Source organism: Medicago truncatula, chromosome 3, assembly GCF_003473485.1.
Source record: "Medicago truncatula cultivar Jemalong A17 chromosome 3, MtrunA17r5.0-ANR, whole genome shotgun sequence".
In the NCBI taxonomy this organism is placed as follows: Eukaryota; Viridiplantae; Streptophyta; class Magnoliopsida; order Fabales; family Fabaceae; genus Medicago; species Medicago truncatula.
The window spans coordinates 4124805-4240048 of record NC_053044.1 but is presented as its reverse complement, the minus strand read 5'-3'; the positions used below and the strand labels follow the sequence as shown (position 1 = coordinate 4240048).

Genomic DNA, 115244 nt, shown 5'->3' with positions numbered 1-115244 from the left:
CAAGCAACTCACCAAAGCAACTAACCTTGCACTTCGTCTACCCATCCATACAGACAGGTAGGCGGTCAAAACCACTGGGGTAAGCTTTACATCAATCAAAATCAATAAAATAAATTTGAGCATATATGAATTAAATAAAATTCCGAGTACTTCACATAAACAGTTAATTCAATATAAAAATTCACATAACAATCCCAAATATCACAATTAAGTACTCACCAAGCACGCTTATCATCAACAATTATCATTCACAATCTCATCACAATCTTCAATAATTATCATTCACATGCAACAATTACGAGTCATGTGAATATGTTATGCGCCTAATTCTGACACATACATGCATGTGGTACTACCAACAACAACAAGATGACAACCGCACATCTTATGTAAGAGTACACCTCCTCTTACGCACAACTATGTAACAGTACACCTCCTTTTACGCACAACTATGTAAAAGTACACCTCCTTTTACATTTCTCATATGACTCGATATGACGATGATGCATGGACATAAGCAAAGACCCAATAATGCAAAGTACTCGACATATACACATGCCAACACAATGTAAAAGTACACCTCCAATTACATTGTTCAACTTCAACAACAATTGCATTATAAAGCATTTACATCCACCCAATCAACATGTCATTATTCAATTAAGAGTCATCATCAAAATATCACAATTCATCAACATATATTCATTAATCAACTTCAACTATATTCTATAGTTCATCAAAGTAAAATGGAAAATACAACACCTTGTGATAAACGTCACCTCTAACACTTACCATTACTCACATATCTTAATTCAAACATATACAACTAATCACAAAATGTAAAGTTATTGGCCTTAAAGAATCATTTTCGACAAAATCCGTATCAAGTGGCAAACGGCCAACATTGATAATTTTCAAAATAAGATAACTTATTCAAGTTTGAAAACTCACAAATCAACCTTAATTAATCATGTAGTCACAAGCTTAAGCCACTTACAAACTATTAGATATTAGTTCAAAGTATAGCTTAAGTTCGTATGAGAAAACCCAAATTCACATTTTTCACATTCCCACCCGAAATATCAAGCTTGACATGATTAAGACATCCAACCCACTTTGCAAGTCTTGTCTAAGTCTATATGGACTGTAGGCCCGACTTGTAATCCTATTTAGTTCACAAAAGTTCATTTCGATAAAAGTCCGAAATTACCAAAATTCAAGTTTCAAACCAAAAATGGAAAATCCCAAATTCAAATGAGTAAAACATGCTCCGGTAGGTTTAGGAGTTCAAACAGTGGTTAAACAAGTTGAAAGAGGCATTTTACAAAGCTCAGATTGGCACCCTAAAGCCCGGAACAAAAATCAAAGGTTGCTGAAACTGGGAAAGTTCGCTTAAGCGACCACCTTGTTCGCTTAAGCGAACAAGTTCCAGAAGCTGCAGCAAAAGTTCGCTTCCGGTTCGCTTAAGCGACCCAGTCACAGAACCTACTATGATTGTTCGCTTAAGTGAACAATCATAGTTCTGCAGAAAAATATTACAGGTTTCAACCCTTTTTCACCCAAAATTCCCAATTTTGAGCTCCCAATGCCCAAATATGTTTCCAAAGTTTGTTTGCAGATCAAAACAACTAAAAGGGTTCCCAAGAACACATCAAACATGAAAACAATTGACATTTGAACATAATTTAACAAATCAACCCATTTTTACAAAACCAACAACAACTTAATTCTCATCATCAAATCATGATTTATGAACACCCAAGCCATGAATCATCAACAACAATAGTTCTTAGCAACAACAACATCAATTAAACATGATTCACGTCATCATTCAACAACAACATAACACAATTCAACATTTAGAGCACAATTCACAATATATCATTTTCACATACTATGAACTTGTAATTTCACCAACAGCAATTCAATTATCACCAATTTTATGTATTCAAACATATCACCATAATTGGAGTACGAATTTCAACAACTATGAACAAATAATCACTTATTCAATTAAGCACTTAATCATGCCTTTAATGAAAAATTACAACTAATTGATTATGGTTGAACTCTAACCCCCTTACCTTAGTTAGCAAAAATCCTAGCCCAAACTTCAATTTAGCTCCTAGAATCTCCACCACCTCTTAGGTCTTCAAGTCTCCTCTCTCCTAACCCTTTTCCTCTTCTCTTGCACTTTCTCTCTCTACCTCTCTCTAAAAATCTTATGAAATGAAAAATGAATGCTATTTTCTCTTAAGACAATGTTTATATAAGCTATTATCAAATGGGCTTAACCCACTCAATCACAACTCTAAAATGTTTCTACACACTTAACGGTAAAATACTAACAACGGCCACTTACCAGTTCACAACCACTTACCACATTAGTAACTTAGTAAAATAATGGTTCTCACTAAATACTAAAAAATAATCCCCACCAAATTACTAATTTACCCTTACTCACAAAATGACCAAAATACCATTCTTATACCGAATTCTAATAATCCCAACCAAAAATATACACAGAGGCAATTAATCACATAAAAGCATATAAAAACACATATTAAAACAATTAAAATAAATCTAGCGAAAATCGGGCTGTTACACGGTGTAAATATACAACGATACTTTTGAGAACCAAAAGGTGATGCTGATATTTTGAAAATAGTATGAGTTTTCAAAATTTTATGATATGATTATCACCTATCACATATCATTACATAAAAAAAACATTTCAAGAAATGCAGTGCAAATAATTAACTTTGTTATAAATATAAAATCAAAAGTTATTTAATAAAAACACTACATTGATGCTGATATTCTAAAAATAGTCAAGTTTTCAAAATTTATCATATTGATTTTCTCATATATGTACATAAAAATTTATTTATGCGTAAATAAGCACATAAAATCGGCAGCGGGTGCGGTGTAAACATTGAACGATGTTTTGCATATATAAAATAAAAATTTATTCAATAGAAACACTATATTAATGTTTATCTTTTGAAAATATTAATGAGTTTTCACAATTTTATCATATCAACTTTCTCATATATTTACCTAAAAAATTGTTTCTGATAGATAAAATGCATTAAATCTGCAACAAATATGGTGGCAACATTGAACGGTGTTTTGCATACATAAAATAATTTTTTTTTCAATAGAAACACTATATTAATGTTTATATTTTGAAAATATTAATGAGTTTTCACAATTTTATCATATCAACTTTCTCATATATTTTCCTTCAAAAAAAAAAAAACTTTCTCATATATTTACATAAAAAATTGTTTCCGCAGATAAAACGCAGAAAATCTGCAATGAGTGCGGTGGAAACATTGAATAATGTTTTGCATATAAAGTAAAAAGTTATTTCTTAGAAACACTACATTGATGTTGATATTTTTAAAATAGTCAATAGTTTCTAAAATTTTATCATATCGATTTTCTCATATATGTACATACAAAATTATTTATGAATATATTAGCAAATAAAATCCACGACGGGTGCAGTGCAAACATTGAACAGTGTTTTGCATATAGAATAAAACTAACACTATATTAATTTATATTTTGACAATATTAATGAGTTTCCACAATTTTATCAAATCAACTTTATCAAATATTTACATAAAATTTGTTTCTACATATCAACGCATAAAATCTGCAATGGGTGCGATGCAAACATTGAACAGAGTTTTGCATATAGAATAAAACTAACACTATATTAATTTATATTTTGACAATATTAATGAGTTTCCACAATTTTATCAAATCAACTTTATCAAATATTTACATAAAATTTGTTTCTACATATCAACGCATAAAATCTGCAATGGGTGCGATGCAAACATTGAACAGAGTTTTGCATATCTTTAAATATTTGACAATATCTTTAAATATTTGACAATATTAATAATGTAATTATTTTTTATATGATTACAACAATGTTATGCGACCCCTGCCAAAGCACGGGTCTATTGCTAGTTTATTAATAATATCAAAATGGTCCTTGTGCTTCTAATTATTCAAAACACCTTTTCCATTTCTCACTATAAATCTTCATATGCTCTCTTACAAACATCATAGTTTGTATTGGTGTGAGTTTTGAGTCCGAATTCACAACAATTTGATGTGGTTTACATTATATGAGAACAAGCACACCAAATTTGCTGTGGTTTACACCGAAAAAATCCTGTTGTGGACCGATTCGAAATTTATAATCTGAATTTTCCCTCACCCTAAAAAGTATGAACTTTATCACAGTCTTGAACCAGTTTCGAATATAAACCAAACATTTTTGGGATGTGTTCACATTATATAATTCAAAATAGTTCAAAGTTTGGATGATTACTTGCTTAGCAAGACTAACTCATTGAACACGTTTTTCTTTGGTAGATCAGTTTTAACATATTTTTTGACTCTCATTTATGACTTGTTACACTCTATGCACTCATATTCTTCACAAATTCCCCTTTATAAATACCCATCAACTCTTCACAATTTTTCGTTTCATCTTCTGACATTATATCTATCCTTCTCTTTTCTTCTGCAATGTGCTTCCACCGTTGACCTTTCAGACCAAAAAGTTACTCTAATATTTTAGAGATTGTATGAACGATCAACGGTGATGGTGCCAATCTGCAAATTTGCACATTCTGTTTGGGTGTAAGGTTGATTTATCTAGGTGATACGTTGACCATCAAAGTCTCATTCACTCTAGAAAATAATCAAATCTTACCTCAACCTCTTTTTCCCCACCTTCTTGCACCACGGATTTAACGTTAGATGTTTAATAAATTAACATTAGGTGTTTAACAATTTTGTGTAACAAGCTTCAATCTTATTGTAAATGTACTATGAAAGTTTTATATATCAATAAATGGAAAATTTAATTTGTATCATGTTTTGTCTCTTTAAATTTATTTTATTTTTGTTGTCGTTTTCAATTATATCATCTTAATACTATACGTCGGTGCTGCTATTTAAATCTGGGCAATACAAAATTCGGATTATATAATTTGAAAGTTCTTTAAACTTGGTTAGGTTATAGAATTCGAATAAAATGTATGTTGAGAAAAAAAAAAATAGTACGCGTGAGAGACATGTGGAAAAAGTAATAATGAAACAAAAACTTCTTCGGGCCTATAGAATTTTTTTTATTTATTTTTTCGTTCTTGATAAGCAAACAGAAACTTTACGAAGTTTTGTTACGGAAATCGTACAAAAGCGTGTTCAGCACAAAACGTTACTATATATTGCATTCATTAGGGTTCAGATTAAAGCCACAATTGAAGATTGGAGATGGCTTATTCTGATAGCGATAGGCATGATAAAAAATGGCATCGTGTCTGCGATTCACTTCACGAGCTACCGCCTCTCCCAACTCTTCCTTCCGACGTCATTCTAGAAATCATATGTAGGCTACCGGTAAAGTTCATCCTCCGATTCCAATGTGTTTGCAAGTCATGGAATTCTCTAATATCTGATCCCAAATTCGTCAAGAAGCAACTCTGTGTGTCCACCACTCGGAACCTCCACTTCCTAAACTATGCCTATGACTCAAGAAAGTACATTCTCACATCTTACCCACTCGACTCTGATTTCACAGACATAAACTCTAACTTCACACAATCTGATTGGCCTTATGCCAAGTTTTATCGCTTCATTGGTTCTTGCAACGGCATTGTGTGTATTGCAGACAACGAATATACAAGCTTAGTTATATGTTGGAACCCTTCAACAAGAAAATTCAAGGAGTTGCCCCTTTTTGAAAAGCCCATGACTGGTGTAAATGTCATGACGTTTGGCTTTGGCTATGATTCTTCAAAGGATAATTACAAGGTGGTTGTTGTTCTTGAATACCTAGTTCTTGATGAGGATGATAGTTTTTTTAACAAAACTCAAGTAAAGGTTCATACTTTGGGTACTAATATTTGGAGAACCATTCAGGACTATCATTTTGGCGGTCTTATTGTTCCCATGAAGGGGGAATTTGTGAGTGGTACGATTAATTGGTTGTTCTCTAAAGAGCAGTTCTGGGAATATCCATGCTTTATTGTTTCATTTGATTTGGCAAAGGAGTCTTATCAAAAGATTTCACCTCCTAATTTGGGAGGGGTGGATGTGTGTGACTTGTCGGCTTTGGGTGTTTTGAGGGATTGCTTGTGCGTGACCACTTCTGGTTATGATGTTTGGCTTATGAAGGAATATGGAAATAAAGAGTCTTGGACTAAATTGTTCACTATCTCTTACAAGAGACATCCTTCTAAATTTAAGGCTTTTGCCAAGGCAATATATGTTTTTGAGGATGATCAAGTGTTGCTGGAGTTGTATGATTCTGACTTGAATTTGGTCCTTTACAACCCCAGGAGCGGCACTTTGAAGGCTACTAATTTTAAACTAATTCCTGAAGTATGTATTGAAAGTTTAATATCACCTAGTTCTCTATAGGATGTAGATGTAGTGCTGTCACTTGAGCATAGGATTATTTCCCAGAAAGGTTACATGCTCTTTTCTATCAATCATTTTTAATTTGCTAGATTTGCTTACTTTTCTGTTTTTGTATTGTTGAATAACAAGCTCATTGCATTTTGTTAACCGTAAATCTGTGGTGGGAACTGGGAACTTATTATAATACCCAAACAACTTGCTAATAATTAGATCTAACTAATTGAAAAGAGTAGTTGTAATATTTATTCTACAAAAGTGGCATGAAGATGGAACATTTATTAACAGGGTACATCAAACACAGATTACAACCATGTGTATCAAACTTCTTGTTGCTGCTGTGTTCTGTTGCTTTTGTGTTCTGTTGCTTTTGTGTTCCCTGGAAGGTGTTGGTGATTTTTCTTCCTTTTTCTGTTATATGGACTGTGGTGGATCACTGTAGTATTAATTCTTTTGTATGTTTTTTGCGGTCTTGTTGTGTTCGGATGGGATTTTATTTTGACCCTATTCTTTTTACTCCGTTTCATTGAGGAAAGACAAAAAAAAATCGGGGTAGCAAACATTCTCAGGAATTTTGCTTAGATTCGATCCCATAAAATTCCTGAGTAATTGTGTGAAATCGGTTTCAAATCATTCAAGTGATAGACAAAAAATCAGTTTCAAATCTTAATGGAAAAACTAATTGAGTATACTTCATTTCGTTTTTTCCACATACAAGTATAAATATTTGTATTGTCATTCTTGATTTAGAGAACCAATTTCAACAGATATTATACAAAAAGTTCAAAGATGCCTTTAACGTTGGGAAAGAATGTTGCATGCAGCTATGCTTAGCATGTAGAATTCCCGTCGGTACTAACTGACAAATAACAGCTATCCTTTAAAAATGCAACTGATATTATACAAAAAGTTCACTATTGTATATAGAGTGGGCAAAAATAACCAAAATTCAATTTGAACCAGTTAACCGAACCGAACTGTATCAAAGTTAACTGAATCATTTAACTAATTCTCGAACGGAACCATTATTTTGATAACAATTCGCTAACCGAACTGAACTGTTAGTAACCACAATTATCCGAACCGAATCAAACTGAACCATTAACCATATCTATTTTAAAAACAGCTTATTTTAAAAAACAGCTTATTCAAGACAACTTATTTTATGCAAAACAAGTTATTTTAAAAAACAGCTTATTCAAAACAACTTGTTTCATGAAAACAGCTTATTTTAAAATTAAAAAAAAAATTTATTCAAAACAACATATATTATAAAAACAGCTTATTTTATGCAAACTAACTTATTCGAAACAGCTTATTTTATGCAAAATAGCTTATTTTAAAAAAAAACAGCTTATTCAAAACAACTTATTTTAAAAACAGCTTATTCAAAACAACTTATTTTATGCAAAACAACTTATTTTAAAAACCAATTTGTTCAAAACAGCTTATTTTAAAAACAGTTTTTTTATAAAAACATTTTAATTTATGCAAAACAACTTATTTAAACAAAAGCTTATACAAAACAACTTATTTTAAAAGAGCTTATTCTATGCATAAAATAACCTGTTTTGAATAAGCTGGTTTTTAAAATATGCTCTTTTGAATGAGGTGTTTTTAATAAGTTCTTTTTTAAAATATGATGTTTTTCATAAAAATAAGTTGTTTTAAAATAAATTGTTTTGAATAAGCTGTATTTTAAAATAAGTTGTTTTGCATAAAATAAGATGTTTTGAATAAACTTTTTCCGAACCATTTCATCAATTTGGCTCGGTTCAGTTCGGTTCGGTTTTGATGGTTAACCGAACCATGCCCACCCTTAATTGTATAATTGACTAATAGCAGCGACCAATACAACTTTTTAAATTATTAAAGCTAACAATTTTGCTCGGTACTGTTTTCAGCAGACCCGTTCTGTTCATTTGTTATATGCGGATAGGTCATATCAGTCGTAGCATGATGCAAACTTTTTACTTTAATTTGATTTTTCCAGCCAGGAGATGCCACTGACCTTGAATCGCCTTGTTGAGAAAAAGAGTACTGTTATATGTCGCGAAAGAAAACTTCAAGGAATTTCACGAACATGTAGTTCTTAGAAATCGTGGTTGGGCCTAACACAACCCTAAAAAACCGGCTTTTGAGGTGAGGATTGTCCCCACTTATAAACACATTGTCAGGCCTTGTCCTATGCGATGTGGGACTCTTAACACACCCTCTCACGACCAGCACTATTGGGCTTGGTTCGTCGACATAAACGGTGGGTGGCCCGATAGCGGAAACCTGATAGCAGGTGGCCCAATGAATCTTGGAGAGACTCTGATACCATCTTAGAAATCGTGGTTGGGCCTAACACAACCCCACAAAACCGGCTTTTGAGGTGAGGATTGCCCCCACTTATAAACACGCTGTCTGGCCATGTCATATCCGATGTGGGACTCTTAACAATAGTTTAACTCATATTACTCAATGATGACTGATATTTTGACATACACCACTAATATGTAATTTGGTGAACAATAGTTAATATGAATTGTGATTTGTGTGATTTATAACCATTTTTTAAGTTGATTTTCTAAAGTACAAAACCAACTATAACAAATATAAAGAAATATACAATGTACCAAGATATATGTAACGTTATTTATATATAAAAATAATTAAACATCAAACTTATGTTTTAGCCAAAATTTATTAGGTTAATTAGTGCTTATATTTTTATTGCTTCTCACAATATAGGTTCAATTTGAACATTTTTTATTGCTGGAGGAGGATACCGATAAACATTAAAAATTTCTTCTCACTATATCAAGTAAGAAAGAGAGGTGTGTGTGGGTCTATATATATATATATATATATATATATATATATATATATATATATATATATATAAATAGAGAGAGAATAGTATATTATATATAAGTAGAAGATCTTGTGCACTATAAGGTTGATGTTGGATGATTGAGTCTCTTCATGATGGGGTTTTGTCATCGAAGTATGAAATGAAGGGGTCTAGTGAGTTAATTCAACATACACGATTCTATTAGCTGCTTTCTACGTGGAGAGAGCAAGACACGAGGAAGAGGTCTAACTTCTTGCTAAGGTTTGGAAAAATTGGGTCTCTTTTAAAGTAATTATCTTCTCTTGACAAATGCTCAAAGAATTTGCTCCTAGAAATATGGTTATCATTGATCTTAGTGGTATATTGTGTGTGTTTTGTGGGGATCCAATCAAATTTGATAGCCATTTATTTGTCGCATGTGTCTTTGCTTATCATGTGTAGTATATTGTAGCTGGTTAGATTCGGGGTTGGTTAGGTGGGGAATGGAGACAGGGACATGGAGTAGAATGTAATCCTCATTCCCGTCCCATTTTGTTGTTATCTCAATGAGGAAATACATATGAATATGGATATGTCAAATAGAAGTGCGTGCGTGTGGGTGTCTGTACCTATAAAAAGTTAAATTACCAATGGTAACAACTACTTAGTATAATGTTTGTAAAAAAAAAACTACCTAGTATAATTTGAAGTGTTGTATTTTTTGGGTACAAATTTTGAAGTCTTTTAGTAGAGACATATTTCTTTTTTTTTTTTTTTTGGTAGTAGACATATTTCTTTTTTTTTCTGAATTATTTGAAGCTAATTCAGTTTCTTTTTATAAAAAATTTATTTCAACAGATCCATTTTAATATTAGAAGTGTAATGTTTTAATTTTTGACAACACCATGCCATAAAAAACATGAAAAAGAACAAAAAGCATAACAGTAGCTGCAGCCACTCTATTTCTTCCAATTTCCTTTTCGTTTCAAGAAGCTTGATATTCAAACTTCATTCCATCTCAACCCACGGTCAAGTTCATCCAAATATATTAAATATGTTTAGAAGGAGTGTAAGGTTTCACTTCCATCGTTGGTTTTCATGAGGTAAGGTTTCACTTTGTTTCTTTGTTGTTATATATCTGATCAATATGTATGTTTAGAAGGAGTGTAAACAACGTTTGTTTCACACAACTGGTAACTATTTTAAGAGAGTTTGACTTAGAGAGTTGGAGTTCGACTGAGACACAAGTATGTTTAGCCAAATAAAATAAAATAAAAAGCAAGATTAGAAAAATATGTCTGGACTAAACCATTTTCAACTACAACATAAAAATTTAAGGAGAGGGAATAAAATAAGAGAAACAAAAATAGCTTTTGATAGGTATGGTATAGAAGAAGAAAAAACATAGATTAGGGAAGAAAAAAAAGTTTGGGAGAAACATCTGCCTTGCATATAAGTAAATAAATTTAAAGACAATGTTTTGAACAGAAAAATTGACTGAAAATGTAAAATACTTTGAAATTAAAATTACAAGACATTATTAAAGCAATTTGAAGACTGTAGAAGATATTCTTAAAGTTTTGAAAAGCTTGAATGACAGGCCACAATCCCATGACAGTTACTTGGGAAAAGAATAACTGTTGAAAAAAAACTATTGAAAAATAATAAAACAAAAGAATAAAAATTATCAGATCTTGAAGAAAGAAGAAGGCCCCCCCACACATAAAAAAAACACAGCTTTTATGTCTCTCTTCCGTCTCTTTCTTTCGGAACTGTTTAACTCAAGGTTTCACCACCGTCATCATCCTTCTCGTAGCTCCGGCAACAACCACCGATCCACCCTCCCCCACCTCTCTTCCTCTAACGCAGACTCAGAGTCTCATCCTCTCTCACATTCATCCCTGCAGCTCTCTCTCTCACCATAGCCACACACACTATATGATTTCTGCTTTCACTTTCTTTCACTCTTTTCTCTTCTTGTATATCCTATCAACTCCTTCTTCGTGTTCTTCTTTCTTTTCTAGTAATTTTCTTTTTCTTTCATGCTTCTCTCTTTTCTTATTAATAACATCAGAATAAAGGACTAAAAAAATAAGATGCTTAGAATCTTTGAACATTTTTTTGTTTTGTTTTTGTTTTTGTTTTGATTCTTAGAATCTTTGATGGAATACTAAGATACCCTTTTAAGGATTCAGATTCCTTTTTCATGATGGTAGCAAAAAATATTTTCTTTTTGTTTCTCTCAGATTTCGATGCAACAGAAACCTGAAAAAGAGGAGGAAGGAGCAGCGGACAGTATTGGTGGAGAAGAGAGGGACGGTGAGGGGGAGAGGAACAGAAAACGTGTTGATTTTATTTGAGTTTTTTTTCCTACACAATTGATGTGTTTTGACAAAACTGCCCTCAATTAAGTGTTGAAATATCAAAATTACCATGCCAGCTAGAGGGTGTATAAGGTGGATTGCCGGCTATGGATGTCCACCTATCCGGACTCAAGTTACTTTGATGAGCTTTCACTCTTTTCACTTTTTTTTTTTTGGTTTCATCTCTTAAATAGAAGAGTGAAAAGAGATTAACTACCATACATATATTCAACCAAATTAAAGTTAACTATTTCAGACGCAAATGGGGAAAAGTGAGAAGAAAAAAAAAAGTACAAAATTATACCGTGCTAATAATCTGCGTTACATGCAGGACTTGATAGTAGCTAAAATGAAATTCATCAAGCATTTTTGTACTATTTTTTTCACATCAGTCTTTTTATACTGAAAGAGATTAATTACAAATATAATAAAATTTGGTTATATCAATTTTTTTCAATGCAAATAAAAAATGCAACCGCCCAAAGCGTGGGTCTCAATCTAGCTAAACTTAAGTTTTACAAAGTACAGTTTATCAGAGCGGCTCAACTCGAGCCACCTGCGCACTTATCATTAAACCATGAGTCATAACCAACATAAACCAATAAAAATATGGTGTTATGATCAACTAAACTCTTGAGTCTTGCCAACATTTGAATGTGATAGAAAAATTGTGAAACATCACTTATTGAACCGAACTATTAATAAAGGTAGCATCACCAATGGGCTTCCTAAACTTTATCTATATTTAATATAAAATAGTTTTTTCTATAATTGCAATAGAAGCACCTTCATCAAAACCCAGAATTTGGTGAATACCAGTGATCTTGCAAACTTAGTTGCCGCCATGTTATATGTACAGTTAAGTCACATTAAATAGCAACAGAAATATCTCATCTTATGAAACAAAAAAGAGAAAGGACAAAATAAATTCGAAAGTAACACGACAGACATAATTTACAAGAAAATTGTAAGTGACAGACATCAGTTTATACGAAATAGTTGGATATAGCAGACGATGTAATCTACATGATACCATGGTCTCCAAATTAAACATGGAAAAATCAAACACGTGACGAAGAAATGTTGAAATATAGAAAATGAAACAAAATAGAAACGATATTTCGGTAAGTTGCAGGAAAACAAATAAATCTTAAACATTCTATCTATAGCTAGGGAAAGATTTCTCTTGGCAAAATTGTTGACACTTACTCCGATCTCTTGGAAAAACTAATGCACCTCATAATTCTCTAGATAGTATCCTTCACCTGACCATGTCTGCAAAACCCAAATTTAGATGCAATATATGTTGCAAATCAGACCGAAAGTGAAAGCATGAAATCAGACCGAAAGTGAAAGCGTGAAATTAGTGAGACTGTTAATTAACATTTTATGAAACAGAATTAAGAAATAAAGAAATCCAAAGGATTTCGACATGTAATCAACATTCTATCAAACTTATACCGGGTACAACAAGAAAAATGAATCAAATAAAACAAAACTACTTGCAATCTTGACACAAACCTGACAGCAAACATAATCATAAAAATTTAACAAACATGGTAGGAGTATTAATCATATTACAATGTTACACTACTCGGTCAATTCTCTTGATTGAAACCATTATCGCAATAAAAATAAAGATTATGTTTCAAACCAACATTATCATCCATTCAATCCTTACTATACGAGCATCAGAGAGAGTTGTAATGTATCTACAGACATTTCATAACAAGAGAGACCAAGGGAAATAAAACAAAAAGGCCAAATCAGAATGAAAAAAAGTTCTGAAAAGTTTAATGCATATTTACCTTGTCAAGTCTATGATCTCAGCCTTTGCTAAGGGTGACTTTTGCAGCAAAAAGTCGACTATTCTCTCAGGTATCGCTGAAGGTCGGTATGTTATTATTTTCAGCAATTTCAAGTTTTGTAAGTAAGGGAAATCAACCTTCCATAAACCAGGAACTGAGCAAAGAGTCTATGCAACGAGGGAGGGTGAATCATGATCAGTTTAAGGCAAGTCATGTTTTAAAAAGAAAACTAAATAAAAAAAGCAAGCATAATGAAAGAAAATATTGTAATGAAAAGTGAAAATGAAAATCTATGTTTTTCCTAAACCAATAGTCACTGAAGTACCTCAAGAATAGATGAAGAGACTGTCAATGATTCGATACGAGAAAGCTCAACTAGCCAGTTGAAAAGAACCAAGGGATATTTTTCGATATATGACGGGACTGCTACATCAATTTTTACATGTTTGATAGAAGAGAGATTGTTATTGTTCCCACTGAGTTTCTGAATAGGATTACCCTTAAAATCAAAGCTACGGAGACTTGGAGTAGATAACTCGATTTTCCAACATTGGTGAGTAACAAATGTATTGATTCTTAAATAAACAAGTGTGTCACTTGATATGAACAGGTTTTGTTCTTGAACACAACAGTGAATGATCAAACTTTTCAAGCTGTTAAATGACGAAAAGGGCTCAGCACGGTCATCATCACCACTACCATGAAAGGCAAAGTATTTTAGACACAAGCTGGTTAATGCAGGCAAATTCAGAGAAGTTGGGAATAATGATGAAGGATGACCAAATTGATTGTTTGTACAAAGGGTAAGAGATGTTAAAGTGTGACATGAAACGTAGGGAAGTGGATAGTGTTGATAATAAAAGGTCGAATCTACATCTAATAGCTGGACACCGTGGTCAAATGCGTATTTTATAACCCAGTTGAGGTAGCCAGGCCAGATGACACCATCGCGGTGAAGATCGAGAGTGTGCAGTGCGGTTTTGTTATCACGTAGATACAAAAATTGATACACGAATATGGTGAAACCCATCCGAGTCTCGAAGTGGCAAGAACTTATTGAAAGAACAGGAATATACTTCCAGAGATTCTTCCATCTCGTGGACAAAACGCAGGTTTGAACGGCCTCTTTGGTGTTCAAAATCGACAGTATGAGAAGTAACACACAATTCGGTAAATCACTGATTCTGTCTTCATTTTCATCGATATTATGTGTTTTCATTGTTTCAGAAGCTAGAAACAATTGTGCTGCGGCAAAGTTTTGATACCCGAGAGTGGGCAAAACCCTACTGCTCCGTTGTTGTAGTAGTTAGTAGTTACGTTTTCCTTTTCTATTTACACCCAAAACTATTTTTTTTTACACCCAAATTTAGTTAAAATCTACAAACAATATATAAAAGTTGAAGTACAACATAATTTCATAATTGTCCTCTTTAAAACTCATGGTCTCCTTGATTTTTTATTTTATGTGCATAATAATGGTCATTTAATTTAATTGTTTTTATTTTTAAAAATTAATTATGGATAATGGTCATCACAATAACAAATTATGAAATTAATTAATTTGTTAAAAAATTACGGATAATGATCATCACAAGACTAACAAATACTATGGAATTATCCACGGATATAACAAAATTTCACGCATATTCGTTTTTTCGGATGCAAAATTAATAAGTCTTTTAAATACTTTTAAAAAATTATTTGTTTTTTTTATTAAAAACAAAAAGGTGTAGCCAATTTTTTCTCTACAAAAAAATTGTAACTTATTTTCACTTCCAAGGATAGATGGATATAAGAAATTTATTTGTTTTTTTGGATGCAAAATTAATAAGACTTTGGAAGCCAATATATAAAAATCTAAATCCAACAAAATTTCATAATCGTCCTTTTTAAAAGCCAATATATTATCATGATAATTACGGACGACTATCTTTCCATTTGATACCCGAGAGTGGGCAAAACCCTACTGCTCCGTTGTTGTAGTAGTTAGTAGTTACGTTTTCCTTTTCTATTTACACCCAAAACTATTTTTTTTTTTTACACCCAAATTTCGTTAAAATCTACAAACAATATATAAAAGTTGAAGTACAATAAAATTTCATAATTGTCCTCTTTAAAACTCATGATCTTCTTAAGTTTTTATTTTATGTGCATAATAATGGTCATTTTGTAAAATTTAATTTAATTGTTTTTATTTTAAAAAATTAATTATGGATAATGGTCCTCACAACTGCAACAAATTTTCATGGATAACCATGAAATTAATTAATTTTTAAAAAAAATACGGATAATGATCATCACAAGTCTAACAAATACTATGAAATTATCCACGGATATAACAAATTTTCACGCATATTCGTTTTTTTGGATGCAAAATTAATAAGTCTTTTAAATACTTTTAAAAAATTATTTTGAACTCTTATTTTGGTTGTATCTTATAGTGGTTTCTTAGGCACACCTTGTGCTTAGAAATTTCTTATGTTGTATTAATATAATTCCATTTTGTTTTGTTAAAAAAAAAACTTTTAAAAAATTATTTGTTTTTTTTATTAAAAACAAAAAGGTGTAGCCAATTTTTTCTCTACAAAAAAAATTGTAACTTATTTGCACTTCCACGGATAGATGGATATAAGAAATTTATTTGTTTTTCGGATGCAAAATTAATAAGTCTTTGGAAGCCAATATATAAAAATCTAAATCCAACAAAATTTCATAATCGTCCTTTTTAAAAGCCAATATATTATCATGATAATTATGGACGACAATCTTTCCATTTGATTTTGGAGATATAAGCACATAAATTCTATTATAAATATTCAAGAAATAGACGCCACGTCATCAACAAAATCCAAAACAACATGCATGTATAAAAAAATTCTCAACAATTGCAGCGGATATAAACCATAAAATTCAAAAGTATACATGTCATGATATCAAAATACATTATCATCAAAATTCTCCGAAATCCCGACAATTGGGTAAATCTCCAAAACATAATAGGTCCACAACAGATAATCTAGAATAATCATAAATAGACACCTAGATCAGAGTCTATCCTAGACTCTACTGACACGATAACGGAGATAGCTCCCGCTATCTAAGCAACCACCAAGCAACTCACCAAAGCAACTAACCCTGCACTTCGTCTACCCATCCATATAGACAGGTAGGCGGTCAAAACCACTGGGGGTAAGCTTTACAAGAATCATAATTAATAAAATAAATTTGAGCATATATGAATTAAGTCAAATTCCGAGTACTTCACATAAATAGTTAATTCAATATACAAATTCATATAACAGTCCCAAATATCACGATTAAGTACTCACCAAGCACACTTATCATCAACAATTATCATTCACAATCTTCAACAATTATCATTCACATGCAACAATTACGACTCATGACAATATGCTATGCGCCTAATTCCAACACATACATGCATGTGGTACCAGCAACAACAAGATGCCAACCACACATCTTATGTAAGAGTACACCTCCTCTTACGCGCAACTATGTAAAAGTACACCTCCTTTTAAATTTCTCATATGACTCGATATGACGATGATGCATGGACATAAGCAAAGACCCAATAATGCAAACTACTCGACATATACATATGCCAACACAATGTAAAAGAACACCTCCAATTACATTGTTCAACTTCAACAACAATTGTATTATAAAACATTTACATCCACACAATCAACATGTCATTATTCAATTAAGAGTCATCACCAAAATATCACAATTCATCAACATATATTCATTAATCAACTTCAACTATATTCTATAGTTCATCAACTTTACACAATATATCACCATCCAAGTAAAATGGAAAATACAACACCGTGTGATAAACGTCACCTCTAACACTTACCATTACTCACATATCTTCATTCAAACATATACAACTAATCACAAACAATGTAACGTTATTGGCCTTAAAGAATCATTTTCGGCAAAATCAGTATCAAGTGGCAAAAGGCCAACATTGATAATTTTCAAAATAAGATAACTTATTCAAGTTTGAAAACTCACAAATCAACCTTAATCAATCATGTAGTCATAAGCTTAAGCCACTTACAAACTATTAGATATTAGTTCAAAGTATAGCTTAAGTTCGTATGAGAAAACCCAAGTTCACATTTTCCACATTCCCACCCGAAATATCAAGTTTGACATGATTAAGACATCCAACCCACATTACAAGTCTTGTCTAAGTCTATATGGACTGTAGGCCCGACTTGTAATCCTATTTAGTTCACAAAAGTTCATTTCGATAAAAGTCTGAAATTACCAAAATTCAAGTTTCAAACCAAAAATGGAAAATCCCAAATTCAAATGAGTAAAACATGTTCCAGTAGGTATAGGAGTTCAAACAGTGGTTAAACAAGTTGAAAGAGGCATTTTACAAAGCTCAGATTGACCCCTAAAGCCCGAAACGAAAATCAAAGGTTGTTGAAACTGGGCAAGTTCGCTTAAGCGACCACCTTGTTCGCTTAAGAGAACAAGTTCCAGAAGATACAACAAAAGTTCGCTTGCTGTTCGCTTCCGGTTCGCTTAAGCGACCCAGTCACAGAACCTACTGTGATTGTTAGCTTAGCGTTCGCTTAAGGGAACAATCACAGTTCTGTAGAAAAATATTACGGGTTTCAACCATTTTCCACCCAAAATTCTCAATTTTGATCTCCCAATGCCTAAATATGTTTCTAAAGTTTGTTTACAGGTCAAAACAACAAAAAGGGTTCCCAAGAACACATCAAACATGAAAACAATTTCCATTTGAACATAGCACAATTCAACATTTAGAGCACAGTTCACAATATATCATTTTCACATACTATGAACATGTAATTTCATCAACAACAATTCAATTATCACCAATTCATGTATTCAAACATATCACCATAATTGGAGTACGAATTTCAACAACTATGAACAAATAATCACTTAAGACAAGGTTTATATAGCTATTCTCAAATGGGCTTAACCCTAATGCCTTAGTGGGCTTAACCCACTCAATCACAACTCTAAAATGTTTCTACACACTTAACGATAAAATACTAACAACGGTCACTTACCGGCTCACAACCATTTACCACACTAGTAACTTAGTAAAATAATGGTTCTCACTAAATACTGAAAAATAATCCCCACCAAATTACTAATTTACCCTTACTCACAAAATGACCAAAATACCCTTCGTATACCGAATTCTAATAATCCAACCAAAAATACACACAGAGGCAATTAATCACATAAAAGCATATAAAATCACATATTAAAGCAATTAAAATAAATCTAGCGCAAATCGAGTTGTTACACGGTATAAATATACAACGATACTTTTGAGAAACAAAAGGTGATGTTGATTTTTTGAAAATAGTCATGAATTTTCAAAATTTTATCATATGATTATCGACTATCACATATCATTACATAAAAAACATTTCAACAAATGCAGTGCAAATATTTAACTTTGTTATAAATATAAAATCAAAAGTTATTTAATAAAACCACTACATCGATATGTTGATATTCTAAAAATAGTCGAGTTATCAAAATTTATCATATTGATTTTTTCATATATGTACATAAAAATTTATTTATGCGTATATAAGCACATAAAATCGACAGCGGGTGCGGTGTAAACATTGAACGATGTTTTGCATATATAAAATAAAAATTTATTCAATAGAAACACTATATTAATGTTTATATTTTGAAAATATTAATGAGTTTTCACAATTTTATCATATCAACTTTCTCATATATTTTCCTTCAAAAAAAAAAAACTTTCTCATATATTTACATAAAAAATTGTTTCCGCAGATAAAACGCATAAAATCTGCAATGAGTGCGGTGGAAACATTGAATAATGTTTTGCATATAAAGTAAAAAGTTATTTCATAGAAACACTAATTGATGTTGATATTTTGAAAATAGTCAATAGTTTCTAAAATTTTATCATATCGATTTTTACATATATGTACATACAAAATTATTTATGAATATATAAGCAAATAAAATCCGCGACTGGTGCAGTGCAAACATTGAACAATGTTTTGCATATAAAATAAAAGTAACACTATATTAATTTATATTTTGACAATATTAATGAGTTTCCACAATTTTATCAAAGCAACTTTATCAAATATTTACATAAAATTTGTTTCTACATATCAACGCATAAAATCTGCAATGGGTGCGATGCAAACATTAAACAGAGTTTTGCATATCTTTAAATATTTGACAATATCTTTAAATATTTGACTATATCTTTAAATATTTAACAATATTAACAACATAATTATTTTTTATATGATTACAACAATGTTATGCGACCCCTGTGAAAGCACGGGTCTATTACTAGTTTATTAATAATATCAAAATGGTCCTTGTGCTTCTAATTATTCAAAACACCTTTTCCATTTCTCACTATAAATCTTCATATGCTCTCTTACAAACATCATAGTTTGTATTGACAACAATTTGTTGTGGTTTACATTATATGAGAACAAACACACCAAATTTGTTGTGGTTTACACCGAAAAAATCCTGTTGTGGACCAATTCGAAATTTATATAATCTGAATTTTCCCTCACCCTAAAAAGTATGAACTTTAACAAGGTCTTGAACCGGTTCCAAATATAAACCAAACATTTTTGGGATGTGTTCACATTATATAATTCAAAATAGTCCAAAGTTTGGATGATTACTTGCTTAGCAAGACTAACTCATTGAACACGTTTTTCTTTGGTAGATCAGTTTTAACATATTGTTTGACTCTCATTTGTGAATTGTTACACTCTATGTACTCATATTCTTCACAAATTCCCATTTATAAATACCCATCAATTCTTCACAATTTTTCGTTTCATCTTCTGACATTCTCTCCTTCTCTTTTCTTCTGCAATGTGCTTCCACCGTTGACCTTTCATACCAAAAGGTTACTCTAATATTTTAGGGATTGTATGAACGATCAACGGTGATGGTGCCAATCTGCAAATTTGCACATTCTGTTTGGGTGTAAGGTTGATTTGTCTGGCTGTTACGTTGACCATCAAAGTCTTATTCATTCTAGAAAATAAACAAATCTCACCTCAACCTCTTTTTCCCTCCACCTTCTTGCACCACGGATTTAACGTTAGATGTTTAATAAATTAACATTAGGTGTTTAACAATTTTGTGTAACCAGCTTCAATCTTATTGTAAATGTACTATGAAAGTTTTTATATATTAATAAATGGAGAATTTAATTTGTATCATGTTTGTCTCTTTAAATTTATTTTATTTTTGTTGTCGTTTTCAATTATATCATCTTAATACTATACGTCGGTGCTGTTATTTAAATCTGGGCAATACAAAATTCGGATTATATAATTTGAAAGTTCTTTAAACTTAGTTCAGGTTATAAAATTCAAATAAAATGTATGTTAAGAAAAAAAAAAATAGTACGCGTGAGAGACACGTGGAAAAAGTAATAATGAAACAAGAACTTCTTTGGGCCTATAGAATTTTTTTTATTTATTTTTTCGTTCTTGATAAGCAAACAGAAACTTTACGAAGTTTTGTTACGGAAATCGTACAAAAGCGTGTTCAGCACAAAACGTTCCTATATATTGCATTCATTAGGGTTCAGATTAAAGCCACAATTGAAGATTGGAGATGGCTTATTCTGGTAGCGATAGGAATGATAAAAAATTGCATCTTGTCTGCTATTCACTTCACGAGCTACTGCCTTTCCCAACTCTTCCTTCCGACGTCATTCCAGAAATCATATGTAGGCTACCAGTAAAGTTCATCCTTCGATTCCGATGTGTTTGCAAGTCATGGAATTCTCTAATATCTGATCCCAAATTCGTCAAGAAGCAACTCTGTGTGTCCACCACTCGGAACCTCCACTTCCGAAACTACGCCTATGACTCAAGAAAGTACATTCTCACATCTTATCCACTGGACTCTGATTTCACAGACATAACCTCTAACTTCACACAATCTGATTGGCCTTATGCCAAGTTTTATCGCTTCATTGGCTCTTGCAACGGCATTGTGTGTCTTGCAGACAACGAATATACAAGCTTAGTTATATGTTGGAACCCTTCCACAAGAAAATTCAAGGAGTTGCCCCTTTTTGAAAAGCCCACGACTGGTCTAAATGTCATGACGTTTGGCTTTGGCTATGATTCTTCAAAGGATAATTACAAGGTGGTTGTTGTTCTTGACTACCAATTTCTTGATGAGGATTATAGTTTTGTTAACAAAACTCAAGTAATGGTTCATACTTTGGGTACTAATATATGGAGAACCATTCAGGAGTATCCTTTTGGAGGTCTTCCTGTTCCAGTTAAGAAGGGGGAATTTGTGAGTGGCACAATTAATTGGTTGTTCTCCGAAGAATCATTGGAATGTCCATGCTTTATTGTTTCTTTTGATTTGGCAAAGGAGTCTTATCAAAAGATTTCACCTCCTAATTTGGGAGGGGTGGATGTTGGTGACTTGTCGGTTTTGGGTGTTTTGAGGGATTGCTTGTGCGTGACGACTTCTGGCTATGATGTTTGGCTTATGAAGGAATATGGAAATAAAGAGTCTTGGACTAAATTGTTCACTATTCCTTACATGAGAGATCCTTCTAAACCTAAGGTCGATGCCAGGGCAATATATGTTTTTGAGGATGATCAAGTGTTGCTGAAGTATGATTTTGACTTGAATTTGATTCTTTACAATCCCAGGAGGGGTACTTTCAAGGCTACTAATTTTAAACGAATTCCTGAAGTCTGTGTTGAAAGTTTAATATCACCTAGTTCTCTATGCTAGAATATAGATGTAGTGCTATGTCACTTGAGCATAGGATTATTTCCCATGAAAGGTTACATGTTATTTCTTGGATTATTAATTAATTGTCGAATGGTTTTGCATCTTCAGAAATTGCTGTCATTTTCATTTATATTATTTCTTTGTTACAGGTTTTTGTTCTCTCGTCATACGTTACATTTGATATATTTCACAATTATGCATTGCATTATATGGTTCTTTGTTTGGTTTTCTATGATTCTAATTATGATTTTGATGTTTTTCAAATGCACTGTAATATTTATTTTTTGCAATGTATGCTCAAGGATGCACAAATCTTATATAATGTTTGCTACAAATCTTGCATGTACAGTATGAATTGAGATACCGCGATGGTCACAATGGGTATATAAAGAACGACAAAGTTATAGGAGTGTAGAGCAAAATGAATTACTTATATTGAACTGGTTTTCTATCAACAAAGGTAGTATAGTGTCTCTAGAGTTAACTAGTGCAGATGAATAACAAGCTCATTGCATTTCAAAGAAATACTACATTTTGAATAACAATCTCATTCGCAACGATATTCTTGTCATCGACCCAGTGTTATAATCTTTTTGTCAACGCTAAAAAATCTCACAATGTAACCCTCTACCATAAATAGAAGAATCATCTACTACAGAACTTGTAGGAGTCCCATGCCAAACACCGGTAGAAATACCTTCTTTTAATCCAAGTTTCTGTTTTCTCAAATCTTTCAAATAATTTTTGCATTTTAGTATTGATAACCCCGTTAAAGCGTTTGAAACAAGAAGAAAGGATGTTCCGCACCTTAGCAGTAGCATTTTTGCTTTTAAACTCGGCTTTCACTTTGCACCGCAATGCCTCAGTGTTGATTTCGTCAAACAAATTGTCAGCTTCATAGACAGCATCTTGCAGCATATCCAGCCATTCTTTAACAGCAGGATTGGTGATTTGTTTCTCCTCAGCATCATGAAGTACAGCTTGAAGACTCAGCAGTGTTATCTTCTGCTTTTTCAAGAGTGAAAGATCGAGTTTGGTGCTCCGAAAGAAGTCCACAAAGTCACCAGAAACAATCTTTTCCAACAACACCTCAAAAGAAGCTGCAAGGAGTGCTTCTACAACAATAAGTTGGTCAGTTTGCAAGAATAGAAATACATGTTTAAAAATGGGGAATGCAACGGATATACATGTTTAAACAAATAATAGATAACTTCACTATTAAAGTCACGGAGGTACCAACTACCATACCTTAATTATTGTTGTTTTGTACAAAAAAGAGAAATGATATTTGAACAACCAATTTGTGACAGTTCTTTAACAACTTTCTCTCTCATATTCACATTATGCTTTTATTCTTTCTCTTTCTTTTATAACATTGTTTTTTACCAATGAAAAAAAAAAAAAATTGTTTGAAATGGTTGTTCAAATATCAATACTCTACCAAAAAATATGTAGCATTAGCGAGTTCATTCGCTAATTTAACCAAATAATATACGGTATCATCTCATATACGGACCCCTCCCACAAGAATATACTTTTCTATTTTTCCTCCAATCATTTTCTTTTTCATGTAAAATAATGGGTTAAATAAGTTATTTTTTCCCTATCAATATACCATTTTTGCTTTAATCCTCAAAAAGATTGCTTTAAACAATAGTCCTTAAAAAAATTTCCGTCAACAAATTTTATCTTCATCATTAAAAGTTGCACATGTGATGTGACAGAGTATAGAAGGACCAAAAAGAAAAGATGATATATTTATAAGAATCAAAACTTATTTTAATATAAAATTTTGATCCATGTAATTATATCATCTTTCATTTTTAGTCTCTCTATACAATGTCACATTTAACTTATTTTAACATCGAACACCTAATTCGCTGATGGAAAACATTTTGGGAATAAGTGTTTGTAGAAATTTTTTAGAAGGACTAAAAACAAAAGAAATGATACTCCTTTTATCCAAAAATAATTGACATTGTTCGACCATGCATTATTAACATAACATACTTTAACTATATATGTTTACTATTACATAAAGACAAATACTAGTTGTTGAGTTTTTCTCTATAAGTATTTTTAAAATATCAATTTTTATAATTTTAAAAATATATAACTAAAATATTAAAGTAAAAATTGTACAATAAAATGAATTAGTCTACCATTGAAGGCTTGAAGCACTGAGTCATTTCATTTGACCATTTCTGATTAACGAAAAAAGTCAATGTTTTATGTTTCTCATTTTCAGTTTCTCACACGGGAGGACTTTACAAAAAAATAGTAGAAAAATTGAATTTGTAGACTCTAGTATCATGAACTCACAATATTCTAAGATCGGAAGTTTTAAACATTGAAAAGGGTGATATCATACACTTACCGATGTCGGAAGTTTTATGAATGGATCATCTCCGGATAATTTAGGGGCGGACCAGAACTTACAATGTTGGTGAGGCACAATTTTTAACAAATAATTAAATAAAACTGAATCTATATACTAATATAAAAGTTAATGTCCATTGATTTTACCATTTTGTCCCTATTAGGGGCAATTTGGTAAATTACAAATTGGTTTAGTTTTTTTTTTAAGGTTGACCTATGAATTTCCATTTTTGTCCCTAACCAATTTTTTAATTATTCTCTAATTTTTATATTTTTAATAACTTTTAATTATTTTTCAATTTTTATGTTTTTAACTATTTTTAAATTTTTTCTCCCAAATTCAGTTGCTTCTACATTGCCGTTGTGGGAGATTAAGATATCGTTTGACAAACTTCTCTACATTTTTTTTTTTTTTTTGGTCAAGTAGCCTAGTGGCTAGAGCTCACACAATTTAATTGTGGAGAAGTGGAGTGTCCGGGGTTCGAACCCCGGCTCCTGCATATAATATGCAATATCCCTACCAACTGAGCTAAGCTCACGGGAGAAGTTATGCTAAATACAATATCAAATTGTTGAATCCTACTTCAAAAAATTGAATGAAAAAATATGTTAAATCTAGTGTTAATATTGCGTCACAAATTAACATTTAGAAATAAGATATGACATTTTGCATAAATTAAATCTAGGGTTAATATAGTAAAGTCACGAAAAAATTAGGTTAAATCTAGGGTTAATATTGCGTCACGGGTTAACATTTAGAAATAAGAGATGCCATTTTGCATAAATTAAATATAGGGTTAATATAATTTTTTAGTAAAATTAAAGAGAAAAATTAGGAGCGATTTGTTTATTTTGATTTCCCTAACGATTAACATTAACATTTTGATTAAATTAAACAGGATTAATTAAATAGGGTTAATAATTTTTAATTATTTTCCAATTTTTATATTTTTAACTATTTTTAAATTTTTTTCTCCCAAATTCAGTTGCTTCTATATTGCCGTTCTGGGAGATTAAGGTATCGTTTGACAAACTTCTCTACATTTTTAAGGAGAAGTTAGGCTAAATACAATATCAAATTGTTGAATGCTACTTAAAAAAATTGAATGGAATGAGCTTTGCCCAAAAATTGTTGCATGCTACTTAAAAAAACTATTTCTCGACAATTTATTTCACAAGTATCTCTCTTCAATTCACGTTGGGAACCTTTTCTTTTATTTTTTAATATTATTTTTGGATAATATGTAATCATAATTCACACATCATTGGTTTCTTTTTGGTTCCAATTGTTTTCATCCTAAACATTATGTCAATTTCTAATCTCATAAACTGATTATATGATCTCTAAATCAGCCCATACATATTTTATGATGAATCACAATGTTCCGTTGTTTTAACATCTTTTTTTTCGAAAAAGTTTTTTTATGTCGTGATTATCTAAGGTTATTATTTGACCTTAGATAAACATTAAATGTAAGAGTGTGGAGGGAAAAATTAGGTTAAAATTAGAGCTGACATTTTGCATAAATTAAATCTAGGGTTAATATAGTAAAGTCCCGCGAAAAAATATGTTAAATCTAGGGTTAATATTGCGTCACAAATTAACATTTAGAAATAAGATATGATATTTTGCATAAATTAAATCTACGGTTAATATAGTAAAGTCACGAAAAAGTTAGGTTAAATCTAGGGTTAATATTGCGTCACGGGTTAACGTTTATAAATAAGATATGACATTTTGCATAAATTAAATTTAGAGTTAATATAATTTTTTTAGTAAAATTAAGGAGAAAAATTATGTGCGATTTGTTTATTTTGATTTCCTTAACAATTAACGTTAACATTTTGATTAAATTAAATATGGTTAATACAGTAAAATTAAGCAAAGAAGTTAGGTTAAATCAAGGGCAAAATTTTGCGTTCGGATTAACTTTAAGGAATATGATATTACAATAGTTGTTATGTTATTTTTTATGTAGTGCTTTAGGCACTGTGTTGCAAAATTTTGGTTTACGCAGATTTGATTTTCACATTTATAAAGGACAACAATTTTCCGTAATTTATAAGATTTCTCCTTCGAAGCTAAATTTAAAAAAAAAAATACGTTATTCAACCCGTGCGAAGCACGGGTTTGTAACTAGTTCAATAAGAAATTATAGTAAAAATAGTTGTAACAACCAAAATTATAAAAAAAAAAAATACTATATTTTCCATTTGTTGAAAATGAGTTAAAATGACATCGTTACTAATTGTTCTAAGAACATCTCTTACTATATATGTTACAAGACGATCATTTAACTATTGATCACTCATCTTGTCTTGTTACTTAGTTGACTCTCTACACATGCTTTGTAAAACATAGATAGATACTAAGTCTCACATCGACTACATTGCAAGCTTGCAAAACCAAACTATAATATAAATAAGTGAACAACATAAGGCAAAGATAGAACAATCTCTTTGTACTGCATCAAATGCACTGCATGTTGTGCATCAAGTGTACTGCACTAGTTTAAAGTTTTTGGATATGCTTGTGTTTTGGACCTAACAAAAAAAAAAAACAATTGGACATGTTTGGTGTGACACTTGCCACACCAGGACCTTAACAGGTCCGCCCCTGCCAGACACATTTTCATGCTCACATTATCACATGTAATCTAGCAAAGAAAAATAATCATTTTCCTTCCCCAACGTCTATTCAACAGTCGTGATAATTTTTCAATATATCAAAATTCTAAAAGTGTCGGATAATGCAGAAAACAATCTTTGAAAATAAGTGATATAATTAGGAGTGTGAATCGTTTAAAAACCAAACCAAACTGAACCAAATTTATGATTCGGTTTGGTTCATAAAACCGTTTAAATAAAAATCGTGTTTTTAAACAGTTTGAGTATGATAGTATTAATGTAACATTTTAACGTAAGAGACAATTTGATTAACAAACTTTGTAATCAGATACTATTTTAAAATTTTAATATATTGAAAGACTATTATGGCTACTCATTATATACATTCAAGGATATGAGAATGATTATTTACCCAATGTAATAATTGTTGGTATTATTGTCTCGTCACAAACTCAACACTAGAGAGTTGACATAATATTGTTCAATGGTAGTTTTACAAATATGAATAATCATCCTAAACTCTAACATTCTGATCTGGAGATGAAAAACTATCCACCACTTTTTTGGCACGAACCTCGAAATCGATAGGTCCCAAATGTAATTGATGAACCCATTCTAAAGCTGATAACAATCCAAGAGCTTCGCCAACATGTACCTCACATACTGCAGTAAACCATTCGGTTTTTGCTATAAAAAAAATAAAAATTGCATGTATCATCCCTTATACAAACTCTTATACCCACTCTATTAGAAAGCTAGGAGAAAGAAATATCAATATTACACTTAAATCTTCCTTCAGCTTGTTTGGTCCATTTCACATTTCCTTCTTGTCACGGCTGTGGACAAGATATATTACAAATCTTACGAGCATCTTGCCAATCATGAAACATAAGCTTGAGCATCAATTTCCTCATTCAACACTTTGTTGATTCTTTGTTTCCAGATACTACACAACACACAACCAAATAAAATGGCATCTTCCTTAGATAAACCATGTAAGGCTTTGAAGATATATATGTTCATGCTTTATATTACTCCCAAAACAATTCTCTTGAAGTCTCAAGGTGAATTCTTGCAAGGAAACAATAATTTCTTTAATCTTCTCTTTGGTCTCTAAATCAACCAAGTCAGCAATGGTTTCGCATTAGCGGTCGATTTGGCAGAGAAGAAATTGTGCTCGTCTCCCACCACCAACAGCACTTACAGCTGCAGCAGCTTTCCCTGCCCACACATTTGATGGTCTTGATCCCCAATCTAATGCATTCTTCAATGGTGCCAAAGATACACTGCATTGCACAAAGTATGATCAAGAAATAAAGTGACATGCTAGAGTTGACTTGTATTTGTAAGTAAACAAATAATTACAAATCAGTGAAAGCATAATGCCCTTCCTATGATCTATAGAACATTCCTTCTATTTTACTTCTGATCAATTCGACTTTCACTAAATCCTTACGAATTTGCAAATTAAACAGGCAATTAAAAGGAAATAAACATACGAGTGATGGAGTAGTTGTAATCAGGATAAGCAAAGAGATATGAATTAGCTTCTAGAACCTTCTGACAAAACACTTCCGCTTCCGTCGGATACGTGCCATCCACCTCATGATCAGTGTTCAACATCGGCAACCCAGATATCTCGATGTGCTCCACGTGGACTCCCTCAATTCGCTCCTTTGTTAGCTCTATTGAGTATTGCTGCATCCCACCACACAATAGCAAAAATATTTAGATTCATTTATGGCAATATATAATAACCATGAAAAAATGATTGAACATTTATAGTCTATAATTGAGTTTTAGTTAAGACAAATCGTTTAGAAGTATACTGAGTTCGAACTTTAGCTAAAATAATCTTTGCTCAGAACATTACTTATTTTATGGCAGAATTTCAGATTCTTGGAACTCTTACTCTAACTATCATAGGGTTCAAAAAATGGTCTATAGTTTTAGCAGGTAGTAGGATTTACCAGCACGAATGAGACATCTGTTGAAAGAAGCTATGTACATCAATGTTGAGGACATCCTTCTGGATCAATCACGGTGTTTCTAAAAACCTATTGCAGAAACATAACTTGTCCTAAAATGAATAGAAATGACTAGCAGAAATCATAATTTTAACGATATTCATAGCACATAACTAGCCATCATTCTAATGAAAATGGATTAGGTGATTGAAGTACAACTTCCAAATACTGTTGTGATAGGGATTCCAATTAACCTACACATTTGCATCAAAAGCACAATAACTTACCGAGACAAAAAGATATCTTTCTAATTTTCAAGTAATTTGCATATTTCACAATTCTATAAATTATATTAAATCATCAAATCAACACACATTTCAATTTTCTATCATGAATTTCTAAGCAATCAATCAAGTTCTTCATCCTTCAATGTGAATGTAAAACATGCCTTTTTTGGTAGGAGTTAACAAATACTCACAATCATGTGGCCTTGGAGAGTGCATCACTTGGTTAAATGCTAAATGGGCGATATCACTACGTCAGTCCTATTATCCTATAAGGCTATAACTAAACCATTACCACACATATATAGACTTTTTTGCAATCCTCTTGGTTTGTGAAGCCCATTATTCCAACTTCATAAGACCTTACAAGTTATAGGACTGAGTTGAAGGGATAATTTGGAGTAAATTGGCTGTTGAGTGATGTTGAGTGAGTCGGTTTTTTTGGACGGTTCAGCCTGGTGAAAAGGTTTTTCTGGTGGTTTCTTGGAGCAGCATAGGATTGTGCATTATTGATACGGTTGCAATCTTGAATAGAGTGTCCTAACATCTTACAATGAGAGCAAAATGATGGCCTGCGTTCATACTCAACGGTTACCGGGAAAGCATAACCTTCCCTCTCAACCACAACAGAATTAAAAAGTGTATCAGACATATCCACATCAACAAGAATACGAGCGTAGTGACCAAAAAGACGGGATTGTGTTGCTTCATCTATAGTTAGAGGGGTACCAATTCCTGATGCAATTTCAAATAAAGTGATCTTTCTCCAATGTTCTTGGGGAAGATTCAGAAGTCTTACCCACAATTGAGCGTGAGATTGTGTTTGATTGTGAGGATCGAAGTCTTTAGACCAGCAAAAGAAACGCAGGAGCCCAGGCTTCAGCTGAACAGCACCCAACGCCCAGACCTTCTTCATCTCTTCCATCGAGTGAAAATTGAACTTGAAGAAACCTCTGCCAAGCGGGAGTGATGGCCCAAGGTTTCAAATTTGGCCACATACTTTCCAATTTCTGCTTCAGGAATTTCGTTGACAGAGAGTTCGGCTTCATACTCGCGTTGAGTGATTCTGATACGAACGGTGACTCCGACGATAACCTTAGGAGGAAGCGAAGGCAAACTGTCCTCCACAGCAGCGAACACCGCTTGGGTGAATGACTTTTGTCCCGGCGGCGCCGTCTCAGGTGACGACAGAAACGACCAAGAACAAATAGGCGGAGCCATTGAAATACAGCTAGAAATTAGAGTTATGAAACCAACAAATTCCTGACATGCATTTCATCAAACACGTTACATGCATTCTCGAAACACCTGATAGAACTTTGTTATGAGAATCAAAAGAGTGTCGAAGTTGAGAATCTGCGAGACTAAGAGATATCGTGGAGAATTGTCACTGAAAAATAAACAATCACCAAACACATAATCATGAAATGAAACACTGAAACATAGTCAAAGTTGAAAGACATAAAGGGCATACTATAGGGCAAATGTATGAAAATAAAATATTTGTTGGTGACTTTTATAACATGAAAATTGAAAGAAGTATATGTTTTGGTGACTCACCTCGACATGATACTCATGTGATCATTTGTCCATTGATAAGTACCGATGGAATGTGAGCAATCTTACGCCACTCTTTCCCTCGCTTCTTCTGCCAACTTGCTTTCAACAACGGACACTTTTTGATATTCAACACTTTAAGGGAGGAAGGCAACTTCCCCTTTTTTGGCAACGACTTGAGCTTGGGAGCATCAATAATATCAAAATGTTGGAGAGAGGTGAGATGTTGAAGCCACTTCCCATCCAAGCATTTTATGTCTTCAAGTAAAGAGATCTTTAAAGAGACGAGAGAAGCAGGTAGCAATGGAACTTCCGTTTTCATCAGCACATTCACAATGTCATCACCCCAAATTAGCAACTCTAAAAGAGAAGTAAGACGTTCCCAAGTTGTATTCCACAAAACCCCTCCAACATTGCCAACACTCAGTTCCCGTAAGCTGATAGGAAAATCATGTATGGAAAACGATTGCAGATTTGGAAGGTCGTGAATTTTCATTTCTTCAAGACTAGCTAGGATATTTATTGATCTTGGTAGCGAATAAAGCTTCTTACAATTACAAACAGATAAATGAATGAGGTTAGGAATGGGAAATCCACCAAGGGAAAATGACTCCAGTTCATCGCAATGCTCTATTTTGATGGTTCTAAGAAGCAAGAGTTTCTGTTGCGACACATCTTCTGCAATTAATATCGATTTCAGGTTCTTACTGCCGTAAATACATAGACTTCTAAGGACAGGGAGAGCGCATACGGTAAACGATGTCATAGAATTACAACTATCGGATATTTCCAAATGCTCAAGTGATTTGTAATTGTGAAAGGATTCGTAAGGAAGGAACTCTAGATTCTCACACTTCCAGATTTTAAGCGACTGTATGGTTTTGGGCAGACCGTTTCTCGGGAAGGACGTTAGAGATGGAATATTCCTTAAGGAAATATTTCGAAGAGCATTGAGGAAAATCATCAATTGGTTGAACACATCTGATGAATGCCTTGCCTCCATCAGTAGAGAACAGTCCTCTAACTCAAGTTCAACAAGGGAAGGAAAGTTGTTGGGCGACATCTGTTTGAGATTGGGACAATATTTAAGTGACAAACTTGTAAGACTAGGAAGGTTTCCTGGTATATTTCCTTTGAGTTTCGGACAATTACATAGTAACAAGCGTGTAAGACTAGGAAACTCGATAGATGCACCTCCAATCAGTTTCCATTCCTCCCACTCTTGCATATTCGTAAAGCTCAAAGTCTTCAAGAAGGGAAATGGTTGAAACAAACGAGAACTGCTACTTCCATAAAACCCAGTATCAAGTGTCTTTAATGATTTCATCCCTTCAAGAATGATCTCTTCAAGATTCTGTAATTGTCCAAGGGGTAAGTTTCCTTTGAGTTTTGGACATTGTCGTAGTGACAGACGTTTTAGACGAGGAAACTCTGCAGTTGTACCTCCAATCAACTTCCAATCTTCCCACTCTAGCATTGTATCAAACTCTAGTGTCTCCAAGAAGGAAAATGGTTGAAACGAATGAGAAATACTTCCCGTGAACTCGGTACCAATCCTCTTTATTGATTTCATCTCGCTAATAAAGAGCTTTCAGATTACCTAATTGTCCGAGGGGTGGCAGCACCAAACAATTTTCACAATGTGAGATTCTCAAACACACCATGTTGCCAAATAAAGAACTACCCAACCAATTTGGAAAGTTGTTTCCACCATAGCCATTGATGGTGAGACTCTTCAAATTTGTCGATGGCTGCAATTGTTCAAGTACACCACTTTGTATTTGTGAATTTGATGGACTAGTGCCAGACCATTGAAGTACCAACTCATCAATTTGTTTTTTCATCACTAAGTTTGCTTGAGAAGCATGGGATGAATCAGTTACATTTTGAAGTTGTGAGATGGTAAGGTTTTCCCGTAGATGGGAATGTTTTCCCAAATCTGAAATCTTCAATCCATCGTCCTGAATACCTACAACAAAGTCCGACAAAGTTTGGAGATTTTCTAGTCTGGATATTTGCACAGGCATTTCCTTCAATCGAGTGCCTCTGATATCAAGGTGACGTAGATTCATTAACTTTGCCATGTCTTTCGGCAATTCAGTCAGTCTGTTGCAGTCTGACAGCAACAAGGTCTGCAGATTGTAAAGCTTGCATGTTTCAGCGGGCAACATTCTAATCTCAGTGTGAGAGAGATTTAAGTATCGCAGGTATATCAAATTTCCAATAGAATTGGGAAACTCAGTGATATTCTTGTAGTTTGACAAAGACAGTACGTGTAACTGTGTCATCTGTGGCAACAAGTCACAAATCAACCTCCCCGGCACAAAATAGTAAGGCGACCACGACCTTCTTTGTAATGGCAAGGGTAGAAAGGTTTGTAGACATTTTAATCCATGCAATTTTTCAAATTTATCGTATGACTCATATTTCCCTTTATTGTATGACAAATGACGTACCTTTTTATGTGTCTTCTGTTCTCCCAATCTAATACAATATGAAGATGAAACTACCATTGCCAAATCATTAATGAGGTCATGCATTTCAAAGCCCATTTCCTCATCACCAGTCGAATTTTGACGTAACAAAGATCTCGACACTAGTTCATCAAAGTATTCTTCGGCTTCTTTTTCCCAACTTTTCTCAATTTTGGGCTTAGGTACTAAGCCTTCTGCAATCCACAATTGAACTACCATTTTTTTCTCTATGATTGAGTTCTTCGGAAAAATTGAACAATAAGCAAAGCATCCTTTTATAGGAGCAGGAAGATGACGATAGCTCAATAGCAGAGCTGGTTGCACCTCATCATCTGTCAATTCCCAAATACTACTTTTTAAAACATCATTCCAATAATCTTGTGACAATTTGGTGCGAAGAAAACCTCCAAGTGCTATTGCAGCTAATGGTAACCCATCACATTTTTTGGCAATTTCTCTACCAATTTTTTCTAGATTGGATCGTTGTTGGTAGTTACTTGTTACAAATGCATGTCTGGCAAGTAAAGACCAACAATCTTCCTTTTCCAAAGATCTTAAACGGTGGACAGAAAGAAAGGTTTGCATTGGTAATGCAACTCTTTCATCTCGTGTTGTGATAATGATCTTACTCCCCATTTCCCCAACATTAAAGATGTCATTCAGATTATTCCAACCAACATATCTTCCATACCATATATCATCCAATACTAGCAAAAACTTTTTGTCTCGCAAACTTTGCTGCAATTGAACTTGCAAACCGTTCAAATCATTAGTCGTGGTTTTTTCAGAAGTAACAGATTCAAGAAGGGTTTTAGTGATAGTACAAACATCAAAATCTTTTGAGACATGTGCCCATCCTCTCGCCTCAAATTTCCGCTTCACATTGGAATCATTGTAAAGGATTTTAGCTAATGTTGTTTTCCCTAGCCCTCCCATACCTACAATGGAAATCACTCCTATTTTACTTCGACCATCACTACTATCCTCTGACAGCAGAAACTCTTTCAGTTTCTTTTTGTCATCATCTCTACCACAAATAGAAGATTCATCACCCACAACAGAACTTGTAGGAGATATATGCCAAACACTACTGGAACCCCTTTCTTTCAATCCAAGATTCTGGTTTCTCAAATGTTCTAATCTTTCAAATAGTATTTGCAGTTTAGAATTGACTTTTTTATTAAAACTTTTGAAACGAGAAGAAAGTGTTTTCAGCACCTGAGCAGTAGCAGTTCGGGTTTCATACTCAGCTTCAACTTTTGACCGCAATGCCTCCGTGTTGATTTCGTCAAATAAATCGTCAGCTTCAAAGACAGCATCATGCAGCATTTCCAGCCATTGCTTGACAGCAGGGTTGGTGATCTGTTTCTCCTCAGCATCATGAAGTACAGCTTGAAGACTCAACATTGTTATCTTCAGCTTTTCCAAAAGTGCAACGTCAAGCTTGGTGCTCCGAAATAAATCAACGAACTCACCAGAAACAATCTTTTCCATCAACACTTCCAAAGAAGCTGCAAGAAGTGCTTCTCCCACAATAGTCGCCATAAGTAATTAAGTTTGTAAAATGTGCAGCAAGAAGAAGAAGAGGAGGAGGAGGTATTTGCGTTGAATTTTGGAGACACTAACAACCAGACTGATGATCAGTTGCTATTATTCAAATGATGAAATCAGGTTACAGCTAACTCACATGGACGTTGAATTAAACAATGATTAACAAAAATGATTGTTTTAAGGGTAACGTGACAAAGTGGATCATTAATTAACTAAGTAGTGCATTAAGGTACTATTAAAAATAGGAGAATGCTAACCGGTGCCCCAAGGGCAATGGTTAAGCATCCAAAACAAGTAAGTTTTCATGAAAATATTGTGTAATCATTACTTTATCAAAAATAATATCTTATATTTTCAGGGCAATGGTTAACAAGACCTAAAAAATATTCAGGAGGAAGCGGATTCTCCGCTATGTATTTGTTGTTTGCACATGGCCTGCAGCTTGCACGAGATTTTTTTACTTGAAGATATCAAATCCATCAAAAGCATGTCCTCATTATTATGAACACCAAGTTCTAAAGTATTCTGAACTCAAAGTGCAAATTCCAAATATTATTAACTCAAAAGTTCTAAAATAATGCACGTCCGTCCTATCTTTCACCGTCACATGTACTTGGATGCCCATTTTGGATAACACAATTTTATTGATATGTTATATACACTGAAATTAAAGATAATAAAGTTGTATACTTTGTTTGTTGGAATACTCTGGTTGATAGTTGTAACATGAGCTAGAGTTCACAAGTGCATATATCATTATGGGTGTGTTTGTTTGAGCTTTAGAAAAAATAGATTTTGTATTAAAAGAATTTAGGGATCTTATTTTAGAGATTTTAAAAAAAAAATTGAAGTTATTTTGGTTTGCCTACTACCCATAAAAATTTATTTTAAAAAATGGGTTTTAACTTATGCATTTGTTACCTCCTTGTTTTTGAAAAAAAAAATAGATTTTCAGAAAAGTTTTTCATTTTAAGATCAAAATAGTTTTTTTTTGATAAAATGATTCTTCTAAAATCCCTAAACAAACACTTAAAAATGAAAAAACTGATGAACTTTGTTGTTATGTTTTTGTTCGGTCAATGATCTTTGTAATGTATCTTGCATGTAAAGAACTTTTGTTTTTAAATTTCAGCTAAAAAAATTAACAATATTTTTATAAATGTTATCCATGGATATATGTATAAACCCGCGGATACCTCAAAATCTGTGGATTACCCCCTAAATTTGATATATGCGTGAATATGGATAGGGTTCGGATTTCATATTTATCCAACGGAACGGACACGGATATCACACTATCCGCATCCATGGATATCCATTTACATCCCTAGCACAACCCACTTTTAGGATTTTTTGGATGAGTTTGATTGGATTGATATCAATTCAAGAAAGTTGACATTACTATATTGATATATGTTTTTTGAAACCTTTGAAAGACAAGATTAAGATTAATTTCTGTAGCAATCTAATTTTCAACTAAAAAATACTTTGTTTGTTAAGAAAATTATCTCAATTTCTTGGATAATAAATATCATCATACTTTAGGGAAATGTTAACTTGTGCCCTTAGGGCACAAGTTTAAAAATTAAACATAGAAACTTTTTCTTGGGAATTGTACATTCATTTCATTAAAAGTTTAAAATTTTATATTTTCAATGCAAAAGTGATTTTTTAATTACATTTTTAGTTTCTTAACTTGTGTCATAAGGGTACAAGTTAACATGATCCATTCTTTTAATATTAGTGAGGCACATTATTAGGAACAAATGACCAAAAAAAATATCACCAATTTCTTCGATAATCAATTTTTTGACACATTATTAAGAAGAAAAAAAAAATTATAGGAAGGGTGTATGTAGAAATATTTGTGCTATATGGGGGTATATATAGCAAATCGTACCAGAAGGGCCAAAATCATTAAAAGATTTTAGCCCATATCTTCATCATATCAATGTTTGAGGCATTTTCAGTTAACTTTCCTATATATACCTCCAATAAACCAAATATTTCTATATGCCCCACCCTACTTAAATAAAATTTGGGCCCCCTACTAGCATGGGAGTTAGGCCGTCTCACCTCCGCCTATGCCTAGGGCCGGCCCTGTATATATCTACCCTAAGATGTAGTTTAACATGTAAATAACACTTGATCAAAGGTCAAAAACATGTAAATAAACACGACTCCCTAACCAAAATATAATATATGAGTTAGAATACGTTGACATCAGAGGTAAGTCTAATGACTCACACCAAATTTCAATCGTTATAATTATTTGATATAACGACTCATATTATGTCAATAATAGATTCAAAGATATCACAATTAGGATGCAAGTAGGAGATTATCTCTATAAGATACTGATTGATTTGTGTTATTAATTATGGATCGATTTGTTGTTGGAAAATGCTAAATGTCCCGAGCTATTTTCTCACGAGGGATCACGAATGAGCTCACAGCTTATCCTTGTGCACTATTATGCTTTTTTTGTACTCTCATACCGTTGGATGAAATTTTTTGCTATTTCTCCGGACTTTACGTTTTTGATTTCTTTTATGAATGGTGCTAATAAAATCATCAGATTCATCACCTTTTCAGCTTCTGATGTTTACCAAATAGATACCTGATTAAGTTTACTACTTAGTTTTCTTATTAGAGTTTTATTTGTCTGCCTCACTTTCGTTTGTGTTCATAGCAATAGGTAGAGATTTTCTTCTTCATGCAGCCCTACTTTTGATTTGTGCTATTAGTATTTATTTAGATTTAGTGGGAACAGTCCATGGAGAGAGGTCTTTGGTGGTGGGCAGTGGCTCCGCCACTCATGGGTCAGGGTGGGCCACGGTCCATCTAAACCCAAAAAAAAAATCATTTTTATTAGGTATATATACAAAAATTATAGTATGATCTTATATATATATGGGTATAGGTTTTGCTAGAAGCCATCCATGAAGGTGTCTTTTAGTAATCCACACCTCAAGGTGTGATTTCCACTTTTTAATTATAACTTTGCTAAAAGATACATTCATAAAAATTAATTGATGTCTTTTAGCAAATGCTCATAGAATAACTTGTTAAAAGACACCTTCATTGATGGCTTCTAGCAAAACCTATATATATATATATTATCTTGCGCTATGAATCCTAATTGTGTAGTGTGTTCCAAGTTCGACCCCCCTTAGCTGTTTTCTTAATTTCTTATACTTTTTTGTTTTTTAATAATTTTTGTCAAAAAGACCCTCAAGGGGTTGGAACGCATGCTGGTACACTTAAAAATAGGCTTAAATATGATAATCGTCCATATAATTTGGGCCAATTTTAATTTACAGGGATGTAGTAAAACAATTAAATTAAAACAATTGCTTTTAACAAAATATATCTAATGCTATAGCCTCCATCAACAATAAGTGTGAATTCCTAAATAAATAAAAACAATAAGTGTGAATAAATCACATTCTTTTTACAATTAAAAGCACATGTGTAATATAATAATAATTATATAATATTTATGTTAAAATATATTTAAAACATTGGTATTAATCATGTTCCATAGACAATAAAAATTGAATTTAATTATAGTGCACTGACAGTGTAAAGACATATTACACACTTAACCAATTGTATTCTGCCACGTGATTTATTTTAAAATTGGTTAATTGAATAAAATTAATTATTTATTAAACTCTTTGACCGTCTTCTCTTCCGACGTTGTTTTTAGCCGTATTAGTGCATTGCTTATGCATTCAAATTAACATTGCTTTTGTATTATAATTATCATGGGATGATTGTTTGTGCCCAAAAAAATGGACGATTGCACCATCCAAGAGTGTTCTACAATGAATATTTCTCCATTTTAATGGCTAATATATATATCTCTAACCACACCTTCAATCAATTAGTTTTCATAAAAATGTAATTAGATTTGCAAAAATGATTCAAACAAATAATGAAGCAATAACGACCAGGTGTGGAGGGTGTGTAACAGTATCGTTCAATGTTGGTTACCGTCAACGTGAGAAGGATGCCACTATCTATGTTTTTTGTTAAAAAAAAAAAACAAATTGTAATGAGAAAATGACATGGAAAAATGCTATTGGTTGAGTGTGTAATATGTTTTTACACTGTCATTGCACTATAATTAAACTCATAAAAATTTGTAGTCACTCGAATTAACTAATAAAAAATTTAAATTTACACACATTACAAAAATTGGCCCATCCAAATATTTTTTTCTAGCTCCGCCACTAGCAGTGGGCAAGTTGTGTTGGGGTTAGTGGTGGTGGCAAGAGGTTATTTTTTTTGTTCTTGTGATGGCCGGGGTTTGAACCCCAAATCTTACATAGATTATACATTGTTCATATCAAGCTAAACTCAGAAGACAAAAGATTATTGTTACACGGTGCATTTCTGATTTCTAATATAAATAAAAGAAACCATATAACCAAACAGTTTATAGAAGTATATATTGCATAAAATTGCTTTCATGGTCTATTCGTGATATTGTCTCTCGCGAGATATAGCACCATACTCTTTGTTATTAATTTTTTTCTCTTTCTTCTCAAAATATAAAGTTTTTTTTTTTTTTAGGAATTCTCAAAATATAAAGTTGTACTGCGTTCTTCTATTGTTGTCATGTCAATTGTTAATTATTTGAAATTTTAGGAATATAAGTAGTTTTTCTTGATAAATATATCCTAAGATGTAGTTTAACATATAAATAAACACGAATATATATATATATATATATATATATATATATATATATATATATGATTAATAAATTTATATTGCTAGTGTGTTAATAATATTATAATAATAAATAAAATAGTTGAAAAGTTTCAAAATCTTGTTTTATAATCTTTACGAAAATCAAACATTTCACACCATAAAAATTATTAAAGTAAATTTTGTATTATTTTGCTATTAACATATCAAACAAGATACACTACACAGCTGCTTGCCTTGTGCCTCAACAATCAAACACGGTAGAGCACAAGTTTCTTATTGTCATCATCTCTGCCATAAATAGCAGATTCATCTACCGGAACAGAAGTTGTCGGAGTTACATACCAAACACTGCTGGAAACACCTTCTTTCAAGCCAAGATTCTGGTTTCTCAAAAGTTCTAATGTTTCAAATAATTTTTGCAGTTTAGAATTGATCTTTCTATTAAACTTTCTGAAAGGAGAAGAAAATTTTTTCCGGACCTGATCAGGTTCCACTTTGCATTTCAATGCCTTGGTGTTGATTTGGTCAAACAAATCTTCGGCTTCAAATACAGCACCTTGCAGCCTATGCAGCCACTCCTTGACATTAGGGTTGGTGATCTGTTTGTCCTCAGCATCATGTAGTACAGCTTGAAGACTCAGCAGTGTTATTTTCAGCTTTTCCAACAGCGTAACGTCAAGCTTCCAGCTCTGAACGAAGTCAATGAATTCACCAGCAACAATCTTATCCAACAATATTTTCACAGAAGCTGCAATAAGTGCTCCTCCTAAAAGAGAAAGAGACGCCATAATAAAGTTTCTTAAAATTTGCAAGAAGAATTAGATATGATAGTACTATTCTCCACTTTGAATTTTTTGAGTCACTAACAACAACACTTAGATGTTATTATTCAAAATACAATGAAATTACAGCTAGCTTGCATGGATCGTTCGTAAAAGACTAATTGGTAACAATATTATTTACAAGGATATTCTTTTACTATTGGAATAATACTCCAATTTGGATTTATCAATGTAATACTTTTTTAATAGTTGTTAGGCATGAGAGGCTGAGATTCCTATGCTATGCTGTGTTCACATCGGCGGTTTTGTTCCAATGTGTAGACGCAAGAACGTTATACGTAGCAACAGTGTAACACATAGATGACCTGTAACGACCCAAATTCTAATCGGAGCCGGCGCTCAGACTAATATCTTATAGTTTGGAAAGTCTCATGACAAATAATAAATAAGCAATTTCTAACTAACTTTTGATTCACAATAATGTTTCCAAATATGAATCTTGGTTTATAAACTTGTATTTATCAACAGGAATCTCAAAATGAATTAACTAGATGTTTGTACAACTCAAAATAAAACATTTCTATTTCTATAATACCAATAGCCGCAGATACACTGACAATCCAATTTACACATATATAGGTGACCTACCAATTTACACATATATATTGTGGAAATTGTTCATGGTTTCCACCCCTTGGGCAATTAGGTAATCTAAAAACTCTACTGAGTTCTATGGAAGTGGTTCTCCTTTGTTTCAATTATTTCCTTTATTGGAGATTCTTGAATTTCATGCAATGCTGGAGTGGAATAAATGGACGTTGACAGGAGGTACATCTGCAGAGTTTCCTCGTCTAACACGGCTGTCACTGCGAAATTGTCCAAGACTCAAAGGAAACATACCCCTTGGACAATTAAGTAATTTAAAGGAACTCCGTATTGAAGGGATGAACTCAGTAAAGACACTTGGTAGTGAGTTGTAAGGAAGTAGTAATTCTCCTTTGTTTCAACCATTTCTCTCTTTGGAGACTTTACAGTTTAGAGATATGCAAGAGTGGGAGGAATGGAAGCTAATTGGAGGTACATCTACAGAGTTTACTACTTAACTTGAATGTATGAATGTTGTGTGTAATGTGTATAGCACTGATATGGTTTTGTTTGAACTCGAATCTATGAATGTTGTGTTTTATGTGTATAGCACTAATATGGCACCATACACTCATTTGTTGAAGTGACGGATTTAGTGGATAATTTTATAGCCATAAACATTGTATTTGAGGTACTCAAAAAAATAAATTAACTTTCTAGTTTCATAAGCTCTGATTGATTATGCTATTATTATAGTTGACGATACGATGTGACAAAAAAAAGAAAAAAAAAGATGGTGTAAGAAAATCATAGTTAAAAAAAAAATAAGTTTCAGCAGCTCTGATTGATTATGCTATTATTATAGTTGAGGATTTAGTGGATAATTTTATAGCCATGTAATTTTTTTTATTTAATAAGTTTCAAATTGCATCAAATAATTTTCCATTGAAAATATGAAATAATAAACTTTCATGACACATGATAGAAATAAGTTTGCCAGCCTCTCGATATTAAAATTTTAATTTTAATTTTGTAAAATATCAAATCTTATGGTAATATTTTAAAAAGGTCTCAGACCAATAATGCAATCTAAGAGATTTAGACCCTTTAAACAAAGAAAATTGCTTTTTTGACATACAAAACTTCATAAATTAAAGACATAAGTAAAATACGTTTATGTCCCCAGCGGTAGTTAACTACCGTTGGAAGAACCGCCGACACGTAACTACCGTTGGACTCAGCGGTTGTTAACTGACGTTGCTTTTTCCCCCCAAAACCAGAAAATCCCTACCTCTCTTATTCACTCATCACCTTACCTCACCAATACCATACCCAAAAAAATCCCATTTCAAATTTTTTTTGGTCAAAATCTTGCTTCCAAATCATTGTTGATCGATTGCTAGGACGTTTCTACACACAATATGCATCAAAGAACAGGTATTACAACGTTAAAATCCATTACATTTGATTGATTTTTCTGGTTTTTTTTTTGTACTGTCACGAGCTGTAGCGGTAGTTAACTACCGCTGGGTGTGAGCGGCTGTTAACTGCCGCCGGTAACTTAGAAAATTTTCAAAATTTTCAAATGGCAGTAGCTACTGCCCAAAATTTGTTTTCAATTTTTTTTCTTTCTTTTGTTTGTTTATGTTATTATATGATGTTAGATACATGCTTATTAATTAGTTTAGTAATTGTATGTTGTTTATTTATAGATAAGGTTGAGAAAACGGGTGATGATCCGGGTGATCGAAAACCTATAGTTGTCGATTCCATTAAGGTTGAAGCTCCTGCTAAGGTCGAAGCTTCCGTTAAAGTTGAGGCTTCAAGCGTCAATTCCGATGTGTGGAAACTTCGTGACAACGAAGTGGACACGGCTCATTTATTTTCGACATGAGACACATGGAAAGATAAAGACGAATTGCTCGGTTGGGTCCGTCGACAAGCAAATAGGGCTGGATTTACGGTTATCATTAGAAGATCTTGTGAAGGTAGAAATGCTATGTTGGAGTTGGTTTGTGAACGGAGCGGCGAGCACAAAGTACCGAAGAGAAAAGTGAAGCATGAAGCAACGGGAACAAGAAAATGTGGGTGTTTGTTCAAGGTGCGTGGATATATCGTTAGGGAAGACAATGCTTGGAAATTGGCTATTCTTAATGGTGTTCACAACCATGAGATGGTGCCGTATGTAGCAGGGCACCTCTTGACGGAAGATTAACGGAGGACGACAAGAAGATTGTACATGACTTGACCGATTCTTCGGTGAAACCAAAAAATATTTTGACAAATTTGAAGAAGAAAAGGAAAGAGTCCATGACAAATATCAAACAAGTCTACAATGAACGTCATAAATTCAAAAAGGCAAAAATGGGTGACTTGACGGAGATGCAATATCTAATCTCAAAGTTGGAAGATAATGGATATGTTTATTACGTAAGAGAAAGAAAGGAAAGTCAAACCGTTCAAGACATATTTTGGACTCATCCAACATCGGTAAAGTTGTTTAACACTTTTCCGACCGTTTTGATAATGGATTCCACGTACAAAACCAACTTGTATAGAATGACATTCTTTGAAATAGTTGGAGTCACATTAACCTATTTGACATATTCGGTTGGTTTTGTATTTATGACGTCGGAGAAGGAGGATAACTTTACTTGGGCTTTGCAAATGTTGCTTAAACTTCTTGAACCAAATAGTGATATGCCTAAGGTGGTAGTGACCGACAGGGACCCGAGTATGATGAAGGCCGTAACAAATGTTCTCCCCGATAGTAGTGCAATACTTTGTTATTTCCATGTTGGCAAAAATGTTAGATCAAGAATCATCACCGATTGCAAAGTTAAACAAAATGTTGTTGTGGTGGATGGGCAAAAGAAGATTGTCGACGAGGAGAGTCATAATAAGTTAGTTGATACCATATTTGATGCATGGGAAAAATTGGTTGAATCTCCTAATCAAGAGTTATATGCGGGTAATCTAGTGGAATTCCAAGATGCTTGTAAGGATCATCCAAAGTTTCTTGAATATGTTGAAACTACCATTTTGAAGCCTTTTAATGACAAACTAGTGAGGGCATGGACGGACCTTGTGCTACATCTTGGGTGTAGGACCACAAAAAAATATGAAGGAGCTCATGTTGTGGTGAAGGAATATTTGTTCACCTCGAAAGGTGATTTGGGTACTTGTTGGCATAAAATAGATGAGATGTTGGCAAACCAATTTGGGGAGATATAATCATCGTTTGGTAGGAGCGTTACGGTCTTGGAACATAGGTACAAAGATGTCACTTTGTACTCCGGGTTGGGGGGTCACATGTCTAGACAAGTCATGAACTTTATTTTTGTGGAAGAAGCGCGTGCTAGGAAAACCTTGTGCATCGAGAAGAAAATTACGGTTGTGTTCAAAGGACGTCGTATGGCCTACCTTGTGCATGCTTCATTGCTATGAAAATCCGTCACAACAAGCCCATTCGATTGGATGAGATACACTCGCATTTACATAAGTTGTATATGGGTGAAGAAGAAAGTAATGAAGATTTCTTTTCGGTCGCGGAGGAGTGGCGTGATATCCAAGAACGTCTTGAAAGAGTTCCGTTCCAAATGAAACTAGAAATCAAAGAGGGTATGCGGTTGTTAGCGTTTTCCGAGACCACAATGTTGTCACCGCCTCCAAAAAAGGTGCCAACCAAAGGAGCTCCAAAAAAAAATCAAAACTACATGTAGGATCCCATCTAAGTGGGAGACTATTGATTCTCAACATCCGGAAAGTCAATCTTCACCACGAAAAAAATCTTCACGACCTAAAAGAAAAGGTGATCGCATTGGCATTTCTCCGGTTCCAGTTCCTAAGCCTAGCTTGGTTTCAAGAAATTATGATCCATCGAATCCTATGTATTACATGCCAAAATTCATGAGACCATACATTGAGGGAATTGTGGATGTTATTGCTGACGGACATTGTGGGTTTAGGGCTATTGCCGAACGTGTGGGTTTGACAGAAGAAAGTCGTGTTATGGTGCGGAGAGCACTTATTAAAGATTTGAAAGAGCATAGAAATAAATACATCGAGGTATATGCGAGCGCGGACCGTTACAAGTACATTTTGGATGGATTGCATCCTCCCAAAAATCCTAGTAGCTTTGCACCTCCCGACAAATGGTTGACATTGCCGGATATGGGACACATCGTTGCATCTTGTTACAATAGGCCGGTGGTGGAGATGACTATCCTTGATATTGGAGTCTCCGAGACTTTTTTCCCACTTAGAGGTGCGCCTCCGGTTAATCCGAAAAGCAACATGATTTTCCTTGGTTTAATCCCAAATCATTTTGTCATTCTTTCATTGAAAGATGGTCGTCCATTACCTCCATCATCCACGGAGTGGAGAAATCATAGGAGCGATGAGGCAAAAACATGGGATTATGAATTCTTGGATCAACACGATCGTTTGCGAGCACTCATGGAGATTAAGGACAAAGAGAGACCGGTTCCACCTAAAAAACCAACAAATAAAGACAATCCAATTATGTTTGATGACACTCCGGTTAAAGAAAACGAAGAATTTGAAGATGTTCTGGAACATTTAGATGATTTGCTTTTGTTAGATGAAATATGACACTTTTTTGGTCGGTGTTAATCCGTTTTTTGGTCGATACGCGCCAACGTATTTTTTGGGATATATAATGTAATGACCAATTTTTTGGGTGATATGTAACTAACCTTTAACTATATATATATATATATATATATATATATATATCAATATATTTGAGTTTCGCATTTATTAGTAATTAATGTACATTACGTGTAATGTGTTGCATAATGTGGAAAATTTGACGGATTTCAAACAATTGTGAAACGTTAACGCATTATCGGTTTTGTGTAATGTTACCGAATAATTGATAAACTATGAAATATTGATGTTTGTGATTGTTGGATGTTGTTGTTTCGGTTTGATTTCCTTCGGAATTGCCGTTTGAAATTATAGATAAAACACGACAACTTTTCTGGAAAAAAACCAATGCAGACTGCATTGATTCTGTTAACTGCCGCTGGTTCCAGCGGGTGTTAACGGCCGGCGTATTATTGAACGGCGGTTAACTGCCGCCGGGGGCAATTATGTAAATTACTTGTGTCATTGTGAAGTTTTCTATATCAGAAAAGCAATTTTCTTAAACAAATTGGGCAAGAGTTTCATCCATAACCCTTAGAAATTAAGTTGAAAAGAGAGAACTCACTTTATGTTGTTTTGGATTTAAAAAATTACGACGGAGCTTCGAAAATATTACTGGGGTGAGTCACGACCAGGTCGCTTTCGTTAAGACATTTCGCGGCACTACCTAAGTTGTGCAAGGTAGACTAGCAACCGCGCTGTCTCCAGGATAAAACAGCCCAGATTCAAACTGTACGATTAAAGGCTGCACTGCCAGAAATCGCTCGAGAATAACACCTCAGTATGGTTTCGAAAATTCGAAAAACCACTGTAATATGGTTCATAGACCACTCGAGAAACCAAAGAAGGAGGGAAGAAAAGAACGGTTCGTCAACACAAACCGAGGGAGATGAGAAGGGGAGAAAACCAAAGAAGAGGATTCGATTCTCGGTTTTGGAGTGAAGAATCCCATTCCCGAGCTCTCTATTTATAGAGAGGTTTCGACCTCGTTTTCTCCGCCGACCCGGCAAACCCAACCGTGCGTGGGACTTGGTCCATAAAAAATTATTTTTCATTTTCTGAGCGCCAAAAAATATGTTTCTTTAAGGCCCAGCCTGGTCGGACGGCGGCGTTGTCGTCGGGCGTGGCTTATATAATTTTTGGCTAGAGCTCACTCCGTTCACAAAAGTGGGTACCCCAAGGGCACACCCTTGGAAGTGATTTCCCACATATATAAACACTACTAGAGTGTGTGATCTACCCAATGTGGGACATAAAATTTTCAATTCACACTTTACACTAGTTTCTTCATCATTGTGTTTACATTCCAATGTTTCCTCATAACAACTAGTATACTCCAAGTTTTTGCCAATATACACTAGTGTTCCAACACTTTATAAGGACACAAGGTCGGGATTCAAACCCCAAACACCGTCAAAAAGATAAGATCAATGTAAAGATTAATCGTTGTTAATCAATGATAAAAACTTCGCACTTATAACATATTAACGTATAAGATAAAAAAAAAACATTTATCTGAACCATGAAAGAGAAATTTAAATTTAAATTTAAATACATGCATGGCACGATTTGGAATTAAAGAGAGGTCATATTATCAACCCAATCGTTTATTTAATAAAAAGTCTAATCATTAAAAAAAAAAAAACTTATTTTTCAATGTGAACACTCACCATAGAGTTTTATTACTTCCAATCATTTGATGTATATCCTTTTTTTTTTATATTTTATATATATGTATTTATAGCTAAAAATAATAATTCCTCTTATATTTAATTATTTTAAATTATATTTAAATTTTTAATTATCTTTTGCGTTGAGTGTATCATGATACCAAAAAAAAAATCTCCATTTATCAAGATAGCCTTTCAAAGAGCAACTCTTCTATGGACACAAACCTAAATGAAAAACACTCGGGTACACACAATTAAAAAAAGTTAATAGAGAGAAGTAAATTATTCACATCATCTTTTACTTTTATCTTTTAATTTTTCTCATCTATGCATGTATGCCTTAGTACTTTTTATTTGCGCTTGTGATGAAGTAAGACTTTCTCCCTTTCAAAATGTGAACAGTGTACTTTTTCTTAATTGCATTGAAACAAACAAGATATTTTTTATTTTTGAGGGAAGACAAACAAGATATTTGTTTGCACATTATTATTGTTGACAATAGGAAGTAGATGTTAGTGGCCACAAACAATTCACCACTCAATCCACAAACTTCTGTAGCATTTTCTTCCACGCTGCAACAACTTGATAACTCTTGTTACATTCCATTTTCTTTTACACTGATTTCTGAAACTATTCTATTCTTACTTGTGAACTAAGTTATGGCAACTGTTGTGGGAGAAGCACTTCTTTCAGCTTCTGTGAAACTATTGTTGCAAAAGATGGTTTCTAGTGAATTCATTGACTTCTTTTGGAGCATGAAGCTTGACGTTGCACTGTTGGAAAAGCTGAAGATAACACTGCTGAGTCTTCAAGCTGTACTGAATGATGCTGAGGAGAAACAGATCACTAATCCTGCTGTCAAGGAGTGGTTGAATATGCTGCAAGATGCTGTCTTTGAAGCAGAAGATTTGTTTGACGAAATCAACACTGAGTCATTGCGGTGTAAAGTGGAAGCTGAGTATGAAACCCAATCTGCTAAGGTACTCAAAAAACTCTCTTCTCGTTTCAAAAGGTTTAATAGAAAGATGAATTCTAAATTGCAAAAGTTACTTGAAAGATTAGAACATTTGAGAAACCAGAATCTTGGTTTAAAAGAAGGTGTTTCCAACAGTGTTTGGCATGGAACTCCTACAAGTTCTGTTGTGGGGGATGAATCTGCTATTTATGGCAGAGATGATGACAAAAAGAAACTGAAAGAGTTTCTTCTTGCAGAGGATGTTAGTGATTGTGGGCGTAAAATAGGAGTGATTTCCATTGTGGGGATGGGAGGGCTAGGAAAAACAACACTAGCTAAAATCCTTTACAATGACCATGATGTGAAGCAGAAATTTGAGGTAAGAGGGTGGGCACATATCTCAAAGGATTTTGATGTTGTCATCGTCACTAAAACCATTCTTGAATCCGTCACTTCAAAAAGAAATGACACTGATGACCTGAATATTCTACAAGTGAAATTGCAACAATGTTTAAGCAATACAAAGTTTTTGCTTGTACTGGATGACATATGGTATGGAAACTATGTTGACTGCTGGAATAATTTGGCCGACATCTTTAGTGTTGGGGAAATAGGGAGTAGGATCATCATCACAACAAGAAATGAAAGAGTAGCAGCAACCATGCAAACATTTCTTCCAATCCACAAATTGGAACCTCTTCAATGAGATGATTGTTGGTCTTTGCTTTCCAGAAATGCATTTCTATCAAGTAACTACTAACAAAGATCCAATCTAAACAAAATTGGCAGAGAAATTGCCAAAAAATGTGATGGTTTACCATTAGCTGCAATGGCAATAGGAGGTCTTCTTCGCACCAAATTATCACAAGATTACTGGAACGATGTATTAAAAAGTAATATATGGGAATTGACAACTGATGAGTTGCAACCATCTCTGATATTGAGCTATCGTTATCTTCCTGCTCCTTTAAAAAGATGCTTTGCTTACTGTTCAATTTTTCCGAAGAACTCAATTTTAGAGAAAAATATGGTCGTTCAGTTGTGGATTGCAGAAGGTTTAGTACCTCAGCCTCAAAGTGAGAAAAGTTGGGAAAAAGCAGCCGAAGAATACTTTGATGAACTAGTGTCGAGGTGTCTGATACATCAAAGGTCCGGTGATGATCTGGTCGTAAACTTTGAGATGCATGACCTTGTCAATGATTTGGCTATGACAGTTTCATCTCCATATTGTATTAAGTTGGATGAACAGAAGCCAAATGAAAGGGTACGTCATTTGTCATACAATATAGGGGAATATGATTCATACGATAAATTTGACAAGTTGCAAGCATTAAAAGGTTTACGAACAATCCTAGCCTTGCCATCACATCTAACAAGGTTCTCATGTAACAATTTTTTGTCGAGGAAGTTAGTTTGTGACTTGCTGCCACAAATGAAACAGTTACGTGTGTTGTCTCTATCAAATTACACAGGAATATCACTAAGTTGCCCAACTCTATTGGAAATTTGATATACCTGCGATACTTAAATGTCTCTCGCACTAGTATTCAAAGGTTGCCTTCTGAAACATGCAAGCTTTGCAATCTACAGACCTTATTGCTGTCATTTTCCTATATTCTCACTGAATTACCGAAAGACTTGGGGAAATTAGTGAATCTACGCCACCTTGACATCAGAGGCACTCGACTGAAGGAAATTCCTGTGCAAATATCCAAACTAGAAAACCTCCAAACCTTGTCGGGATTTCTTGTCAATGTTCATGACGTTGGATTGGAGATTGCAGATATGGTAAAATATTCCCATGGAAGCCTTTTCATCTATGAACTTCAAAATGTAATTGACCCATCCGATGTTTTTCTAGCAAATTTGGTGATGAAAAATCAAAATAAAGAGCTGGTACTAAAATGGCATAACGATACTCCTTCAAATTTACAAATACAAAGTGTTGTATTTGAACAGTTGCATCCATCGCCAAATTTGAAGAAACTAACCATCATTGGCTATGGTGGAAACAACTTTCCAAATTGGTTGGGTGGTTCTTTATTTGGCAACATGGTGTATTTGAAGATATCACATTGTGGAAATTGTTCATGGTTGCCACCCCTTGGGCAATTAGGTAATCTTAAAAAGCTCTTTATTCACGAGATGAAATCAGTCAAGAGTATTGGTATTGAGTTCTATGGAAGTAGTAATTATCCTTTGTTTCAGCCATTTCCTTTATTAGAGACTCTTGAATTTTGTGCAATGCTTGTAACACCCCGTTTTCCCAACATAAAAATTTCATTTAATAATCAAAGTTATTCACGTAAACGGAATGCTACACTTCTTTTCATAAAATCATAAACTGAATAAATAACTATTTATCCTTTAAAATTCAATAACAAAATCTTTAATACTTCGCAGCGGAATTTATTCAATAACTAAAACCAGTCTTTGGCACTAAGGCCTCTTTACAATTATGTCATAAAAATCCATTCTAAAAACATAGTCATAATTCTTCAAAAACAATACGTAAGGAATAGAAAGCAATAACAAAGTTCCCATCCCGTTACGTATCAGAACACCTAGAGACACTTGAGCCACCACTCCTACTAATCATTAATACCTGCAAGTTACTCATACGAAGAGCAACATTTTCAAGCAGAAGGGGTGAGATTTCACAAAACAATAATATCAAGCATATAATTCAATAATTATATTTAACAACATAAATAACTTCATCTATTAGTAATAATAATTCTTCATGTAATAATTCTTAATAATCAAACCAACTTCTAATTATCATTTACTTCATATACACCACATTATAACATCATCATATAACACGTATTAACCAAGTCATAACAATATAGATCATCACATCATACTCATAGTTCATATATAGCATGACAACATCTTAATCCTAATTCATATACAACATAACAACATCATTAATTCATAATAATAATTATTCATCAAATATCTCATTATCAATTCATTAATAAAAGACAACTTATCAATTTAACATAAACATCATCAAGTACACTTTAACAACTCATAGATATCATCATCACTAATAACTTTAAAACAACACAATATAATCATCTCTTATTAATAGTAATAATTATCTACATCATAACATAAACATCTTCTTATAATAATATAACCACAACGTAACATGATATTCACTTAATAATAATAATAATTATATATACATCATCTCGTCATAATATAATAATATAACAACAACATAGCATGATATTCATTTAATAATAATAATAATAATATATACATCATCTCGTCATAATAGAATAATATAACAACAACATAGCATGATATTCACTTAATAATAATAATAATTATATATACATCATCTCTTCATAATATAATAATATAACAACAACATATTCATCTTCTTATAATAACAACATATTCATCATCTTATAAAAATATAATCAACACATACTAACACCAAAGTCAACATCATAAATCTTCAACATAAACATCTTAAACAATATCATCTTAAACATCATAGCATCTTTGATAAACAATTACCAAGTAATCACAACATTCGATCATCATCAATAACATAACATAATATTCACTTAATAATATTAATCATATATAGAACAACATATTCATCACTTAATAGTAACAATTATACACAACATCATAACAACTTAACAATATCATAATCATTATCTTAAACAACGTAGCAATATTTTAGTCAACATCATATAATTCACATCGTATAATCTTCGTAGGTACTTCTTTAACAACACATGGGTAGAAGACAACTCGACAAACTCATGGATGATAATTCATCGACAACTTAACAACTCATGGATGATAATTCATCAACAACGACCTTGACTCAACATATGTGACAATGCAACTTAGACACTTATATGCATGTGGTACCAATCGTCATCATAAGTATTAATATACTTTTATCGTGCGGAGGACAAAGCTCCTAAAACGTGCGGAGGACAAAGCTCCTAATCGTGGTGAGGACAAAGCTCAATGAAATGCTATGCATGGACTCTTAACAACAAAACACCGTAATCATCGTAATCAATATATCATCATGCATCCAATAATTTGGAGCTAAACGTCATCATTTCATAATATATATATATAGACATCATGCACTTAGTTAAATAACAGCAGTAGCACAGTCAAATCACACAACAATAGAGAGATATCAATATATCAATTGCAATTCACAACATAACAATATTAATGTGAAGCATCAACAACTTAAACATCAAACATCTTCCACATAAGGCATATAAATATTTCACATAACCAACAACAGCAACATAGGCGACACATAAACATCTCAGGATATAACAATATCAAATGATAATCAACAACAACTCATGCAACTTAGTTTAACAACAATTGCAGCATAATCAATTCATATCAAGCTTAATAACAATTCATTTCAACATCTTGATCATTCAATAATATTTCAAGTAATGCATTTAATCATTAATTCACAGTATATAATATTCTCTCATTAATCATATCATCAAAGTAAATCATATTCATCACAACAACAAAATAACATCAATCAATAATGATAATCATCATATATAACAATTACAAATGCACGTCATCAACATCTCAATCATTAAACATAATTCATGCAATATATATCTAATTATATAACATTATAAATATCATCAAATCATCTTAATCATTATCTAAGGTCTAAGGACAGTTTCTACATTTTTTTAACAAGTTTCCACCGTTTATTAATTCTACAATTTTAACTTACTTTTCAATTCCTCAAAAACTCATCCTACATCATGTTAAACCTAACCATTGATTCACATACTTAATAGAATTGCAAAGTTAGTCTCACCCTTACCTTTGGATTGATCGACGAAGGACTCTACTGCTTTCTCTTATCTAAAAGGATATTAAACCGAAGAGGGATTATAGTCTTAAGAACACTTTTAATTCCGAAGGGACAGAAAGGAGTAGAAAAAGAAGAAAGACTCGTCAACACAAGTCAAAAGAGGGAGAAGAGAAGAAAAGCACAGGAAGTATCAACTGTGAATTTCGGTGTGTAGAATGCACTGTATGAGTTCTCTATTTATAGAGAGAATTTACAACTAATAAGTGAGAAACAAGTAATGCACCTATTAGATCTAGTAATTAAATATATCAATTGAGTACCAAAATATATCATATTAAGTACAAAAATATATTATTCAGTACAAAAATATATTAGATTGCCTACCAAAATCTCAATATTCTATTCTAATATATATATAAAATATTTATACAACAAATAACAATTATATCTCTATAACAAATATATTTCTATAACATATATATATTTCTACACCAAATAAGAAATATATTTCTACACCAGATAACATATATTTCTACACAAAATAACATATATCTCTACACAAATTAACATATATTTCTACAACAAATCATGTGTATTTCTACAACAAATAACATTTATTTCTATAACAAATCACATTTATTTCTGCAACAAATCATATGTATTTCTATAACAAATAACATTTATATTTTTAAATCAAATAACATTTATATTTCTAAACCAAATAACATATATATATTTCTAAATCAAATAACATATATATTTCTAAATCAAATAACATTTATATTTTTAAATCAAATAACATTTATATTTCTAAACCAAATAACATATATGTTATACTAATAAATACCAACATATATCATAACAAAATATCACTCATCAAAATAAATCATATAAATTATACAAATCATATAAGTGTATTCTAAACTCATTAAAAATATTCAAATAATTAGAGAGGGCGTTACAACTCTCCCCCCCTTAAAAGAATTTCGTCCTCGAAATTCAAAGCACAAAAGTAATGAATTCAATTATTGCTTAAATATCTTAATCTATATTTAGCCAAATAGAAACTTCAACAAAATATATAAACCACATCAAAGTTAGTCAATCAAACATGATCACATAATAAACATAACTATTAATCAGAAACACAACAACAATCAATCAAACAACATAAAGACAGTAATACAATTGTTACTAAACTCGACACGACTCAACTACTTGGCCGGACGGACCGACCTGCTCTGATACCAATTGTAACACCCCGTTTTCCCAACATAAAAATTTCATTTAATAATCAAAGTTATTCACGTAAACGGAATGCTACACTTCTTTTCATAAAATCATAAACTGAATAAATAACTATTTATCCTTTAAAATTCAATAACAAAATCTTTAATACTTCGCAGCGGAATTTATTCAATAACTAAAACCAGTCTTTGGCACTAAGGCCTCTTTACAATTATGTCATAAAAATCCATTCTAAAAACATAGTCATAATTCTTCAAAAACAATACGTAAGGAATAGAAAGCAATAACAAAGTTCCCATCCCGTTACGTATCAGAACACCTAGAGACACTTGAGCCACCACTCCTACTAATCATTAATACCTGCAAGTTACTCATACGAAGAGCAACATTTTCAAGCAGAAGGGGTGAGATTTCACAAAACAATAATATCAAGCATATAATTCAATAATTATATTTAACAACATAAATAACTTCATCTATTAGTAATAATAATTCTTCATGTAATAATTCTTAATAATCAAACCAACTTCTAATTATCATTTACTTCATATACACCACATTATAACATCATCATATAACACGTATTAACCAAGTCATAACAATATAGATCATCACATCATACTCATAGTTCATATATAGCATGACAACATCTTAATCCTAATTCATATACAACATAACAACATCATTAATTCATAATAATAATTATTCATCAAATATCTCATTATCAATTCATTAATAAAAGACAACTTATCAATTTAACATAAACATCATCAAGTACACTTTAACAACTCATAGATATCATCATCACTAATAACTTTAAAACAACACAATATAATCATTTCTTATTAATAGTAATAATTATCTACATCATAACATAAACATCTTCTTATAATAATATAACCACAACGTAACATGATATTCACTTAATAATAATAATAATAATTATATATACATCATCTCGTCATAATATAATAATATAACAACAACATAGCATGATATTCATTTAATAATAATAATAATTATATATACATCATCTCGTCATAATAGAATAATATAACAACAACATAGCATGATATTCACTTAATAATAATAATAATTATATATACATCATCTCTTCATAATATAATAATATAACAACAACATATTCATCTTCTTATAATAACAACATATTCATCATCTTATAAAAATATAATCAACACATACTAACACCAAAGTCAACATCATAAATCTTCAACATAAACATCTTAAACAATATCATCTTAAACATCATAGCATCTTTGATAAACAATTACCAAGTAATCACAACATTCGATCATCATCAATAACATAACATAATATTCACTTAATAATATTAATCATATATAGAACAACATATTCATCACTTAATAGTAACAATTATACACAACATCATAACAACTTAACAATATCATAATCATTATCTTAAACAACGTAGCAATATTTTAGTCAACATCATATAATTCACATCGTATAATCTTCGTAGGTACTTCTTTAACAACACATGGGTAGAAGACAACTCGACAAACTCATGGATGATAATTCATCGACAACTTAACAACTCATGGATGATAATTCATCAACAACGACCTTGACTCAACATATGTGACAATGCAACTTAGACACTTATATGCATGTGGTACCAATCGTCATCATAAGTATTAATATACTTTTATCGTGCGGAGGACAAAGCTCCTAAAACGTGCGGAGGACAAAGCTCCTAATCGTGGTGAGGACAAAGCTCAATGAAATGCTATGCATGGACTCTTAACAACAAAACACCGTAATCATCGTAATCAATATATCATCATGCATCCAATAATTTGGAGCTAAACGTCATCATTTCATAATATATATATATAGACATCATGCACTTAGTTAAATAACAGCAGTAGCACAGTCAAATCACACAACAATAGAGAGATATCAATATATCAATTGCAATTCACAACATAACAATATTAATGTGAAACATCAACAACTTAAACATCAAACATCTTCCACATAAGGCATATAAATATTTCACATAACCAACAACAGCAACATAGGCGACACATAAACATCTCAGGATATAACAATATCAAATGATAATCAACAACAACTCATGCAACTTAGTTTAACAACAATTGCAGCATAATCAATTCATATCAAGCTTAATAACAATTCATTTCAACATCTTGATCATTCAATAATATTTCAACTAATGCATTTAATCATTAATTCACAGTATATAATATTCTCTCATTAATCATATCATCAAAGTAAATCATATTCATCACAACAACAAAATAACATCAATCAATAATGATAATCATCATATATAACAATTACAAATGCACGTCATCAACATCTCAATCATTAAACATAATTCATGCAATATATATCTAATTATATAACATTATAAATATCATCAAATCATCTTAATCATTATCTAAGGTCTAAGGACAGTTTCTACATTTTTTTAACAAGTTTCCACCGTTTATTAATTCTACAATTTTAACCTACTTTTCAATTCCTCAAAAACTCATCCTACATCATGTTAAACCTAACCATTGATTCACATACTTAATAGAATTGCAAAGTTAGTCTCACCCTTACCTTTGGATTGATCGACGAAGGACTCTACTGCTTTCTCTTATCTAAAAGGATATTAAACCGAAGAGGGATTATAGTCTTAAGAACACTTTTAATTCCGAAGGGACAGAAAGGAGTAGAAAAAGAAGAAAGACTCGTCAACACAAGTCAAAAGAGGGAGAAGAGAAGAAAAGCACAGGAAGTATCAACTGTGAATTTCGGTGTGTAGAATGCACTGTATGAGTTCTCTATTTATAGAGAGAATTTACAACTAATAAGTGAGAAACAAGTAATGCACCTATTAGATCTAGTAATTAAATATATCAATTGAGTACCAAAATATATCATATTAAGTACAAAAATATATTATTCAGTACAAAAATATATTAGATTGCCTACCAAAATCTCAATATTCTATTCTAATATATATATAAAATATTTATACAACAAATAACAATTATATCTCTATAACAAATATATTTCTATAACATATATATATTTCTACACCAAATAAGAAATATATTTCTACACCAGATAACATATATTTCTACACAAAATAACATATATCTCTACACAAATTAACATATATTTCTACAACAAATCATGTGTATTTCTACAACAAATAACATTTATTTCTATAACAAATCACATTTATTTCTGCAACAAATCATATGTATTTCTATAACAAATAACATTTATATTTTTAAATCAAATAACATTTATATTTCTAAATCAAATAACATATATATTTCTAAATCAAATAACATTTATATTTTTAAATCAAATAACATTTATATTTCTAAACCAAATAACATATATGTTATACTAATAAATACCAACATATATCATAACAAAATATCACTCATCAAAATAAATCATATAAATTATACAAATCATATAAGTGTATTCTAAACTCATTAAAAATATTCAAATAATTAGAGAGGGCGTTACACTGGAGTTGAATGAATGGACGTTGACAGGAGGTACATCTACTGAGTTTCCTCGTCTAACACGTCTGTCACTGTGAAATTGTCCGAAACTCAAAGGAAACATACCCCTTGGACAATTAAGTAATCTAAAAGAACTCCGTATTGAAGGGATGAACTCGGTAAAGACACTTGGTACCGAGCTCTATGGAAGTAGTAATTCTTCTTTGTTTCAACCATTTATCTCCTTGGAGACTCTGCAGTTTGGGGATATGCAAGAGTGGGAGGAGTGGAAGCTAATTGGAGGTACATCTACAGAGTTTCTTAGTCTTGCACATTTGTCACTATATAAATGTCCAAAACTCAAGGGAAATATACCGGGAAACCTTCCTAGTCTTACATTTTTGTCACTTTGCAACTGCCCCAAACTCAAAGGGATGACATCCAACAACCTTCCTTCCCTAAGAGAACTTGTGTTGCAAGAATGTCCTCTATTGATGGATTCAAGACATTCGGATGATCATAGCAACAACATATTTACAAGCCCATCATCAGATGTATTCAGTAAATTGATGATATGTCTAAGTTCTCTTCGAAAGATGACGTTACACAACATTTCATCTCTAACGTCCTTCCCGAGAGATGGTCTTCCCAAAACCTTACACTCTCTCAAAATATGGAATTGTGGCAATCTTGAATTCCTTCCTTATGAGTTCTTTCACAGTTACAAGTCACTCGAGAATTTGGAAATATTCGATAGTTGTAATTCAATGACATCTTTTACCTTGTGCTTTCTCCCTTTCCTCCAAACTCTACATATTCTTAACTGTAAAAATCTAAAATCGATATTAATTGCAGAAGACACATCGCAGCATAATCTCTTGTTTCTTAGAACTGTCGAGATAAGGAATTGCGATGAACTGGAGTCAGTTTCCCTGGGTGGATTTCCCATTCCTAACCTCCTACATTTAATTGTGAGTGGGTGTAAGAAGCTTAGTTCGCTTCCAGAACCAACAAACACTCTAGGTATCCTTCAAAATGTGAAAATTGGTGACCTTCCAAGTCTGCAATATTTTGCCATAGATGATTTGCCTGTCAGTTTACGAGAACTGAGTGTATGCAGAGTTGGAGGGATTTTGTGGAATACAACTTGGGAACGTCTCACTTCTCTTTCAATGTTGAGTATTATGGGTGATGATCTTGTGAAGGCGATGATGAAAATGGAAGTTCCATTGCTACCCACTTCTCTCGTTTCCTTAGCGATCTCTCTTGAAGATATAGAATGCTTGGATGGGAAGTGGCTTCAACATCTGACGTCCCTACAAAAATGTAAGATTCTTGGCGCAGTGAAGCTCAAGTCGTTGCCAGAAGAGGGGAAGTTGCCTTCCTCTCTTAAAGTACTGCATATCTATAATTGCCCGTTATTGGCAGCAAGTTTGCTGAGGAAGGAAGGGAAAGAGTGGCGTAAGATTGCTAGAATTCCCTTTATATTTATCAACGGAAATATCATCACATGAGTATCACATCAAGGTGAGTCACCAAAATACTGCTTTATGTATTTCAAATTGAAATTGAAATGAAATTCTGTGTGTTATGAATTGTTGTAGTATGACTCAAAATTTGATGGAAGAAGAATATTGTTGCTAAAAATATAAAAGATTTGTTTCAAATATACTTTATGCTGAAAATATATTTATGGACAATAAATATATTTTTGTATCGTATGAAGGACGATTTGATGCAAATATATTTTGAAAGGGAATATTATATTTTTTATGCAAATATTCTTTCACTGAAGGAGAAAAAAAAAACGTATCAGTGTGGTATTTGTTCCAAATTTATGAGTTATACTTTTACTATAAATATAGACCTTGTATCAGGCTAAACTTTGAGAGAGATAGAGGGGGCTGAAACAAGGGTTTAGAAAGGCAACAACAAAACTAGGGTTTGTATAGAGCTTGTCTCTTCGGAACAAACACTAGGGTTTGTGGGTTGATTCACCTTGGGAAACACTATTAGGATTGAGTCTCTTGGTTACGGGAAGAGGCTGGGACTTTGGGTAGAATTAGGCGGGAGACTTATTCTTGTAACCCATTGATTTCTCTTTGTAACGATACTCATCATATAGTGGATCGGAGGGCTGCTATCTCCCCCAGACTAGGTCAATTTGGACCGAACTGGGTCAACAAATTCTTTTGTGTTCTTCTCTTCTTTGTGTTCTTCTCGCCGTTGTTTTTTACTTTTGACATGTATTTATAACTTCCATACACTTTTTTTCGGTTGTTTGACTATCCTTGCTCCACGCATCAAGTTTGTTATTGGTGTGATTTTCATCGAATTCGCAACATGAATGTTGATGGATAGAATTTGCTGCCATTTCCAGGTTCTGTCGCCATATATATGGTGTTGAAATTTAAATGAAATGCTTGCTCGTTTGCTCGTCCCAACCCCTTTTGTTCTTCATTCTTCTTCTTGCTTCTGACATGGGTCTCTGAAAAGTATTGAGAATTCCAATAGTAGACAAGTCACATTCTCAAAGAGGAGAGGACATAAGAAACGTGAGTTTTAATTGTACGCTTATCGAATTATGTTTGTTATTGATTTTCAGAAGCTTGAAAGAAAAAAATTGTATGTGTTCTATGTTTCTTAACCTATTTTTCTTGAAACTAATAAAAGAAAGTTTTTGAAACATCAAGTGTAATTTCATCAAATGAATAAAAGAAAAATGGTTTTGAATGTAGAATTTCAATTGTCATTGTAGATAATTTATCAATAGTTTGGTTATCTTATTTACAAGATTTTATTTAAGAAGATATCAATTTCCATACAATGTTTAGTTTTTCAGTAAAAAAGTTATGTATTCTGAACTGCACCATATCAGCATGAGACTCTTACGCTCATGTGCATTGATCAACATGGTCGTGATATGAGAGGCTGTAGAACTTGATAATTTATGATAGAAAATTGAAATGTGTCAATTTATCATGTTTTTGTCCTAGTAAGTTATAATGCTTTTGATGCAGATGCGTAGATGAATTTGAATTCCAACTTTCAAAGCATGGAAGTCTTAAGAAACTGTACTGTTATTACTAGCACATCATAGCTGTGAGTGTCCCTAATCCCTTTTATTTAGATTGATGGCTAACTTAGTACTACGAATATGGTTTAAATTCTGATTTATTCTCGTCATATCTATTCATTTTAGAAACACCGTGATTGGTCCAGAAGAGCGTCCTCAACATTCCTTCGCATGGATAGGGATTGCTTGCGGTTTTCCAGTTGCAGTTTATATGGATCAATTCATTAAGTTATTCATTAAATTTTAGGTAACGGGTAGCGAGTCTTGTGCTTTACAATGTTTTTGAAGTATGAGATAACGTGTAACATGTGACAGTATAAAATGTGACTAATTTCCTACAAACTATATATGTATGATTTGTATCTTACCATCTCTTAATATATCTTATAAATATATGTTTAGCATCTTACCATCTGCTCTTTCAATTCCTGCTTTAATTACATGCACCGGACGAGACTTCATATAATCTTTGAATATGTTTGTAGACATCTCTTTGAAGTCTTGGCTAATAGAAATTTTCTTTCATTAAAGCAACAGTCTTATCTCGTCCAAAATGACATGCTAATCCTCCATCATGGGCTTCCCAAATAATGGCTTCACATAGAGAGCACTGAGGAAAACACAAGGTTTTTCCTTTGAACAAAAATCCCTCATGTCTGTAGTAGTCCAGAGAGGATTGTGAATCAGTGGCATTCCAAAACTTTTGAAAATTTGGATCATCTTTGTATAACTCCTTGACTGTCTCAAATCCAATGACTTTCATTTGCATAGTGGCAAGTAGGGTATGACGCCTGCTAAGTGCATCTGCAACAACATTTTGAACTCCCGCCTTATGTTTTAGTAAGAACGGATAAGCTTGTAAAAACTCACTCCAAGCAGCATGCCTACGATTGATCTTTTGTTGAGAATTCAAATGCTTGAGGGCTTCATGATCAGAATAAAGAATAAATTCTTTATTCAACAAGTAATGACTCCAATGTTACAAGGCTCGGACAATGGCATAAAAATCTTTATCATATGTTGAGTATCTAAGTTTACCATTGTTGAGCTTTTCACTAAAGAAGGCTATAGGATGACCTTCTTGACATAGAACCGCGCCAATTCCTGAATTAGAAGCGTCACAGCTTACTTCGAACACCTGGTCAAAGTTGGGTGGCGCTAGCACTGGTGTTTTAGTCAAAAGTTGTTTTAGGTTGTCAAAACTTTTTTGTGCTTGTTCTATCCATTGGAACTTATCTCCTTTTATGCAATCTGTAAGTGGGGCAGCAACAGAACTAAAGTTCTTGATGAACCTTCTATAAAATGAAGCTAATCCATGGAAACTTCTCACATCATGAATTGACTTTAGGAATATGCCAACTATTGATGGCATCAACCTTGCTGGGGTCAACTCGATTACCTTCAGCAGTGATTATTACCCAGAAAAGTAACCTCATTGGTTAGGAAAGAACATTTCTTCAAATTTTCATAGAGTTTTTGTTCGCGAAGAGTTTGTAGCACTTGTCGAAGCTGCTCTAAGTGTTCCTCTTTGTGTTTGTTTGTAGATCAAGATATCGTCAAAGTATACCACTACAAATTTGCTAATGAATGGTCGAAGTACTTGATTCATTAGACGCATGAAGGTACTTGGAGCATTAGATAACCCAAAGGGCATCACTGTCCATTCATAGAAGCCATCTCTTGTTTGGAATGCAGTCTTCCATTCATCTCTTGACCCTCTGTTGTCAAAGCGGAAACGCAGCGCGACGCGGCCACCCCAAAAATTGACGCGGCGCGGTATGTGGGCGCGACGCGGGCGCTTTTACATGACGCGGACACTAATATATTTAATACTAGAATACTATAATGTTGAAAAAGAAATACTAAAACAACTTAAATATTACTCAATTCATAATTTGAAATAAAACATGTCTAAGGCAAAACATAAGAACATACTTGCAAGAAATACTAATAAAATTCAAGGTAGCAAACACTTTAAGCCTCTAAAGCTTAAAGTAACAAAAGTACTAAACATGAAATAAAACCTGTTGATGGAATGAAGTGAAGAGATGAAGTGAAAACCTGTTGTACGATTGAATTGGGAGAAGAGGAGAAGAACTTTGTGTTTTACGATTGAATTGGGAGAAGAAGAGCAGAAGCGGCTGTTCTGTTGTACGATGGAATGAAGTGAAGAAATAGGGTTTTGAAAATTACAAAATTAAACCTTCTAATGTCACTTAAGTGAGGGGTAATTCTGTAATTTCGCTTCGACCCGGAAACGCGCCGCGTTAGACCCGCTCCCGCTCCACGAAAAGCGGCCGCGAAACCCGGTTTTCAGCTGCTTTTGCCTAACGCGCGATGCGGTCGCGTTCTGACGCGCTAGGCTGTTTTCAGCCGCTCCGCGCCGCGATCGCGCCGCGTTAGGCCGCTATTGACAACAGAGTCTTGACCTAAGCCTGATTTGATGGTATCCACTTCGAAGATCGATCTTTGAAAAGATGGTGGCACCGTGCAACTGATCTAATAAATCATCAAGTCTTGTTGACAGCTCCAGGAATAAAGTCAATAGCATGTTGAATGTCTCGCATCGGCGGCAATCCTTGCGGAACGTCTTCTGGTACAACATCTGGGAATTCACCGAGCGTTTGGCCATGCGTGTGGAGGCTCTGTTGGTGACAAAAACCTCCAATCCAAGGTTTTTCGGCCTTCCGAACGCAATGGCGGCGTTAGTTTTGCGAAAAAATGGCCGCAAAGTAGAGTTTCAAAGGTGGCAGCTCTTTTTCTTCAACAACACCCTTAGAAAACTCAAACTTTTCGTTGATTCTTTCACTCAAACTCAACTCCGGATTTGGAACCTTGCTCTGATGCCAATATGGCTCAGAAACCAAGAGAGAATCCACTCTCTAACTCTCAAATGAGAAACTCAAGTTTTTTTATATATTTCAAATTGTGATAATACATGAAGGAAATAGCCTTATTTATAGTAATCCTAGAGGCCTTAGATGCAACTGTAGAATGCTGAAAATTAAATGTTAACATAAATGGCTAGATGGTTGTGTGTCAACCATGGTGGTTTCAATGAGTTAAGGGATGATGCAATTTAGTAGAGGCTATGAATACTAGGGGTGGTGCAATTACTAGGCTGTTTCAATTTCATGATTTGTATCATTCTAGGATTACTATAAATAAGGTCATTTTCTTCATGTATCCTCACAATTTGAAATATATAAAACTTGAGTTTCTCTTTTGAGAGTTAGAGAGTGGATTCTCTCTTGGTTTATGAGCCATATGGTAGTTGAAATAATAATGGAAACACAATCTAGTAAAAATAGAAAATGTCAAAAATGGTGGCTTGTTGGCCTTATTGTCAATAGTAGGGTGGTGGAATAGGAAAGCTAGCATGGTAGGGTGGTGGCTACAAAGTCTATGCCATAGTAATGTCTTGCTCTGTATCAGAAAACCTGGATGAAGAAATGGCCATCATGTGTGTTTATTAATGTGAATTTTGAACATTGATCGTGAGAAGCAAGGGAGTACACACATATTGGAAAAGAGACTTGTGAGCAATTACTGATATACTCTTTTGACTTTTTCTTGACTTATTCATGCGTAATGTACATATCTAAAAACTTCTCAGATTATTCTACAGTTGACTTAAACGCACTATCTTCATAACAAATTAATGTTCCTTTGAATATATTAAGATATCTGGCAATGGAACCTTTGCATTGCTACATTAACAAAACTTCTGTTTTCCAGGCTTGATAACATCGATTTGTTGGAATAAGATATGCATGTGATAACATAACATGTATCACTTTTGAATAACATATATACTTGTAGACGAAGATCGTTATATTGTTCTTGATGTTAGTAGTAGAAACAACACTACTTTATAAACATGATTTCATTACTAGTTAAACACAACCTTTTACAACTTTTGAATAAAATAATACAACTAATATAATTTTTTGTTTTATCGATTTGCTTACAAAAAGAAAGGTCAAAGGAAATTACAGTTAACTTGAATGAGCTGGAGGACATGAAAGAGCCGCTGCTAGATCAAAGTAATCATTCCCTTTGTAAAATAAGATTAATCAAGGAAATTACGGTTGTTGAAATAGTAACGTGGGTTCTTCCTTTTGGTGTGAGTTTTTACAAAGAGCTCATCTAACGTGGGCTCACAACCCAACTCTTCAGCCTGTAATAAACATAACATGAACAAGACAAACTTTAGTTTTCTGCCAACAAGATGATCATGCAATGCACTTATCAATCCCTTGTTGATGATGATGATGATGATGATAACTCTTACAAACATAGTAAAACTCACTCGACACCAACATGACAACCAAATTCACAATAATAAGCACACCAACCAAAAACCCGCCAATAACAATCCTAGAAAACACATCATGCACCACCACCACACTAAACATCCTTCCCATAACCTCACAGATAAGCAAATACCCACAAACAAAAACAGAAGCATAACTAACCCTACCCTTCAACAACTCATAACTCTTCTTCATAGCTGCAAAACCATACACATGTTCTAGCATAGAAACAATACTAGCCAAATGCCACGGAGAAGTTATGTAAACATGAGCAACAAAAAAAAAAGCAAGATCCAACAGGAAAGATGATATTAGACAATACAAAAAAAATCCAACAATCCATAGTTCTAACATGTGAATAAGAATTTATCCATATTATCCACATTAAATCTGACAATCCAACAAATGAGTGTATGGTTCCATATTAACGCTACACGCAACATTCATACATTCAAGTTCCAACAAAACCACTCAGATTACTACTCTATTGGTTAGTTCACATACATGTGAGTTTTACTTCTCGGCAATGCATATTATAAATGAGTTAACGCAGAAAATAATTAAGTTCAGACTTGTAAATTTCTAAAGCAAAAGAACAAAAAAAATATACCTTGGCTTTGATCCACCTCTTTTGCAATATGATTAATCAAGGAAATCATGGTTGTAATAGGTGAATAACATTGATGAATGACCAAACAAAAGTCAATGTTGTAGATGACGAATAAATAAATGAAAACCATCGTCGACAATTGAATCAGATCTAGCGGAGGATTGAAATCAGACTCTTATTTCAGCGCCGCTCGCCAGTGAAGCTATTGAAAGTTGAAACCATATCTATCTATCTATCTGAGTGAGAATGTTTTATATTGAACTAATCCGGTTCAAACTTTTTCTTTTTCTTACTTGCAGTGTGGTTTGGTTTAGAGCCATCAAACCTGGATGATGAACATTACTAATATTTAGGCAAGCTTGTCAGTTGGATACATTTGCATCTTTACTCTGGTTTTCCATTTGTGGCTCCTGATTCATGTCTTCAATTGCCACATCAGACCTTACAATTTCCAGCATACAACTAGAATTGGACACAGGATCGTTCGCAAATGTTTCGAACTCCACAAAATCGCATCTGAGTGATTCCCCATTCTTTGGGGCCTCGTTAATAGGCAAAGAGTCAATTTTGCTACAACTGGTTGATGTAGCCATTTCCTCAACAACAACAGTAGTAGAAGCCTTGCCTATAAGCCTTCCAATGTCTTTGTCGACTTCTATCGGAGACTCTAATATGAGAAGAAGAAAAACAAATGTGATTAAAAGTTCTTAAAAGCAAACAACTATTTTTGATAACTCAGAAAGCGTGAATGGGGATTCTTTGAGGAATCAAAATCAATGATTTAGATTTCTCAGTCCTAATCAATGATTGTAATTACATGTGTCAATATTGTGTCGGTGTCGGACATGGTTTGATCAAAAGTATGAGTGCTTCAAAGCTAACTATCCTTTCATCTTTCATAGTATATAAAGACAAGTAAGTAACTAGTGTATCAGATATAAAGTGGTAATAAACAAGAACAAACAGAAATAACCTTTGTGGGATTGATTTTGAGCAGCAGCAGAATGAAGAAAGGAAGGGCCTTTCAGAATTTGAAGTTGGTTAGGCAGTTGTCCAAGCTCCTCCGTCGAATCCATCACTTTTGTAATGCCATTAATCAAGGAAATTACGGTAGAAGTAGTTGAATAACATTGATGAATGAACAAACAAAACTCAATGTTGTAGATGACGAATAAATATATGAAAACCATCATCAACAATTGAATCAATCAGATCAGATCGATAATAAGAGAAGACGAAGTAATAAAGTAAAGAATTGAGAAGTGGGTTATGAAATCAGCGATCGATTTGGTGAAACTATTGAAAGTTGAAACCCTATCTGTACAACCTATGGTGAAACTATAGGAAGGGTTAGTATTGTCTTAATCCGGTTTAAACTTTTTCTTTTTCTTACTCACAAACCGGTTCAACCTATGGTTTGGTAAGACAAAAAATAATTAATATTTCATCACGATTATATTTTTATTTTTTTTACAAAGGATTATAACTTATTTTATTAACTTGTTTTTTCTATGACAAAATATTTTATTAACTTGTTTACAAGTATTTAATCTCCCCTCAAAAAAAAAAAAGTATTTAATCTTTTTTAAATGTTTGGATTCTAAACTTTGGAGCAGTCAAAATTGATTTTGAAAATGTAAATATTTATTTTGATATGTTTAGTTGTTTTTAAGTAGAATTGATTTTTCTTGAAAAAAAAAAAGAATTGATTTTACCTCTAAAATTAATATTAGCTTGAGGTTAAATTTTTTTGCGCTTTTCAGTCTAAATGTTTTTTTTTTTTACACAAATATTTTTTTAGGGAACACTTAAATATTTTGTTCAACACACTTTTACTTAAATGTATAAAAAAAAAATTACATTTACCTACTTTTAAGTAAAATCGTTTTTACAAAATTATTCGTTGAAAATCAATTTTTATCATTGTAGAATCAAGCATAAACTAAAGCAATTCAACTCAAAGGTGGATCCAGGATTTATTTTTACATGTGGCTAAAATAATAGTATAAAAAAATTGTGGGATTGTGGTACGGCCAACCTAAAAAATAATAGCATGAAAATATTGCAGAATTGCGGTGCGACCAACCTAAAAAATGGCGTTGCGCTAGAGCGCACTTTATTTTGGCGGCGCATACACTAATAAATTTAAAACTAAAATAGCATATTTTTCCTCACGTCGTCGTCATTCGTTAACTCTGGTCGATTGAATGTCAATCTCCCCTTGGAGTTGAACGATGGACGTTCGTACCAAACGTATTTCACCCTCCTTATGTCTATGTGGTTGAGTCCTTTGTTGATTTCATTCAGTTGATCATTCAGATCTTTTAACGTGACATCGTCCCGAACCTTGAACAAATTAAGCTTTCCATCGTTGAAACATATACTTGAGCATTAAACAAATTGTCCATTGTTTCAAATCTACACCATTTCAGATCTACGTCATAAGAAATTAAAAAAAATCAATGAAAAACTCATTCAAACATTTCATCAAACACTTTGAGTGCAAATTATACATAAACCCTAAAACTAAAACACAAACATGCAAGCATCCAAACATTTAATCAACTTAAATCTAGTCTAAGAAGGATTCATAATACTTTACATGTAAACATTTAATCATTTTTTACCAAAAAAAATCAAAATTTAAATAAACCCTAAAACTAAAATTATATTAAAAAAACATATACCAACTAAAATGCATGTAATAGCACTATGATTACTTACTTGTGATTTTGTTGAAGAAACTTGGATGAATTTTCTAAAAATGAAATTGGGTGATTTTGGTAGAGATTTTGAGAGAGTTTGATAATTGAGAGACTAATAATTGATGAGAAAGTATCTGGAAATGTTGGTGGTGCCCGACATTTGTACCAGAATTGCAGCGGTGGTTAACTGAAGCTGATAAAAAATTGACGATAGTTAACTACTGTTGCCCTTAACGGTAGTTAATTATCAATCTGCCATGAAGACATACAGAGGCAGCAGAAGCATTTCCAGCATTTGAAAATGAATTTTTGTATTAGCCACAAACATTCAAAAAGACATTCATTCAATCATTTTCTCATCCAAACTTACATTCATTCAATTAAATTATAAAATCACTACCAAAAATAAATTAAATCATAAGGTTACATCAACAAAGTCACACTGTGCATAAAGTGAAATAAAAATCAATGCTGCCTCCGCTGCCTCGCGATAGAATATGTCAGGGCTGGTCGACTAGTACTACTAATATGGCTCAAGGCCTCCAGTAGATCCTCCATGCTCAACTTGTTCCTCCTATCCAACGCCTGGTCTGCAATCTGAACGCAGTTCCTGATAAGATCCAATGGGCATCTCTCTAGCATACTCCTCCGCTATAAGTTGCTCCCACTTCGCTGACCTGGGAGGAGATCCATCAACAAGTGGTAGAATCTTCGTGTGAGACACCTTCGGATACCAAACCATGTAGGTAGGGACATGCTACCACTCACCAACTACCCTCGGACCCCACTGGTCCAGAGGAACGCAATACACATGGAAGTCAGTGAAAGCCTGTGGGACCTGATATGTAGGAATAGGCTGCACAACTGACGGGTGTATGAGGATGTTCGAATTGTCTCTTCACCCGCTCAGACAGGTGACGGTACACCCTCTGCTTTCTGTAGAGCATCCAGCCGAAATAAGTATAGATCTCCTCAAATGGAAGGGCCTCCCTCCGGTCGTCGTACATACACCACCAGACATCATCAACCTCCAAATGATAAGCAGTAAGCGGTAATGTTGCACATCAGAATGCCCCCTAGTAGGAAGCCATCTCCTGGCGCATGAGATATGTGGGACCCAATTTTTACCCCTCTTCCTTGGGTAAGGACATGTCAAATGCTCCAAAATCCAGCGTAAAAACAAACACAATACTAATTAATATAATGACAAATTTATTTTGAAGTTTCAGTGTATTTGTGTATTTTGTATTTGATTTTTCTCTAAGTTTGTATCTTCTATTATACTTGTACTTTGACTTTCCACACTTTATAGAATCTCACAACCATTGCAATTTATAACTTTTTTAAAATACTTTTCAATTGAATTCAGGTACATAACCAGAATGCCTCCATTTACTCTAGACAATAATCCGAATCCTTCATGATATGTAATTCAGTTTTTCAGAATTTGCTTAAGTTGCAACAATGTAGTGATATTGGTTAAGTTTATTTTGTTAATTTGGACTTCTAGAAATAGTTTTTTATTTCAATGTGTGCATTACTAATATTTAACTAAAATCTTATACTCTTCTGCTTGTATGTATGAGTCATGTGGTTTATCTAAATACAGTATGAGTTGCTTAGCCTTATAAGTGTGGAAAATCTTTTGCTTATAAAAAGTTTAACATTCAAAAAAGACTTATTTTTCAATGTGAACACTCGGAGTGACTCCAACATCCTAAAGTTTTATCACATCCAAATGATCAATATAATTTTTTTATATTTATAGTAAAAAATATAATTTTTATTATATTTAATTATTTTAAATTGAATTTAAATTTTGAATTATTTTTGCCTTGAGTGTACAATATCCAACAAATCTACTAATACAAAAAGATATTTTGAATTATTTATCTTAGTAGCATAAATAGGGACTTGATACAATAAAGATGCAAAGAGGGAAGATATTTGTTTGTTCACTAATATTGACTAACAATAGGATATGGGAAGTAGTGGCCACAAACAGTTAACCACTCAATCCACTTCTGTAGCATTTTCTTCTACGCTGCAATAACTTGATAACTCTTGTTATGCTGCATTTTCTTATAGGTGATTTCTGAAACTATTCTATTCTTACCTGTGAACTAAGTTATGGCGACTATTGTGGGAGAAGGGATTCTTTCAGCTTCTGTGAAACTATTGTTGCAAAAGATTGTTTCCGGTGAGTTCATCAACTTCTTTCGAAACATGAAGCTCGATGTTCCACTGTTGGATAAGCTGAAAATAACACTGTTGAGTCTTCAAGCTGTACTGAATGATGCTGAGGAGAAACAGATCGCTAATTCTGCTGTCAAGGAGTGGTTGAATATGCTGCAAGATGCTGTATTCGAAGCTGAAGATTTGTTTGACGAAATTAACACTGAGTCATTGCGGTGCAGAGTGGAAGCTGAGTATGAAACCCAATCTGCTAAGGTACTCAAAAAACTCTCTTCTCGTTTCAAAAGGTTTAATAGAAAGATGAATTCTAAATTGCAAAAGTTACTTGAAAGATTAGAACATTTGAGAAACCAGAATCATGGTTTAAAAGAAGGTGTTTCCAACAGTGTTTGGCATGGAACTCCTACAAGTTCTGTTGTGGGGGATGAATCTGCTATTTATGGCAGAGATGATGACAGAAAGAAACTGAAAGAGTTTTTACTTGCAGAGGATGTTGGAGATGGTCGAAGTAAAATAGGAGTGATTTCCATTGTGGGGATGGGAGGGCTAGGAAAAACAACGCTAGCTAAACTCCTTTACAATGACCATGATGTGAAGCAGAAATTTGAGGTAAGAGGGTGGGCACATGTCTCCAAAGATCTTAATGTTGTCACTGTCACTAAAACTCTTCTTGAATCTGTAACTTCAGAAAAAACCACCGCTAATGAATTGAATATTCTACAAGTGAAGTTGCAGCAAAGTTTAAGGAACAAAAGTTTTTTGCTAGTATTGGATGATATATGGTATGGAAGATATGTTGGTTGGAATAGTATGAATGACATCTTTAATGTTGGGGCAATAGGGAGTAAGATCATTATCACAACACGAGATGAAAGAGTTGCACTACCCATGCAAACCTTTCTTTATGTTCACCATGTAAGATCTTTGGAAACTGAAGATTGCTGGAATATACTTGCAAGTCATGCATTTGTAGAAAGAAACTACCAACAACAACCTGATCTAGAAAAAATTGGAAGAGAAATTGCCAAAAAGTGTGATGGGATACGATTAGCTGCAATAGCACTTAGGGGTCTTCTTCGCACCAAATTGTCACAAGATTATTGGAATGATGTTTTAAAAAGTAGTATTTGGGAATTAACAAATGACGAGGTTCAACCATCTCTGCTATTGAGCTATCGTTATCTTCCTGCTCCTTTAAAAGGATGTTTTGCTTATTGTTCAATTTTTTCGAAGAATTCAATCTTAAAGAAAAAAATGGTAGTTCAGTTGTGGATTGCAGAAGGTTTAGTACCTCAGCCTCAAAGTGAGAAAAGTTGGGAAAAAGTAGCCGAAGAATACTTTGATGAACTAGTGTCGAGGTGTCTGATACGTCAAAGGTCCATCGATGATCTGGAAGTAAGCTTTGAAATGCATGACCTCATCAATGATTTAGCTACGATAGTTTCATCTCCTTATTGTATTAGGTTGGAAGAACATAAGCCACATGAAAGGGTGCGACATTTGTCATACAATAGAGGGATATATGACTCGTATGATAAATTTGATAAATTGGATGATTTAAAAGGTCTACGAACCTTCTTATCCTTGCCATTACAAGAAGTTCAGTGGCTTTATTATTCCGTGTCAGGGAAGTTAGTTTGTGACTTGTTGCCACAAATGAAACAGTTACACGCGTTGTCTCTGTTAAAGTACTCAAATATCATTAAACTACCAAAATCTATTGGAAGTTTGATATACCTACGATACTTAAATCTCTCTGACACTATGATTGGAAGGTTGCCCTCTGAAACATGCAAGCTTTACAATCTGCAGACCTTGTTGTTGACAAATTGTTGGAATCTCACTAATTTGCCGAAGGACATGGGGAAATTAGTGAGTCTACGCCACCTTGACATCAGAGGCACTCAATTGAAGGAAATGCCCGTACAACTCTCCAAACTAGAAAATCTCCAAACCCTGTCGAGCTTTGTTGTTAGTAAACAAGACATTGGATTGAAGATTGCAGATTTGGGAAAATATTTCCATTTACAGGGAAGACTTTCCATCTCACAGCTTCAAAATGTAACTGATCCATCCCATGCTTTTCAAGCAAATTTGGAGATGAAGAAACAAATGGACGAGTTGGTACTAGGATGGTCAGATGATACCCCTTCAAATTCACAAATACAAAGTGCCGTGTTTGAACAGTTGCGTCCGTCGACAAATTTGAAGAGTCTTACCATCTTTGGCTATGGTGGAAACAGCTTTCCAAATTGGTTGGGTTGTTCTTTATTTGACAACATAGTGTATTTGAGGATTGCGGGTTGTGAAAATTGTTCAAGACTGCCACCCCTCGGACAATTAGGTAATCTCAAAAAACTCTTTCTTGGTAATCTAAAATCAGTAAAGAGTGTTGGTTCTGAGTTCTATGGAAGGGATTGTCCTTCGTTTCAACCATTTCCTTTATTGGAGACTCTAAGATTTCATACCATGCTAGAATGGGAAGAATGGACGTTGACTGGAGGTACATCTACAAAGTTTCCTCGCCTAACACAACTTTCGCTGATACGTTGTCCTAAACTCAAGGGAAACATACCCCTTGGACAATTAGGTAATCTAAAAGAACTCATTATTGTAGGGATGAAATCAGTGAAGACACTTGGTACTGAGTTCTATGGAAGTAGTAGTTCTCCTTTGATTCAACCATTTCTCTCCTTGGAGACTCTGAGGTTTGAGGATATGCAAGAGTGGGAGGAATGGAAACTGATTGGAGGTACATTGACAGAGTTTCCTAGTCTAACACGCCTGTCACTATATAAATGTCCGAAACTCAAAGGAAGCATACCGGGAAACCTTCCTCGTCATACAAGTTTGTCAGTGAAATGTTGTCCCGAACTTGAAGGGATTGCCCTCGACAACCTTCCTTCCCTTAGTGAACTTGAGTTAGAAGAGTGTCCTCTACTGATGGAGCCAATACATTCCGATGACAATAGCAACATTATAATTACAAGCACATCATCAATTGTATTCAACACTCTTCGAAAAATCACCTTTATAAATATTCCATCTCTAACTTCCTTCCCAAGAGATGGTCTGTCCAAAACATTACAATCTTTGAGTATCTGTGATTGTGAGAATCTGGAGTTCCTTCCTTATGAATCATTTCGCAATAACAAATCACTAGAGAATTTGAGCATATCCTCTAGTTGTAATTCAATGACATCGTTTACCTTGTGCTCTCTCCCTGTCCTCAAAACTCGATATTAACGGTTGTAAAAATTTGAAGTCGATTGTAATCCCAGAAGACGTGCTGCAACAGAATTTCTTGTTTCTTAGAACCATCAATATATACGAATGTGATGAACTTGAGTCAATTTCTTTTGGTGGATTTCCCATTGCTAACCTCATTGATTTAAGTGTGGATAAGTGTAAGAAGCTTTGTTCGCTACCCAAATCAATAAATGCTCTAGCTAGCCTTCAAGAAATGTTTATGCGTGACCTTCCAAATCTGCAATCGTTTTCCATGGATGACTTGCCTATCAGTTTAAAGGAACTGATTGTTTACAATGTTGGAATGATTTTGTGGAATACAACTTGGGAACTTCATACTTCTCTTTCAGTGTTGGGTATTCTTGGTGCTGATAATGTGAAGGCACTGATGAAAATGGATGCGCCACGTCTACCTGCTTCTCTTGTTTCCTTATACATCCATAATTTTGGTGATATAACATTCTTGGATGGAAAGTGGCTTCAACATCTCACCTCTCTCCAAAAACTTTTCATTAATGATGCTCCAAAGCTCATGTCATTTCCAGAAGAGGGGTTGCCTTCCTCTCTTCAAGAACTGCATATCACAGACTGCCCATTGTTGGAAGCAAGTTTGCTGAAGAAGCGAGGGAAAGAGAGGTGTAAAATTTCTCATATTCCCTTAATATTTATCAACAATCAAATCATCTCATTCATTTGAGTATCACGTTCAGGTAACCCACTGAAATACTTCTATAATGTTATAAATATGTCATCAATAAATATAAATGTTTGCTTCCCTTTCCAGGTTCTGGGGTTGAATTGAAATGAAATACTACCTCCTTCTCACATGAAACACAGAGATCGAGCCATCAGAATTGGAAACATACGAGGGAGCGTCTTGGATCTTAACAACGTGCTGGTAAGGAAACATAAATAGTAGTGTGACACTTATAGCTTTTGTGCTGCCTTAGATCTGTAGTTCAAGATGCTGAAAACCAAAAAGAATCGACAGTTTTCAGTTCTAGAAATCCAATTATTTTTGATTTCTTAAAATAATTAATTGGTTAGTTAGCAATATGGTATACATGACTTTAGATAAACTCTCGACATTCCTGTCATTTTCTCATATCAATGTATTGTCTGGAAGTCATCATTTATGTTGCATGAAATTCATCCAGCTTGATGTAATTTTGAAGTTTTATTGTACATTCTAAATCTAAAACTAATTGCAAATAGTAAATGATTGATATCAGGTAATGTTTGATCAAATGTGATGTTAAGAATTGATAAATCATCGCAAACCTCTCCTTTTTTTCTATTGCAATTTTGTTGCTGTCATGGGAGCACCAATCAGATGTTGTAATTTCTAAACTTAAGAGAAGTCCGGTTTTTTGTGTACCTGAGTTTCATAAGCTTTATTTTCTATGAAACTATTAAAAGCGCATTACTGTTGTTTTAAAATTTCGTCCATCATGTTCTTCGTTGTTTTCTTTTCTCCTTAGATTCATTATGAGATTGCTGTGTTTAATGATATATATCTGTTTAAAAGGTAGATTCTAAGACGGAGGAGATTATAGGAAAGAAAATTCCAAAGCAGGAGTGGGGTAAAAGTGATTCAAAATTTAGAGCAGAAGCTAAATGAAGGGTTATTCTCTGTACAGGTAAACAAGGTCCCTCACATTATATCTTACCTTAATCCCTATTCTACAACTTTTTTCTTTTGATATTAGGCCATCAGTAGAATATGAGTAATGGTTTCTATTCAAAATTCAGTTGACTCAGTATACTATCTAACCCTTCTTTCAGGTGAAATTACTTATGGATCAACTGGAGCATTTAAGAAAATGATGCACTCTGCAGGGCTACATACATGCAGGAAATCTGTTAACACCTATCTTGGAGGAAATCTGGTGAGCATGTTAATCAGATTTTAACTTCCATGTTTGCGAGTATTTATTTTTATTTTTTTTAAAGATGGTTGTGAATATTTGTTAATAAGATATCAACTTCCATTTATTTTTGTTGGGTGTTTGTTTCCTGGTTTAAAAAATTATTCCCAGGAATATGGAGGTTGGAATTATAGATTCCTATGTTTGTTACAAAGTTAAAAAAATAACTCCCGGGAATAAAGAATTCCTAGGAAAAAAATAACTTCCACTTACCCATGATTTTATTCCCAAAGAAAGTGGACGGGAATAAAAGATTCCCATGTAAATGGTACTAAAATGGAAATAACTACCCATATACCCACTATCACAAACAATTCCCATGAATCTGACAATTATTTACCAAACACCATTTTCTAAAAATACTCAGGAATAAGATGCCCATTATTAATTCCCAGGAAAGATTAATCCCAGGAATGAAATTTTAAACCGTCAAACAAACGCCCCCTAGGTTTGTGTTTTCTCAACAGGAGGTAGATTCGTCCAATGGTTTTTTGCCACAAATGTAAATGATATTCGGAAAATATACACGCCTCTGAAGAGAGGGTCCTCCACAATAGTCATGACACATTCTGAAAATGAGCATTCCAACCATTCAATGAATGGAAGAGAGACGTACTCGCAAGACTCAAGAGTTTAGTTGATCATAGCAACAGTCTACCTAGCTTGGTCAGAGACACTATTGATTTTTATTGATTTTTTTAGGTTTGACTAAGTTTACTAATAAGTATAGGCAAGTTGCTCGAGTTGAGCCGCTCTAATAAATTGCACTATGTAAACATAAGTGACTAATACAAAGTTACTAGCCGCTTGTAGGCACAAGTGGCTGCACTTCGTGATCAAATATCGTGGGTTTTTTGTTTTGATTCGGGTTGCTCTTTTAACAATGTCAAATACATTGAAGTTTAAACGTTTTTTGTTTTGACCTGGAATGATGTCACGAGTTTAGTATAATTTTTGCGTGAACATTGATCCTGAGAACCAAGGGAGAACCAAGGAAGTTGAAGCTTTTCACCAGAAAATTCTTCTAGCTGTTCCAAGAGTATCATTTCTCTATCATTGGTACAACCCCTGGTCCTCTTAATTTGTCCAAGGTCAAATGGTGTGTCTTCTTTAAACTTATTAATATATCACAAGAAAGGAATGTGTTCATACTATAAGATTTCATCAATAAAATGATGTGACTTGAATATTGATTAATTCAAAAGGAATAAAAATAGCATTCAACAGGAAAAATGATATTAGAAAGAGGTGTTTTATTGTTGGCAGCTATGGAGGACAATGATGTTAGACGATACATAAAATCTGACAATCCATATTTATAACATGTGAATAAGAATTTATTCGTATTATCCACTAATTCCGACAGTCCAACTGCATTGTTTTTTTGTCAAAGATTTTTTTTTTTTTCGTGAATTAGATTTGGAATAGTTGCACAACCTAGTGCCATATGGTACGGGACTTTTGTTCGCACAACATGCACGACAGCTTGTTTGCCTTATAAAATCACCATATATGGGGCTCAATTTAATTATTTTAAACAAATTAAATATGCTCATATAGAATCCTATATAGCTATCATTGCATATGATGTTAGTATCACCGCCAACCTCACATCGCTTCATATTTGATATCATCATTGCGTAGGAAGGTATAACAGCACATGAGAACAAGAGAGAGAGAGAGAGAAATGAAGCATGAAAAACTGAGAAGTGTTGGCAGATGGTGGTTACTGCTGTATACTCTATAGAAATTTAATCTAGCTTGTTGGGTTTTGAAAATAAAATGAATAATTACCATTCGTCTAAATTTATGCAAGACTATGTGGTAACATTAAGCATTTTCCTTAAAAAAGAAACCGAGTGAAAGAATGCTGGAACAAAACATGAGATCATCGTAACACTAAGCATTTTTCTTAAAAAAGAAACCGAGTGAAAGAACGCCGGAACAAAACATTAGATCAATGTACATCAAACATGTTTTGTTTTGAGGGAAAACGGTTAGCGTATTTCTTGTTTTATTTAATATAAATTTACAAAATTATGTTTTATCTAATGTTGGTTTGAAACAATAAAAGAAGGGTTTTTTTAAAAAGATATGTGGGTGTAACTTGCTAACTTGCACCTTAATATTTTTAGGTGGGTGCAAGATAACAGCCCCTAAAAAATAATATTATTTTTTTTAAGAAAGCCCCCTAAAAAATATTAATTTGTTTATTTTGGTAAAAAAAATTATTCCCCGAAACCTAAAAATAAATGAAACCTCTTATAATTGTTTGTTAGGTTTGTTTTTCCATTGATCAAGGTCTCTTAAAAAACGGAACTTACTACACCGCAGCTTCCATCAAACCCCTCCTTGCCGCCATGAATCGTTTTTTCGCAAGGACCTCCTTGCCACAACTTCTCTACTCCACCGTACGCTCCTCCTCCGCCTCCTCTCTTTCTCCGCCTTCCTCCGTTCTCGCCACCCCTCTCCACCTCCGTCACTTCTCCAACAAGTCAGTGGAACAGCTGCGCCACGTCTGGATTTCTGGATACGACGATGATACGAAGCCGACATACAGGTCAATGTATATAGTAGTATCAGAACAGTATTTCGGGCTGCGCGACGACAGTGACGAGGACGAGGACGAGGACGAGATAGATAACAGATATACCCGAACATATGTCACTTCCTATAAAAACATAACCCTATTTGACATATCTTATTGTGTTACTTTTTTGGAGAAGATATCATCTGATCATGTTGATTTCAACGTTGATGTTCAACTAGCTTCGCGTATTTTCGACAGTGCAATTATTGTTCTTTCTTGTCTTGATGGTGTTAAGACCGAATCCATTATTATTGATCAACAAATGACAAGATTTCAACTTCCAAGGCTTATATTTATTGACGATCTTGATCAGAAAGGAGCAGATCTATGGAACATCGTAGATCAAGTAAAATCTAAGCTTAATCATCGTTGTGCTGCAATTCAAGTTCCAATACGAAGCATTGACGATTGTTATATTGGATTTGTTGATCTTGTTAAGTTAAAGGCATACTTTTTTACGTCTAAATCTAAACCTTTTGATAGACCTTTTGATCTTGTCAACAAGTTAAAGGCCTACCTTTTTTGCTCTGAAACGTCTGATTATGACAATGTACCTGAAGAAATGAAAGCCTTTGTGTTGAAAAAAAGACGCGAACTCATTGAAATTGTATCAGAGGTTGATGATAAAATTTATGAAGCTCTTCATGGTGGCAGCCAAATTCCAGAGTCTTATCTCGATGGTGCAATTCGTAGGGCAACTATAGCAAGGAAATTTGTACCAATTATCATCAGTGATGAGAGATATGAGGGGTTAAAACTATTTATGGAGGGTGTAATTAGGTATTTGCCGAGTCCAATCGATGTTAGTAATTATGCTCATGATCAAAATAGGAATGGTGAGAAAGTTGAATTGTTTGGAAGTATTGATGCACCATTTGTTGGAAAGGCTTTCACATATTGGCATAGGCCGTTTTTAAAATTAACTTATCTAAGAATCTATCAGGGTGTTATCAAGAAGGGTGATTTTATTACAAATGTTAACACCGGTAAGAAGATTAAGATTCCTCGTTTGTTTAAGAGACATGATAATACGATTAAGGCAGTTGATGAAGCTCATGCTGGAGAACTTGTTATTGTGTTAAAGTTTGATGCTATTCTTAAATCTGGAGATACTTTTACTGACGGGTCTATTAGATATACAATGACTTCTGCCGATGTTCCTGCTTATTCGGTCTCAAAGGATTCAGGAGAGAAATTTTCAAATGGTGTGAATGGATTCATTCCAGAGAAATGATCCTACTTACCAGTTGGTTTGGCTTGTTAGCTTTACTATGGTTTGTTGCTTATTTATAACTTATTTTTTATGGTGAATTTGTTGCTTAATTATTGATCTCTGATTAGTTAGTAGTTACTCATTTTTTTATTTTATTTTGTTCTGCATTTAACATTTGATCTCTAATTATTGTCAAGATTATCTATGTGATTCATAACATAAACCTAACGTCACACTTCAAATGATTTTATTAGCTTCTGGTAGTAGGTTATTTTACTCATGCTTCGAGTATTTTTGGATAACCATCAGCTTTGTTTCATGTGATATCAATGCTTTTGACGAAAACTCATGAACACTGTGTCTATGTGAAAAAACGATGTCGGTTATAGTCTTAAACATTTTTCTCTTGAATAGTTTAACAAAACAAATTCGAAGAACAACCATCAATTATATCAATTACTAGTCTCACTTCCTTCTCTTTGCTTGTCATGTTGCGTAAAGTATAACATAACTCGATATTTTGTGATACAATATAATATTATTTTGCATCCCACTTGATTAGATTAGATTTTAGATGTGAAGAAGAGACTGGCCATAGAAACTTTGTACTTAAGAAAGTGAAAATATTGAAAAAGATCAACAAGCAAAACAAAAGAACTCATAGTTAGGCCAAAGTTTGCAAGGGAATAAGCAACTTGGTTACCTTCCCTAAAGATATGAGTAACTATACAATTGATATGAGTAAGTTTATACATTGCATAATCCCACCTATTTCTGATCTGCCAAGGAATAAGGCTAGAATTCTTGAAAGCTTGTACAACCAAGGAAGAGTCGGATTCAATCCAAAGATTACTCCAATGATGATCAAAAGCAATCTCGACAGCTCTGATTGCTCCACAAAGTTCAGCCAGATAGGGAGTGGTTACACCTAAAAACTCTGCAAAGCAACCTAAACAATTACCTTCAGAATCTCTAAAAATCCCTCCACAAGAAGAAGTGCTAGGATTGCCTAAAGAAGCTCCATTGGTATTGCATTTGATCCAAAATAGAGGAGGTGGGAACCAAATAACTTCAGTAATATTGGTAGCTTTAGGATGATGAATAGTGACCCTAAAAATTTTAAGGATAGAGAAGTCTCTGACAAAATTGTTGGAAGCCTTTTTGGTGTGATTTCCTGATAAAGAGGTGCAAGCTATAATGTTAGAGATTGCTGACTGCCAAGAAAGGAACTTATTATTAAATTTGGCCTCATTTCTAGCAAACCATATAGATTGATAATCATTTCTTTGTCGATCGAATTGGAAGAAACGGGGGACTAGAAATTCTCTGTGAAACTCAATAAATTGTTCCCTGTTAAACTATTCTTTATTGCTATCTAAGATCCTATCAATGGTAATTGGAGACTCGCTTCCTTCTACGGCTACACGGATTTAGGAAGACGCCAAGAATCTTAGCATCTTCTCCATTAACTAAGCAGCAATTTCAAATTTAATAATGCCGGCTTTTAGAACCTGGTCTTATCGAGCTTGAGAAGACTAATTAGGATCATTATCCTTCCTCTAATATCATTACAAAGCTGCAATATTGTGTTGACGACTTGATTGCTTGGAGTCGAATTTCTTCCCTAAATTTCCGACCGCGCATCAACTAGCAGCGCGTTCCCAAAATTGACGATTTTAGAAACAATGCAGAAGATGCAACTAAGGGTGGCAACTTGGATTTTAGATGATGTGGAACAAATTTGATTACTTGGCCAATGAAATAATTAGATGTCAACAACATAATTTGAAATAGTTGTCACTTTTAACACTTTACAATGCATTTTTTTTTCCATCTTTCCTTGCATTCCATGTTACAAAGTTTTATGGAAATAAAATTTAAAGAGCAAAACTTTCCTTTTTTTTTTTTTTTTTTTTCATTTTGCCTCATTTGTAATTAAATTTACTTTGCACATTACTACAATCCATCTTCTCCTGAATACTCTCCCTATCTAAAAATAAGTGGCATCTTTTTTTTGACAAAAATAAATTATATATTCATTCATTCAAATTGATAGAGTACATCGATACAATACAAATCCAAATTCGCTAAAACCAAAAAGGATGAATCTGTAAACAAACTCACAACATCCATGTTAATAGCATAAAACGGAAAAGTACATATGGCTACAAATATGACTAATATGACTATATTCAAGTCTCCGGAATAATCATGTATTCGGATCTGCAACGTTGACGACGCCAAAGTCATTGTCATTGATCGGATCTGCACTTGTTCAAAGCTAATCATATTTGTAAAAGTAAAATATTTATAATTCATGTCATTTTTAATTTTCAATTTAATATTAATTATTTTAATTTCTTTTTATAATCCCTCCTCCCTAAATATTAATTACGTCACTTTAGCAATTTCACACTTGCTAAGAAATCTCATAACTTTTGTTGGTTTTTTTTTAAAACTTTACATCAATTTCATACTTTACCCTTACAAAAAATATTTCTTTTGAAACGGTCAAACCTTTGATAAAAAATTTAAAACCTTGCATTCAAAACAAGATGAATTTTAGTTGGTATTACAAGATGCACTCGAGGTTATAGATAGTAGAGATGACAAAACCCATGGATATTCGTACCATTAGTGACCTAGTAATACTTATTAACATGTTCCATTTATAACGTTGCCAAGAAAGAATCATTTTTGTTAATAGTAATTGTTTAAGGAGACGGATTAGTCTTTTATGAACAATCCATGCAAGGTAGCTGTCTAATAACAACATTGATAAAATGAGACAGGCGGATTTTCTAAGAATAAATACATCCTCCATCTAATCCTAGCTAATAGATTAATTAATTCTCCATTAGTCATTGAAAGAATCACTTTTGTTAAGTATTTAAGGAGACTAATAAGTCTTTTACGAACAATCCAAGTAAAGCTAGCTGTAGTCTTATTTCATTGCTTTTTGAATAATATACATCTGTCATTATTAGTAACTCAAAAATTCAAAGTGGAGAATAGTAACATCAGCTAATTCTTCTTCTTCTTCTTCTTGTTGCTGCAAATTTTAAGAAACTTACTTATGGCGACTATTGTGGGAGAAGCATTTCTTACGGCATCTTTGAAGGTATTGTTGCAAAAGATTGTTTCTGGTGAGTTCGCTGATTTATTTCGGAGTACCAAGCTTGACGTTCCACTTTTGGAAAAGCTGAACATAACACTGATGAGTCTGCAAGCTGTACTGAATGATGCTGAGGAGAAGCAGATCACCAACCCTGCTGTCAAGCAATGGCTGGATTTGCTGCGAGATGCTGTCTTTGAAGCTGATAATTTGTTAGACGAAATCAACACTGAGGCATTGCGGTGCAAAGTGGAAGCCGGGTATGAAACTCAAACTGCTACTACCAAGGTGCTGAAAAAAATCTCTTCTCGTTTCAAAATGTTTAATAGAAAGATGAATTCTAAACTGCAAAAGTTAGTTGATAGATTAGAACATTTGAGAAACCAGAATCTTGGTTTAAAAGGTGTTTCTAACAGTGTCTGGCACAGAACTCTTACAAGTTCTGTTGTGGGGGATGAATCTGCTATTTTTGGTAGAGATTATGACAAAAAGAAACTTAAAGAGTTTCTGCTATCACATGATGGTAGTGATGGTGAAAGTAAAATAGGAGTGATTTCCATTGTGGGGATGGGAGGGCTAGGAAAAACAACACTAGCTAAACTCCTCTACAACGACCGTGAAGTGAAGGAGAAATTTGAGGTGAGAGGGTGGGCACATATCTCAAAAGATTTTGATGTTGTCACCGTCACTAAAACCATCCTTGAATCTGTCACTTCAAAGAGAAATGACACTGATGCCTTGAATATTCTACAAGTGCAATTGCAACAAAGTTTAAGAAGTAAAAAGTTTTTGCTTTTACTCGATGACATATGGTATGGAAAGTATGTTGAGTGCTGGAATAATTTGATCGACATCTTTAGTGTTGGGGAAATGGGAAGTAGGATCATCATCACAACAAGATTTGAAAGCGTTGCACAACCATGCAAACCTTTCTTCCAGTCCACAAACTGGAACCTCTGCAAGGAGATGATTGCTGGTCTTTGCTTTCCAAATATGCATTTCCAACAAGCAACTACCAACAACGATCCAATCTAAAAACAATTGGCAGAGAAATTTCAAAAAAATGTGATGGTTTACCATTAGCTGCAATAGCAATAGGGGGTCTTCTTCGCACCAAACTATCACAAGATTATTGGAATGATGTATTAAAAAGTAGTATTTGGGAATTCACAAATGATGAGGTGCAACCATCTCTGCTATTGAGCTATCGTTATCTTCCTGCTCCTTTAAAAGGATGTTTTGCTTACTGTTCAATTTTTTCGAAGAATTCAATCTTAGAGAAAAAAACGGTAATTCAGTTGTGGATTGCAGAAGGTTTAGTACCTCAGCCTCAAACTGAGAAAAGTTGGGAAAAGGTAGCCGAAGAATACTTTGATGAACTAGTGTCGAGGTGTCTGATACGTCAAAGGTCCATTAATGATCTTCAAGTAAACTTTGAGATGCATGATCTCGTCAATGATTTGGCTATGACAGTTTCATCTCCGTATTGTATTAGGTTGGACGAACAGAAGCCACATGAAAGAGTACGTCATTTGTCATACAATATAGGGGAATATGACTCATACGATAAATTTGACCATTTGCAAGGGTTAAAAAGTCTACGAACAATCCTACCATTGCCATTGCATCCAAGGTTCTCGTCTTACAATTATGTGTCGAGGAAGTTAGTTTATGAGTTGCTGCCACAGATGAAACAGTTACATGTGTTGTCTCTGTCAAACTACCATAATATCACTGAGTTGCCCAACTCTATTGGAAATTTGATATACCTGCGATACTTAAATGTCTCTCACACTAGTATTGAAAGGTTGCCTTCTGAAACATGCAAGCTTTACAATCTACAGACCTTATTGTTGTCATGTTGCTATAGTCTCACTGAATTACCGAAAGACATGGGGAAATTAGTGAATTTACGGCACCTTGACATCAGAGGCACTCGATTGAATGAAATTCCTGTGCAAGTATCCAAACTAGAAAATCTACAAACCTTGTCGGACTTTGTTGTCAGCTCTGAGGACGTCGGGTTGAAGATTGCAGATATTGGAAAATATTCCCATCTACAGGGAAGCCTTTGCATCTCAAAGCTTCAAAATTTAACTGACCCATCCCATGCTTTTCAAACAAAACTGATGATGAAAAAACAAATTGACGAGTTGCAACTACAATGGTCTTACACTACAAGTTCACAATTACAAAGTGTTGTATTAGAACAGTTGCGTCCATCAACAAATTTGAAGAATCTCACCATCACTGGCTATGGTGGAAACAACTTTCCAAGTTGGTTGGGTGGTTCTTTATTTGGCAACATGGTGTGTTTGAAGATTTCACACTGTGATAATTGTCCAAGGTTGCCACCCTTGGGGCAATTAGGTAATCTTAGGAAGCTCTTTATTGTCGAGATGAATTCAGTCAAGAGTATTGGTATTGAACTCTATGGAAGTGGTTCTCCTTTTTTCAACCATTTCCTTTATTGGAGACTCTTGAATTTGATACGATGCTAGAGTGGAAAGAATGGAAGTTGACAGGAGGTACATCTACAGAGTTTCCTCGTCTAACACGTCTGTCACTGCGAAATTGTCCGAAACTCAAAGGAAACATACCCCTTGGACAATTAAGTAATCTAAAAGAACTCCGTATTGAAAGGATGAAATCAGTAAAGACACTTGGTAGTGAGTTCTATGGAAGTAGTGATTCTCCATTGTTTCAACCATTTCTCTCCTTGGAGACTCTACAGTTTTGGGGTATGCAAGAGTGGGAGGAATGGAAGCTAATTGGAGGTACATCTACAGAGTTTCCTAATCTTGCACATTTGTCACTATATGGATGTCCGAAACTCAAGGGAAATATACCGGGAAACCTTCCTAGTCTTACATTTTTGTCACTTAGCAACTGCCGCAAACTCAAAGGAATGACATCCAACAACCTCCCTTCCCTAAGAGAACTTCTGTTGCATGAATGTCCTCTATTTATGGATTCAAGACATTCGGATGATCATAGCAAAAACATATTTACAAGCCCATCATCAGATGTATTCAACGACTTTGTGATCGATCTCAATTATCTTCGAAAGATTACCTTAAAAGACATTCCATCTCTAACATCCTTCCTGATAGACAGTCTGCCAAAAACCTTACAATCTCTCATAATATGGAATTGTGGTAATTTGGAGTTCATTCCTTATGAATTCTCTCACAGTTACAAATCACTTGAGAATTTGGAAATATCCGATATTGTAACTCAATGACATCTTTTACCTTGTGCTTTCTTCCTTTCCTCCAAACTCTACATATTCGTAGATGCAAAAATCTAAAATCAATATTAATTGCAGAAGACACATTGCAACATAATCTCTTGTTTCTTAGAACTGTCGAAATAAGGAATTGCAATGAACTTGAGTCAGTTTCCCTGGGTGGATTTCCAATTCCTAACCTCATTCATTTATTTGTGAGTGGGTGTAAGAATCTTAGTTTTCTGCCAGAACCAACAAACACTCTAGGTATCCTTCAAAATGTGGAAATTGGTGACCTTCCAAATCTGCAATATTTTGCCATAGATGATTTGCCTGTCAGTTTACGGGAACTGAGTGTATACAGAGTTGGAGGGATTTTGTGGAATACAACTTGGGAACGTCTCACTTCTCTTTCAGTGTTGCACATTAAAGGTGATAATCTTGTGAAGGCAATGATGAAAATGGAAGTTCCATTGCTACCCACTTCTCTCGTTTCCTTAACGATCTCTAATCTTAAAGACATAGAATGCTTGGATGTGAATTGGCTTCAACATCTCACCTCTCTCCAAAAACTTAACATTTCTGATTCTCCCAAGATCAAGTCATTTCCAGAAGAGGGAAAGTTGCCTTCCTCTCTTAAAGTACTGCGTATCAATAAATGCCCAATATTGTGGGAAGGAATTTGCACAAGGACGCGTGGGAAAGAGTGGCATAAGATTTCTCACATTCCCTTCATATTTATCAACAACGAAATCATGACATGAGTATCACATCCAGGTAAGTCAGGAAAAAACTACTCTCATTTTCTTGTTGTAAATATGTCATCGATAAATATTTTTAATTTCGCACCTTCATGGATAACATTTGCTTCCCTTTCCAGAGCATGGCACCATCTTGTGTTGAAACTGATATAAAGGATCAAAAATTCAACTAGCAGACAAGTGACATTCTCAAAGGGATCAGAAATGGGTTGCTCAAAAAGGCTAATGATCTTTCATTTCTCTGTGATGCCGAGGTTTCTATTATCCTATTCTTATTCTGTTCCACTTGCATATGAGTTTTTATTGTACCCTTTGCCAATGTGATGCTGGTTTTTAACTTTTAATTTTGTTTCGTTGTGTTAATATATAAAGTGAGGCATGTATAACAAAAGAAGATATTTCTTCTTTGTTAATAGAATCATGAAGGCATGGTGGTTTCTACTTTTTTATGAAGAAAAAAAACATAAGAATATGCCCAATCTTCGTTCAAATCGAGCCGTCAGAATTGGAAACCAGACCCGATCACCCTCCCCTACTGGTGCATGCTTCTTGCACCAACCAGAACATGCCCAATCTCGAATCAATGTAATTATCATGCATAGATTTCATGGTTTCTAGGTCTTACATCAAGAATAGTATTATAGTATTCTTTGCTGTAACCATTGTTTGCTTATCAGTTTATGTGGCTGGCAAGGAAACATAAATAGTAGTTTGGCACTTGATCCTTTTGAGCTCTAGAAGTCCAATGATTTTTTCTTAAAATGATTAATTAGAAATATGTTATAGGTATATTAATTCTCGACATTCCTGTTTTTTTGATGTCAATATCATTTATTTTCTGGAAGTTAATATTTATGATGCATTAAATTCATTAAGCAACTTTAATATTGATGTAACTTTAAAATTTATGAGATAGTTTTATGCGTTGAATTTCAATTGCCATTGTAGATAGTTTATGAGATAGTTTGGTTATCTTAGTTGCAAGATTTTTCATGAGTTGTCACTGCTTTAGTTTATATGTTACTGTTAGTTACGCTAGTGTACGTTCTTGTTTATTGCTGATACAGAAAAATGAGTTACAAATTTTCTGAAAATATGTTTCTATTTTTGCGCGACTTGTGCTAGCAAGGAGCTTGTTGAAGATGGATCAAATTGGCATTGTTTTGAAGCATTTTTGTTGATTCCAGCACAGCATCATACAACTTGCGCATTCCCGCACACACAAGGCATGCTACAGAACACAGTACACATGCAAGGCATACAAGCAGGGGCGCCTTGCGCATGCTACGGGACAGGATCTATACAAACAGCTTTTTTCACTCTTTTTTGGAAAATCTTTTGAAACCAAAGGATGGAACTTTTAGGAAACTTAGAGGCTAAGAGTTGAGTGCCTTTGGATGAGATTTATGGGTTGGGAAACATTGTAAACACCTTAAGTTCTCTTGTTCATAGAAAGAGATTGGGAAATGGGTAGAAATTATTAGGCTGTTCTTAGAGAACTTGTAAAAGTTAATTTCTTGTAACCTCTTTTGTATCACTTTGTAAGAAACTCTTTGATAGTGGATTGGAGAGATCACTCTCCCCCAGATGTAGGTCATTGTTGGGCCGAACTGGGTAACCAAACTTTGTGTGTTTGTTTCTCTATTCTCCTCATTTTGTTCTTGCTTTGGTTTGGTTTTTCTTTTTCGTACAAACAGAACTTCAGTCCATTATGTGTCGTGGATCAGTTCTGTTGATCAAACATTATGTTACCATATAACACATTGTTGTCCTTAGTTCTAGAAAAAAGAACATTTTATCCTTGCTTCTCTGCTAGTTACTTATTAAGTTCTAGAAATCTGCTGATTTTTGTTTTCCTCAAATGATTAATATACCAACTTGTTATAGGCGATTTTACACAAATTTGACATGGTTTCTTGGTCTAACATGAAAAATAGTATTATAGTATTGTTTCTCTAACCAATGTATGCTTATTAATTTATGTAACTGTTGCAGTTCTGTGGCTTAAGACATGATATTAAGAATTAGCTATACGAAAAGCTATAAGCTTAAGTATATGAGAAGTGTTAATTTTCATGATATTTATTGTTGTAACTATGCAATGCATTTCAGGCCATGGTCCTTTGTGGAAAATATGCGGCTATGTGTGAAAATCTTTAGAAAACTTGTAAGGGAACATAAATAGTAGTTTGAAACTTGTAGCTTTTGTGCTCCCTCAATTCAAAGGATAAAGAACTTGATTTTATTTGTAAGAAATTTATTCAAGAAAACTGAATGCGTGTCAATTTGATGTGTAAACACACTAAACTTTAGGTTTGATTCGCTTCATTAATATATGCCAACCGGATGTAAATGTGTAAGCTATTGAATCCCCCTCGGGATACCTAATTAGGAATAATTGACATGAATTTCACACTCTCATCAAGTGTACCAATCAATGTTATTTTACATAATAAAGTTTCCACAATCACTCTCTTGCACTAGAGAAAAAAAAGAAAAGACTTGCATCTACTTTCGACAAGATTTTTCCTCATGAAAATCATGATGATTTTTCACAATATTTAGTTTTTAGATGGGAAATGATATTTTTATAATAGAGTGTTGCTAAGCTAGCACTATTCTTGAGAAAAATATTGGAGATTATATAAACACTATACTATTGCATATTAAAAAATTAAATATTATTTAACCTCAGCAAATTAAAATTACTCTTTACGTGTCTTTATATTTAAAAAGTATAGTAGAATTATGTTCATTTTCAACACTACCAAAAATATATCTCTTTCTATTTATGTGAAAAAACATATTCAAAACTTCATCTTAAATATATTTGCACATTTTATTTCATAAAATTTATGCGAGAAATCTTTTTATGGTATAAATTTTAATGAAGTGGAAACAACCTATTATTTTAAGAGGGGACGATAATTAAAACATCAAATATTTAACAAATGTAATGTAAATATTAGGGGGGCAGTTACCCCCAATCCATAAGGAGTAGATTTGTCTCTTGCTTGGAATTCATCTGATTTCTAATATGGTGTCATAACGTGTTTTCGTTATATTAGATAATATGATATCAAATCACCACTATCTAACCATTCAGATCACGTTTTAAATGTTTAGTCGTTGCCAAAATAATAGATATATTAAAAGTCACATACCAGATAAGATTAGATCTAGACATAACTTTATAAGTGGCTAAAACCCAAATTCTAAAAATTCCATCATCCATGAAAAAATATTTGACAGTGAAATGAACAAAACAACCCTTAAAAGAGAATCAGATTTGTTATTAAACTTCACTAATTATGTCAAGATTTCAAATCTGTTATTAAAATTCATAGCCTACAAAACAAGTTTACCACTTGTCTACTTAGTGGGGATTTATGTGTGGTTGTCTCGGATTCTTGAATTTTTCATGATGCCGACACAATTAGTTTTTGGAATAAACTCATCACAATTATATAAGTTAGGTCCCATTTATGAGGTCCTGCACTAGAAACATATGCTTAACTACAACTACTTCCGTCTTTAACTGTAACATTTTTCTCCTTTTCAAAAAAACTATACCATCTTTTTGAAAGAAAAAAAAAGTATTCCTTTTTCATAAGACTTTTTCGTTATTTTCAACCATATTAATTATATTTTTGCCTATATATCCTTATTTACAATACATTTTTTTATCAATCAATAATAAATAACATGTTGAAAACATAAACAAACTTTTTTAAAAGATAAAAGGTGATTGTACTTGATCAGAAGGTGGTTGTCGCTGCTTCTTTAATGGATGGTTTGAAGGTGGTTGAATACTTCAATTGGACACTGGAACAGCGGGAGATGTGTACATGCAGGCACTCCGACGCTCAAGTCAGTAAAGTTTAGAAATGAGGGTTGAGAAATTAAAGAGATTCTACCTTGAAGGCTTCGAGGAGCCTCCTATTTATAGAGGAGAGTAAATGCAAAGTCGTTGTAATGGCACACGTGTGTTCGTCAGTTATGAAATCGAAAGAAGTGTAACCGCCGATAAGATATTCGCAGGAACATGGTAAAAAGAGTTACAAGAGAGATATTTACACTTTCTTGAACAAATCTTTCTGTGGTCTAATCATTTCTGCACTAATCTTAAGATTTAGGAATGCTTTTTGAACATAAAAAATTTGATATCAGACAGCTTATTCCAAGCACATTTTATACGGTTTCGATTTTATATCAATTCCTTCTCTCAAATACACTTAAATTAAATGTATTTTATAATGTCCTGTGAATATATCTCAGTTGGGAGGACAATGTATTATTATATGCAGGAGTCGGAGTTCGAACTTCGGACACCCCTCTTATTCACCTTATAAGGTGAATTTTAACTACTAAACTATCCGACAAAAAAAAAATATATACTTTATTATGGTTTCCATTTATAAGGTCCTACACTAAAAAAATATGCTTAAGTACTACTATCTCTGTCTCAAATTATACGTTGGTTATGAAAAAAAATTGTTTTAAATTATATGTGGTTTTGCAATCTTAAAATATGTATTTTTTCTATTATATCATTAACTATTTATTATTAAAATAACTTATTGCTTAAGTAAAATTAATTACATTTTTAATACGTGTAAAATAACCAAAACGTAGTATAATTTTAAGGAGAAAACTTAGGTACAATTCCTTAGGTGTTTTTCGTATGGTTCTTAACTAAAAATACATATTTTTTTGGATATAACAAACTTTGAGAAAATTATGGATTCGAGGAAATCATGGTGAATTTAGTTAAGAACCATACGAAAAGCACCTAAGAAATTGTACCTAAGTTTTCTCCTAATTTTAAATGGATGACGTAATTTTTAATTAAAGCAAATAATGATACCTGAGAAATATTTACACTTTCTTGATCGAACGAACGAACGAACGAATCTTTTTCTGTGGTCTAAACATTTCTGCACTAATATGTAAGATTTTCGAATGCTTTTTAAACATAAAAATTTGATATCAGACACCTTATTCCAAGCACACTTTATACGGTTTCTATTTTATGTCAATTTCTTCCCTCAAATACACTTAAATTAAATGTACTATATAATGGGTGGTTCAATTTGCAATGTTTATTTTGTAAATTAAGAAAATCTTATAATAAAAATTTGTATAAAGATCCTATCAGTCGTGACCTTTATGAGTTCCCACCCTTCTAGAGCATGTGTCATGTCGGTCGGAAAATATTTGTACACTAAAAAAAGCTTCATCGAAGTATGGAAAGTCATGATTTTGTCCTCGTGAGTTTACCTCAGTTGATAATGATATTGCATATTATGTGCAGAAGTTGGAGCCGGACATTCCATTGCTTCACATTTAAAATATGTGAGCTCCTGTCACTAGACAACTTAACAAAAAAAAATCATAATTTTTTCTTTTTACTCGAATGAAAGTCATGACTTTGTAATAATTAAAATTATATTTTTTTTAATTTTTATCATTTAATTGTAGCGTAGTGGTTAGAAACTTATCTTTTAAAATAAATAAATGTGTGTCATTATTGAAGGGTAACATTAATGTCTATTACGGGTGTGTTTGGTAAAAATGAGTTATAAGCTAGCTGATAGCTGATAAGCTAGCTGGTAGCTGAAAAGTTAGCTTATTAAAATTAAAGTGTTTGGTAAAATTAACTGTTGAAATAGCTGACAAATATAAAATGACATAAAAGTACACATTTTCTTATTATTATTTCTTTATAAATCACATATATGATTTTTTTTCTAATATATTTCTTTTTAATATTTCAAATTATTTTCATCTCCAAGATGATAAATGTGCTTTATGAACTCAATTGACATTTTTTATTCAATAAATTTTTATTTTTTGCCAAACTTTATTTAACTAAACTAGCTTCACAATTTATTTATTATTATATTATATGATATTTAAAATTAAATACTACATTAATTAAAAGAAAATGTCATAAAAAAAGTGAACAACAAAATAGAAAAAAGTATACCGTGTGGGTAAGGTAGGTTGGTTGCAGTAAACTATAAAAATATGGGAATGTGGGTAGTTTATTTTTCTTTTATAAAATATTAAAATTAATGTAATAAGGTTAAAATTGGAAAAAAGTTATAAAATGCTACCAGCTGTAAGCTAAAAAGCTACTTGAAATAGCTTTTCAAAAAACGCTATATAAACTCGTGAGAAAAGTTTATTACCAAACACATCACGTTTTCATCCAACTAACTTATAAGCTAGTTCAACAAACTATAAACTAGCTTATTTGTGTTACCAAACACAGCCGTAGTCTGAGTTTGTTTTATGATTTGTGACATTGATTGAACTGATGAAGCAACCCCACCTGTGATAAGGTAAATCCAAGAATAGAACGAAAGGGGACAAAGAGCAACTCAACTGAAATCACGGTCTCTGGTTTCCAGCTATAAGAATGCTTTGTCTTCCAGTAAGGAATTGCTTGAGTTCATCTTTATTTATTTTCGAGTAAATAGTCAATTTTCCTCTGAAATTGTAGGTTTCGTCAATTACCTCATGAAATTAACAAAACTTCAATTACTCCCCTGAAATTGCATAAAGTTAATCAATTTACCCCCTCCGTCAAATTTTTCTGTTAACTGTTTACAATTATGATCTAATACACCCCTGAAATTTTGCACTTATGTGCAAAATACCCCCTAAACTTGAAAATTTATATTTTTTTTATCCTTGACTCAAAAGATATTAAAGGCAAACAATTAACAATTATTGATCATATAAATCTTTATGGAATGTATGTTTATGCAGCTATTGGTCATATAAATCTTTATGGAATGTATGTTACTCTCATGTGTTTTAAATATATACATATATAGAAGACTTTTTTTTTTACACAAGTTGGTAATTATGTTAGAGTATGTATGCACTCATAAAGTACACATGACTTTGTAAAAAATTTATCTTGCTCCTTGTTGATAAATATGAAATATGAATGAAAAGGCTGCACATGACAAAACCATGATTTCTTTGGCATATATTCATTCATTTTCTTCTGAATATAATTTTTATGACAATAGGTACAATATACTACTTGAAGAACTAAATGTATGATTTTTTGTAAGAAAAAAATCTAAATTTTTAAGTTTATGGGGCATTTTGCACATAAGTGCAAAATTTCGGGGGGGGGGGGGGGGGGGGTATTTGATCATAACCGTAAACAGTTAACAGAAAAAATTGACGGAGGGGTAAATTGACTAACGTTATGCAATTTCAGGGGGGTAATTGACGAAACTTACAATTTCATGGGGGAAATTGACTATTTACTCCTTTATTTTCCTTATACATCATAAAAAGCTTCCAAATATTTATACAATTTGGGTTGGTTTGTTGGTGTTAACATTGATTTTTGAAGCGTGCTCCTTTTCAAGGTCTTTGATTCGATTATCTAAATGTTAATTTTGATGGGTTAGTTTACCTTCCGATTTTATTATTTAAAATTTATTTGATATCCCTTAACTCATCATTCGAATTATCTACTCGAAAACGTAATTTATTTTAAAACATTTCTCAACAGTTAAAATTTGAGGAAAAACTAATAATGGATTTATTGAACCCTATGGTGCATTATGGTACTTGCACAACCCCCACATATGGGCCATTTTATCTGGCTTGTGAGTTACGACAACAAGAGAAGAACACCTTATAATTATGGTCGTTTTCTTGTAATTTAAATTTTATCTCGATAAATTGAAATGTAATTTATATTTTTAAATGGTTGAGTAATATTTTTGGTGACATACATATATAAAATAAAAGTTTAGACCTTGATACATAAATGACTAAGTACCTGTTTGGCATAGCGTTTTACCATCTCAAACGGGGATTTAAAGGCTCAAACATGGTTTCAACATTTTCTTAGGTGTTTGGATAACTGCAAACGGGATTCTAGCAAACGTGGTTCTAGCCCCCCAACGCCCGTTTCTGAAAAGCTAGAAAATGAAGCTTTTGCGGCAACTCAACACCAGTTTGAAATTTAATTTATGGTGACAAATTGAAAATTCCCTAATTACCCATGACTTGTTTTCTATTACCGTGTTCATTTCAACAACACAAGCCGCATTGATATTTCTTTCAAAAAAAAAGCCACATTGATATTGTTTAATTTCTCATATCTAAAGGAAGTTCATCATATCTAACCGTGTACCACCAACACCTAAGTATCTGAAATTTAATTTTAAAAATAATATAAATTCATTTATATTAATTTAGAAATAAAAAATTGGAAAATTAATTTTCGAAAATAAAAAAAATCTAAAAATTTTGAAAAAAATTCAGGAATTTTTTTAAAAAAAAAAATCTGGAAAATTACTTTTAATTTGGAAAGAAAAATCTGAACTTTTTCGAAATATATTTTCTAATAATTAGCCAAAATGGATTTTTGTTAATTATAATTCAGATTTTTTTTTCGAAAATAAAAAGATTTTAAAAAATTCAGGAATTTAATTTTCAAAATACAAAAAATGCAAAAATTAAAAAGTTTAAAAAAATGTCAGATTTTTTTTGAAAAAAAGTTTTTAAATTTTTTCTACAAAATTAAGATTTTGGAAAATATTTTAACTTTTAATAATCTCGCTACAAATTTAGAAAAAATTCAGATTATTTTCTTCAAAAATTTTATTTCAGAATTACGATTATTTTAAAAGTCCAGATTATTTTTTTTCAAAATTTTATTATTTTCAAAACAATTCAGATTACTTTAAAAATCATTTTTTTACGAAATTATGAAGATTTTACGATTTTGGCTAATTATTAGAAAATATATTTCAAAAAAGTTCAGATTTTTCTTTCCAAATTAAAATTAATTCTCCAGGTTTTTTTATAAAAAAATCCTGAATTTTTTTATTTTCGAAAATTAATTTTCCAATTTTTTTTTGAATTTTTTATTTCTAAATTAATATAAATGAATTTATATTATTTTTAAAAATTAATTTCAGATACTTAGGTGTTGGTGGTACACGGTTAGATATGATGAACTTCCTTTATCCAACGGTCTTGTTTTTTAGGGATCTAAAATTAATAAAATTGGATCAAATCGATGTAGAAAACTAAGATAAGGACCAAATTAAAACATTTAATAGTTAAGGGATTAAACTGATAAATTAAAATAAGTTAAGGAATTGGGGCATGTATTAAGCATAGACGAAATGATAATAGTCCTTGAAAACTAACACACATAAAAAATGAGATTTGTACCTTGATCACGATGTCTGATCTTATTGACATTTTCACCGATAAAATTATGACTTATGACATTTTGCCCTTAAGATTATTCTAGCTAGTTATTACTTATAAATTGTATTCTTTTATTATCGACATCACCTACTAGCAATCTGCATCATCAACACTGGTGTATATTCAAATACACACTGATAAAATTTTATTGATTTATTATAACTAGTTTATTAGTTGACAATTAGATATCCCATGTGAGTAAAGGATTCTGCACTACTCTTGGAAATCATGCTAAGAGCCTAAAAGTTTGTATTGAATCTTCTTCCATTATCCAGCCCACAAACTAGCTTTCTTTCGAGCAATATTTTAAAGAGTTAATGGTATTTTATCCCCCTGTAATATATGTTATTTTTCGTTTTTCCCCCTGTAAGGTTGAAGGAAGACTTATAAAAATTGTTTGGTACTACCTATATCAACAAGATGCATCTTCTTTTTGGTAGCTCATTACATAAGAACTCCACAGTTAAGCGTGCTTGACTTGGAGTAGTCTTTGGATGGATGACCTACCGGAAAGTTTTCTGGTAAGCGTGCAAGTGAGGACAAAACACGCTGAAAAGACCAGTGTTGGTTTGTAGGGTCAGTCGGCAATGCTTAAAGTCGTCTGGATGTTACATCATGTCATGTTAGTCGAAATAAGAAAATTCTTATACTTTTCAATAACACCAACAATATAGCATTTTTATATTATTTTTTTATTATTTATTTTCAAATTACAAGATATAAATGAAAAAAATATATAAGAATTAAAACTAAAATGACTCAAATATTTAAGTCAGTTTAATCATTTAACAAAAGTTATTTTTCAATTTATATCCTTTCAAAATGTGGACAGTATAATTTTTCTGTTGGATTCCTCAAAAAATTTGTTTTGGATAGAGTAGAGACAAGCAAGATAGTGACGGATGCAAAGTAGTGGACACAAACAATCAACGACTCAATAAACTTTTGTGGCAATTATAGAATCTTTATATTAACAATTTAGAGTTTTTAGAAATAGTCTATTCCAAAATTCTCTCCTCTAAAGATGTCCACATCATCATAATCCTACGTGGCATTTGTTCCAAAAATTTCTCCTAATTTTTAATACAAGCTTAATAATTATAATTATTATTAAAAACCATTTTTTATTAATCATTAAATTGTAAATAAAATACATAGTTGGTTACAATAAAATAATTATTAATATAATAATTGTTTCGATTAAAATTTATATGCTACATTAAAAATTTGTATGTTAGAATCAAATGATTATTAATATAATTATTATTCAATCAACATTTATATGGTACATTAAAAATTTGGTAGGTTACAAAATTATAATAAATAACTTGAATAAATTATATTTTGAATTTTGGTCCGTTACAATATGACAGTAACATACTAATTAAAAATTTAATAGTAGTAATTAGTTTTTAAGGTTATATAATTAATTTTTATTCGTTACAAAAATATATTACTTAATATTAATAAGATATTATTAAATTTCAAATGTTATGAAGTTAATTTTTTTGTAGGTTACATGAAATATAATCTAATCGTTTAATGCACATTTTATAATATTAAATACGTTGATAATATTAATTTTAAAACGGTCAAATTAATAATTAATAGATATTAACCGTTATGGTACTATTTTTCTATATAAATAGTAGCGCTTTTGGATACGAGTACACAACAATCACAAAATATAGTTCTTCTTTTTCTGTTCTCTGGTTCTCTGATATCTATTCTAAGTAATTTCTGTAATTTTTTCTATTGCAAAGAAAAATGTCTACGAAACACTACTTCATCTCTGATGTTTCGCCAAGAAAATAATCGTGGACATTGGTTGTGAGGGTTGTTCGTCTCAAGACTACAAAAATAAAAAACTACAATTTTCTAAGGAGTTGGTTCTAATGGATAAAAAGGTACTTTTTTCATACCGTTTTTTTTTTTTGTTTTTTTTTGTTTTGTATTTTTTGTATTTTTTTGTTTAAAGTATAGTGTTTTAATCTTTGTTATCTAGGGTGATCGAATAGGTGAGTTTATACAAAGAACATTGTTCTACAAGTTCAAGGAGCAGCACTAAGAGGGAATGGTGTTCACGGTTTCCTCATTTGATTTTGCTTGCAATAGTGGTTCGTATAGACCATTATACAACGAATACAAACTGAATTTTACAATTAACACAAAAGTCAAAATATCTAAATCTTCTTTGGTCCCTACAAAAATCTATTCGTTTACACTGCATATGATGTTTTCAATGATGCTTAGGACATGAAATGTAATTTGAATCATATTTTTATCATCAAACTAATTTCAAACCCCATCCCTTTCTAACAACATGAAATAAATTATATATTTATGTAGTTGGTGTCTTGACTGGGGTGAATTTTGTTTGTATGAAGACCTCAAATCAATTATATTAAAAACCCTTCAAGCACAAGATGTGCCCAATAAAGGAAAATACAAAGTTCAAGATGCATAGATACAAAAGAACGAAATCATGAGGTAGAATAACCAAGACAAGTAGAAAGATTATTCCACCAACATTTCAACTCAAAATACATACATGATTTCTTATCATTTTGTATCCAGTAAACGAGAAATGTAAATTTATCTAACAACACCATAAACTGGTTCTTGTGACAAAAATGTAAGAATTTTTGTCTTTCCAAATAATCCAAATGCAAGTCAGCAAAATCAACTAAAAACTAAAACGAACTTTTTTTTGAACAATTGAGAACCGCTGAAATGAAGAGTACCCTCACAATAATTAATTGGAAGATCACAATAAAAATAAAAAGATAATTCTTCTCTTTTTCACATCTGCCAGAACATAAAAATAAGTCCATATTTTAACTACTCCATCAAACTAAGTTGCCATTTATTAGAATTCAGATATTCAAGAGCCTCCATGAAAAGAGAGAGACATTTAGAGGAGCTACTTTGTTCCTAATGAGATTTTTTAGAGCCATAGGTTCATCATGCTCCACTTGCAACTAGATGATATACCCCTTTGTCAGGGTACCTTTCACCATGATCAACTTTAAAGAAACTTATAAAAAACGCTAGCCTTAAAAATAATGTTGTCCAACAAATAACAACAATATATCCCCTGCACCTCATTCCAAGAAAAATTCTATGACATCGTCTCCACTCCATCCAACCATAACCTACGTATCTCCTTAAATGGCTGCGAGTTATTTTGATATAACTCAAAAGTTCTTCTAAATATATCACACAAAGGACCACTCTACAACCACGAATTATTGCAAAAAAAAAAGTATTTTTCTCATTCTGTCCACTATCATCAAGTTGTCATCAAACCAATTTCTAATCCCCATCTCCGCCCCTATTTTAACACCATGAAAGTAATTTTACCACACATATGCCTAATTGTCCCCACTATTCACATGAACTCAACCAACCTATTCTAAGAAGCTAAAACTTTAAAATGCAAACTCATTGATCCATATTAGCCTCCAAAACTATTCACGTAACAAAGATAAGTTGAAATTTTGCATTATACGAACCCTCAAGCAACAACTATATCGACCACGACACACCTTATCTCACTTAACCCAATCGACTTTCCTAGCTTCCGCACTCTCTCCACACTAAAAATAATAAGGATTCAATAAAATAATTTTTACTTAAGTAAGCCTTGAAGAATGAAAGAAATTAAACCAATTGTGGTGGATATTGAAGGAGAGTACAAAGATACATTACAAGAACATTGAATTGAATTTGAATGGGTGAAATCGATTTGTTTTTATTTTTAATATATAATACATTATGATATTTTATTATTATTTTAATTATTTGTCGATTAATTTTTAAGAGATATCTGTTTGTACGTACTCTTTTTTCTATCTTCCGATAAATTTAAAAAGGCGAATCTAACAATTTTGTTGGCAAAAGTTAAGTTGTTCCTAGGTATGTATTTATAACTTATTTAATACCATTGAAACGTACATATTTATTCATTTACTTGAACCATTTTATTTGTTTCTTTAGAGATTGAAAAACGATGTTACAAAATTCTTTTCAATCAACTAAGATCAAATTCAACCGTTAAATTATGGAGACAAAAAGAACTAAAGAAAATGTATGCTTATTTTGATGAAGGAGATTTTTTCCACAATCCTTTTAGTAAATACATTTTCTAATAAATGGTAAAACAATTACCTTTATTTTTAGTTGCCTGATCTATCCCACATTAGCATACCAGAAGAATTTTTTTAACCTTACTCTTAGGATCGCCATTGAGGAGTTGAAGAACTTGCATGAAATTGAGTGGGTTGACATAGATCTCCTACCTTTTTGTTCCCATGTTTGATGGAGGTTTTAGTTTGTGGATTTTGGTTAGGAACATTAAGAAGGAGGAAGTGTTTGCTTGAAAAAAAGAGGAAATGATGAATTCGAAATCATAACTACACTAAAACATAACGAAATTAGGTTAGATTGTTTTAATTTGTGACCCTTGATCTCTAATTAAAAAAAATGAAGAGAGAAGATTAAATAAAATTGTTTTCTCAAATTTTTCTCACTAGAGATAATTTGCTTCCGAGAGAAATACTCACTCTCTCCAATATTTTTTAGGAACTCTCTCCAATCTTAGATATAAAAAATAAACAACTACCTTTTATTATCTTAAATTAAAAAAAATATATAACTTACTTTGACTCTATTTAATGTTATTTATCCTAATATACATTTTAATTTATGTAAGTTTTATTTTTAATATTTTTTTATTCTCATGAAACAAGTTCCAATAGATGGTACTTTTCACAAATTTATCTTTTTTTAGAAACATTCGAGAAAACTAATTGCATATAAGTACATTTTTTAACTTAGATATCTTTTTAATAATTGAAATCCGAGAGAGTATTGTGATTAAATAAAAATAATAATAGCTTTATTCAAAATGGTAGATTTTTTATTATATTTTCATAAGACAAGAGCAAAAAGAATAATCTGAATTAAGTTGGTACCCTACTTTAATCGATTGTCAGTTGCTCATATATATTATTAAAAAAAGAAAAAAATTATATGAAATTTGGGAGGACAAAAAATCTGGTCCAGTCAATCCAAGTAGATCCAACCTAACGGGAAATACATAAAAAAAGATCAACAAAGTGGATTCAACCCTAATTAATTCTAACAAACGAATACCATTAACGATAGACGTTTGTGAGGGCAAAGCGGGTCTATAATTTGGCGAATTGATCGATCTTCAACACAAAATCGGATCACGTGCCATCAACTCCCTGCAACAACGGCAACAAGCATTAACGACTCTTTTAAGTCCACACAGTCTCATGTCAATCAAGGATTAATGGGATACGAAACACATACATATTCTTGAGAGTGTGGAGTAGATTCAACCGCCAACACGGTAATTAACAAATCCACACACACTAACAGTTTACTGCTATGATTAACATCAAATTAACAGTCATTTCTGGCCCAACATAGAACCGCAACTACCTCCAAAGAAAGGGAGGAGATGGCGGATTCGAATGACCCACCATAACCAATCCACACGGCTGCGAAAAAGGTCTAAAACGGTGGCAAAATAGAGGATAAAGAACGGACAATTTCGAGTTTCAACCAAACCAACGCGGGGTTCAGCCATTGAGAAGCCAACACATAGAACCAAACAAGATCGCCGGTGACAACCAACAATTTATGAATACCAACAACTCAACAACCACCACCCGTAGCAAATGCGGTACTGGTTGAATCGAAAACCAACGACACGAATTGTTGTGGGAACCGGAAAAAGGGTGGTGCGGGGGGACGACGCCACTCATCGCACCATCGTTGCATGTTAGTACATCGTAAGTGATTAAGGTATCGAAAAAAGGGGGTGAGGTGGCGGAAGATTTCTAAAGAGAGGGCAGAGCCATAATGGTAGATTATAACAGAGGTAATCATACCTCTTATTAATTAGATATATTTTTAAGAATATAGTAATTATTTATAGTATTTTTATATTTTAAGCATAGTCGTACTTTTTCTCACTATTTTAAGCAGAGTTGGCATGTACCTGCCAACTCTGTCTCAATTTTAAATATGAAGATAAAGTACCACATAATATCAAAATTCTGAATCAAATCAAACTAAAAAAGTCAAATAATATCTAAAAAACTTATTATGTGTAAACCCTGTTAAAATATTTTAAATAAAATGTATCCCGTGCTTGGCACGGGGCGTTACACTAGTTTATTACAACTTATAGTCTACTCGCGTTACATTTTCTTCTACGCTACTTTTATTTTCAAACTGATTTCTGTACCTATTCTTACTTTGGTGAAACTAAGTTATGGCGACTATTGTGGTAGAAGCACTTCTTTCAGCTACTTTGGATCTGTTGTTGAAAAAAATTGTTGCTGAAGATTTCGTGGATTTCATTCGGAGTACCAAACTTGATGTTGCACTGTTGGAAAAGCTGAACGTAACACTGCTGAGTCTGCAAGCTGTACTTCATGATGCTGAGGAGAAGCAGATCACCAACCCTGCTGTCAAGAAATGGCTGGATCTGTTGCGAGATGCTGTCTTTGAAGCTGATGATTTGTTTGACGAAATCAACACTGAGGCTTTGCAGCGCAAAGTGGAAGGTGAGGATGAAAACCAAACTGCTTCTACTAAGGTGCTCAAAAAACTCTCTTATCGTTTCAAAATGTTTAATAGAAAGATCAACTCTAAACTGCAAAAGCTAGTTGGTAGATTAGAACATTTGAGCAACCAGAATCTTGGTTTAAAAGGTGTTTCCAGCAATGTTTGGCATGGAACTCCTACAAGCTCTGTTGTGGGGGATGAATCTGCTATTTATGGCAGAGATGATGACAAAAAGAAACTGAAAGAGTTTCTACTTGCAGAGGATGTTAGTGATTGTGGGCGTAAAATAGGAGTGATTTCCATTGTGGGGATGGGAGGGCTAGGAAAAACAACACTTGCTAAACTCCTTTACAATGACCATGAAGTGAAGGAGAAATTTGATTTAAGAGGGTGGGCACATATCTCAAAAGATTTTGATGTTGTCACCGTCACTAAAACCATTCTTCAATCTGTCACTTCAAAAAGAAATGACACTGATGACTTGAATATTCTACAGGTGCAATTGCAACAAAGTTTACGAAGTAAAAAGTTTTTGCTTGTACTCGATGACATATGGTATGGAAAGTATGTTGACTGCTGGAATAATTTGATCGACATCTTTAGTGTTGGGGAAATGGGAAGTAGGATCATCATCACAACAAGATTTGAAAGCGTTGCAGCAACCATGCAAACCTTTCTTCCAGTCCACAAACTGGAACCTCCGCAAGGAGATGATTGCTGGTCTTCGCTTTCCAAATATGCATTTCCAACAAGCAACTACCAACAACGATCCAATCTAAAAACAATTGGCAGAGAAATTTCAAAAAAATGTGATGGTTTACCATTAGCTGCAATAGCAATAGGAGGTCTTCTTCGCACCAAACTATCACAAGATTATTGGAATGATGTATTAAAAAGTAATATTTGGGAATTGACAAATGATGAGGTGCAACCATCTCTGCTATTGAGCTATCATCATCTTCCTGCTCCTTTAAAAGGATGTTTTGCTTACTGTTCAATTTTTTCGAAGAATTCAATCTTAGAGAAAAAAACGGTAATTCAGTTGTGGATTGCAGAAGGTTTAGTACCTCAGCCTCAAACTGAAAAAAGTTGGGAAAAGGTAGCCGAAGAATACTTTGATGAACTAGTGTCGAGGTGTCTGATACGTCAAAGGTCCATTGATGATCTTGAAGTAAACTTTGAGATGCATGATCTCGTCAATGATTTGGCTATGACAGTTTCATCTCCGTATTGTATTAGGTTGGACGAACAGAAGCCACATGAAAGAGTACGTCATTTGTCATACAATATAGGGGAATATGACTCGTACGATAAATTTGACCATTTGCAAGGGTTAAAAAGTCTACGAACAATCCTACCATTGCCATTGCATCCAAGGTTCTCGTCTTACAATTTTGTGTCGAGGAAGTTAGTTTATGAGTTGCTGCCACAGATGAAACAGTTACATGTGTTGTCTCTGTCAAACTACCATAATATCACTGCGTTGCCCAACTCTATTGGAAATTTGATATACCTGCGATACTTAAATGTCTCTCACACTAGTATTGAAAGGTTGCCTTCTGAAACATGCAAGCTTTACAATCTACAGACCTTATTGTTGTCATATTGCTATAGTCTCACTGAATTACCGAAAGACATGGGGAAATTAGTGAATCTACGCCACCTTGACACTAGAGGTACTCGATTGAAGGAAATTCCTGTGCAAGTATCCAAACTAGAAAATCTACAAACCTTGTCGGACTTTGTTGTCAGCTCTGAGGACGTCGGGTTGAAGATTGCAGATATTGGAAAATATTCCCATCTACAGGGAAGCCTTTGCATCTCAAAGCTTCAAAATTTAACTGACCCATCCCATGCTTTTCAAGCAAAACTGATGATGAAAAAACAAATTGACGAGTTGCAACTAGAATGGTCTTACTCTACAAGTTCACAATTACAAAGTGTTGTATTAGAACAGTTGCATCCATCTACAAATTTGAAGAATCTCACTATCTCTGGCTATGGTGGAAACAACTTTCCAAGTTGGTTGGGTGGTTCTTTATTTGGCAACATGGTGTGTTTGAAGATTTCAGACTGTGATAACTGTCCAAGGTTGCCACCCTTGGGGCAATTAGGTAATCTTAGGAAGCTCTTTATTGACAAGATGAATTCAGTCAAGAGTATTGGTATTGAACTCTATGGAAGTGGTTCTCCTTTGTTTCAACCATTTCCTTTATTGGAGACTCTTGAATTTGATATGATGCTAGAGTGGAAAGAATGTAATTTGACAGGAGGTACATCTACAATGTTTCCTCGTCTAACACGTCTGTCACTGCGATATTGTCCGAAACTCAAAGGAAACATACCCCTTGGACAATTAAGTAATCTAAAAGAACTATATATTGAAGGGATGCACTCAGTAAAGACACTTGGTAGTGAGTTCTATGGAAGTAGTAATTCTCCTTTGTTTCAACCATTTCTCTCCTTGGAGACTCTAACCTTTAGGTATATGAAAGAGTGGGAGGAATGGAAGCTAATTGGAGGTACATCTGCAGAGTTTCCTAGTCTTGCACGTTTGTCACTATTTTATTGTCCGAAACTCAAAGGAAACATACCGGGCAACCATCCCAGTCTTACAAGTTTGTCACTTGAACATTGTTTCAAACTCAAAGAGATGACACCCAAGAACCTTCCTTCCCTAAGAGAACTTGAGTTAATAGAGTGTCCTCTGTTAATGGAGTCAATGCACTCAGATGATAAAAGCAACATTACAATTACAATCCCATCATCAGATGTATTCAGCAAATTGATGCTTGGTCCCAATTCTCTTCGAAAGATTACTTTAAAAGACATTCCATCTCTAACATCCTTCCCGAGAGACAGTCTTCCAAAAACCTTGCAATCTCTTATAATATGGAATTGTCGTAATTTGGAGTTCATTCCCTATGAATTCTCTCACAGTTACAAATCACTTGAGAATTTGGAAATATCCGATAGTTGTAATTCAATGACATCATTTACCTTGGGCTTTCTCCCTTTCCTCCAAACTCTACATATTTGTAACTGTAAAAACCTAAAATCGATATTAATTGCAGAAGACACATCACAGCATAATCTCTTGTTTCTTAGAACTGTCGAAATAAGGAAATGTGATGAACTGGAGTCAGTTTCCCTGGGTGGATTTCCCATTCCTAACATCATTCGTTTAACTGTGCGTGAGTGTAAGAAGCTTAGTTCGTTGCCAGAACCAACAAACACTCTAGGTATCCTTCAAAATGTGGAAATTCATGACCTTCCAAATCTGCAATACTTTCCCGTAGATGATTTGCCTATCAGTTTACGGGAACTCAGCGTATACAAAGTTGGAGGGATTTTGTGGAATGCAACTTGGGAACGTCTCACTTCTCTTTCAGTGTTGCATATTACGGGGGATGATCTTGTGAAGGCCATGATGAAAATGGAAGTTCCATTGCTACCCACTTCTCTGGTTTCCTTAACGATCTCTCTTGAAGATATAGAATGCTTGGATGGCAAGTGGCTTCAACATCTCACCTCTCTCCAAAAACTTAAGATTGATGATTCTCCCAAGCTCAAGTCATTGCCAGAAGAGGGGAAGTTGCCTTCCTCTCTTAAAGTACTGCGTATCAATGACTGCCCATTGTTGGAAGAAATTTGCCGAAGGAAGCGTGGGAAAGAGTGGCGTAAGATTTCTCACATTCCCTTCATATTTGTCGACGACAAAATCATAACATGAGTATCACATCCTGGTGAGTCACCAAATAGTACTTTCATGTTTCTTGTCATAAATATGCCATCAATAAATATTTTTAATTTCTCACCTTGATGGATAACATTTGCTTCCCTTTCTAGATTATGGCCCATCGGGTGTTGAAACTGGAATAAAATGCTTCCCCTTTTATTCTTCATTTTTCTTCGTGCTGCTGACCATGGTCACTGAAAAGGTTTGAAAATTCAACTAGCAGACAAATCACATTCTCAAAGGGATCAGAAATGGGTTGCTCAACAAGGCTAATGATCATTACATTCTGTGATGCCGGGGTTTCTTGCATGTGAGTTTTTATGGTACCCTTTGCCAATGTGTTAAGATATACAGTGAGGCATGTGTTAAAAAAGAAGATATGTCTTCTTTTATAGAATCATGAGGGCAAGGTGGTTTCTACTTTTTTATGAGAAAAAAAAAAGAGAGAGAATTAAATAAATGAACCAATGGTAATTAGCTAAATTTTTATTTTTGGTCTACTATCCTATAAGAAACCAATCCTATAAGTCTTGCCACTCTGTCTGTGTTTAATTGCATGATTATGTGTCTTGTGAATTACTTTTTCCTTTCCCTTAGGTTTCAACTTTGGGAAAGGCTATAAACGTGGAAATCGAGCCATCAGAACTGGAAACCAGACCAGATCACCCTCCCCTAATGGTGCATGCTTCTTATACCGACCAGAACTTGCTCAATCTCGAATCAATGTAAATATCATGCATAAATTTCGTGGTTTCTAGGTCTTACATGAAGAATAGTATTATAGTATTCTTTGCTGTAACCATTGTTTGCTTATCAGTTTATATGGCTGGCAAGGAAACATAAATAGTAGTTTGGCACTTGTACCTTTTGAGCTCTAGAAGTCCAATGATTTTTTTCTTAAAATGATTGATTAATAATATTTTATAGGTGATTTTAGATTAATTCTCGACATTCCTGTTTTTTGTCATGTCAATATCATTTATTATCTGGAAGCTAGTTAATATTTATGCTGCATTAAATCCATTAAGCAACTTTTAGATTGATGTAACTTTAAATTTATGAGATAGTTTGGTTATCTTAGTTGCAAGCTTTTTCATGAGTTGTCTCTGCTTTAGTTTATATGTTACTGTTATTTACGCTAGTGTATCTTCTTGTTTATTGCAGATACAGAAAAGGAGTTGCAAATTTTCTGAAAATATGTTTTGATTTTCGCGCGACTTGTGCTGGTAAGAAGCTTGTTGAAGATGGATCAAATTGGCATTGTTTTGAAGCATTTTTTTTTTATTCCAGCACTGCATCATACAACTTGCGCATGCCCGCACACGCAAGGCATGCTACAGCACACAGTACACACGCAAGGCAGACAGGCAGGGGCGCCTTGCGCATGCTACAAGATAGGTTCTGTACAAACAGCGTTTTTTACTATTTTTTGGAAGATCTTACGAAACCAAAGGGGGAGGAAACTTAGAGGATAAGATTTGAGTGTCTTTGGATGAGATTAATGGGGTGGGAAACATTGTAAACACCTTGAATTCTCTTGTTCATGGGAAGAGATTGGGAAATGGGTAGAAATTAGGTTGTTCTTGGAGAACTTGTAAAAGTTAATTTCTTGTAACCTCTTTTGTATCTCTTTGTAAGAAACTCATTGATAGTGGATTGAAGAGATCTCTCTCCCCCAGATGTAGGTCATTGTTGGGCCGAACTGGGTAACCAAATCTTGGTGTATTTGTTTCTCCATTCTCTTCATCTCTGCTCTTGCTTTGACTGTGGTTTTTCTTTACACTTTGTTGTTTATTATTACTTGTTGGTTGTCATTGATTCTTGCTCCACACATCTAAGTTTATTGCTGTGATTTGTTTTACAAATACAACACTATTTATTGTGGTACTTTGATGCTTTGTTTTGCTTACTTGAAGTCTTAAACTGCAAAATATTTCTTGCAATCGTTCATTTATGTTAATCTTTCATTGTATGTTTGTGTCACTGTCGCAGTTTTATGGATCAATTCATAAAGTTATATGCATGATATTAATAATTAAATTTCCGGGAAGCAATAATCTTAAGCCTTAGAGAAATGTTAATCTCCCAGGTTTCACTCATGATCTTATACAGCAAAAATTCAGTTATTTGTTGTTGGTGATTTCCAAAATAATGGAATCACTTTAGAACCAAAAGTTGTAACTCTTCATGGGAACCATTCATATACATTGGAACATTATTATTTATTATTAATAATGAACCATGACATTGATTCAAGTATATATGGTTATAACCTTTGGCAAAAGGGTGCTTAATGAATCATGGCATTGATTCAAGTTAAAGAGGTGCTTTCTCTCATGTGAAGAGTCATATAATGCACTATAAATGCTTGACATTTGGGCATTAGTTGAAGATACAAAAAACCACACAACTACACACAATTTGGATAGAATTTTGTTACATTAACAACATAATTCTTCACCATTCTATTATTCTAAATCATCCATCAATTCTTTAATGCATGAGTGAATTGCTGGAACCATAAATCTGTAAAATACTGTTAGGAGATACGCTTGGTGTGGTTGTGCAATACACGTTAAGGAACTCATAGTATCCTGAAGGGGATTCGTCGGTCATTCCTATTGCATCCAATATACATTTATTGGTGGGGGCGAATCGAACCTAAAGGTTAGTGTGGCAACCCCATACGCTTTGAGTTTTACATGCATGATCATTAAACATTCCAGGTTTCAAGTGCAGCAGCCTCTTCCCAACAAACAAGATATATAACAATCTTTAGGTTCGATTTCTATGGCTGCTTCATTGAAAGAAATGACTTCTGACTTTGTTAAGTTGGAAAAGTTTGATGGGGGAAATTTCATCCGCTGGCAAAAGAAGATGAAGTTTCTTCTTACAACATTGAAAGTGGCATACGTTCTGAACATGGCAAGGCCTGAGGAGAAGGATGATGAAACCGTTGCTGAGACAAGAGACAGACAGAAATGGGACAACGATGATTACATCTGCTTAGGACACATCCTGAATGGTATGTCTGACTCTTTGTTCGATATCTACCAGAGCAGCCCTTCTGCAAAAGACTTATGGGACAAATTGGAAACCAGATACATGCGTGAAGATGCAACAAGTAAGAAATTCCTTGTCTCTCATTTTAATAATTACAAAATGGTAGATAATAAGTCTGTTATGGAACAATTATATGAGATTGAACGTATTCTTAACAACTACAAACAACATAACATGAATATAGATGAAACAATTATTGTATCATCCATAATTGACAAACTTCCTCCTTCTTGGAAAGATTTCAAACGAACCATGAAACATAAGAAGGAAGACATTTCTCTTGAGCAACTTGGCAATCACCTTCGTTTAGAAGAAGAATACCGAAAACAAGAAGGTATTAAGAATCATGTTACTCAAGAGAAGGTTCATGTTATGGAAGAAGGAAATTCAAGCAAATCTTCCAAAAAGAGAAATCATGAAAATGATAAGTCTCATCATAACCACAATGGTAATAACAACAAAAAGAAAAGGAAAGGTGAATGTTACTTTTGTGGGAAAGAAGGACACTTCAAGAATGAATGCAGGTTCTTTAAAAAGAAGAACAAAGAAAAGAATTCAAGGGCAACAAATGATGATTTTGTTGCGGTCATTTCTGAAATCAACATGATTGAAGATGTTGATTCATGGTGGATAGACTCTGGTGCTACTCGCCATGTGTGCAAAAACAAGAAAATGTTCAAGACCATCAATAAAGATGTGAGTGTTTTGTACATGGGAAATGATTCAATTGTGCAAGTTCAAGGAAAAGGGACCATAGAGATTGAATTCACTTCTGGAAAAACACTTACTCTTAAAAGATGTATTTTATGTTCCTGAAGTTAGGAAGAACTTGATTTCTGTACCATTACTTAATAAGAATGGGTTCAAATCTGTATTTGAGGGAGATAAATTTATCCTCTCAAAGGGGGGGGGGGGGGGGGGGGGGGGGGTGTTTGTAGGAAAGGGATATTTGTGTGAGAATATGTTCAAATGTAATGTTGCAAATATTAATAATAATAATAATAATATGATTTCTGCTTATATTGTTGAGTCTTGTGATTTATGGCATATGCGATTGGGACATGTTAATTTTAGAAAATTGGAGGATATGATGAAATCAAATCTAATTCCTAATTTTGATAAAAATTTTGATTCATATACTACTTGCATGTTGACTAAAATTACAAGACAACCTTTTAAAAGTGTTAAAAGAAGTTCTAGGGTGCTAGATTTAATTCATTCAGATGTATGTGATTTACATGGTTGGCCCACCATTGGTGGTAAAAAGTATTTTGCTACTTTCATTGATGATTGCACTCGATTTTGTTATGTTTATTTAATGCATTCAAAAGATGAAGTTTTAGATAAATTCAAAATATTTAAAGCACAAGTAGAACTTCAACATGAAACTTTCATTAAATGCTTTGGAAGTGATAGGGGAGGAGAGTTCCATCATCCGAGTTATTTTGAATCCACTGGTATTGTGCATCAAGTAACTGCACCATACACCCCACAACAAAATGGAATAGCAGAAAGGAAGAATAGAACTTTGGTAGAAATGGTTAATGCCATGTTGTCCTATTCTGGATTATCTAAAGGATATTGGGGTGAAGCAATGCTAACAACATGTTACATCCTCAATAGGGTTCCAAACAAAAGGAACAAAATAACCCCATATGAACTTTGGAAACAAAGAAAGTTTACTCTTAATTATTTGAAAGTTTGGGGTTGTAGAGCAATTGTGAAAGTGCCTGAACCAAAAAGAAAGAAATTGGGTGAAAGAGGAATTGAATGTGTATTTTTAGGCTATGCAGAAAATAGCAAAGCATACAGATTCTTGACTATTGAATCGAATGACTCATATTCTGTTAATACAGTAATTGAGTCAAGAGATGCAATTTTTCAAGAAGATAGATTTAACTCAATTTCTTATCCCAAGGATATTGTTCATTCTAATGTTCAAAATTTAGAAAACAATGAATCTGATATAGATACATTGGATGGTTCAGAACTTAGAAGAAGTAAGAGGATCCGGAAAGAGAAAGATTTTGGATCTGATTTCTTCATGTTTCTTGTAGAAGGAACAGGTAAATCCATAAATAGTTATGGACCAATTTGCTTTAACCTTGAGAGTGATCCGGTAACATATGAAGAGGCTATAAAATCTTAAGATTCAGCTTTTTGGAAAGAAGCTATTCAAGAAGAAATGGATTCAATTATGGGTAATAAAACTTGGAAAGTGGTAGATCTCCCACCCGGATCCAAACCGATAGGCTGTAAATGGATCTTTAAAAGGAAAATGAAAGTGGATGGTACCATTGATAAATTCAAGGCTAGACTAGTTGCTAAAGGGTTTACGCAAAAAGAAGGCATTGATTATTTTGATACATATGCACCTGTTGCAAGAATTGCATCAATCAGAATGCTAATTGCACTGGCATCCATCCATAAGTTTGTAATCCATCAAATGGATGTTAAAACTGCTTTCCTAAATGGAGAGTTGGATGAAGAGATATATATGAAACAACCGGAAGGGTTTGTGATCAAAGGTCAAGAAGATAAAGTGTGTAAATTAACTAAGTCTTTATATGGGTTGAAACAAGCACCCAAACAATGGCACCAAAAGTTTGACCAAGTTGTGTTAGCCAACGGATACATCATAAATGAATCTGACAAGTGTATTTACAGTAAATTCCAAATGGAAAAGGTGTCATGATTTGCTTATATGTAGATGACATGTTGATCTTTGGTACAAGTATAAATGGGGTTGAAGAAACTAAAGCTTTCTTATCCAACAATTTTGATATGAAAGATTTAGGAGAAGCTGATGTGATTTTAGGAATTAAAATCATAAGAGATGATAACCATATTGGTTTATCCCAATCTCATTACATAGAAAAGGTGCTTCAGAAATTCAATCATTTAGATTGTAAACCGATCTCTACCCCATTTGACCAAGCTGTCAGTTTGCAACCAAACAAAGGTTGTCCTGTGGCACAACTTGAATATTCTAAAGTAATCGGATGCTTGATGTATGCTATGACTTGTACTAGACCTGACATAGCATATGCTGTTGGAAGGTTAAGTCGGTATACTAGCAATCCAAGTAAAGAACACTGGCACGCTGTGAAAAGAGTATTAAAATACTTAAAGGGAACAATGAATTATTGTTTAACATATAGTGGAGACCCTTCTGTTTTGGAAGGATACACAGATGCTAGTTGGGTAACGTATGTTGAAGATCATGCTTCCACAAGTGGATGGATCTTCAACCTTGGTGGAGGTGCAGTTTCTTGGGGTTCAAAGAAACAAACATGCATTGCCGACTCCACCATGGCTGCAGAATTTATTGCATTGGCTGCAGGGAGTAAAGAGGCAGAATGGCTAAGAAATTTATTGTATGACATACCAGTTTGGCAAAAGCCAATGGCGCCAGTATCCATACATTGTGATAGTCAATCCACACTATCAAAAGCTTATAGCCAAGTTTATAATGGGAAATCAAGGCATATTGGTTTAAGACATAGCTATGTAAGAGACTTGATTTCTAATGGAATAATTTCCATCATGTTCGTAAGAACAGAGAAGAATCTTGCAGATCCTTTGACGAAAGGTCTGACAAAGGATATGGTGTTGAAGACATCATTGGGGATGGGACTCAAGCCCATATCTAATTGATTACCAATAGTGGAAACTCAACCCACACTTGAGTAGCATCAAGTCTTGGGTTCAATGGTGAAAGTACACTATTAGAGTAATTGTAGTACTTGACAATAGATACATCCCAAAGGTAAAAGTACTTGGACCATAAGAAGAAAAAAGGTAGGATGAGGTTTTCCTCTTAATGGACATATAGCATATATTTGCTGGAATGCATACTTATGGGGCATTCCCGATATAGTCTACCTATGTGAGAATGAAGTTTGGCCGCTTCACGGAGTTCAAGGGCTTGACTCTTAAATTCTCATGAAAAGGGATATATGACACAAGGCCTTCTTAATGTGTCATCTTACAAGTCTCTTTATCAATGGTACCGAGATTCTATGTGTAAGTTATGCACACTTGTTCTAATGGATAGTTGGTTCAAAGCTTGCCTACCATACTATTTGGGAATGAGCGAAAACTTAACTTACTAAGTAATGGTTCAAATCGCGAGATACCATTATCTGAAGGCATGGAATTTCCGGATTTATATGATTTAGTATTTTGAAAATGGTGGGGGATTGTTGGTGATTTCCAAAATAATGGAATCACTTTAGAACCAAAAGTTGTAACTCTTCATGGGAACCATTCATATACATTGGAACATTATTATTTATTATTAATAATGAACCATGACATTGATTCAAGTATATATGGTTATAACCTTTGGCAAAAGGGTGCTTAATGAATCATGGCATTGATTCAAGTTAAAGAGGTGTTTTCTCTCATGTGAAGAGTCATATAATGCACTATAAATGCTTGACATTTGGGCATTAGTTGAAGATACAAAAAACCACACAACTACACACAATTTGGACAGAATTTTGTTACATTAACAACATAATTCTTCACCATTCTATTATTCTAAATCATCCATCAATTCTCTAATGCATGAGTGAATTGCTGGAACCATAAATCTGTAAAATACTGTTAGGAGATACGCTTGGTGTGGTTGTGCAATACACGTCAAGGAACTCATAGTATCCTGAAGGGGATTCGCCGGTCATTCCTATTGCATCCAATATACATTTATTGGTGGGGGCGAATCGAACCTAAAGGTTAGTGTGGCAACCCCATACGCTTTGAGTTTTACATGCATGATCATTAAATATTTCAGGTTTCAAGTGCAGCAGCCTCTTCCCAACAAACAAGATATATAACATTTGTTTCCCTTTTGGAATTATACTATGGTTTGTTTTGGCAGTTGATTTTGATCAACCAAGAAAGTATGGTGCTTTGCAAAGTTTTTCAAGTATGAGACAATGTGTAATATGAGACAGGTCATAAAATGCGAGTAATTTCCTACAAATTCTATATGCTTTGTATCTTACAATTCCTTCTTAAAGTAGGAGAAATCATATTAACAGCACAGATGCCTTGCTTGCACAGATGCTTCTGCGATAGAATATAAGACACAGGTATTTTTTGTACTCAGTTTGTCCTATCAAGTTTAGTTGCTTTGAAAATTGTAACATGTTGCCGAAAAATGCATCATCAATTCTTTCAAGTTTCAACTTCCTGGTACTGATAATTTCCTTTTTCTTATAATCCTTCTACTGATCAGTTCCTTTTTCTCCTTAAATGCGACTATGTGACCTCTAGAGGAAGTAATAGATGCGGTTCATAAAGTGACTGACCGATAATAAAACTGTGTCATAAATAGTAGTTTGAGACTTTTAGCTTTTGTGCTCCATCAATTCAAAGGCCGAAGAACTTGGTTCTATTTGTAAGAAATTTATGAAAGAAAATTGAAATGCATGTCAATTTGATGATTTAATATAATTTTGTTGCTTCTAGTTACTTCTTTCTT

The 115244-nt window shown here is 33.3% G+C and overlaps 13 protein-coding genes and 2 long non-coding RNA genes across 20 annotated transcripts; 11 read left to right on the top strand and 4 right to left on the bottom strand.

The window, feature by feature from the left end:
* Positions 1–5304: 5304 nt before the first annotated feature.
* On the top strand, positions 5305–6453 carry LOC11425099 (F-box/kelch-repeat protein At3g23880). The gene has a single exon (XM_003598462.1). The coding sequence runs from the start codon at positions 5305–5307 to the stop codon at positions 6451–6453; it is 1149 nt and encodes a 382-aa protein (XP_003598510.1).
* Positions 6454–13752: 7299 nt separating this feature from the next.
* On the bottom strand, positions 13753–14658 carry LOC11424871 (F-box protein At1g60400). The gene has a single exon (XM_024778622.1). It carries the CDS (start codon positions 14656–14658, stop codon positions 13753–13755), a length of 906 nt encoding a protein of 301 aa, XP_024634390.1.
* A 6452-nt stretch (positions 14659–21110) lies between these two features.
* LOC11419741 (F-box/kelch-repeat protein At3g23880) lies at positions 21111–22259 on the top strand. Its single transcript, XM_003598459.1, has one exon. The coding sequence runs from the start codon at positions 21111–21113 to the stop codon at positions 22257–22259; it is 1149 nt and encodes a 382-aa protein (XP_003598507.1).
* A 5400-nt stretch (positions 22260–27659) lies between these two features.
* LOC11428146 (putative disease resistance RPP13-like protein 1) lies at positions 27660–35250 on the bottom strand. Of its 6 annotated transcripts, none has more exons than XM_024779291.2 (5): positions 31078–35250; positions 29712–30907; positions 29237–29323; positions 28766–28964; positions 27660–28552 (listed from the first exon to the last, which is right to left on the bottom strand). In XM_024779291.2, the coding sequence occupies exon 1, from the start codon at positions 35091–35093 to the stop codon at positions 32652–32654; it is 2442 nt and encodes an 813-aa protein (XP_024635059.1). In that variant the 5' UTR covers positions 35094–35250; the 3' UTR covers positions 27660–28552; positions 28766–28964; positions 29237–29323; positions 29712–30907; positions 31078–32651. The 6 variants fall into 6 exon arrangements, with proteins under 6 accessions (XP_024635059.1, XP_024635061.1, XP_024635058.1 ...); XM_024779293.2 differs by having other exon boundaries at positions 30317–30907; XM_024779290.2 differs by having other exon boundaries at positions 29237–30907.
* On the bottom strand, positions 31091–32647 carry LOC120579469 (putative disease resistance protein At3g14460). The gene has a single exon (XM_039831841.1). The coding sequence runs from the start codon at positions 32645–32647 to the stop codon at positions 31091–31093; it is 1557 nt and encodes a 518-aa protein (XP_039687775.1).
* A 12922-nt stretch (positions 35251–48172) lies between the features above and the next one.
* Positions 48173–49222, top strand: LOC11424870 (putative disease resistance RPP13-like protein 1). Its single transcript, XM_039831572.1, has one exon. It carries the CDS (start codon positions 48189–48191, stop codon positions 49188–49190), a length of 1002 nt encoding a protein of 333 aa, XP_039687506.1. The 5' UTR covers positions 48173–48188; the 3' UTR covers positions 49191–49222.
* Positions 49223–49280: 58 nt separating this feature from the next.
* LOC120579428 (putative disease resistance RPP13-like protein 1) lies at positions 49281–50019 on the top strand. Its single transcript, XM_039831571.1, has one exon. It carries the CDS (start codon positions 49314–49316, stop codon positions 49992–49994), a length of 681 nt encoding a protein of 226 aa, XP_039687505.1. The 5' UTR covers positions 49281–49313; the 3' UTR covers positions 49995–50019.
* Positions 50020–58266: 8247 nt separating this feature from the next.
* On the top strand, positions 58267–59610 carry LOC11420595 (putative disease resistance protein At3g14460). Its single transcript, XM_003598452.1, has one exon. It carries the CDS (start codon positions 58267–58269, stop codon positions 59608–59610), a length of 1344 nt encoding a protein of 447 aa, XP_003598500.1.
* Positions 59611–64969: 5359 nt separating this feature from the next.
* LOC11414849 (uncharacterized) lies at positions 64970–67456 on the bottom strand. Its single transcript, XR_003010130.1, has 3 exons — positions 67072–67456; positions 66099–66765; positions 64970–65352 (listed from the first exon to the last, which is right to left on the bottom strand). It is a non-coding gene; the product is annotated as an uncharacterized lncRNA (long non-coding RNA).
* Positions 67457–70808: 3352 nt separating this feature from the next.
* Positions 70809–74268, top strand: LOC11420476 (putative disease resistance RPP13-like protein 1). The gene has a single exon (XM_024778236.2). It carries the CDS (start codon positions 70934–70936, stop codon positions 74243–74245), a length of 3312 nt encoding a protein of 1103 aa, XP_024634004.1. The 5' UTR covers positions 70809–70933; the 3' UTR covers positions 74246–74268.
* A 194-nt stretch (positions 74269–74462) lies between these two features.
* LOC11420594 (elongation factor G-2, mitochondrial) lies at positions 74463–80000 on the top strand. The gene is made up of 3 exons (XM_003598445.2): positions 74463–74856; positions 76034–76137; positions 78456–80000. The coding sequence occupies exons 1-3, from the start codon at positions 74463–74465 to the stop codon at positions 79998–80000; spliced, it is 2043 nt and encodes a 680-aa protein (XP_003598493.2).
* A 2963-nt stretch (positions 80001–82963) lies between these two features.
* LOC120579429 (putative disease resistance RPP13-like protein 1) lies at positions 82964–84216 on the top strand. The gene has a single exon (XM_039831591.1). The coding sequence runs from the start codon at positions 83056–83058 to the stop codon at positions 84127–84129; it is 1074 nt and encodes a 357-aa protein (XP_039687525.1). The 5' UTR covers positions 82964–83055; the 3' UTR covers positions 84130–84216.
* A 317-nt stretch (positions 84217–84533) lies between these two features.
* LOC120579468 (putative disease resistance RPP13-like protein 1) lies at positions 84534–86338 on the top strand. The gene is made up of 2 exons (XM_039831840.1): positions 84534–85536; positions 85596–86338. Exons 1-2 carry the CDS (start codon positions 84534–84536, stop codon positions 86336–86338), a joined length of 1746 nt encoding a protein of 581 aa, XP_039687774.1.
* Positions 86339–102640: 16302 nt separating this feature from the next.
* Positions 102641–105858, top strand: LOC11428145 (putative disease resistance RPP13-like protein 1). Its single transcript, XM_039831839.1, has 2 exons — positions 102641–105569; positions 105767–105858. The coding sequence occupies exons 1-2, from the start codon at positions 102656–102658 to the stop codon at positions 105856–105858; spliced, it is 3006 nt and encodes a 1001-aa protein (XP_039687773.1). The 5' UTR covers positions 102641–102655.
* Positions 105859–105898: 40 nt separating this feature from the next.
* Positions 105899–107871, top strand: LOC112419826 (uncharacterized). The gene is made up of 4 exons (XR_005645427.1): positions 105899–106697; positions 106801–107000; positions 107288–107415; positions 107855–107871. It is a non-coding gene; the product is annotated as an uncharacterized lncRNA (long non-coding RNA).
* Positions 107872–115244: the final 7373 nt, after the last annotated feature.

What these genes read in the sequence shown, in the direction of transcription:
- LOC120579429 (XM_039831591.1), top strand. Translation starts at nt 83,056, where the DNA reads ATGGCGACTATTGTGGGAGAAGCATTTCTTACGGCATCTTTGAAGGTA.
- LOC11420595 (XM_003598452.1), top strand. Translation starts at nt 58,267, where the DNA reads ATGAACTCGGTAAAGACACTTGGTACCGAGCTCTATGGAAGTAGTAAT.
- LOC11425099 (XM_003598462.1), top strand. Translation starts at nt 5,305, where the DNA reads ATGGCTTATTCTGATAGCGATAGGCATGATAAAAAATGGCATCGTGTC.
- LOC11428145 (XM_039831839.1), top strand. Translation starts at nt 102,656, where the DNA reads ATGGCGACTATTGTGGTAGAAGCACTTCTTTCAGCTACTTTGGATCTG. An exon ending in CAACCATCCCAGTCTTACAA is followed by an intron (nt 105,570 to 105,766) that starts GTTTGTCACTTG and finishes TCTCTTCGAAAG; the next exon opens with ATTACTTTAAAAGACATTCC.
- LOC120579428 (XM_039831571.1), top strand. Translation starts at nt 49,314, where the DNA reads ATGGCAATAGGAGGTCTTCTTCGCACCAAATTATCACAAGATTACTGG.
- LOC120579468 (XM_039831840.1), top strand. Translation starts at nt 84,534, where the DNA reads ATGCATGATCTCGTCAATGATTTGGCTATGACAGTTTCATCTCCGTAT. An exon ending in TATTGAACTCTATGGAAGTG is followed by an intron (nt 85,537 to 85,595) that starts GTTCTCCTTTTT and finishes ATACGATGCTAG; the next exon opens with AGTGGAAAGAATGGAAGTTG.
- LOC11424870 (XM_039831572.1), top strand. Translation starts at nt 48,189, where the DNA reads ATGGCAACTGTTGTGGGAGAAGCACTTCTTTCAGCTTCTGTGAAACTA.
- LOC11420594 (XM_003598445.2), top strand. Translation starts at nt 74,463, where the DNA reads ATGTTTATGCGTGACCTTCCAAATCTGCAATCGTTTTCCATGGATGAC. An exon ending in CTGCCCATTGTTGGAAGCAA is followed by an intron (nt 74,857 to 76,033) that starts GTTTGCTGAAGA and finishes CCCTTCTTTCAG; the next exon opens with GTGAAATTACTTATGGATCA. An exon ending in CCTATCTTGGAGGAAATCTG is followed by an intron (nt 76,138 to 78,455) that starts GTGAGCATGTTA and finishes ATTGTTTGTTAG; the next exon opens with GTTTGTTTTTCCATTGATCA.
- LOC11424871 (XM_024778622.1), bottom strand. Translation starts at nt 14,658, where the DNA reads ATGAAAACACATAATATCGATGAAAATGAAGACAGAATCAGTGATTTA.
- LOC11420476 (XM_024778236.2), top strand. Translation starts at nt 70,934, where the DNA reads ATGGCGACTATTGTGGGAGAAGGGATTCTTTCAGCTTCTGTGAAACTA.
- LOC120579469 (XM_039831841.1), bottom strand. Translation starts at nt 32,647, where the DNA reads ATGAAATCAATAAAGAGGATTGGTACCGAGTTCACGGGAAGTATTTCT.
- LOC11419741 (XM_003598459.1), top strand. Translation starts at nt 21,111, where the DNA reads ATGGCTTATTCTGGTAGCGATAGGAATGATAAAAAATTGCATCTTGTC.
- LOC11428146 (XM_024779290.2), bottom strand. Translation starts at nt 35,093, where the DNA reads ATGGCGACTATTGTGGGAGAAGCACTTCTTGCAGCTTCTTTGGAAGTG.